The sequence below is a fragment of the Stegostoma tigrinum genome, chromosome 10 (genome assembly GCF_030684315.1).
Source record: "Stegostoma tigrinum isolate sSteTig4 chromosome 10, sSteTig4.hap1, whole genome shotgun sequence".
NCBI classification, from domain to species: Eukaryota; Metazoa; Chordata; class Chondrichthyes; order Orectolobiformes; family Stegostomatidae; genus Stegostoma; species Stegostoma tigrinum.
The window spans coordinates 37019808-37149163 of NC_081363.1; the positions used below are offsets into that span (position 1 = coordinate 37019808).

The window sequence follows — 129356 nt, forward strand, 5'->3', positions numbered from 1 at the left end:
CCTGTTGTGGCCTCCACGACATTGGGGAAACCAAGCGGAGGGTCGGGGACCGCTTTGCAGAACACCTACGCTCGGTTCGCAATAAACAACTGCACCTCCCAGTCGCGAACCATTTCAACTCCCCCTCCCATTCCTAAGACGACATGTCCATCATGGGCCTCATGCAGTGCCACAACGATGCTACCTGAAGGTTGCAGGAACAGTAACTCATATTCCGCTTGGGAACCCTGCAGCCCGATGGTTTCAATGTGGACTTCACAAGCTTCAAAATCTCCCCTCCCCCTACCACATCCCAAAACCAGCCCAGCTTGTCCCCGCCTCCCTAACCTGTCCTTCCTCCCACCTATCCCCTCCTCCCACCTCAAGCCCCATCCCCATCTCTTACCTACTAACCTCATCCCGCCCCCTTGACATGTCCGTCCTCCCTGGACTGACCTATCTCCCCCCTACCTCCCCACCTCCAGTCACCTTTACTGCCTCCATCCCCGCCTCTTTGCCCTGTCTGTCTCCTCCCTACCTATCTTCTCCTCTATCCATCTTCTATCCAAGTCCCCCTCTCTCCCTATTTATTTCAGAATCCCCTTCACCTTCCCCATTTCTGAAGAAGGGTCTAGGCCCGAAACATCAGCCTTCCTGCTCCTCTGATGCTGTTTGGCCTGCTGTGTTCATCCAGCTCTACACCTTGTTATCTAATATAATTTACAATCCTCAGTGAATCGTTGACATATTTGCTCCTCTATTGCATGCAGACTGTTTGGGAACTTATATTCCACATCCAGTGGTGTAACTGGCCCCGTTTTATTCCTAAGCTCTGTCCATATTTGAAGACACTTCAAAGATATCATCCCTCCTTACTGCAGTAACTGACTTCTTCATTAATAATGTGACACCACCTCTTCTTTTGCACACTCCCCTGTACTGCCTGCAGATCTGATACCCTGAAATCTTGCATTGCCAGTCCTGCTTCTCCCTCAACCACATCTCTCTGATGGCAATCACATTGCAATTCCAATTCTGATCGATGAACAGCCTGGGTTTAACAACCCATCTGCCTGATTTTGGCCAAATGTTTAGTGTTCAAAGCATTATCTTTATTCTAGATTTTCAGTTCTTTCTTTTTTCTTGTATTTTTCACCTTTTAATTGAAGTTGTTTGAATTTAATCACTTTTTTCAAAACAGCTTGTGCATTTTTATTAAATCATGTTGGAACGTGGTGTAAGAACTGAAGGTGATAAGAGTGCAGAATATACGCTGGGTGAGGAATTTTAAGGTCCACCAAGAGTTGTTCAGTAGCAGCATTACTGATCGAGCTGGTTGAGTCCTAACGGACATTACTATTAGACTGGGTCTGTGGCTGGTGGTAAGGGAAACAAGAAAGAGTGAAAACAAACCTTAGCTTCTCCTTATCAATCTGCTGGATGCAGATGCATCTGTCCATGATAGTATCCGTAAAAGTTACCATTGCACAGTCCTTTGTGGACATGAGTCACGCCTTCAATTGAGAATACCCTCCATCGTGTTGTGTGGCACTAGCAACGTGTTAAATGGGACATACTTTGAACAGATCTAGCAACTCAAGACTGGGCATCCATGATGTGCTGTGGGCTATCAACAGGTGGCAGAATTGTACTCCGATATAATTTCATGGATTGAATATTCCCCATTCAACCATTATCATCAAGCCAGGGGATCAACCCTGGTTGGATGGGGAGTGCAGGAGGGCATGCCTGGAGAAGCACCAGATTGAGGTGTCAATCTGGTCAAATTACAAAACAGGTCAATTTGCATGCTAAACAACATATGCAGCAAATGCTAGACAGAAGGCTAGCAAACTGACAACCAACAGATCCGTTCTAAACTCTGCAATCCTGGCAAATACAAGCATGAAGAGTCAAACAATTAAGTGACACTCTGGAAGATGAAGCTCTATAAAATTCCCCATCCTCAATGATGGAAGAGCCCAGCACATCAGTGGAAAATACAAGGCTGAAGCATTCATGGCAATCTTCAGCCAGGAGTGCTCAGGATGATACATCTCAGCGTCCTCCTGTGGTCCCCAGCATCACCTGATGCCAGTCTTCAGGCAATTTGATTCACTGTTCGTGACATCAAGAAACAGAGGTACTGGATATTATACAGGCTGTGGGCCCTGACATTGTTCCGGCAATAGTATTGAGGACTTATGCTCTAGAAAATTGCTGCGCCCCTAGCCAAGCCATAATACTAGCAGTACAGCTATAATACTAGCATCTGCCCAAGCATGTAGAAAGTTCCTCAGATTGTCCTGTGCACAAATTTTTCCTGTATGGGACAAATCCACCCCTGCCAATTACTGCTCCATCGGTTTACTCTCGATGATCAGAAAAGTGATGGAAGGTGTCAGCAACAGTACTATCAAGCAGCACTTGCTCAGCAATGACCTGTTCAGTAACACCTAGTTTGGGTTTCGCCAGGGCCATTCAGCTCCTGACCTCTCTACAGCTTTGGTTTGCACATGGTCAAAAGAACTGAACTGCAAAGGTGAGAGGAGAGTGACAGCCTTGACATCAAGGCTGCATTCAACTGAAAGTGGCATCAAGGAGTTCTAGAAAAACAGAGGTCAGTGGGAATGAGGGAAAAACTCTCTGCTGGTTAGAGTCTTACCAGGTATATAGCTCATTCGAAGATGGTTGCGATTGTTGGTGGATAGGTGCCTGAACTCCAGACATCTCTGTTGGAGTTCCTCAAGGTAGTGCCCTGGGCCCAACCATCTGCAGCTGCTTCATCAATGTTCCTCATTCCATCAATAGGTCAGAAGTGGGGATGTTTGCCAATGATTATACAATGTTCAGCAACATTCATGACACTCGGACACAGAAACAGTCAATGTGTAAGTGCAGCAAGATCTGGATAATAGAGATAACAAAGTGTGGAGCTGGATGAACACAGCAGGCCCAGCAGCATCCCAGGAGCACAAAAGCTGACGTTTCGGGCCTAAACCCTTCATCGGAGAGGGGGATGGGGAGAGGGTTCTGAAATGAATAGGGAGAGAGGGAGAGGCGGACTGAAGATGGATAGAGGAGAAGATAGGTGGAAAGGAGAGTATAGGTGGAGAGGTAGGGAGGGGATAGGTCAGTCCGGGGAGGACGGACAGGTCAAGGCAGCGGGATGAGGTTAGTAGGTAAGAAATGGAGGTGCGGCTTGAGGTGGGAGGAGGGGATAGGTGAGAGGAAGAACAGGTCAGGGAGGCGGGGACGACCTGGGCTGGTTTTGGGATGCAGTGGGGGGAGGGGACAAGCTGGGCTGGTTTTGGGATGCAGTGGGGGTGGGGGAGATTTTGAATTTTGTGAAGTCCGCATTGATACCATTGGGTTGCAGGGTTCCCAAGCGGAATTTGAGTTGCTGTTCCTGCAACCTTCGGGTGGCATCATTATGGCACTGCAGGAGGCCCATGATGGACATGTTGTCAAAGGCATGGGAGGGGGAATTAAAATGGTTCGCGACTGGGAGGTGCAGTTGTTTATTGCAAACCGACGGAGGTCTTCTGCAAAGTGGTCCCCAAGCCTCCGCTTGGTTTCCCCAATGCAGAGGAAGCCACAATGGGTACAGTGGATACAGTATACCCCAAACCTCCTTCCCCACCCCCATCCCAGGCCCCAAGATGACTTTCCATATCAAGCAGATGTTCACCTGCACATCTGCCAATGTGACAGACACTCGCAAGATCTGGATAATATCCAGATTTTGGCTGGCAGTGGCAAGCAACATTCATGCCACACAAATACCAGGCAAAGGCCATCTCCAACAAGAGAATTATCATTCAATGTCATTGCCGTCAGTGAATCCCCCAGTACTAACACCTGGGGATTACAATTGACTGGAATCTACTAGCCATATAAATACTGTGGCTACAAGAGCAGGTCAGCAGCTAGGAATTCCAGAGTGAGTAACTCACCTCCTGGCTCCCCAATGCCTGACCACCATCCACAAGTTTCAAATCAGGAACTTGATGGAATATTTCCCACTTACCTGGATGGTTGCAGCTCCAACAACATTCAACAAGTTTTACGCTATCCAGGATAAAGCAACCTGTTTGATTGGTGCCACATCCACAAGCATCCACTCCATCTATCACCATTGCTCAGTAGCAGCAAAGTGTGCTATCTACAAGGTGTACTGCAGAAATTCACCAAGGGTTCTTAGAAAACATCTTCCAAACCTACAATCTCTTCCATCTAGAAGGACAAGTACAGCAGCTAAATGGAAACACCATCATCTGCAAGTTCTTTTCCAAGATTTTTAGCATAGATTTGTAGCTCGGGTTTTGGATGGCTGGCTCGCTGAGCTGGTTTGTTGTTCCGCAGGCGTTTCATTACCCTGCTGAGTAACATCATCAGTGTAGCCTCCGATGAAGTGTCATTGTGTTTTCCCATCTGGTATTTAAACTCGGGAGCCTGATGAGCTGGGTTACCTCACTTCCTGTTTTCCTTCATAATGGAGTGTATCTGGGGTCAATCTCTATGCATTTGTTTCTTTGTGGAGTGCCAGGCTTCCAAGAATCCTGTGCTTATGTCTGCTTAGCTTGTCCCAGGATCTTGCTGTTGTCTCAGTCAAACTGGTGGTTCTCCTTATCCACATGGATAGAGATGAATGACTATTGCTCATGTCTTTTCAAAGCCAATTGATATTCATGTGCCCTTGTTGTTAATTTCCTTCCTGTTTGTCCGATGTAGAGTTGGTCACAGCCTCTGCAGGGAATCTTGTACATGACATTGGCCCTGACCATGGTGGGTAGTGGGTCTGTGGTTCGGGTGAGCAGCTAGCATAGGGTTGATGTGGGCTTGTGTGCTAGTCTGATGCCCAGTGGTCGTAGGAGTCTTGTGGTCAGTTCAGATGTGTTCCTGATGTAAGGTCGTGCGATGAGTGTGTCAGGGCGTGCAGTATCTTCCTGGTGTCTTTCGTGTAATAGGCATCTTCTGACCCAGTTTTTCGGGTATCTATTGTCTTTGAATACTTGGGGGAGATACACTTCTTCTTCTTAGTGTAGCTCTGTGCTGCTGCAGTGTGTTGTTGCCAATTCAAATTATGATCTCATGCAACTTTGTTTCTTCTTCAGCAGCAATCATCCCAACACACACAAACAAAGTTGCGTGAGAACATTATTTAAACGGGCAACGACACACTGCAGCAGCACAGAGCTATACCAAGAAGAAGGAAATTAACAACAAGGGTGCACAAATATCAATTGGCTACAAAAAGACACAAACAATACTCACTCATCTCTATCCACGTGGATAAGGAAAACTACCAATTTGGCTGGGACCACACCAAGATCCTGGGGGGACAAGCAAAGCAGAGATAAGCACGGGAATTCCTAGAAGCCTGGTACTCCACAAAGCAAGCCATCAACAAACACATAGAGCTTGACCCTATATACACTCCACTTGCGAAGGAAAACCAGAAGTGAAGTAATCCAGCTCAATGGACTCCAGGGTTTAAGTAACGGGGGGAAAATACAATGGCACTTCATTGAAGGCTGCACTGAAGATGTTACCCAGCACGGTAATGAAACATCTGCGAAACAACAAACCAGCTCGGTGAGCCAACCAACCACAATTCTTTTCCAAGCCAATCACTGTCTTGACATGGAAATATAATCACTGTACCTTCACTGTTGCTGGGTCAAAATGTTCGAATTCCTCCTCTAAGAGCATTGTAGGTCTACCTACAGCAGGTTGACTGCAACAATTCAAGAAAGTAGCTCACACCACCTTCTGAAGGGCAACTAGGGAATAAATGCTGGCCTAGTCAGTGTAGTTCACATCCCATGAATACTTAAAAATAATCATATCAGATACAGAAAGTAAAGTAAAAAGAGGGGAGGAAAGAATGAAAAATGTAAAAATACACAAAAATAAAACATTTTAATTATTTTCTCCAATTATAATTAAAATTGCAAGAAATGAGATTCCGTACTTGTGAAATTTAATTTTCAGTCCAATAGAGGTTACTCAGCAGTATTAACACTTAACATACTATTAAAAAGGTTATATTTGAATAGACAAAGTCATAACATTTTTGAACTTACAAGGTGTCTATTCTAAAAGAACTGTAATTTCATACCATTGAAAGTATTTGAAAGACTAGCTTCTTGTGAGACACCAAAGGAGCAGCGTATTTCTGACAGCAACTGAATTTCATATTTAACTGTTCACATGTGGTTGCCAAAGCTGCTGCCTTTATTTCAGTTCAATAGCAGGCAGTACTGTTCCCCTCACCACTATTTCTATTGAAAAAACAACCTCTTATAAAGAGAAGCTGTTATTTATAATAACAATTATCTTTGTACAATTAACATTAAAACACCATTATCACCACTCTTCTTCTTAAGGAACGGCACAAACGAAGTCTCTACATCAGGTATTATTTTAGCATAGCCTATTTTGTACAAATCGATTTTTCCCATAGCAACATCTAGATTGTAATAAATGCTGGCAAAAGTGGCTAGTAGCCAAAATTGTTTGTATTGCCCAACTTTTAATGTAACTGCTGTCTTTCTATCACCTAGTAATTGTGATTCGGGAATTTTATAGCTAGCTAAAGGTAAGATTTTGTACCAAGCTGTCCTGTGCATGTTTGTCAGCTTTATTGTTTTAATCTTCCTGATGGCAGTTCTGAGAGCAGAGTAACAGATGATTTTTGTATAATTCCATTGTGCGTAAATTCAACTGAAAGTTGTCTTTAAAATTGGAGAGCTCTGGTTTACAAAATACAGCAAATATCATTTAGATAATATGTAAACAAAATGCCCCAAAGAACCGCTGCTGCTGGAAATCAAAAGCAAAAACCCAAATTGCTGATAAAACTCAGCAGGTCTGGCCACATTGGTGGAGAGAAAGCAGAGTTTCTGAGTCCATTTTGGGTCCATTGACCATTCTTGAAGAAACCTGAAATGTTAACTCATTGATAATATGTAATTGTGCTGTTCTGTTCGAAACAACAATTAGCAATAGTGAAACCTCATCAACACCAGTATGGAATTTTGGACATACTGTATCAACATATTTGGAAGATATCAGAAACATAGTTTTACCATTTTCCACTTTTCATTTTCTTAAACTTAACAATTGTATAATAATTTTCTTGAATTTAGTTCTGCATAATTATATCATTTTGTAAGTTCTCAGGCATCTTTTCTGAACAGAAAATGCTCAATAGTCTGGGAAATGGGTGTAAAGTTGATTTTCTTCTCTTCCAATTCATCTCTGTTCTTGGCTGAAGGCTTGGATGAGAGAAAGGAAGTTATTCATCCATTAATCTGGCAAACTACAAAAACTGATCAATGATTTTTAAAATTGCTAAATCACTGAAGTTGCCAATTTTGATGTAGAAATACTGGGCTGGATTTTTTGGAGCCTGCTAGAGTGGGCAAGATAACAGGTGCACATGAGGAGATACAGGAAGATTGCTCAAGACATAACTGAGGTGAAGAGGGGCCGTTCCTTAGTCCCAAATGGGAGGACTCTTAAGATGTTCAGAACTCTTTGGAACATCTTCCATTGCTGGAGCAACAAATATTCATATGTTCAGGATTTAAATTGCAGAGTTTTCTTTAAGAATCTGCAAGACATTTTTTTGTTCTAATATAGGACTGGCTGCCACAAACGGCCCATGCCCATGGACATTGGCATCTGACATATTCCAGCCTCGAAAAAACCGCTTGGCACATCACCGATTCACTTACAGGTCAGTTCTACACTTCAGTGCTGCACCTCCAGGTCCACAACAATGTGGTTGATGCTCATCACCCTCTAAAATGGCCTACCAAGCCACTCAATTGTATCAATCGCTATGAAGCCTCAAGAAAGAAATGAAACCAGATGGATCACCTGGCATCGACCTAGGGCCCAGAGAAGACAATGACAGAAACAGCCTTGTTGACCCTGTAAAGTCCTCCTCACTAACATCTGGGGACATGTGCCAAAATTGGGAGAGCTTTCTCACAGGCTTGTCAAGCAACAGCCTGACATAGCCATAGTCCCAGACACCACCGTCATCATCTGTGCATGTGTCCTGTCCCACTGGCAGAACAGACCCAGCAGAAGTGGCAGAGCAGTGCTATACAATTGGGAGGGAGTTGCCTTGGGAGTCCTCAACAATGACTCTGTATCCCATGAAGTCTCATGGCTTCAGGTTAAACATGGAAAATTAAACCTCCTGCCTGTTTGCTTACAACTGATGAATCAGTTCAGACTGTTGAACAACACTTAGAGGAAGCAGTGAGGATGGCAAGGGCACATAATGTACTTTGGGTGGGGGATTTCAATGTCCACCACCAAGAGTGGCTTGGCAGCAGTACTATTGATTGACCTGGTTGGGTCCTAAAGGTCATAGCTGCTGGACTGGGTCTGTGGCAGGTGGTAAGGGAGCCAACAAGAGGGAAATGCATCAGTCCATGACAGTATTGGTAAGAGTGACCATGACAGTCCTACTTTACACTGATTAGACCCTCCAACATGTTGTGTGGCACTATCACCAGGCTAAATGAGACAACTTTGCACAGAACTAGCAACTCAAGACAAGGTGTCCATGAGGCGCAGTGGGCCATCAACAGCAGCAGAATTGTACTGCAACACAATCTGTAACCTCATGGCCTGGCATATCTCCCACTCAACCATTACCACTGAGCCAGAGGATCAACCCTGGTTCAATGGAGAATGCGGGAAGGCATGCCAGGTACAGCACCAGGGCTATGTAAAAATGAGGTGTCAACCTGGTGAAGCCACCAAACAGAACTGCTTACATGCCAAACAGCATAAGCAGCAAGTGATAGACAGAGCTGAGCACAACCAACAGATCAGATCTATGTTCTGCAGTCCTGCCACATACTTGCATGAATGGTGGTAGACAATTAAACAACTCACTGGAGGAGAAGTCTCCACAAATGTCTCCATCTTCAATGATGGAAGAGCCCAGCACATCAGTGCAAAAGATTAGGCTGAAGCATTCACAGCAATCTTCAGCCAGAAATGCTGAGTGAATGATCAATAGCGTCCTCCAGTGGTCTCTAACATCATAAATACCAGCCTTCAGCCAATTCAATTCACTCCATGCAATATTCAGAAATGGTTGGAGGCACTGGATACTCCTGATGCAATGAACCCGAACAACATTCCAGCAATAGTACTGAAGACTTGTGTTCCAGAACAGTCTGCTCCCTAAGCCAAGCTTTTCTAGAACAATTTTAATACTGACATCTACCTAAGCATGTAAAAAACAGGACAAATCCAACCCAGTCATTTACTGCTCCATCAGTCTACTCTCAATCATCAGTAAAGTGATGGGACGTTTTATCAACAGTGCTATCAAGCAGCACCTGCTCAGCAATAACCTGCTCAGTGGCACACAGTTTGGATTCCACCCAGGGCCACTCAGCTCCTGACATCATTACAGCTGTGGTTCAAGCATGGGCAGAAGAGCTGAATTCCAGAGGTGAGGTGAGGGTGACAGCCCTTGACATCAAGGTCACACTCGACTGAATGTGGCATCAGGGTGCCCTCACAAAACTTGAATACCGTTATTGTTTTTGCTTCTACATCTCCTCTGGCAGTGTGTCCCAGGCATTCCCTACCTTTGTGTGAAAAACGAGCCTCACACATGTCTTTTAAATTTACCCCCCTGCACCTTGAACCTCTGTCACCCCCACCCTGAACTTCCATTCTATCCACGCCATTCACAACCTTATACCTTCTAACAGGTCACTCGCTAACCTCCTGTGTATCAGTAGCTTATCCAACCTTTCTTCAGAGCTAAATTCCCCCATACCAGGCAACATGCTGGTAAACATTTTCTGTACCCTCACCAAGGCATCCACAATCTTCTGGCAGTAGTGTGACCAGAACTGTAAATATTCCAAGTGTGGTCTAGCTAAAGTTCTCTAAAGCTGCAGCATGACTAGCTTATCCTATACTCAATGCCCAGTTCCTTCAACTCAGTCTAAAGTCAGAAGTTAAATAGTCTGATTTTTTTTCTCTCAATTGTTTAGAGATTACCCACGTCTTCAATTTTTTTTAGCCAGCCACTTCTAAATGTTGAGCAATTTGATGACTTACTGTGATTTAACTGGAAATTTACAGCAAATGTGCATTTTGAATTTAGAGATAAATGAGTCACAAGCCAAGGAGCAGCTGTTTCCGATTTTTGGTGCCAATTTCAACAAGTGTTATAATTTATTATGTCTTTATCCCCAGACCAGGAATAAATTTCTGAAGCTGGAATTATCTATAAGTTATTTATTACAAAGAGATAATTTTTTAATCTCTAAATTTTTCTTATGCAGGTGAGATCTTAGTTTGGCCAAACCTCCAGGATTTTCCTGGAATTTCTAGGAATTAGACGTCAGCTCTCGGGATACAACTGTTTGCAACTGTTAAGAAAAACCACAGGGACATTGAAAAAGATTGATTTTTTTATTCGTCATTTTCTTTGAATATTTCTCCTTTCCACATGCAAAAATATTGGAAACTGAAAAAAAGCAGGCTGTTTGGCTGGTAATCAAGTTTCGTACAATTAGATGGTGAATCTTTTTGTTTTCCAACTAGCATTGCATTACAGTGATATGTGTTTAGTCAGCTATAGGATGTGGCATAGTTAAAACTCTAAAACTGTAATAGTATAAACTCCAGAACTTTAATAATTGTCGATAGGTTGAAAGAAGCAGCAATAACTCTGCCTGGAATATACTGTTAAGGGACAAGGACACACTCATACAGGAATTGAAAGCAATTAGACATGTCGAGGAGAAGAAGAAGTCAAGGCTACATGAACGAAACTGTTTTGACATCTGCTTGATAACTGGCTGTTTTATGCCACAAGGATAACTGATTGCCCTGCAGAAGAATTTAAGGAATTAATCACAGAAAACTGGTGTTTTAAAACAGACAGCTAACACTGAATGTAACAAGGAACGTAGGAGTTACTTCTGATAAGGAAGCAAGCTGCAGACTCAAGGACTCCAAAAGAGTAATCAATATTTTGGATGAAAGAATCTAAAAATAATAAATAATATCAGAACGTAGACCTGAAGGATGAAAAGTTGTATAAGAACCCAACACCAGAGCCCTTCATTAGCAGAACTTTGATGAACAACACTGCACAAGGACATTAGAGACCGACGCTGTTGGTTGGGTTCATAACTAAATTTCACCATTACTCGGGTAATAACCAAGTTGAGTTGTGAGACTTTAATTTGCTTACTTGAGGAGTCTTATTTTGGATGTGACATGCAATAAAATTTAAATCATTGTTTCGGCACTTGATCATCTGATGAGATTTCTCAACAAGTACCTGAATTAAAGGCAACTTGTGATGATATAGCCACAACAAAACCAATGTGAAGAAATCTTCAGAAATAGTTTCAATCACAGTTGTCAACCCTATGAAACCTAAAGGTTTTGGTAGTTCCATAAAAATGTAGGAAATGCAGCATAAGAAGAGGCAACCTTTTTTGTGCCTAAGTATTAAACTTTTGTATGGAAGTATAACTTGATGTTCCATTTTATCATTCTTCTCACCAACTATTTCATTATTTTATGTTTATTGTTCCAACAACTTATTCAAATGGTTTTAACGATATGACCAGCTGTCATGATGTATAATGCCCCACTAAGTTTTGTGCCAACCTCGTTTGTTTGATTATTTATAAATAAAGAAGTAGACAGGAGGGTAAATGTTCTTCAATGTGCTTGACTTGAGCAATAGGAAAGAACTGATCCTGTCCTCCCTTCCCTAAGCCATCTGTACAAACTTCAAGCAGAGCATCTAGGAAGGTCTAAAACTGCCATTGAATAGTTGCTGTCAGAGAGGCCCTGCAATATTGAACATCATCGTGGGCACCTCATTAGGAAATTATTGCTGTTCACCTGTGTTCAGCCTAGCTCCAGAGCTCCTGCTGACCCTTTGATTTGCAGGGATCCATGGAAAGATGTAGCACCATCTCCAATTTCTTCCCACAGTCCATAAACGTGCAGGTTAGGTGAACTAGCCATGCTAAATTGCCCATTCTGCCTGGGGATGTGCAGGGTAGATGAATTAGCCATTGGAAATACAGAGTTATAGGGATAGGATAGGAGGTTGATCTGGGTGGGATGCTTTACAGAGGGTCAGTGTGGAATTGATGGGCTAAATGGCCTACTTCCCCTCTAAAGGAATTCTAACTAGAATGTGTCACTTGATTGTCCCATACCCATGGAAATGTGCCACCCTTATGTGTAGTTACCAGGGCTCCACCGATTTGCTTCCACCACCACCCCTCTCCATTCCATTTCCTACATCTTCTTTTAACTGTAGCAGCTCAGAAAAGGGGAACGTTGTACTAGTGAGTCATTATTTATATTCCTCTTAGGGGCTTAAGCATTTCGACCTTGACCTGCTAGTGGATCACACGTACTTTGCAATGGAACAAAAACGCTTGCTTTACTTGGCATATTAATTCTCCAGATGGTTGACCAGCCAGAAGCTCAAAAATACACAGACTATGGAGTGCCCAAACCATGGTCCCAGCTAAAATAAAACAAACAACTGCAGGTGCTGGAGATCTGGAAATAAAATAGAAATTACTGGCGAAACACAGCTGGTCTGGCAGTATCTGTGGCAAAACGTTAACTCTGGTTTCTCCCCACAAATGATGCCAGACCAGTTGAGTTTCACCAGCAATTTCTGTTTTTGCTTCATGGTCACAACTCCTGACTGTCATTTGGCCTTGAAGTATGGGCATGCCTGGGAAAGCTAAAATTTATTGTTAATTATTTTGAGAACCTTCTCCACTACTGCAATGCTGTTCGTTTCACAATCTTTTTCTCAAGTATTTTTGGAGCTGAATTCATATGCTTTGGCTGAGTGAGCAGAAATAGAGGTAAACGGTAGCTTTTCAGACTGTACTAAGTTTTACAATAGGATTTGCCTGGAGTCTGTTTACTCAGCCAAAAGCTGTTCCCTAAAATACAAGTGATAATGGGAACTGCAGATGCTGGAGAATCCAAGATAATGAAATGTGAGGCTGGATGAACACAGCAGGCCCAGCAGCATCTCAGGAGCACAAAAGCTGACGTTTCGGGCCTAGACCCTTCATCAGAGGGGTCTAAAATACAAGCTGGTTTCTGTTATTCCATGTCAGAATTTATTCTTCCAGACTTGATAATTACAGATGATGCTTTTTCATCTTTAATCTGTGATCTTACAGGTGTAAATAAAATAAGAGACGACAGCCAGTTCACATATGATGAGACATACTAGTTTCAGTGTCTTTTAGTATAAAGCTTTTTTTATTCATTTGTGGGATGTGGGCATCGCTGGCTGGGTCAGCATTTATTGCCCATCCTTAGCTGTCCTTGAGAAGGTGGTGGTGAGCTGCCTTTCTTCAGCCACTGCAGACCATGTGCTGTGAATTGACCCACAATGCCATTAGGAAGTGAATTCCAGGATTTTGACCCTGTGACAGTGAAGCAATGGCGAAAAGTTTACGAGTTGGGATGGTGAGTGGCTTGGAGGGAAAATTGAAGTTGGTGGTGTTCCCCTATATCTGCTGCCCTTGTCCTTCTAGGTGAAAGTGGTCATGTGTTTGGAAGGTACTGTCTGAGAATCTATGGTGAATTTCTGCAGTGCATCTTGTAGATGGTACACACTGTTGCTACCGAATATTGGTGCTGGAGGGAGTGGATGCTTGTGCCATTCAAGTGGGCTGCTTTGTCCTGGATGGTGTCAAACTTCTTGAGTGTTGTTGGAGCTGCACTCATCCAGCCACGTGGTGAGTATTCCATCACACTCCTGACTTGTGCCTTGTAGATAGACATGTTTGGGGAGTCAAGAAATGAGTTACTTGCTGCAGTAATCCTAGCCTTTGACCAGCTCTTGCAGTCACTGTGTTTATGTGGTGAGTCCAGTTGAGTTTGTGGTCAATCACAACTGTCAGGATGTTGATAGTGGGGGATTCAGTGATGGTCACACCACTAAATGACAAGTGGTTGTGGTTAGATTGGAGGAGGAGGCTATCAATGATGGAACAGCCCAGCACATCAGTGCAAAAGATAATGCTGAAGCATTTGCAGCAATCTTCATCCAGAATTGTCGAGTGGATGATCTATCTTGGCCTCCTCCAGTGGTCCCTAGCATTACAGATGCCAGTCTTCTGCCAATTCGATTCACTCCACATGATGTCAAGAAACAGCTGGAGACACTGGATACTGCAAAGGCTATGGGCCCTGACAACATTCCAGCAATAGTACTGGAGACTTAAGCTCCAGAACTTGCTGCTCCCAAACTATTCCAATACAGTTACAACAATGTGTAAAAATTGCCCAGGTATATCCTATGCATAAAAATCAGGACAAATCCAACCTGGCCAATTACCGCCCCATCAGTCTACTTTTGATCATCAGTAAAGTGTTGGAAGGCATCACCAACAGTGCTATCAAGCAGCGGCTGCTCAGCAATAACCTGCTCACTAACGCCCAGTTTGGGTTCCGCCAGGGTCACTCAGCTCCTGACCTTGTTAGAGCTGTGGTTCAAACATTTAAAATTAATTTCAGTTCAAACAATTTTGTTCATTCCTCATTCGTTTCATGACTGCCAAAACTCATGACTGTCAGGATTCCACTGGAATTGAAAAGAATGAGACGGGATCTAATTGAAATGCATGAAATTCTAACAGGGCTGGAATAGATGCAGGGAGAATGTTTTCCGTGGTTTGACAGTTCAGAACCAGGGGTCACAGTCTCAGGATATAGGGTGTCCATTTATGACTGTGATGAGGAATGAATTATTCACACAAAGGATTGTGAACCTGTGGAATTTTCTATTTTCTGTGAAGGTCAAATTACTAAACATATTCAGCAAAGAGGTCAATACATTTTTGGACTTAAAGGCATTGAAGAGTATGAGGAGAAAGTGGGACTATGGTGTTGAGACAGGGGATTAATCAAGATCATATTGAATAGTGGAGCAGGCCTGAAGGGCTGAATGGCTGACTCTTGCTCCTAGTTTCTATGTTTCTGCTTTAACTTTATGTTTTATTTTAATTTACTGAAGTAATGAAGTAACATACACAGACTAAATGAATGATTTTAGAGACATCAGTAACGTGGCCCATTTAGTGCATTAGAAGTGTGTTACTGACATTGGTAAATACCTGCTGTTTGTAAACACCCAGCTGACCATCCAGTTAAAATTATGTTAAAAGCCTTTTAGCATTTAGATTTTTCTGCAATGTTCCTTATATCGAGCAGGCTGTTTATGTACTTTTCTCCCAACGAATGTACATTTCTTGTAGTCAAATTTATGTGTATTTATGTAAAATGCCTTTGTGCTGTGATGTGAATTTAAAATATTTGTACTTGTCACAAGATAAATGTAATTGACCTTATGCCAGGAACAGATATTTAACAATGTAAGTAAATGTATTAATGTGTGCCCATTCAGACAGTGATGACAAACTCATTTAGCATGGCTCCACATGTTTGTAATTCATTGTCAACTATCCATTCTGCACACAAGGCACTTGAAGAGGTTCAGATAGACTAAGTCCACATCTTCTTTCACAAATACACAATTTGGATGTTTCCAGCAGATAGTTTTGGAAAAAAAATTGACATTTTTTTCACCTATTGATCTTTAGAAGAACAGATCATTTTGTTTTAGTACTCCCTTCAACGGCATGATCAAATATTACAGAAACTGCTAGTAAACAATGGGTCAGCCAACTCTTATTGATTTAGAACATTTCCTGTTCCTCTCATTGGAATGCCAAAAAAACCATGTGATAATACCATCAGCAAGAACAAATAGGAAAAAAACAACTGTAAAAGGTGAATAAAATGATTTTGCCAAAAGTTTCAAATCAATGCTTCAAAGCTTACAGGTTTGTAGGGTAACATAAAGTAAATGAATCTGTGCCACTCTTTAGAGTTAAAGGGATTTTGCTGACCTGGCCTGGGTGCAACTTGTTCAAAAATTACCATGACTTTGTGACAAGGTCAAATGAGGTAAAACAGATTGCTGATAACTTTACTACGTACTTTATAGTGAGCTACCAAAAAAAACAATATTTACTTCAATAGGATTGTTCGATTGATCCTAAACCAACTTGTTCTAAACATATTAAAGTTGGTAAATGTCTTAAAGGGATATAGCACATCTTAAGGAAAATAATATGTTCTTTTAACAGCATAGTCCCATACCAAAAAAAATTTTTGTATCGATCTTTAACTTAGCTTTCTTTCCTTCTCAGCATCTATAAAAGCTTTGATTGCATCATAATATATGTGGAACAACCAAGTGATTTTAACAACCAAGTGCCTTTAAGTAATTTGAAATGTTGATTTAATTGCGACATAAAACATAACTACTGCACAGTCCTTCTTCCTGAGTTATCATTGTACAACTTCTGTATGAGTCTGCCAGAAGTATCAGTATTTATCTAGGGTTCAGGTTTGTGGGGGATATCCTGCTCAATCTTTTAATACTATTTTTAAATGACCAGTCTTGAATAAAACAACAGATCACACAAAATGTTTCAATCACACCCCCCAACATTGTGAAGTCTATATGTGCCTGTTTCTTGATTTCTTTGTCTCACATTACAATACCTCCCTTGGCATGATTCTTTCTAGAGATGGAGAAGATACCAAATTCTACACTATACCTCAGCCTCTATTTTACTAGCTTATTTTTAGGACTATCATTTCTCTCAGAATTACTGAGTTTATAAAAATGTCAGTTTTTTGTCAGTGAGTTAAAATTCTTGATATTATATAAAATGAAAGTTTGGCCTTACTTTGTGATTTTTGCAGCCCTCATTTGTTGACTTGGTTTGGTTGGCTTGAATTTTTTACTTGTTGTCTTTCTTTGGTTTGAATGTGACTATCCTGTGTAAGATTGTTTTCAGGGAATTGGAACAACGTCCTTCGGTTAGCATGCTGTGCCTTGGGAAATTCCTATCTCAAGATCTCTATGGCGAGGATGATGAAGTGTGGTTTTATTTAAAGACACTTGCAGTGGCAGTTAGTTTTGGATTCAAGAATTATCTGACAGACCTATATCAACTGTAAGACTGTGCCACAATTTATTGCAAAGTTTGGAGAAATTCTACCTCCTCCACTTAGATTTCTACAGGAAGGGAGTTTCAGAAATTTATCATATCCTGCAGCAGACCCTTCCAACGGTTTCTACACTTGATTAAGTTCTGTCTGAGTTAGTGAAAGAGACAATTGTCATCAACCTTTCTTCACTGAGATAACAAGGTGTAGAGCTGGACGAACACAGCAGGCCAAGCAGCATCAGAGGAGCAGGAAAGCTGATGTTTCGGGCCTAGGCCCTTTTTCAGACCCTTTTCTGATAAAGGGTCTAGGCCTGAAACATCAGCTTTCCTGCTCATCTGATGCTGCTTGGCCTGCTGTGTTCATCCAGCTCTACACCTTGTTATCTCAGATTCTCCAGCATTGGTAGTTCCTACTATCTCTGAAACAACCTTTCTTCACTGATTCTCTTGAGGATGTCACAGGTGGCACATCAGTCAATTTTGTCACAACCAGGTAAGAAGGGTTGCGTGGTCATAATAAACATTTAGGTTTTTCTTAGGATTAGGTGATACCTTCCTTTCATTAATATACAGTTATCTGTTTTTATTGTAAGTCAATCAGAAGGCTTTCTTGAGTGAAAGAAGGAGCAATTTAATTATCAGCTCACCCCGAGAAAAATAATAAATGTGCAACAACAAGAAATTAGAGGCATGTAATCAGGTTTTGCATACACAGATGCAGGTACAACTTTAAAAGTGAATTGTGTCCAGTACAAAGGAAGATAGAAGCATACATAAGATACAGTCATTTGGATATCCTTGAGGCATACTGTTTTAACATGAGACCACTGTTTCAGGTAGTGTTTTATCTCCAATATATAATGGTTTTCATAATGGTGTAAATCAAATAGGAGAGGAGGACTATTTCACATCTCCCATGGGGCCTGTCAGACTGGTTTCACTGCATTTGGAGAAATATTAATTTCAGCTCAGGGTTGTCTTTGGTCTAATCCATGTTGGTTTCATGAAACTTGGCCAACCTCTAAGAGTCCAGTGATCCCTGTGGCCATTTCAGGTCAGTGTTTTGGTGCCATTTTAAAACCATTTCAGTCCATAATGGTACCAGATATTAAATAAACAAATAGATTTTAGAAATCTCAAGTCTGTACTTTACCTCATGATGATGGAATGCAGAGCAATAACCAACAGATTGGGGAATGTCAAGAGGAGAACAGGATTACCAAAGGCGCAATGCTTCATCAATGCCATCCATATTGACTCCTGTCATCAGAGACACTGCAGTTATGAACTGGAAGAATTTCTGTTAGTTAAGCATGCAGGTTATGTGTGACCATCTAAACCACAGCACATAGGAAGATGCCAACTTGCCTGGAATCTACCATAGTTTGTTTCTTATATGCCAGCCGACATCCCTAGCCTTATTTCAAGGTAGATTCATCCAAATAGTGAATAAATACTCTCTGGAACGATGACTTTAATGTGGACTCCTGGAACGGCTGCTTGTCTGCCAAGTGCCAAAAGGTTCACATTATTAGTTTGCTCAAACAACGATTCCACAGTGCAGATGGATCCAGGGAATGCCCTGACTTACAGTGTTACACTACACACAGTAAAAGTTTTCTGTCTTGAGACAAACCATGTAGTAGGGTGAGGAGTATGGAAGCTAAGGAGCATGGAAATATTCAGACAGAGGCTGTGGACTTTCCAGTTCCACTTGGACACCAACATGTCTGGGAACGCTGCCAATGGTCACTTGAGAACCAATTGACTCAAATTTTGCAAGTTTCTCAGCATTCCTGCATCAAATTCCTGATGAATGGACAAAGCATATCGGTACTACTCATCACACTCAATGAAAACATGTCTAGTCATATGCTAACCATAAAGTTAACCTGTAAGGAAACCCCAACATCAACTTCAAATGCAAAATGTATCAAATATTCTGATGACAAAATCTTTTTCTCGTTCTGCTCTAATGTTACTTTCCTTAGTCCTTCTCCTCAATCCAGGATATAATGAGATTTTGTTACCTAATATCCTTGTGTTTATTTTAAAGGAAAATGAAAAGAAGTATCTGCCTGATTACTTGCCCAGAGAATTTTTTCATCATTCTCATTATTTCATTGAAACTTAGAATTATAAAGTACACAGAAGCCACTCCAGCACATTGAATCTATATCGCCAAAAATACACTTCTACCCAAACTAGTTCCTCTTACCCATGCTAGACCCATTGATTTGACTGTTATGGTACTTCAAGTGCTCATCCCAGTACTTTTTTATAGGTTGTGAGGTTTCCCATCCCAACTACTGATCCAGGCAGTGTATTCCAGACCCCATCATCCTCTAAAGGATGTTTTCCTCAAATCCCCTCTAAAATTCCTGCCTTTCACTTTAAAATGATGCTTCCTCATTATTGACTAAGGGGAACAGCTGTTTTCTATTCACCTTGTCCATGCCCCTCATAGTCTTATAAACTTTTATCAAGCTCCCCCTCAACTCTGCTGCAAGGAAAACAACCTGAGCTCATTCAATGATAATGGGAACTGCAGATGCTGGAGAACCCAAGATAATAAAATGTGAGATAATAAAATGTGAGGCTGGATGAACACAGCAGGCCAAGCAGCATCTCAGGAGCACAAAAGCTGACGTTTCGGGCCTAGACCCTTCATCAGAGAGGGGGATGGGGAGAGGGAACTGGAATAAATAGGGAGAGAGGGGGAGGCGGACCGAAGATGGAGAGTAAAGAAGATAGGTGGAGAGAGTGTAGGTGGGGAGGTAGGGAGGGGATAGGTCAGTCCAGGGAAGACGGACAGGTCAAGGAGGTGGGATGAGGTTAGTAGGTAGCTGGGGGTGCGGCTTGGGGTGGGAGGAAGGGATGGGTGAGAGGAAGAACAGGTTAGGGAGGCAGAGACAGGTTGGACTGGTTTTGGGATGCAGTGGGTGGGGGGGAAGAGCTGGGCTGGTTGTGTGGTGCAGTGGGGGGAGGGGACGAACTGGGCTGGTTTAGGGATGCAGTAGGGGAAGGGGAGATTTTGAAACTGGTGAAGTCCACATTGATACCATTAGGCTGCAGGGTTCCCAGGCGGAATATGAGTTGCTGTTCCTGCAACCTTCGGGTGGCATCATTGTGGCAGTGCAGGAGGCCCATGATGGACATGTCATCTAGAGAATGGGAGGGGGAGTGGAAATGGTTTGCGACTGGGAGGTGCAGTTGTTTGTTGCGAACTGAGTGGAGGTGTTCTGCAAAGCGGTCCCCAAGCCTCCTCTTGGTTTCCCCAATGTAGAGGAAGCCGCACCGGGTACAGTGGATGCAGTATACCACATTGGCAGAAGTGCAGGTGAACCTCTGCTTAATGTGGAATGTCATCTTGGGGCCTGGGATGGGGGTGAGGGAGGAGGTGTGGGGACAAGTGTAGCATTTCCTGCGGTTGCAGGGGAAGGTGCCGGGTGTGGTGGGGTTGGAGGGCAGTGTGGAGCGAACAAGGGAGTCACGGAGAGAGTGGTCTCTCCGGAAAGCAGACAGGGGTGGGGATGGAAAAATGTCTTGGGTGGTGGGGTCGGATGGTAAATGGCGGAACCTCATCCCACCTCCTTGACCTGTCCGTCTTCCCTGGACTGACCTATCCCCTCCCTACCTCCCCACCTACACTCTCTCCACCTATCTTCTTTACACTCCATCTTCGGTCCGCCTCCCCCTCTCTCCCTATTTATTCCAGTTCCCTCTCCCCATCCCCCTCTCTGATGAAGGGTCTAGGCCCGAAACATCAGCTTTTGTGCTCCTGAGATGCTGCTTGGCCTGCTGTGTTCATCCAGCCTCACATTTTATTATCTTGGAATTCTCAGGCATCTGCAGTTCCCATTATCTATAATAAAATGTGAGGCTGGATGAACACAGCAGGCGCAGCAGCATCTCAGGAGCATCTCTGATGAAGGTCTAGGCCCGAAACGTCAGCTTTTGTGCTCCTGAGATGCTGCTGGGCCTGCTGTGTTCATCCAGCCTCACATTTTATTATCCTGAGCTCATTCAACCTCTCTTTATAGCTGAAATGTTCCATCCCAGACAACATCCTGGTCATCTCGTCTGGCCACCCCCAGTTCAATCACATCCTTCCTATAATGTAGCGACCAGAATTATGCACAGTAGTCCAGCTGTGGTCTAACCAAATTCTGTAAAACTCCAACATGACCTCCCTACTCTTCAAATTTACACTGTGACTGAAAGAGCAAATTGTCCATATGCCTTCTTGATGACCCTATTAACCTGTCCTGCCAGCCAACAACACCCACATCCCACAAGTGAAAAAAAGGAACTGATAGCAGCATGGGAATGTGGTGGAGGGCAGCATGACTAGAGGAGCTCCACATATATTGCTGGACCCACTCACTTTTTGTTGCAGGTGCTATGAAGTGAACTTCTCTGTACCAGCCAGTGCACAGTTTGCACAATCTCAAAAAGCACATCAAATTGATGATACTCAGAAACCTGGCATCCAGGAAAGGATTGCCAGATCAAGAAGCTGAGTGTGCTGTCTGGTCATGCCATCCCAACCCTCCCCACCCCCCCAAAAAAATTATGTGCCCTTTTGCACCTTTCTGGTTTCACTACTGTCTTCCACATGAGGCCATCAACTTTCTATCAAGGCCTCTGAACTCTCTGCACCTCCTGGGATTCTTGATCTGTTACCCCGGGGACCTGACTGTTCTGGCCCAAGGATTGTGCCCTTGCCTTGTGATCCCTCAGCCCCAGCACAGGATTGACACGGCTTGCACCACTGCTCCCCCTCCCCCAAATCTTAGACCATCGCGGCCACTGGGATCAGATTGGCTTGCGGACATGGCATTGTTCATGACGTTGCAGGCACTGAATCTCCACATCACGTACGGGAGCTCTGACTTCTGAATCAACTCATGTTGTACTGACCCTTCTACCCCCCCCACCCACCCTCCCCATGGGTCACTTAAGTTAACATCCAACCCTCAGCTTATGATCAAAGTGACTGCAGCCTAAGGTATCAACCAGAATAAATATGAGTTACACAAACCGTCATTTTTGTACAAAGGTCATGGCTTTATTAAATAAATGCAATTCACCTTGTAATAAACAACAGGTGACTAACCTTTCAGTCTCCAACCCCTGGCACAACAGAAAAGGTTTTGCCCCTTCTGTCAAATGATTTAATCTTCGTTTTGGGATGTTAACCCTTGTACTTTCTGAAGTCTAAACTCTTTGCTACATACTTAACTGTTCCTTAAAACCAATATCACTTGAATAAAATATTCTCCTCAATCCTCGTAGCCCACATTAAGTAGAAACATGAGTGTAAACATAAGGTATTGAGTGTATGAAAATTTCTCCATTAGGAAATAATCTAATTGCAAGTCAGAGGTTGCTGCTTACTGCTTGTGTTTTTTGAACCCTCATTGACTAAGACAGATAGCTGAACTAATTAAAAGTCTGCTATAAAATCAGAAGACCATGGAAATGCACCACAGCTGAAGGAAAAATGACTTTTATCATGTCAGTTACTTAATAATTCTGATTATTATTTCTCAGCTCATACAAGATAAAACTCTGTGTGGTAAGGTAGGCAACATGTCATTGTTGATGTATTATAAATGGATAATTTTATGCCACTGGCTTTTGTTGATTTGTTTTCTGATTAATCCTTTTTTCTTCTTTGTGGCATTGACAATACAATACAAATTTGGATGTTACTATGTAGAGAATTGCTCCTATCAGTTTTCCTGTAAGACTATTCCAAAGGATCCTTTCGCTGTTTAAGATTATGACAGAGTAGTGCTTATGCCGTAACCATTGATACAGCTCCTACTTTTGCATTAAGCCATATTTATTTGCAAGGTTAGAGATCCAACCTCTGATCTCCCTGATCAGTTTCCTGATTCTTATTTCAATGGCCCCTGGCAGCTATTTCGGCCTTGATGAGGAGGAACACCAGATTAGAGGCAAAGGAGGCTATATTATGGTCAGTTCCCTTGATTGGGGAAAAATTAGGCCATTCCCACCATTTTCACCGCCACTTTCAAAGGGTCCAGGAAGCACAGGGGTGGTGAGGAAGAATATCGACCATGTGTTTGGACATCACCCACCTATTTGCCCATAGTAGATAGGGAATCAGTGCTTACAAACTGTCCTTGCCAGTGCAGGAGGGAAGTATGAGGATAGAATCAATGAGTCGGTGATAGTCCTTGCAACATAAGGGTTAATGGTTATTTACAATAATAGCTAGAGTGCATCAGTGGTGATTATATGGAACTGGAACCTGATGAAAGAAGATTTGAATGGAGTTCTGCCAAATCATGTTTTTGAAAACATTAATAAATGTTCACTAGATTGCACTTGTATGACTTAGTTAGCATCTAGTAAAAGCATCCATAACCCAGTCATGATATTTATGCATGGCAGCAGCGCTTTGTAAACAACATATCCTCCAGGCTGTACAGCAGTCGTTCTGATGTTCTGCTGATGTGGATTGGGCATTAGCTTTGAATTCCAGAAGTCACTGCCATGCATGGACCTCAGAGGCCTGCGTAGAAGAGAAAATAAATTAGCAGGATGCTATTTGCAAACCGTTTGCCAAAAATCATTGAAAGATGCAAGAATCTCAAAAGCCCAGAGCAAATAATCAACAACCTGAGTCCCATGACAGCCACCCAGAAGTGAACAGAACAAATGAAATGGTCTAGTCCCTTCCAATTTCCCCGGAGCACATCAAGGAGATTGACCAAACTGCACTGGTATCACTGCTTCAATTGATACCATGCCACCTCTAAATTCGCTGAAAATCCCAACAAGGATCAGGTTAGTGTACCATTGTGTGCATGTGGGAGCTACATTGACACCATTATGATTAGGCGAGGAATTGAAGCATAGACCACCAAACATGAAGAAGCGAACAAGGAGATATTGGGCTGCAGGTGCATACTGCCTTGAAAGTGGTAGACAGAATGGTGAAGAAGGCATTTGGCATGCATACCTTCATTGGTCAGAACATTGAGTTTAGGAGTTTGGACGTCATGTTGCAACTGTACAGGATATTTGTGAGACCACTTTTAGAATATTGTGTATCCTTCCAATCCATGATGTTGTGGAACTCGAGAGAATGCAAAAATGATTTGCAAGAATGTTTCTGGGACTGAAAGTTTTGAGCTATAGGGAGAGGTTGAGTAGGCTGGAGATTTTTCCCCCTGGAGCTTTTAAGGCTGATGGCTGACCGTAAAGAATTTTATAAAATCATGAGAGGCTTGGATGGGGGTGGGCAGCTAAGGTCTTTCTCCCAGCATGTGGAGGTCCAAAACTAGAGGGCATAGTTTTAAGGGAAGAAGGGAAAGATTTAAAAAGGACCCGAGGGGTAACTTTTTCTCATAGACGGTGGTGCATGCATGGAATGAGCTACAGGACGAAGTTGCGGATTCTGATGTACAATTACAGCATTGAAAAGGCATCTGGATGGGTATATGAACAGGAATGGTTTAGAAGGAAATGGGCCAAATGCTGGCAAATGGGACGAGGTCAGATTGGGATAACTGGTTGGCGTAGACAAGTTGCACCTAATGAGTCTGTTTCCATGCTGTATGTCCCTATGACTATAAGTGATTAAGACGTTTGTTATTTTGTATGCAGCTCAGGCCTAGAACTCATTGGCGCAGCCAGGAAAGATGATTAATTCCTATATAATGATTGATTTCATCTTGCTGATAATTGCTGAGATGACCTCATAAGAGACTGTAACCTAGTGGGGTGCTGAATGAAACCTTATTAGAAGTTGTGCAGGCCAAAGCAATCTGCTCATTATCCAGTTCAGTGCAGTTTGCCAAAGAAGCTGAACATCATTAGCAAACAGATACATGAATATAGGAGCAGGAAGTTCAACTTGCAAATTTTGACATTTTTTTATTTATATTCTTCACAAAACCCTTTACGCCCTTAGTAAGAAAAAGAACATCAACCTCTATTTTAAATATACTTGAAGACTAAGTTTCCACAGCCCTCTGGAGTAGAAAATTCGAAAGATTCACCACCCAGTTGATTAATTATTCAAACATCCCCTATCACCTACTTAACTGCTTATCATATTAACATTGGGGTGGTGGTGGACCAAATTTACGGGCTGTCTAGTGAGTGCAGGGCACACGATTCCCATGCCTGCCACTAGGCTGAGCAGTGAATAGTAGCATGATGATGTCATTCTGTATGATTAATGAGCCACTTAAGTGGACTCAATTGGTCCATGAGTGGCCAGTAACAAAATACCTCCTCTCTTTTTGGTAAAAACTGTGCTGGGAGGCAGTGATGGGGAAGACTAGTGCCTGTCACAGAGCCTAATGTGTTTTATAGTTCCTCATAACTGCAAAACCATCACCAGAGGGCCCTTAGAACCTGTCCATCACGTTATACAAAGACAGCTAAATGCATTAACTATGAAATTCTACAAATCTGAACTATGATCATAGTTCTTTGATTCTGTATTATTATTCTGGGGATGTTGGATTGTTAAAACCTAATTTAACCTCGTATAAACCAGTTAGCAGAATATAACAAAGGAATCATTTATTTTCGAAAGATTTACAATCACAAGTAACCATTGTTCCTACTACTGAAATGTATTGATATCAACTATTTCTGAGACTTAGAATGAGACTGAGAACATAAAAATATTCAATTTTACAACATTATATGTTCAGTTTTTGCAATATAAATAAAACATGAACAAATTTCTGTTTACTGCACTACTGTTAAAGCCAGTGGACAATAAGCAAGCATTTTAATGTCCTTGCTCTAGTTAAAAACTCAATATAACTTTTAATTCCACAGTTTTGTAATTTGACATGTCAGTTAACAACTAACACAATTTAGTATGTGCAGGTTATCATTAGTCTTGAATGTAACAAGCGCATCAAAAATCACAAATTCAATGTCATGTTTTGTTTTTGTTGCTAATATAATTTGAATTTAAGAATGTAAGAAATAGCAGGAGTAGCGCATATAGTCATGGAGCCATAGTCATAGAGTCAAACAGCATGGAAACAGACCCTTTCATCTAACCAGTCCATGCCAAACATAATCCCAAACTAACCTAGTCCCACCTGCCTGCTCATATTCCTCCAAACATTTCTTATTCTTATCTAAAAATCTTTTGAACATTATAACTGTGCCCTGCATCTACCACTTCCACTGAAAATTCATTCCACACATGCATCACTCTCTGTGTAAAAGAAGTTGCCTCTCATGTCTTTTTTACATGTTTCTTTTCTAACCTTGAAAATATGCTCACTAGTCTTGAAATCCTCCATGCTATGGAAACGGCACCTGCCATTTACCTTATCTATACCTCTCATGATTTTACAAACCTCTGTTAGTTCTTTGAGCCTGTGTGACATTCAGTGGGATCATTGCTGACCTTTTACTTCAACACTCCTTTCCAAACACCCCCAGTGTTTTTAATACATAGAAATCTATCAATCCTAGTCTTGAAGGCATTTGACTACTGAGGCTCCACAGACCTCTGGGGTAGAGAATTCCAAAAATATAAATGATAATGTAAATTTCAATTGACCAGGTTTTGACTAGCAATTGATACAGAAGTAAATATTCTTCCCTTCATTAGTCATAAAATAGATTTTGGTTGTAGCAACAATGATCCACATTCTTTTAACTTGCCAGTTGCTCTCCAAAGCTGCTGTATTTTGATTAGTAATACTGAAGTTTGTTTTAATCTGAGCTATACTGCTTTTAGAAGCTGGTTTTCTTCCAGTCATTAAAAAATGATGGAAAAGAAATGATTTTCTCCTCAATAAGGTGCCAGGTGATGATATATGGTGCCAAATGTGAGGTGTTGCATTTTGGAAAGGCAAATCAGAACAGGACTTATTCACTTAATGGTAGGGTCCTTTAGAAGAGAAGAGAATCCTTACAGTGTGGAAACAGGCCTTTGGCCCAACAAGTCTACACCAATCCTTGGACCATCCCACTCAGACCCATCACCACCCCGCTAATTTACACACTCCTGAACACTACGGGCAATTTAGCTTGGCCAATCCACCTAACCTGCACATGTTTGTCAGGGGCAATGAGTACTTGATGGTTTATGACACAAATCTTTATTAAATACACTACAGACAAAAAGAGTACCAAATGTCCATTAGCTATAGCTGTTTTGTCGTCGAATATCTTTATGACATATATCATTGAAAGTAAGTAACTTTTACACTTAAACAACTGTTACTTGAACAACAGAGGCATATTGTTGTTGTAAAATAAGAAACTGCATAAAAATCAAAGTTCTTTTTAACAGAAGAATGTAGGAGACATGCTTAGTAAGTTTACAGGTGACAACAAAATTGGAGTGTAGTGGACAGCAAAGAAGGTTATCTTGAAGTGCAATGGGACCTTGATCAGATGGGCCAAGGTGTAACAACTGGAGCTTAATTTAAATAAATGTGAGGTGTTGCATTTTGGAAAGGCAAATCAGAACAGGACTTATTCACTTAATGGTAGGGTCCTTTAGAAGAGAAGAGAATCCTTACAGTGTGGAAACAGGCCTTTGGCCCAACAAGTCTGCACCAATCCTTGGACCATCCCACTCAGACCCATCACCACCCCGCTAATTTACACACTCCTGAACACTACGGGCAATTTAGCATGGCCAATCCACCTAACCTGCACATCTTTGGACTGTGGGAGGAAACCCACGCAGACACGGGGAGAATGTGCAAACTCCACACAGACTGTTGCATGAGGTTGGAATTGAACCCAGGTTCCTGGTGCTATGGGGCAGTGGTGCTAACCACCGAGCCACCGTGCTGCCCCAAACACTCCTGGGGAGTGTTATTGAACAAGAGACCTTGGGATGCAGGTTCATAGTTCCATGAAGGTGGTGTTACAGGTAGACACGGTAGTGAGGAAGGTGTTTGGTATACTTGCCCTTATTGGTCAGTGCATTGAATATAGGAGTTGGAATGTCATGTTGCAGCTGCACAAAATATTGGTTCGGCCACTCTTGGAATATTAGATTCAATTCTGGTCTCCCTGCTGTAGGAAAGACCTTGTTACATTTGTAAGGGTGTAGCAAATGTTTACAAAGAGTTACCAGCCCTAGAGGACTTGAATTATACAGAGAGGCTAAATAGGCTGAGTTTTTTTCTCCCTGCTGCATTGGAGGCTGAGGGGTTACCCTGTCGAGATTTATAAAATCATGAGAGACCATGGATAAGTTGAATGGCCAAAGTCTTTTGCCCAGAGTAGGGGAGTCCAAAACCAGAGGGCATAGCTTTGAGGAGAGAGGGGAGAGATATAAAAGGGACCTATGGGGCAACTTACATGCAGATGGTGGTGTACACATGGAATGAGCTGTTAGAGGAAGTGCTGGAGGCTGGTACAATTACTACATTTGAAAGGCATCGGCATGGGTCTATGAATAGGAAGGGTTTAGCAGGATTTGGGGAAATGCTGGCAAACGGGACTAGATTAATTTCGGATATCTGGCCAGCATAGATGGGTTGGACAAAAGAGTCTGTTCCATGCTGTATCTCTCTAAGATTCTAAATATTTATTCCAACTTCATCCTTAGCAGAAAGATATTTCATTATCATTGATAATAACCCAGATAATATTGAGTATTGTTTAAGACAAATTCTCCAATGTTTTAATCAAATATATTTAAAAGTATATCCTATCAAATTTGTTGTGATGTGTCTGAAGAGAAAATGCATCGAGTTTCAGGTACTTCAAATCTGCCTTGTAATGATATTTGTGAGCTGAATTTCACCGTATAAGAAACCAGCCCAGTGTTTATAAGTAGATATTTGATGTAACAGCATTTCTAAAATTACAGAAAATTTAAATGCAGTGAAGTTTAGTAACAATTATCTAAGTACTTTAACTGAAAAAAGGTTTCACCAACTTCTCTAGAGACTCAGCGACTAATTTTAGTCTTTGTTCCAATCCACAGAGAAGTACAGATCAGCGCAAATGTGGCATAAAATCAGTTCTGTATCATTTCTGGCCATCCTGGCCCTCACTTGAATGACTCCACTTTAATGTATCCTGGCAATTCTCATCTGAAATGAGTGGAAACTTTGTAAATAAACATACAAGAAATAAAGTGCACGATTACTGGAAACATTTGCCAGCTGCTGGCTGGAAATCAAACCAAATGTCTGTACCATTCAAAATCACTCCTGCTTTGAGCATTGTTTGCCTACTTTCTAAGATGGAGAAACAATGTCCTTCTCGTCCACTTCCAGGTTCTCATGCTCACTTGGTTTATCACTCAACAGTCTTGTGAGGTGGTTTATTGGGTTGCTGCTGAAGAAAATGACGTGCCTCACTGGAGTTAATAAGGACTTGGCAATATATGAGTAACTGTTGTCATTAGGGTTGTTGATCATTTTATCCAAGCACTCCCTATGACGCAAAATACAGAAGAGTTTGTTCTGTTGTGAGTTGACATTCAAATTTGAGAAATTACTGCTGTGACATGATGAGAAGCCAACACATTGCTTTTCATGATTTTTGTTAAAACTTAATTAACTTTGTCGTAAATAAAGAAACAAAAGAACTGTGGATGCTGTAAATCAGGAACAAAAACAAAGTTGCTGGAAGAGCTCAGCAGGTCTGGCAGCATCCGTGAAGGTAAAAACAGAGTTAACATTCCGGACTGGTGACGTTTTGTCATCAATTTTGTCATACCATTAGCTTGCTTACAACTTAGTCACAACCCAAATTTGCTCTGTCTATTTGGTTACTGCCATCAGAGCTTGCTCTTCAGTTGGATGCATGGTTTTCAGTAATGATGTTCCTTGCCACTCATCACCACCAAACCTCCTCAGCCTCCCAACCCAACTAGCGACCAGTTGCATTTCTTTGACTCTTCATCGCTGGAACCTTTCCATCGTGTAGATAATGTGCAATGATAGAAGAATCAAAGTGCCATCCTGCTTCTTTATATCTATGTCCGTGTATGAATTCCAAAATAAGAGATAAGTTTCTATTCTCCCTTTAATTGAACTGTGCTTCAACAGAAGTGTGACCATCACAAACTCTGCAAAATGGTTATGATTGTGTTCAGTTTCGTTGTCTGCAGGAGCTCTCCTTTGCATTAATCAATCACAGCCTATCAGTGTTATAATGACCCATTTATTGCTACTCTCCATTTTCCGTCTGTTAGTCAGACATTAATCCATGCCAGTACATTTCCTCCTACCCTATGTGCTTTAGTTTTTTGTAATCAGCCTCCTCTGGGGGACTTTATCAAAAAACCTTCTGAGATTCTAAGTGTACTACATCTATCGACACTCCTTTATTGATTTGTAAGTAACATCTTCAAAAAACTCAACAATTTTGTCAAAAATGTTTCCCCCTTTACAGATCCAAATTGACTGTATCCAATCAGATCATTATCAACCAGGTGTCTATCCCATGTTTTTTTAAAATAGATTCTAGCATTTTCCCTCCTTGTGATGTAGAGGTAACAAGTCTGTACTTCCTGTTTTCTTTCTCACTTCCTTTTTTAAAAAGTGGTATGTCATTTTCTGTCTTCCAAAATGCATGAGTCATTCTGGAATCTAAAGAATTTTGTACAACCGGCAGACTCTGTCTACAGGGCCATCTTCAACACTCTGGGATAAAGGCCATAAGGTTCTGGGGATTTATTAACTTTCAGACCCATCATTTTTTCCAATTTTCTCACTAATGCTAAATTCTTAATTCTTCCCTGGCAGCTTTGATCTCTAAAACGGGGGGATTTCTCATATCTTTCACAGTGGAGATAGAAATAAAATAATCATTTAGCTTCTCTGCCATCCTATAGTAAGGGGAGGCAATAGCCTAGTTGTGGTATTGTTGGACAATCAGTACAGAGACCCAGATAATGTTCTGGGGACCTGGGTTCGAATCCTACCAGACCAGATGGTGGAATTTGAATTCAACAAATATCTAAATTAGAAATCTAATGATAACCGTAAATCCGTTGCCGATTGTTGTAAACATCCATCTGGTTCACTAATGTCCTTTAGGGAAGGAAACTGCCATCCATACTGGTCTGGCCTACATGTGACTCCAGACCCACAGCAATGTGGTTGACTCTGAACTACCCTCTGGGAGATTAGGGATGGGCAATAAATGCTGGACTTCCCAGTGGTGCCCTCATCTTGTGAATGAGTAATGGGAAATAAACATCCCTCATTATAAATTGTCACTGCCTGTAACGAACCCACATTCATTTTAGCTCGACATTACCTTTCATGTACCACTAGAACCTACTACAATCTGTTTTTATGTTTCCTGCCAGATTGCATTCAAATTTTATTATGAAGTATCATTTACAAAGGTATAAAGACCATGTCTTTTTATTTTTCTATATTTTTAATTGTGAACTGAAATTAGAAAGCAACTTTTTTAAAAGCAGAATTTTTGAAGTATTGCTGAATGTTTTGGAAGCAAGTAACTTATACATGCTGTGTGCACTGTCTGTAAAGCTGCTTGCTCCTTCAGCAGTTGAAGTGTAGTTTGCATCAAGCTAGACCAAAGGGACGAATAAAAATAGAACTTCAGGTAGAAGCTAGCAGCTGATTAGTCTATGGACTAGTGATCCATTAACCATGACAAAGGCCTTCTATACGCCAACAACCATGTGATTGATTCTCAGGTGGCTGAACAGAGTGGGCTGCGAACAAGACAATGAGATATCTTCAGACCTTCACCATTTCAGGAGCTCCTATACACCTTAAGGGTGATATCCTTGAATTTCCTCTTGCACTGTATGGCTGTTCTTGACGTGGAAGAGGATGTACTCACTTCTTCAGCAACCTTTTGTCATTTTGCCAGAGCCACTGCCTCCTGTGTCTTCCTTCTTTAAATCTAAACTTTTCTAGCTTTGACTTCAGTCAGTGATACTTGCACAGGAAAATCTCTGAACTTTTCTGGCTGCTAATCAGGAAGGTTTCTATTCTCTCAACCACTGTTGCTTTCCTAAAATACAGGCACCTTTTTATGTTCTACAGTGTTCTAGATGCGACTCTCTTTCCCTCACAATGGTCATTGGTAACCCAGTAAGAAGCTCCACTACCAGACGCCTCGGGACATTTAGCAGCATTGAAGGAGCTCTGCAAGTGCAAATTGATTTTGTTTTGGTTGCTTCTAGTCTATTAATGATTTATAATTAGGGGCCAGGGACGAAAAGTGGGTAGTTCAGAGCCACTGAGATGTAATTGTCCATTTGCAAGAAACTTCAGATCTACAATTTTAATCAGAAGAAAATGCAATAGGCAATATTAAAATCAGCCCAAAGATTCCTGCTGACACGTTCATAATGTGTTATGAAATGCAACTGAGTTTACAGACCACATGGTTCTTCGGAACTTGGTGGTTGCTGCATTAAAAGGAAACACTGTTTTCAATTTGTACTCCATATTTTTCTTGTTTTATATTTTAACTTCTTTCTGGCGATTTCATTACAGTTTTATGGAACTATTTTGACTTTATTTATTGACTTTCTTTCCTGGATGAACTTGGTCGCACCAGCTACAGAATCTGTATTGATGGTTTGGGCGTGGGGGTGTTCTTCCAGCAGCCAGTAATTTCTGGTATGTATTCTTCCTGTTCTGTTTCTGAGCCTGAGTGTGCTTTCCAGGTCAACTTAACTTCAGGTTTTGTGCCTAACATCACTAAAATGTTCTTTGAAGCTTTTTCCTGGCCTTATGTTGTGATCCTGATATTGTTGCTCTGGTCCATTTATTTTCATGTTTCATGGATCTCTGGAGTGGGCATCTTGACATTCCAAAGATCTTCCTGCGGTCTGATTTAAGCAACATACTGGGCACTGGCTTTGGAAGCTTTTTTTTGTGTTACCCTTCAGCAAATTTAGCAGGCTGCATTCTAATTTTACTCTATGTAATAGAATCGAAGGCTTTTACCTTTGTCTAGGCAGCACCAGAAATCACTTTGTATTTTGTTTGCCTGGCTTGCTTTATGCGTCCACTTGAATTGACTATTGTGAGTTTATGGACCTTATTTTAACTCTGTGTAAGTAAGAGCCCAAATGTCTGTGTGAACTGACAATATTATAACAGTGCAATCTCATTCAACTCAAACACACACAGTGTAACTGGTTTCTGTTGAAGAGCAAGCCTACAAGAAGTATTGAAAAAGCAGGTCATAGGTTTTAGAGGATATGCAATCAAAAATCATTAAGGACATATCCCAGTTCTGCAAGCTTATTTGTGATGTTAAGACAACATGTGACACCAAGGGATGAATGAACTTGAAGAAAACAGATGAAAAGCAAATGTTTACTGTGAAGTGCTAATTTTTAACTTGTTGACAGTGGATGATAAAAATGTTGTTCCATAGGAGAAATGGAACACAGATAATTTTTCCTTATGTATTTTGGGTTAGGGGGTGTGGTCCCAATCAGGATGAAGGCATGACCTCGAAAATGCATTGAAAAGTTGAGAATCAATCTTGGTGACCACAAGGAAGGTAGAATGGAGCAGGGGAATAGCCAGATGGTGGGTTGGGAGGTGGAAATGGTGGCTGCAATTTGCATTTCTTTCCAGTCTATGCTGCACCTGAGCTGATATAGGATGCCATTTTCCAGTCACCCATAGGGATTTGAGACTGACCATTCACATCATAATGTAGAGAATCCTACTTTGACCAAGAGATGTTTGATGGGGTCAGCAGTGGAGGTCCCTGGCAGATGCAATCTAACATCCATGCTCACAAATTTTCTGAGGCTCAGTTTTCAATGTTACAGGGTTATTGTGTTAGAGAATGTGAAGGGAGTGGGCTTCTCTTCAATATTCTGTCCAAAATGAAAAGTGGTGAGAAGGAAATGAAATTCCTATGTTATGGAAAGCAGTGAGCAGACACCACAGATTTGTAATTGTACAATGAGCCCCTTGGAAGCAGGAATTCCATTGGATATTGTCCTTGGAAATTGGGCAGGGTGTTTGTTGGCATCCAGCAGGTGGAGTGTAAGTGAGGTCCAGACATTAAAGTATCTCAGGCCTGAAACTGATGGCATTAGGCAGATTTTACACTCACCTTACTTTCAGATTAAATTCTCCCATATTGTCATATCGCCTATTTTCTGGAAATCACCCATATAATGTTCTCATGTTTACATTCCAGGTGAAACATTCCAACAGTTGGAGGAAACCCGGCTCAATCTAATTTTAAATGACTCCCAAATGGATATTGTTATAATTGTGAGATTTGTTAATGATTTGATTGTGGCTTTGATATCTCAGACTCTTTCATGCCCCAAAGAATATTTCACTAACCCAGATTTTGAAACATTTTAATGTATAGCATTGTCAGGGATTTAGAAAAATTAGTCTATTTATCCTCCTTGTATTTGGAACTTGGAAAAGTTACACCATGGTTAATTTGATTTACAAATAAATTATTGAGAAGTTAAGGAACAAGCAGATAGCAGTATCATACAACATACAGTTTTCAAAATTACCTAGCCCTGCGAGTAACAGGGAACAATAAAAGACACACAACTGCTACAGTGTTCTAAACAATATTTCTATCTTTTTCTCAACATCTATGGAACCTGGTTAGACTTTTCAAAAGCTTCAGGCAAAACACCTGATGTAAAAAAAGTTTGCCAAATGCCTTAAAAAAAGCACTTGGGAATAAACAGATTTAAATTAACTGGGACCATCTGGCTATTATTGGAAAAGATATTGCTGAGGGCATGTCCAGAACTGGGTTGAAACCATTGCCCAATGATGATACTTTTATACTTAATTCTCCTTATATTCCACTTCTGCTTCATCTGGCACTCTTCCCTTGTTTACAAGTTGCAGATGATGTTAACTTGTAACCCTTATTTGTCTCCCCTCCCTGCACCGTCATTTTACCCTTATTTCCTTTTTTACTTGCAGTTACACAGGAAGCACAGTCTAGTGAGACAGTGCAGGAAAACAAAAACAGTATGCAAATTGATAGCAGATAGTGCAGTAGCTGCCCTTTGCTTTGCTGTGCTGACTCCAATGTAGCTGGAACTGTAGCCAGCTGAAGAATGGGACATAGAAACATATAAGATTGGAGCAGGAGGAGGCCATTCAGCCCTTCAAGCCTGTTCCGCCATCCATCACAATCATGGCTGATCAGCCAACTCAGTAACCTAATCCTGCTTTCTCCCCATAACCTTTGATCCCATTTTTCCGAAGTGCTATATCTAGCTGCCTCTTGAATATATTCAACTACTTCCTGTGGTAATGAATTCACCAGGCTCACCACTCTTTGGATGAAGAAATATCTCCTCATCACTGTGCTAAATGGTCTACGCTGAATTATCGTGCTGTGAGCCCCGGTTTTGGACGCATTCACCATCAGAAATGTCTCCCTGTATCCATCATGTCCAGCCCTGTTACAATTTCATAAGTCTCCATGAGATCCCCCCTCATTCATCTGAACTCCAGCCAAAACAATCCTAACCTAGTCCTCCTCCTCATATGTCATTGCCCCCATCCCTGTAATAGCCTGGTAAGTCTTCACTCCACTCCCTCATGAACGAGAGCATCCTTTCATAGAAAATGGAACCCAAACTGCACACTATATTCTAGGTGTGGTCTCACCAAGGCCCTGTACAATTGCAATAACACATCCCTGCTCCCATACTCGAAACCTCTCTCAATGAAGGCCAACATACCATTTGCCTTCTTTACCACCTGCTGCACCTACATACTTACCTTCAGTGACTGGTGCAACCAGATCTTGCTGCACACTCCCCTCTCCCAATTTACACCCTTTCAGGTAGTAAGCTGCCTTCTTGATTTTGCTACCAAAGTGAATAACATCACATTTGTCCAAAGTATACTGCTTCTGCCAGTGATTTGCTCACTCACCCAACTCATTCATATCATGCTGAAGAATCTCTGCATCCTCATCACAGTTCATCCTCCCACCCAACTAGGTGTCATCTGCCAAATTTGAGATGTTACATTTTGTCCACTCATCCAAATCATTAGTATATATTGTGAATAGCTAGGGTCCCAGCACCAAACCCAATGCCACCCCACTAGTTACTGCCTGCCAATTTGAAAATGAACCATTAATTCCTACTGTTTGTTTCCTCTCTGTCAACCAGTTTTCTATCCATCTTAATACACTCGCTTCAGTCCCATGTGCTTTAATCTTGCACAATAATGTCTAATGCGAGACTTTGTCAAACACTTTCTGCAAGTTCAAATATACCACATCGACTGGCTCCCCCTTGTCAACTCTACTAGTTACATCTTCATAGAATTCCAACAGACTTGACAAACTTCCCCTCATGAATCCATGCTGACTCTGTCTGATCCTGCCACTGCTTTCTAAATGCTCTGCTATAATGTCCTTGATAATGGATTCAAGAATTTTCCCCACTCCTGGGCTATACTTCTCTGTTTTCTCTCTATCTCCCTTTTTGAATATTGGAGTGACATTATCCACCCTCCAATCTGTAGGGACTGTTCCAGACTCTACATGGTCCTGGAAGATGACCAACAATGCATCCACTATTTTTAGAGCCTCTTCCTTAAGTACTTTGGGATGTAGATTATCAGACCCTGGGATTTATCCACTTTCAATCCCATCAATTTTCCCAGCACCATTTCTCTACTAATATTTACCTCCCTCAATTCTTCCCTCTCACTAAATTTTGCATTCTCCAACATTTCTGATGTCTGGTCTGTGTCCTCTTTTGTGAATATATTGCTAATGTATGTATTCAGTTGCTCAGCCATTTCTTTGTTCCCTATTATACATTCCCCTGTTTCTGTCTGTAGGAGACCTACATTTGTCTTCACCAATCTCTTTCTCTTTACTCACCGATAGAAACTGTTAGTATCAGTATTTATGTTCCCTGCAAGCTTACTTTTGTTCTGTATTTTTCCCTGCTTAATCAATCCCTTGATCCTTCTTTGCTAAATCCTAAACTGCTCCCAATCCTCAAACATATTACTTTTCTTGGCCAATCTGTATGTTTCTTCATTGGATTGGATACTATCTCTAATTTCCTCTGTAAACCATGGATTGGCCCTCTTACCCATTTTGCTTTTGTGCCAGACAGGAATAAAACATTGTAGCAGTTTCCCCATGCATTCCTTGAATGTTTGTCATTGCCTATCCACTATCATCCTTTTAAGTATCTCTGCCCAATCTATCAAGGTCAACTCACACCTCCTATCTTCATAGGTTCCTTTATTAAGATTCAGTACCCTAGACTCCGAATCAACTACCTCACCCTCCACCTTGATAAAAAAATTCTACCACCTTATGGTCGCTTAACCCAAGGGGTTACAGCTCGACTGGCAATGATTCCCTTCTCACTATACGGTACTCAATCTACAATAGCCTGCTGTCTAGTTGGTTCCTCCACATATTGGTCAAGAAAACCATTTTGTATACAATTCCTCATTTACGACATTGTGGCTAATTTGATTTGCTCAATCAATGTGTAGATTAACATCACCCAGGATCACTGATATTTCTGAAACAACATGCATCTCTAATTTCCTGTTTAATGCCATCCCCAAAATCACTGCTGTAATTTGAGGGTTATATATTATACCCACTGATGTTTTTAGCCCCTTGGTATTTCTCAACTCCACACATATTGACTCCACACTGTCAGTGTTAAAATCTTTCCTCACTATTATGTTTGTTTCCTCTTTAACAAGCAATGCTACTCCACCACCTTTTCCTTTTTGCCAGTCCTTCCTAAATACTGAATACCCTGGGACATTCAGTTCCTAGCCCTGGTCACCCTGCAGCCATGTCTCCATAATCCCAATTATATCATACCCACTTACATCTATCTGCCCAATTAGTTCATCCAATTTATTACAAATGCCTTGCATATTAAGGCACAAATCCTTTAAGCTTGTCTTTTCAACATTGTTTGTCTCACTCTTATTTTTCTCAATAGCCCTGTTTGAATCTTGTCCTCGGTTTCTCTGCCTATCACTTTTCTTATTCCCGTTTCCATCTTTTGTTTTTGTCCTTACTGCCTTCATCTCTGACTCCTTACATAAGTTCCTAAACCCCTGGCATATTAGTTTAAAACCTCCCCAACTGCTCCAGCAAACACTCCCCCAAGACATCAGTCCCAGTCCTGCCCAGGTGAAATCTGTCCAATTTGTGCAGGCTGTACCTCCCCCAGAACCATCCCAGTGCCCCAGGAATCTGAAACCCTCTCTGGACGCCATCTTTTCAGTCATGCATTCATCCAATATATCCTGTCATTTCTACTCTGACGAGTACTTGGCGCTGATAGTAGTCCTTACATCAGTATCTTTGAGGTATGGTTTCTTATCTTTCTTCCTGGCTCCCTGTACTCTGCTTTTAGAGCCTCATCCCTTTTTTGACTTATGTCGTTTGTACCAATATATACCACAACCACTGGCTGTTCACTCTCCCTCTCCAGAATGTCCTGTACCCACGCTGAGACATCCTTGATCCTAGCACCAGGGAGGCAACATACCATGCTAGAATCTCAGTTGTAGCCACAGAAACACTTGTCTATTCCTCTTACAATTGACTCCCCTATTGCTATTGCCCATCACACTTTTTACCCCTCCCTTCTGCAGCAGAACCAACCATGGGGCAACAAATTTGGCTGCTGCTGCTTTCCCCTAAGAGATCATTCCCCTCAACAGTATCCAGAATGGTATATCTGTTTTACAGGGGAATGACCATGGGAGATTCCTGCATTACCTGCTTATCTCTCTTGCTCCGTCTGGTGCTTATCCGTTCTGGCAGAGTCTGAGCCGCAGTGTAACCACCTCTCTTTACGTGCTATCCACAATATGCTCTGCCTCGCGGATGCTCCACAGTACCCCAAGCTGCTGCTCCAGCTCTGAAGCGCTGAAAATTCCAGGAGCTGTAGCTGGAGACACTTCCTGCACACATGCTGGCCCGGGGGGGCTAGATCTGTCCCCAGTCTGCCACATGGAGCAAGAGGAGCAAACTAAGACTTGAAGCTCTCCTGCCATGGTTTCCTTCTTTAAATTAAACCTTGGAGAACACTTTATATCAGATTAAATAATTAAAGGTATCCTCATTGCTGCTAGGATAACAGGAATTGACCTGTTAAATTCCCTGCCTGAGGTAACACACTAGTTGGACCGTGAGGATTGGAAATGATATTGATCATAGTAGGAGGCTGAGCTGACGAGCAATACTTGTGAAACAATAGAATATTGCATCTCAGAGAAGCCTACAATCTTTGTGAAGCTGCACATTCACTCTACCTGTTAGTCTCTGGCAAGTGAAAAGGAAATGTATTGAACGGTCTTTAAATACAAAATCTCGTTGTCCTCCCTGATACGAAAGTGGATGGAAAAATGTAGGATGTTGTTAATATCTCATGTTTCACTCTCAGGTGCTTTGACGTTCATTGCCACAATTACATTCACAACCACCTGTTATGCCTGTTTTTGCTGTAGAGAAGAGATTATTTCACTGAGAATATCCTTCCACAGATGTCTTACACACATTGGCCCTTGTTAAGATTCATGTAGGAGATCTGTACCCTGAATACGCCAGGCCAATATGGTTTCCTAGTGGGCCTCTTCTTCCCCTCTTCTACTGGAACTGCATCCACAAATGTTCACTCCCTCCATCACCAACGCTCAATAGCAGCAGTGTGTACTATCTACAAGATGCACAGCAGAAATTCACCAAAGGTCCTCAGACAGCATCTTCCAAACCCATGATCACGTCCATCGAGAAAGATAAGGGCAGCAGGTACATGGGAATGCCACCCCCATAAGCTCCTCTTCAAGCCACTCACCATCCTGACTTGGAAATATATTACCATTCCTTCATTGTTGCTGTGTAAAAATCCTAGAATTCCCTCCCTAATGGTATTGTGAGTTAACCCACAGTAGGTGAACTGAAGCGGTTCAAGAAGGCAGCTCAACATCACCTTCTGAAGGGCAACTAGGGATGGCCAATAAATGTTGGCCAGCCAGCAATGCCCACATCCCACAAATGAATAAAAATAACTCCTCCCCCATCTTCTAGTAAGCTTCCATTTATTCTGCAATTTGTCTTATATTTCAGGGGCAATGTACATAAATATTTGAACAACAGGTTTATGGAGAAAATTTAAGGTCAACATCAAGAACAAAGTTCTTCAGTACCAGCCATGTCACTTCCTGTAGAGATTTGCAACTTGGAACAATTACAGAAGCATCAACACTTGCAAATGTTTAGCACCAGCTATTAGAAGCAAAACAAACTCTCATCTGTAAATAAGTGATAAATGCTTTAAATAATACAAATGAGGGTCCTCACCCCTCCTTAAGATGTGTTCATCTTTGCAATTAAGGTTAAGAAATAATGTTCAGTGGAACACTGAGCACCAAATACTGTCAAGATGTGGCAGTTCTTGATATTGTCTGTTCCCTGTGCAGGTGAAAATACCCCCACGAATGTGGCATCCAAATTATTTACAATAGCAATAGTGTGTGTCTGTTCCTTATTCCATTTCAGAACTCTACCAGGCAGTACAAATTCCCAAGCCCTGTTTGTTAGATTTAAAAAGAGATCCTATTCAAACAACAAATTCCACAAGGCCTTTCATTTTGAATTGAACAGCTTGGCCTTTTCCTTGGGCTCATCATTGTGCTTGAAATTTGTAATATTTGTATCATACAAATTTCTGACTTACTTTCTAAAATTGAAGCTAGATTTTAGCCTCTTACATTTTATCAAAGAACTACAGAATTCAATAATATGCTAAATGTTCGATAAAAATAGTTCTTTGCTTCAGAAACTTTTACTGGCACCAGTTTACTATCCTTACCTTATTTCTTCTTTCTAACTTGTTAATTGCTGCGTCCCAGCTGAAATGTTACCGACTGCTTCTCCTTTCATTGCATTGCCTGGAAACACCTCTTATAGAACATAGAACATAGAACAGTACAGGCCCTTCAGCCCATGACATTGTGCCGACCAATCATCCAACCCTAAGATCAAACTACCCTGCATACCCTACATTTTACTATCATCTATGTGACTTTCTAAGAGTCGCTTAAATGTCCCTATGGTAACAATTACAGCACTTTGCTTCTCCAGCTAGGTATATGCATTTTTTAAAAAATCATTCATGAGATGCAGATGTCACTGGCTGGACCAGCATTTTTTGCTCACTCTTAATTGCCCAGAGGGCTGTTAAGAGTCAACTGCATTGCTGTGGGCCTGGAGTCACATGTAGGCCAGACCAGGTAAGGATGGCAGATTTCTTTCCCCGAGGGTCCTTGGTGAACCAGATGGATTTTCCCTGACATTTGGCAATGGTTTCATTGTCATCATTAGACTCTCTTTTCCAGATTATTGTTGAATTCAAATTCCACCATCTACTGTGTGGAATTCAAAGCCAAGTTTCCAGAACATTACCTGGGTCTCTGGATTAATAGTCTGAAGATAATACTGTAGGCCATCACCTACCCATTGATAAAATGAGTCATGGAAACCAGAGCAAGTTCCTGACGAATTCAGTTACTGCTCACTCCAAAGGATCTCCATGTTGGACAGTGGACAGTATCTCATAGCATGACCACAAGCACCCGACACCCACAGACATTGACATCTGAAGTGTGTCAACCTCCAATGGTTTGTCACTGAGGCACATACAGAATGCTTCTGCATTTCAGTACCGCTCCTCAGGCTGCACTGGGAAATACCATTGTAATGCTGTGGCAAAGACGCTGCATGGTTACTGGCATGAACTGAGCACGAGGATTGGACCAGAGTGCATCACTAGGCTTTTTGCTCACTGTCATAACATTCACTCAGTCTCAGCTCACCTGGATAATCAAAGCATCCCTGTCCTGCATTGCATTACATTTGTACTTTGCTCCCTTAGCCGGAAAAGGGGGTTCAGATTACTTCTGTCTTGTCTTGCTGTTTACCACAGACACAAAGGAATGAAACCTGTCCTGGTTGTCAGCAGGCCTCAGTCAAGTCGTGGGAAATAGCCTTTGCTCGGAGGTCTTGACAGATAAGTCAAGGGCAGCCTCTGATACCAGTCCAATGGTTTGGAAATGGACAATCAGCCCTTCGAGGTGATGAGAGCCAAGATGCTCACCACGTAAGAGGTGAGGAGCTGAATATCAGGCAGCCTAGCACCCATCTACATGAATGCAAGCTATTTTCCTCCTGGGATGAAAGCGAGGCAGGTATTAAGGGAAATGAAAGTGACTGGCACAGCTGTTGCTGTTGGTGCATGTGGGAAGGTGTCCTGAGAGGCTGAGCTTGCAGCGCAGAGGGCATGCAGGGTTAGTGTAATCAGGGTTGGAGTAGTGAGAGTGTGTGAGGGAAGGTGTTGCAGGCAATGTGAAACTGACTGAGCATGTGCCTTGGTGAGAATTGAGTGAAGTAGCAGAGATAGAGTGAGTGTGAAGGTTTAGAGAAAAAATGGTGGCACTTATGCTGGCAGAGTGAAGAAGCACATTGACGTTATTCTATTGCAGTATTACCCACTGGTTGTTTGATGTTGGGGGAAATACAATTTCTCACATGAAAGCAATGGGTACAAGTTACATTGGCAAGTAAAGAGTAATTACAAAGACTATCAGAAGTCAACAAGAAAGTATCTGTCTCTATGAGCATCTCATGCCAGACTGTGTCTTCTTAACTTGCAAAGATTATATAACATTTCAGATTGGATGGACCTTAGTGCAACTTCATTACTATTCTTTCAGAATCAGAACCTTAAGCAATATCTTACAAACTTCTGTTCTCATAGTTAATACTTATATATCTATATATCCAAGTGTTAGACCTGTTGGAGCATTTTGGCAGTAGCGATCATAACTCTTGTTACTTTTACAATAGTCATGGAAATGGATAGGTACATACAGCAGGGTGAGGTTTATAATTGGGGGAAGGGTAATTATAATTCTGTTAGGCAAGAACTGGGTAATATAAAATTGGAACAAGTGCTGTCAGGGAAGAGCACCATTGAAATGTGGAGATTGTTTAAGGAATGCATACTGCATGTGCTCAATATGTTTGTCCCTAGTAGGCAGGGATGATGCAGTTGAGTGAGGGAGTTTTGGTTCTCAAGAGAGGTCAAATGACTGGTTAAGAAGAAGAAGGAGACTTATATAAGGTTTAGGAAACAAGGAATGGAAAAGTCTCTAGAGGGATACAAGTTAGCCAGGAAGGAGCTGAAGAAAGGGCTTAGGAGAACGATAAGGGGGCATGAGAAAACCTTGGCAGGTAGGATCAAGGAAAGCTCCAAGGCTTTTTACAAGTAGCTGAGGAATAAGAGAATGACCAGAGAAAGGGTAGGCCCGATCAAGGATTGTAAAGGGAATTTGTGCACGGAACCTAAATCGATAGGAGAGGTCCTTATTGAATTCTTTTCTTTGGTATTCACAACTGAGGGGGACATGGTTATAGAGGAGGACAGTGTGAAACAGGCTGGTAGGCTGGAGCATGTGGATGTTTGTAGGGAAGATGTACTAGGAATTTTGAAGAACTTGAAGATAGATAAGTTCCCCGGGCCTGATGGAATTTATCCAAGGATTCTATGGGAAGTGAGGGGCGAGATCGCAGACCCTTTGGTGATGATCTTTTCGTCCTCACTTAACACGGGTATAGTGCCAGAAGATTGGAAAGAGGCGAATGTCATTTCCTTGTTCAAAAAAGGGAATAGGGATAACCCTGGAAATTACAGGACAGTTAGTCCTATGTCAGTTGTGTACAAATTATTGGAAAGGGCTCTGAGAGATAGGATTTATGGTCACTTGGAAAGGCACAATTTGATTTGTGATAGTCAGCGTGGATTTGTGAGGGGTAGATCATGCCCCACAAACATTATTGAATTCTTTGAAGAGGTGACCAAACATGTGGATGAAGGTGGAGCAGTGGATGTGGTATACATGGATTTAGGTAAGGCGTTTAAGAAGGTGGATTAGCAAGTTCATGGACGATACGAACGTGGGTCGAGTTGTGGACAGTGTGGAGGGCTGTTCTAGGTTACAAAGCGACATTGATAGGATGCAGAGCAGACCTGAGAAGTGGCAGATGGAGTTTAACCCTGAAAAGTGTGAGGTGATTCATTTTGAAAGGACAAACTTGAAAACAGAATACAGGGTTAACGGAAAGATTCTTGGCAGTGTGGAGGAGCGGAGGGATCTTGGGGTTCATGTCCACAGTTCCCTGAAAGCTGCCACCCAGGTGGATAGAATTGTTAAGAAGGCACATGGTGAGTTAGCTTTCATTAGTGGAGGGATTGAGTTCAAGAGCCGTGAAGTTATGCTTCAGCTATACAAAAGCCTGGTTTAGCCACATCTTGAGTATTGTGTCCAGTTCTGGTCGCTCCATTACAGGAAAGATGTGAAAGTGTTGGAAAAGGTACAGAAGAAATTTACCAGAATGTTGCCTTGAATGGACAGAAGGTCTTACGAGGAAAGGTTGAGAGGCTTTTCTCTTTAGAACATTGAAGGATGAGAGGCGACTTGATAGAGGTGTACAGAATGATCAGACGTATAGATAGAGTGGACAGCCAAAGACTTTTTCCTAAGGTGAAAGTAGCTATTATGAGGGGGCATAGTTTTAAAGTGAGTGGAGGTAGATATAGGGGAGACGTCAGAGGTAGGTTCTTTACACAGAGAATAGTAGTGGTGTGGTATGTGTTGCCGGAGAGGGTATTGGAGTTGGCCTCATTAGGGGCATTTAAGCGGCTATTAGATAGACATATGGATGATAGTATAAGGTCAGGGTGGAGGTTAGATAGACCTTAGGTTTTGGGTAAAAGTTTGGCATAACATTGTGGCTTGAAGGGCCTATACTGTGCTGTACTGTTCTATGTTCTATGTTGTATGTTTGGTATTTAAATAATTTATATTTACCGCTACCCATCATTCCTCAGGTATCTGACCTCACAAGTTCAGGCGATCTGGAGGTTTCATAATTCTTCCCAATTGTGCACTTTTCAAACTTGGAAGATTAGTCAGTCATTATCTTGAGGATTATTAACCTTGAATCTATTCTTGTCAAAATCATTTCACTGTTGGATGATCTTTTATGTCCTGGATGTCTGTATGGAGGATATCATCACGACTAAATCTGGTTCTTGGTTCATTCCTTCTCTGGATATCCCTTGATCTCCAGAGTTGCCTTTGCAGATGATTTGTTCCTGTTAACTCAGATCATTGTCTACTAATATCATTAGTGACCGTCAATCTCATGAATGTCTATGATGGCAGATTACTGCCGTCCTGAAACAAGAATCTTCTACCTGTAGTACACTGGATCTTCAGAGTAAGCAATGTCTTCTTACCTATCTGCTGAATTTGTGGATAATGGTCTGGCTTCCGTGGAGACTTATAAAAGCCATCGCCATTTTGCTCAATGTTGTTGAGTTGTTGCAGTGCATCTTGTACAAAGCACATGCTGCTGCTACTCAGCATCCCTGGTGCGCGCATTGAATGCTGAAGATGTTGGATGTGGTGCCAATCAATTGAGCACTGGGATGGTGTCAAGCTGCTTGGAAGTCATTGGAGCTACATCAGGCAGATGGAGAGTATTCCAAAACACTCCTAACTTGACCCTTGTAGATGGTGGACAGGCTTTGAGGAATCAGGAGTCTATTGTCAGCACCTTTCGAAGATTTAATTTGAGAGAGCCTAATCTTTCAATTCCTGGGGATTTTTTGCAAATCTCTTTTTTCTATTCTTTTCAGAGGATTCAATGTAATGTTATGGACTTTTTATAATAAGTTCTGTTGCATGATGTCTCATAAATGGCATTGCATTTATTTATTTATCCACAGAAATCTGATGATGGAAGGTGTGTTCCTATCCAAAGCAAAAGAGTAATCTTGGAGTGAGCTGGGTGATTCTGCCCGGGGAAACCCCCTTCTCCTCTTAGCCCCCAAGCCATGCTGTAAAGACACTTGCTTTCTTTCTTTTTATGTTCAGAATTGTTATCACACGCAAAGAAACTGTTTCCTCCAATTAACCATATCTCCTGCGACAATGTTCACCTATTAAATCAGCTCCATTAAATCACCCGTGTTTCTAGTTCATCAATTTATATTAAGGCATTTGATACCCACTCCTTCTCTCCCTACCTCTTCCCCTGATGGCCTGCATTGCCCTTTAAGGGATTTGCATGTACATTAACCAATCAGAAAATTGCTGGAGATGGTTAATAGGTGAAAAAAACCCATTGGTTATTCAGTAATAGGGAAAAAATGTTCAGTTGCGTGGAAAAGCAATATTAAAAAAATAATAATTCACTTGCTTTTTCTTATAATAGCTTGTTTAGATTTGCAATCACCCATCTCTGGAGTAGGAAGATTGAAATTGGAGATTGAAACCAGGCCTTCTGGATGAGAGGCAGGGACATTATCTTAAGACACTTGCTTCTCAGGATGTCCCTAACTTAATTCAACTTCCAGGTTTCAGGCAGCCTGGATAAACTGGTCAATCAAGTTGAAAATGGTAGGTTTGCTGTGGATGGTAAGAAATGGGCTACCAGGGTATGCATGGGGAAAAGTAGACATGGAGGCTCTGGGAAGAATACCTAGTGAATAGATGGGGCTCTTGCTGATGGTAACCCTCACAACCTGTGTTCCCTGCTCTCACTTACCATTCTTCAGGTGCAAAATGCAAGAACAAAATGGCTGGGGTGATGCCCCGTGCAGTTGAGGTCAGTTTAATGAGTGAAAGTGTAGGATCCACTGCTGGGAAGCTCAGTGTCATTAAAAAATATTTAAATGAATGATCTATCCTCTGGATGCTCTTCCCCCATGTACTGCCTTCATTAAACCTTGAGCTATCAGAGTTAGAGCAGGGTCTGCAACTATTGTACATTGCATGATTGCTTGTTTTCATCGACTGGAACCAGATGTCTGTTGGTCTTGTCTAGCTTGTAGTACCCAATGTAGCTGATTTCTGCCAATCACAAGGAAAGCTTCCTCTTCCCCAGCACCCTTACCCTTCTCCTTGGCCAGACTGCTCCTGTTCTCTTGGTTCCTCAGTATCACTTCATTTTGTTGTCTGCTCTGATTGTGCAGAGCACAGCATGCTAGGATGATGTGGTACATTCTGTCTGGGCTATACTGGATGAGCTTCCCAGCAGTGGATCCTACACTTCCACTTATCAAACTGACCTCACCCGGCACTGGGCGTTACCCCAGCCATTTTGTTGTTGCATTTTGCATCTGAAGAATAGCAAGTGATAGCAGGGAACACAGGTTGTGAGGGATACCATCAGCAAGTGCCCCACCTAGTCACTAGGTACTTTTCCCAGAGCCTCCATGTCCACTTCTCCCATGGGTACCCCGGCAGTCCATTTCTTACCATCCGCAGCAAACATACCATATTGAACTTCATCTGAAACGATCCTCCCTGCTCCCTAAACCTTGACATTACATCTTCATGATGCCCTCAGTGGACTTCTACACTCGTTCTCTGGAGGCCATGAATGCTGATCATTATCAATAACTAACACCCCCTTGTAGCTTACCATTCCTCTAAAGCCGTTATACCCGAACCCAATACTCCTTGCAGTTCCCCTGTCACTGCCCTTATTTTCACCTCTACATCTGCTTCTCTGTTTCCTCCATCAGCCTTGATTCCTTCAACTCTTGGGCAATAATCTTCCCTTTGCCCAAACAGTCTCCCCTGCACAGGCTTTCCCCTGCACAATCAATGGCTGCTCCCACAAGTTTGCATTCAGCCCGGGCCTCTGACTGAATTTGGTGAGCAGCCCCTAGACGTAACTAACCTGTAACTAACTCTGTGTTTGCAGCTTCTCCATTGGTGGTGTACAATTCTTCTGACCAACAGCACACTGGCATTGGACTGGCATGACAGGACTGACTGTTGCCCGCTGCCTGAACTGTAGTCGGACAGATGCCCTGACAGTAAGTTTGGACTGTGTGTAGACTGTGTCAGTGACTGTTGTACTAAGCAGATCCTTCCCTTGACTGGACTGGGGTCTAGATCTACACATTTTCTGACGTGGCTGTTTGGTTGAATAAGTGTGCAGGGAGCTGGCATATGCTTTAGGTGTTAGGTTGTCACGTTTGGTGTGATGTTCCCTAATGACAAGCAAATATCTGCCTGTATATGCAAGAAAAGCACTTTAGTAGGTCATTACTGTTAGTGTTTGGCTCTGGTACAAAGCACCTACACACTAGAAATCAGAGCGCAGCAAGCCAAGATTAGGCAAGGAATGGATATTGTGAGCATGCTGGGAGTGTGCCCTGTAGGATAGTGTGAGGAACATTGCAATGCAACCTAGTTTAATCTGTAAATCCCTCTGTCCTTACAACAGCCTCTCAATGCTTTTTGCTGGTCCACCCTGCCATGCAGGTGTGTGCTTCAAGCTTGTTCTCTGCTTTTGTGGGATAGGAAACTGAATATTAACAAGGTGAGTTGTGGCTTTTATGTAGATAATTGCATGCTTTCTCGACTTTGAACATAGCATGAAAAGATGCTTCAACCAAGAATTTCCTCATTACCATATAATTATTGATTTATTATAAAACAAAATACATTCAATGAAGATATAGAACTGATTGGCACACATAACTTGTAATATGGAAAGATTAATGATCACATCTTTAAATAACCCAAAATGCACGCACAAAACACACTCACATATAAATATAACACAGTGTGGAGCTGGATGAACACAGCAGGCCAGGCAGCATCAGAGGAGCAGGAAAACTGACTTTTCAGGTTGGGACCCTTCTTCGGATATTCCTGATCTAGAATATTCTGTATTAATCTGAATAATTATTTCTTCATAAACATTTGTAATAATATTGTCAAACAAAATGTGATAATCTCAAAACACATTTTGTTAGCTGTTCACCTATCATCTGTTTAAATCTCTGGAGTGAGATTTGGACTGAATTTTTCTAATTTGAGGCAAAGTATTTTGTCAAAGTGAGATCCACAGATACTTGCCTACTGTGACTCAGAGTGACTTTACTCATGTAGTTTTTCACTCTTCTTCACCTCATTCAATATGCAGTCGGGCTCTGTGGTGTCCTTCTTATGGCACATGTGGGAAGAGAGTCAGAGGTGCTCAGGTCTGTCAGGATCTTTCAGCCTTCGTGCCATATCTGGTGCTGTATTTAGAGTTCAGCTTCTCACCACATCAGGAGCTGCAAGCTAGGAGTTTCCCATCTCACTGTGATGCTAAACCATTATAATTTAAGTCATGGTCAGGAAGGGGCATTGGCACTCTGTTTCACTGATGGGGCCCTGGAGGCAATGGTGGAGAGGAAGCAGTGCTTTATTCTGTTGACCACCAGAGGAGGCCAGGAGACTCAGCAGCCTGGTATGAGAATAACATCCCGTGTCAGTAATACGCCTCAGGTTAAAAGGAATGTATAACATTTCAGGAAGTATATCAATGTCTTTTCCACTATACAATTGACATCATCTTCTCTCTGTTACCATACGTTCATAGGGCCACCACTCGCTGTAATGTTGATGCTGCGCATACATTTCACCAAAGATCGTGGGCTACAACTGTCACTGTTGCATGCTGAATGACTTTCATCCACCAGATCCTCCCAAATTGCTAACCTTGCCCACACTCTGTGCTTTGTACCCAGTCACTGGGGGCACCTCACCACCTCTCCTGTTCCTGCATCATTGTTAATGGCTCTTCCATCCAAATGCATGATATTCAATCTCTACCTTTATCTCATTGCAAGGAAAATTGACATACAACCAGGCCAAATGTGCCAGGACTGGTGACGGGGCTCCACACTCCATATGAGGTGTATGTTCTTGAGTTAGGTGGAGGAAATTACAACCAGTCACAGAGAAATGGAGAGATTCACTGTTCAGGGCTGCACAGTTCTCTCATTACCACCAGGGCTAACTCAATCTTTAACCGAACAATTTTTTAAAATCCCTCATGGACAACTATTTACTTCTCTTCTACAGGCAGTAGAGACATCCATTAATCCTCTGCTAAAAAGAGGCCAGTGCTGGAGATCCTCAGGAAGGATGTACTGGCCCTGGAGTGGGTTCACAGGAGGTTCATGAGAATGGTCCCAGGAGCATATGAGCAACATTTGAGGACTCTAGGTCTATGCTTGATGGAGTTTAGAAGGATGAGGGAGAATCTAACTGAAACTTACAGAATACTGAATGGCCTGGACAGAGTGGATGTTGGGAAGATGTTTCCATTAATAAGAGAGACTAGGACCCAAGGGTACAGCTTTCGAGTAAAGGGAAAAACTTTTAGATCAGGGATAAAGAGAAACTTCTTCAGCCAGAGAGTGGTGAATCTTTAGAATTCACAGCCTCAGAAGGCTGTGGAGGTTAGATCATTGAATATATTTAAGACAGAGATAGATAAGCTCTTAATAAAAACCAAAAGAACTGTGGATGCTGTAAATCAGGAACACAAACAGAAGTTGCTGGAAAAGCTCAGCAGGTCTGGCAGCTTCTGTGAAGAGAAAATCAGAGTTAATGTTTAAGGTCCGATGACCGTTCCTCAGAAGATTCTGCTGCCAGACCTGCTTAGCTTTTCCAGCAACTTCTGTTTGCGTGTCATAGATAGGTTCTTCATTGTCGAGAGGATCAAGGATTATGGGGAGAAAGCAGGAGAATGGGGTTGAGGAATTTGTCAGCCATGATTGAATAGTACAGCAGATTCAATGGCCTAATTTCTGCTCCTATGTCTTATGGTCTTATGGCCTACGGTCTTTCTTGCAATGGCTCACACCGTTCCAGGAGGGTAACAATCCATCCCTGAATTCACCATCATCTAACACAGAGGAAAGCAATTTAAATTTATTCTATCACTGTCACCAGGACACATGCCCATTGAGTGAAATATTTACGTGTGGGTGTGTACTAACTGTCCATTTCATGGCACAGTTATACAGCTTAAACCTACAATCAAGATAGATCTTCAATGTTTTCCAATGTGTGGATGAGGAGCTTTGAATTTACTCACCATGAAGAGTTGGAGGAGATCTGGAATTTCATGGATGTTGTTCCGTGAGATTCCAACTTTCACAAATAAGGAGCTGCTGTTGTGATAACACAATTTTCGGCAAGGAAGGCAGCTTGGAATATTTTGGACAATGCTCTTTGGAGAACATCTAATGTTTATATCTTGAATAGAAAACAATTAAAAATGAGAATTCTGGAATAAAAGTTATAACATTAATAATAGCTCTAACAATTTATACATACACGCATTTCAATTTTATACCACTGCAGTGGAAACACAAAGACATTTAAGCTGTCGATATAAAATCAGTTTCAGCATTTGTTGTGCACTGACCAGAACAATACGCCAGTTATTTTGGCCTAGAGCAATCAATCATTCCTTCTTCATTCAAAGCTCCAGCGCTTCTACCTAACTGCTCATGGTAAACTGGGTTCAACTGCCTGATACTCAAAAGGTTCAAAGTAATGCCAATTTACTGAAATTTACCTAGCAGTCTGTGCTTATTTCACTCAACTAAATGTGCAAATTGTTTGCCAAACTGGCATACGTAGTCGTCAATTGAAATGCTGCGTGCAACTACACTCTAACTATTTTAGCGGTCTGCATTGGAATTTAACTGGAGTGCAGTCTGAGTTCCAAACAGTTAGAATGACGAGGTTGTTATAAATATCTCAGGCAGCAGTTGATATTCAATGTCAATTCTCGTATTGGGTTCATCAGCTTGCCAAATTACTTCACAGACTTCATCTCCCTTCTCACTTTGTCTCAATATAATTTTTATTTGGCATACATATATAAACACATTTTTGTTAAAGCAATACAATGTAGTAAGTGTTCCATGTGCTTTAATGTCAAATCACTGCACAAAGGTGAGCTCTACTTGGTTTATGTTTGTTTAGTTCAAGGGCACAGTCAGTGCAAATGCCAGTACCTTCATTTCACCATTAACAGGTATTACTTTTGGTAAACCAGGAAATAGATGTACTTAAGTAAGATCAGTTATGTGGAACTCCGATCTGTCATTTTGGAGGCTGACGGATTCTGAATAAATAACCTGCTGATTAGCATTTTTAAAATTTTAAATAGAAACCCGATACTTAGCTTTCAGATCTCAATGAAGAGCTGGTTTTCATCAATCCTCCAAAACGTTTCTTTCCCCTTGAGTCAAAGAACAAAGAACAAAGAAAATTACAGCACAGGAACAGGCCCTTCGGCCCTCCAAGCCACACCGATCCAGATCCTCTTTCTAAACCTGTCGCCTATTTTCCAAGGATCTGTATCCCTCTGCTCCCTGCCCATTCATGTATCTGTCGAGATACATCTTAAATGATGCTATCGTGCCTGCCTCTACCACCTCCGCTGGCAACGCGTTCCAGGCACCCACCACCCTCTGCGTAAAGAACTTTCCACGCATATCTCCCTTAAACTTTTCCCCTCTCAACTTGAAATCGTAACCCCTAGTAATTGAGTCTCCCACTCTGGGAAAAAAGCTTCTTGCTATCCACCCTGTCTATACCTCTCATGATTTTGTAGACCTCAATCAGGTCCCCCCTCAACCTCCATCTTTCTAATGTAAATAATCCTAATCTACTCAACTTCTCTTCATAGCTAGTGCCCTCCATACCAGGCAACATCCTGATGAACCTCCTCTGCACCCTCTCTGAGGCATCCACATCCTTTAGGTAATGTGGCGACCAGAACTGTACGCAGTATTCCAAATGTGGCCAAACCAAAGTCCTATACAACTGTAACATGACCTGCCAACTCTTGTACTCAATACCCCATCCGATGAATGAAAGCATGCCGTATGCCTTTTTGACCACTCTACCCACCTGGGTTGCCACCTTCAGGCTGCAGTGGACCCGAACACCCAGATCTCTCTGTGCATCAATTTTCCCCAGGGCTTTTCCATTTACCATATAGTTCGCTCTTGAATTGGATCTTCCAAAATGCATCACCTTGCATTTTCCTGGATTAAACTCCATCTGGCATTTCTCCACCCAAATCTCCAATCTATCTATATTCTGCCTCATTCTCTGACAGTCCCCTTCACTATCTGCTACTCCATCAATCTTAGTGGCATCTTCAAACTTGTTAATCAAACCACCGATACCTTTCTCCAGTTCATTTATGTGTGTCACAAACAATAGTGGCCCTAACACTGATCCCTGTGGAACACCACTGGTCACAGTTCTCCATTTTAAGAAACTCCCTTTCACTGCAACTCTCTCTCTCCTGTTGCCCAGCCAGTTCTCTATCCATTTAGCTAGGACACCCTGGACCCCATGCGACTTCACTTTCTCTATCAGTCTACCATTTGAAACCTTATCAAATGCCTCACTGAAGTCTACATATATGACATCTACAGACCTTGCCTCATCTAGCAACTTTGTCGCTTCCTCAAAGAATTCCATCAAGTTGGTAAGACATGAACTTCCCTGCACAAAACCATGCTGCCTATCACTAATAAGCCCATTTTCTTCCAAATGAAATAGATCCTATCCCTCAGTATCTTCTCCAGCAGCTTCGCCACCACTGACGTCAGGCTTACCGGTCTATAATTACCCGGATTATTTTTCCTCCACTTCTTAAACAAGGGGCAACATTAACAATTCTCTAGTCGTCTGGGACCTCACCTGTGCTTAAGGATGCTGCAAAGATATCTGTTAAGGACCCAGCTACTTCCTTTCTTGCTTCCCTCAGTAACCTGGGATAGATCCCATCCAGACCTGGGGACATGTCTACCCTAATGCCTTTTACACTACCCAACACCTCCCCGCTCCTTATGCTGACTTGACCTACAGTAACCTCAACATCCGCCATGTCCCTCTCCTCAGTGAATACCGATGCGAAGTACCCATTAAGAATCTCACTCATTTTCTCTCACTCCTCCCATAACTTCCCTCCTTTGTCATTGAGTGGGCCAACCCTTTATCTAGTAGCCCTCTTGCTCCTTATGTATGAACAAAAGGCTTTGGGATTTTCCTTAACCCTGTTTGCCAAAGATAAAAGGCTTTTAAAAGAGTCATAGAGTCAGAGAGTTGTACAGCACAGAAAAATACCCATTGGTCTGCATCGATGAGATATTCTAAAATGATTTAGCCCCAGTTTCTAGTATTTGGCCTATATCCCTCTAAACTCTTCTCACTCACATACCCATCCAGATGTCTTTTGGATGATGTAATTGTACCAGCCTCCACCACTTCTTCTGGCAGCTCATTCCACAGATTTGAGAAAAGTTACCTGTCATATACCACTTAAGGCTTTCCCCTCTCACCTTAAACCTATGCCCTCCAGTTCTGGATTCCCCTGCCCTCAGAAATAGACCTTGGTTATTCCTCCTATCCACACCCCTCATGATTTTATAAACCTCGATAAGGTGACCTCTCAGTCTCCTACGGTACAGGGAAAGATAGCCCTGGCCTATTCAGCTTCTCCCCACAGCTCAAACCATCCAATCCCGAAAACATCCTTGTAAATCTTTTCTGAACCTTTTCAAGTTTAACAACATCATTCCTGTAGCAGAAAGACCAGAAATGAACACAGTATTCCCAAAGTGGCCTACCCATTGTCAATACTTCCAAACGTATTTCCTGGGTGAGCCCATTTTCATGTCTCAGAATTTGGAGACTCTGGATGAGTTTCTTTTTGGGGAGGGGTGTAGCAGTGTCAGCTGGTGGTGTTTGACTGTTGTTACTAAAGCACATGAAGTTGGCTCAAAACAAGCCAGAACCTGAATGGTTGCATTCTTGAGTTTGAAGTGTAAGCACTTCTAATTGTTGTTGGCAAGGGCTGCGAGCAAATAAAAGATCAAGTGAAACTGCCAATTAAACTCACTGCCTAAAGCAAAATCTGAAAATCTCTCAGGTTAACTGGGGTCAGGGCTGCATGGCACAAGCAGAAGTTCATATGTGGTATTGGCATCAATTATTTCTTTGAATATTTTACAGTCATTGTCTAAACAGCAGCAAATAAACAGGGATAATGGGAACTGCAGATGCTGGAGAATTCCAAGATAATAAAATGGATGAACACAGCAGGCCAAGCAGCATCTCAGGAGCACAAAAGCTGACGTTTCGGGCCTGGACCCTTCATCAGAGAGGGGGATGGGGAGAGGGAACTGGAATAAATAGGGAGAGAGGGGGAGGCGGACTGAAGATGGAGAGTAAAGAAGATAGGTGGAGAGAGTATAGGTGGGGAGGTAGGGACGGGATAGGTCAGTCCAGGGAAGACGGACAGGTCAAGGAGGTGGGATGAGGTTAGTAGGTAGCTGGGGGTGCGGCTTGGGGTGGGAGGAAGGGATGGGTGAGAGGAAGAACCGGTTAGGGAGGCAGAGACAGGTTGGACTGGTATTGGGATGCAGTGGGTGGGGGGGAAGAGCTGGGCTGGTTGTGTGGTGCAGTGGGGGGAGGGGACGAACTGGGCTGGTTTAGGGATGCAGTAGGGGGAGGGGAGATTTTGAAACTGGTGAAGTCCACATTGATACCATTAGGCTGCAGGGTTCCCAGGCGGAATATGAGTTGCTGTTCCTGCAACCTTCGGGTGGCATCATTGTGGCAGTGCAGGAGGCCCATGATGGACATGTCATCTAGAGAATGGGAGGGGGAGTGGAAATGGTTTGCGACTGGGAGGTGCAGTTGATTGTTGCGAACTGAGCGGAGGTGTTCTGCAAAGCGGTCTCCAGTTCGTCCCGTCCCCCCAGTGCACCACACAACCAGCCCAGCTCTTCCCCCCCACCCACTGCATCCCAATACCAGTCCAACCTGTCTCTGCCTCCCTAACCGGTTCTTCCTCTCACCCATCCCTTCCTCCCACCCCAAGCCGCACCCCCATCTACCTACTAACCTCATCCCACCTCCTTGACCTGTCCGTCTTCCCTGGACTGACCTATCCCCTCCCTACCTCCCCACTTATACTCTCTCCACCTATCTTCTTTACTGTCCATCTTCGGTCCGCCTCCCCCTCTCTCCCTATTTATTCCAGAGCCCTCACCCCATCCCCTTCTCTGATGAAGGGTCCAGGCCCGAAACGTCAGCTTTTGTGCTCCTGAGATGCTGCTTAGCCTGCTGTGTTCATCCAGCCTCACATTTTATTATCAGCAAATAAACAGGATCCATCTCAGTAAACATCCTAGCCATTTTAAGATTATAAGCTCTGTGAAATCCAAAGTTTTAAAAACAGAACAATGTTTTCAGCGTAATCACATTATTGAACTGTTAAATTTCCAAACTAGGGTTGCCAACTCTGGTTGTCACCATTTCTGAAAATTTGATCACATGATGCTCTGACCAAATAAGAGCTGACCATGCAATGTCTGATCATGACACATGATCATGTTACCTTGTTATAGAGAGACACAGCAGCCTCTTTTGCTTCAAGTAAGACCCACACAAGCAACAATTTGATGAATAACCCGCCATTCTTTACATTGAGAGTGTATAAATGGAAGAATGTTGGATAAGAAACTAGAGGAACTCCTTGATTTACTTTAGATATGGCAATGTGATTTTTACCATGTTGTTACATTGTCAGATAATTCTCCAGTTTCATGTCCTATCTGTCAGACAACAACTCCAACAAGGCAGCACACACTCACTGCTGGATAGGGCTATTTCCTGAATTCAGTCACTGAGTAGAATCCAAACCAGTAACCTTCCCAGACAGCTAAACGCTATGTATTGAGCCAGCTCAAGCTGACAGCTTTAAGTAAAGTTTGTGGCCATGGCATTAGTGTCGCTAGTTAGCTGAAAACTGCTTTTGGAAGTAACATCATTCTCTGGGAGTACTGACCCCTGGAGTTCCACTCCTTGTTTATACTATGCCGAAAAAAAAATAGAAAATAGCACTCATTTCCCAAAACATTGCAAATTGTTGTAAATCTATAAATATAAAGATTGACTAAGCAATGGCGGTTGCAGAACAGTCGATTAATTTAAAATATTGCAGACAGAATCATAGAATGGTTATAGCACAGATGGAGATCATTTGACTTGATGTATCTATGTTTGTTTTCTGCAAAAGCAATTTGCAGAATTTGCAGGGATATGGATCATGAGCAGGTGGGTGGTACTATATTAGTTTGAGATTATGTTCAGCATGGACTGGTTGGACCGAAGGGCCTGTTTCCGTGCTGTATGATTCTACAATTCCCCCTTATAGCTTTGAACATTTTTCCTTTATTCCTTTGAAATCCATGATTGAATCTGTTTCAACCATACTCTTCTCATGTATTTTAAATCTTAACCATTTACATGAAAAGGTTTTCCTCATTTTACCATTGCTTCTTTTGCCAATCACTTTAAATTGGTGTCCTCTGGTTCTAAATGCTTCCACAAGTGGGAAAACAATTTCTCCCTAATAATTCTGCCAAGACATATCATGATTTTGAATACCTCCAGCAAATCTTCTCTCAATCTTTCCTTCTCCAAGCAGGCTTGAACACATACACCCCAGGTGCCTCTTCTTCTGCACTACATTTAGAATTGCAACCTTGATTTTATATTGTCTCTCCTCGCATGTCCTACCAAAATAAATCATTTCATACTTCTCTGCATTAAATCTCCCCTCCCATTTCAGGAAGATAGTGGAGTGTTACTTTGACAAATCAGACAAATACTTTGCCCCGTCTCTCAAGCTAGTCAATGGTTTAGTTTCTCTGTAGCATTCCCTGTAACTCTTCAGAAAACGTGCAGAGCAATCTTAAAGTGTGCAAAAAAAAACTGATGCTGTCGGTCTTAGTTTCTCTCAGCAAGCCTGTCAAAAGGAATGCTGTCTCTTCAAAGAAGCAAGTCTGTGTGCTAGTTAGGATGCATGTGGAAGGTACCTTGATACTCTGTTCTCTGTGCCTGAGACTGTACGTGCAGGGAATTGAATTTCTTTCGTGTGGCATTCTCAAACCCCCTCTCACTACCCTGGCTTCCAGCCAGCTCAAACATCGACCAAAAAAAAACACTTACCTGGCAGCCCAGAAATCCCTATGGATTACCACAAATTGTCTGCTTTACCAAAACTCCTCCGATATATACCTCTTTGCAGTTTCTCTTGTGTCTCTCCCCTCCCTCCATCCCTCTGCCTGTCTCCGCCTCCCTCCATCTGTCTGTCTCCCTCCCCTTTTGTCTGTCTGTCTGCCTCCCCCTTTCCCCTATCTGTGTTTTGTCTCCCTGCCCCACAGTGCGCACTGTCTTGTCTCCCTGTCTGGTGCCCCTGCCCTGCGCGCCCCGCTCTCTTCCTGCCTCTCTCATCTGCCCCCACCCCTCTCCTTCCTCCACTCCTTGTGTCTGTATCTCGCCAACAAACTCCTGCCAAACTTGAATTTTAAAAAAGGAAGAAAAACAATAAGCCATTTCTGATCAGGCATGTGTTCTGTTTTTTAGTAAACATAAACCTGTGTGTGCTGTGACTGAGCCCAATCTCAGGGAAGAAGATGGAAACGTCTTGTAAATAGTATTTTATTTGTCAAATTAATATGAAAGAAACTTTAAAAGAACCTTTAATTTATGGACTATGTGTATGCAGTACTTGAATTTCTTCTGTGGGCAAGCATTTTCATCTTTAACATTTTGACGTATTGCATAGCTGTAGCAACAAACTTAAAACAGCTGCTGGTCAGTTTAATTGCTCTTGAGTTTTGTTTTTGATTTTTAAAAAAATGTTGATAGTATCGAGGGCTATTGCAGGCTTCAGCGAGACATTGACAATATGCAGAGCTGGGCTGAGAAATGGCAGATGGAGTTCAACCTGGATAAATGCGAAGTGATGCATTTTGGAAGGTCAAACTTAAATGCTGAATATAGGATTAAAGGCAGGATTCTCGGCAGTGTGGAGGAACAGCAGGATCTTGGTGTTCAAGTGCATAGCTTCCTCAAAGTTGCCGTCCAGGTGGATAAGGTTGTTAAGAAAGCATATGGCGTTTTGGCTTTCATTAACAGGGGGATCGAGTTTAAGAGCCACGAGGTTTTGCTGCAGCTCTACAAAACCCTGGTGAGACCACACTTGGAATATTGTGTCCAGTTCTAGTCGCCCTATTATAGGAAAGATGTGGAGGCTTTGGAGAGGGTGCAAAGGAGGTTTGCCAGGATGTTGCCTGGACTGGAGGGCTTGTCTTACGAGGAGAGGTTGACTGAGCTCAGACTTTTCTCTCTGGGGAGAAGGAGGACGAGAGGTGACCTGATTGAGGTGTACAAGGTAATGAGAGGCATGGATAGAGTCGATAGCCAGAGACTTTTCCCCAGGGCAGGATTGACTGCCACGAGGGGTCATAGTTTTAAGGTGTTAGGAGGAAGGTATGGAGGAGATGTCAGAGGGAGGTTCTTTACCCAGAGAGTTGTGAGCGCACGGAATAGTTTACCAGTGGTAGTCATGGAAGCGGAGTCATTAGTGACATTTAAGCGACTGCTGGATATGCACATGGACAGCAGTGAACTGAGGGGAATGTAGGTTAGGTTATTTTATTTTTGGAATAGGATTATTCCACGGCACAACATCGTGGGCAGAAGGGCCTGTACTGTGCTGTACTTTTCTATGTTCTATGTTCTATGAAACGAACCACCATGGCAGCAGCTGGTGAAATTTAAAATCAAATTCATAAAATCTGGAATTGGAAGCTAGCGACACTAATAATGACCATAAAGCCGTTGTCAGTTGCCGTAAAACCTATCAGGCTCACAAATGGCTTGTAGGGAAGGAAATCTGCCATCCTTACCTGGTCTGGTCTACATTTGATTCCAATAGTAATGAGGTTGATTCTTATTTTCTGTCTGGAATGGTCTAGGCAGCCAATAAGTTCACGAGAAATTAGGGCTAAGCAACAAATGCTAGCCTTGCCAGTGGTCACCACATCACATACAAGAATAGAGAGAAAGAATTGTCTGTCCATGATGCCAAGTTATCTATGGCCTTGGAGATAATGGGAACTGCAGATGCTGGAGAATTCCAAGATAATAAAATGTGAGGCTGGATGAACACAGCAGGCCAAGCAGCATCTCAGGAGCACAAAAGCTGACGTTTCGGGCCTAGACCCTTCATCAGAGAGGATCTCTGATGAAGGGTCTAGGCCCGAAACGTCAGCTTTTGTGCTCCTGAGATGCTGCTTGGCCTGCTGTGTTCATCCAGCCTCACATTTTATTATCTATGGCCTTTATCATTATACTCCTGACATTCACAATGCTTGCAAGTTGTGTCCTCCAAAAATTTTGAAATTGTGCCCTATGCGTAGATGTTTGGGTTGTGTATAATGCCAATCCCTGGCCTATTACATACCTGCTTTCAGTCTGAAAAACATCTGGTCATTGGTACTCTCTGTTTCCTGTTAAGTTGCAACAAAAGTAAATGACAGATGGATAGGGAACAAAATGTCTTATTGAAATACATTACAATTGTAAGGATAATGAGATGACTACACTTGAAATAGTTTTGTTAAATTTGGGATAAACGTAAGTAAAATCGTCACAGTCCCAAAAGATAATTAGACTGCTCTCTGGTTAGAGAGAGATGACAGGCAGTGAGTTTAACCCAAGGGTTACTGTGTCTCAGGTAAAGGCTGAGATTTAGAGTGTGGGATCTTCATGATGACCTTTATAGTGAAGATGGGATAAATAAAGGTGTTGTATGAGCTGTTCTGCAGTTTACTGAGTGTAACCCTGCATACTTTCAATGTGAGTTACCAAAAGAAGTGTCTGGAAATTCTAACAGGTAAACTAATGGATTATGTAGTGGATTAGGTGAAAACCACTCCCAGAAGAATTCATCATCGCATGCTCCCACCTAAAGAGAGGTAGTAACTAAAGGCGGCACGGTGGCTCAGTGGTTAGCACTGCAGCCTCACAGCTCCAGAGACCCGGGTTCGATTCCAGCCTCGGGCGACTGTCTGTGTGGAGTTTGCACATTCTCACCGTGTCTCCCTGAGTTTCCTCCAGGTGCTCCGGTTTCCTCCCACAGTCCAAAGATGTGCAGGCTAGGTGGATCGGCCATGCTAAATTGCCGGTAGTGTTCAGGGGTGTGTGGATTATAGGTGAATGGGTCTGGGTGGGATGCTTCAAGGGGTGATGTGGACTTGTTGGGCTGAATGGCCTGTTTCCACACTGTAGCGAATCTAATCTAACGGTTCTGCACACCTTCAATTGGATTCCAAGCAAAGCAAATGAAAAATGAAATTAGGACAAATAAATCTGTGATGGATATAATTAATAATTCTATGTGGCTCTCTGAATTCATCCAATAAGTTAATAGTTTTAGTATGTTTGTACTTCAGAGTCATTAGGATGAATGTGACTGAAAAGATCCTGTTTTAAAGTATCTTATAGCAACGTAAATTGTGCAAAGATTAACTGGGATTTATCAAGTGCCTCCACTGAAGAAAGCAATACCACTAGAATTTTAAGTAGGGCCAGGCTACTTATACTGATTGTGTAATGAAAATACCATGAGAGAGTCCCATTTTAATTATACCAAATTGGAATTGTGGGATTGTGTAAAACTGACCCTCATCAAAATACTCATGTACTTCTCTTTAAGGGAGCAATGATGTTAAAATAATGGACCAACATAGCTGGTCTTAAAAACACAAAACTCTCAAAAGGAGGAAAAGTTAAAACAAAGCCGAAAAATTAGGGGAAGTCCAAATCAAAACTTTTGATAGATTTGCTTCTTATAAAAAGAGCTACCTTGACTTTGACAATCACTTGTCAGCACAGAACCTGGATAATGTTGTCAAGGATGTTGTGTTGCTAATTTAGAATACAGAACACAGAACAGTAGAGCATAGGAACAGGCCCTTCAGCCCATGATGTTTTGCTGAACATGACGGCAAATTAAACTAGTTCCTCCTGCCTGCCATTGGTCCATACCCCTCCACTCCTTGCATATTCATGTGCTTATCTAAAAGTCCCTTCAACAGCCCTATTGTATCTGCCTCCGCTATCACTCCTGGCAACGCGTTCCAGATTCTTACCACTGTCTGCGTAAAAAAACTTGCCCCTCACATCTCCTTTGGACTTTCCTCCTTTCACTTTAAATGCTTGGCCCCTAGTTTTAGACATTTTGAGAAAAAGATTCTGACCATTATCCCTATCTATGCATCTCATAATTTTGTAGACTTCTGTCAAGTCTCCCCTCAGCCTCCTTTGCTCCAGAGAAAACAACCCAGCTTTTTCTAGGCTCTACTTATAGTTCATACTCTTTAATCCAGATGGCATCCTGGTGAATCTCTGCTGCACCCTCTCCAAAGACTTTACAACCTTCCTGCAAGGTGGAAACCAAAATTGAATGCAGTACCCTAAGTGTGACCCAAGCAAGGCCTTATCAAGCTGCAACATGACATCCTGACTCTTGTGCTCAATTCCCTGAACAATACAGGCAAGTATGCCATATTCCTTCTTCACCACCCAATGCATGGCCACTTTCAGGGAGCTATGGACTTGAACCCCTAGATCGCTCTGCATATCAATAGTGTTCAGGTTCTTGCCATTAACTGCATGCTTTTCCTTAACATTTGATCTCCCAAATTGCAGCACCTCACACTTACACAGATTAAACTCCATGTGTCATTTTTTGCCCATATCTGCAACTGATGTATATCCTGCTGTATGCTTTGACAACCTTCTACACTATCCACAACTCCACCAATCTTTGTATCGTCTGCAAATTTACCAACCTACCCATCTACATTTTCATCCAAGTCATTTATACATATCACAAATAGCAAAGGTCACAGTATGGATCCTTGTGGAACAATACTAGTCACGAACTCCAGCCTGAAAATCAACCTTCAGAAGTGATCAAGCAAATTTATGGAATATTTCTTTATCTTCATCTATTATCTGTTAGTAAAATCGATCTCTCAATGGGGTGGATCTTAACTTTCTTCAACAGTGTAAAACAGGTGATAGCAAATTAACAGTCCACTTTGCAATTTTCCAACATATTATTTGACTTCTGTGGACATAGAAATTTGAAGAGATGTGAAACAGACTGCCATTTTGCTATCACCAAATTTACTTTATTGGATGAAATCAAGGTGAATACTAACAAATGAATTTATCACTGACACAGAAGGTCAAGTGCAATTGTGAATAGCCAATGTCTCTATTTCTATCCAGGTGATATACGTTGGGCATACAGTTCCAAAAATCTGGGTAAATAGCTCATTGAGATAATGTAATAAATGCCCATAGCATTCTGTGTTTTAAATATCGAGCAAAAGTGTATTGTTGAGTAGAACCCATTTAGGACTAATTGATTTCTTGCAGGATTATAATAGACACTGAAAAGGAAAATTTTTTTATGCAGAACTAAATTATTCTTTGAGACAAAAGCAAAATATTGCAGATATTGAAAATCTGCAATAACAACAGAACATTCTGGAACTTCTCAACATATCTGGAAGTGTCGGCGGGGAGGGAAACCAGATTTGCAGTTCCGAGGATGAGGTATTCATCCTTCCAACAGACACAACAGGTAGTGATCAGAGATAATGGTAACTGCAGGTGCTGGAGAATCCAAGATAACAAAGTGTGGAGCTGGATGAACACAGCAGGCCAAGCAGCATCTTAGGAGCACAAAAGCTGACGTTTCGGGCCTAGACCCTTCATCAGAGAGGGGGATGGGGAGAGAGTTCTGAAATAAATAGGGAGAGAGGGGGAGGTGGACCGAAGATGGAGAGAAAAGAAGATAAGTGGAGAGGAGAGTATAGGAGGGGAGGTTACCTTGATGACTGTATCAGCGCTGCCTCTTGCTCCCAAGAGGAGCTCGAACAGTTCATCCACTTCACGAACACCTTCCACCCCAAATTCAAGTTTACCTGGGCCATCTCCAACACATCCCTCACCTTCCTGGACCTTTCTGTCTCCATCTCAGGCAACCACCTACAAATCGATGTCTATTTCAAGCACACCGACTCCCACAGCTACCTAGAATGCACCTCCTCCCACCCAACTCCTGCAAAAATTCCATCCCCTATTCCCAATTCCTTCACCTCCGCCCGCATCTGCTCCCAGGATGAGGCACTCCACTCCCGCACATCCCAGATGTCCTCGTTCTTGAAGGACCGCAACTTCTCTCCCGCAATGGTCGAGAACGCCCTTGACCACGTCTCCTGCATTTCCCGCAACACATTCCTCACACGGCGCCCCCACAATAACCGCTCTAAGAAGATCCCCCTTGTCCTCACATACCACCCCACCAACCTCCGGATACAACGCATCATCCTCCGACACTTCCACCATCTACAATCCGACCCCACCACCCAAGACATTTTTTCATCCCTACCCTTGTCTGCCTTCTGGAGAGACCACTCTCTCCGTGACTCCCTTGTTCGCTCCACACTGCCCTCCAACCCCACCACACCCGGCACCTTCCCCTGCAACCGCAGGAAATGCTACACTTGTCCCCACACCTCCTCCCTCACCCCCATCCCAGGCCCCAAGATGACTTTCCATATTAAGCAGAGGTTCACCTGCACATCTGCCAATGTGGTATACTGTATCCACTGTACCCGTTGTGGCTCCCTCTACATTGGGGAAACCAAGCGGAGGCTTTGGGACCACTTTGCAGAACACCTCCGCTCAGTTTGCAGCAAACAACTGCACCTCCCAGTCGCGAACCATTTTAACTCCCCCTCTCATTCCTTAGACGACATGTCCATCATGGGCCTCGTGCAGTGCCACAACGATGCCACCCGAAGGTTGCAGGAACAGCAACTCATATTCCACTTGGGAACCCTGCAGCCCAATGGTATCAATGTGGACTTCACAAGCTTCAAAATCTCCTCTTCCCCCACTGCATCCCAAAACCAGCCCAGCTCGTCCCCTCCCCCCACTGCATCCCTAAACCAGCCCAGCTTGTCCCCACCTCCCTAACCTGTTCTCCCTCTCACCTATCCCCTCCTCCCACCTCAAGTCACACCTCAATTTCTTACCTACTAACCTCATCTCGCCCCCTTGACCTGTCCGTCTTCCCTGGACTGACATATCCCCTCCCTACCTCCCCACCTATACTCTCCTCTCCACCTATCTTCTTTTCTCTCCATCATCGGTTCGGCTCCCCCTCTCTCCCTATTTATTTCAGAACTCTCTCCCCATCCCCCTCTCTGATGAAGGATCTCGGCCCGAAACGTCAGTTTTTGTGCTCCTGAGATGCTGCTTGGCCTGCTGTGTTCATCCAGCTCCACACATTGTTATCTTACAACAGGGAGTAAAGTAGTTTATAAAGAAATGCGGTTGATGAAGTACAATTGTGGACACTGAGACAATTTGAGGTGTGTATACTTCTGTGCTAGAGGTATCAGAAAGAAGGCGGATGAGCTGAGAGCATGGTTCGGTATTTGGAACTACGATGTTCTGGCCATTACAGGACCTCGGGTAACTCAGGGAGAGGAATGGTTGTTGGAAATTCTGGGATTTAGATGCTTTAAAAGAAACAGGGAGGGTGGAAAAAGAAGCAGGGGAGTGGCATTGCTAGTCAGGGCAAGTATAGCAGCTACCGAAAGGCAGTTCGAGAATGATCTGTCTGCAGAGTCAGTTTGGGGTGAGATCAGGAACAAGAGAGGAGCAGTCATTTTGTTGGGGTTTTTTACAGACTGCCTAATCGTTGCAGAGAAGTGGAGGAGCGGATTGGGAGGCAGATACTGGAAAGGTACAGAAGTCACAGGGTTGTAGTCATAGGTGACTTCAACTTTCCAAATATTGATTGGAAACTTTAGTTGTAATAGTTTAGATGGAGCAGATTTTGTCCAGGGCATTCAGGAAGGATTCCTGACACAGTATGTAGATAGACTCTCATGAGGAGAAGCCACTTTGGATTTGATGCTTGGCAATGAACTGGGCCAAGTGTTAGACCTGTTGATAAGAGAGCATTTTGGCGGTAGCGATCATAACTCTGTTACTTTTACAATAGTCGTGGAAAAGGAAAGGTACATACAGCAGGGTAAGGTTTATAATTGGGGGAAGGGTAATTATAATTCTGTTAGGCAAGAACTGGGTAACATAAAATGGGAACAGATGCTGTCGGGCAAGTATGCTAATGAAATGTGGAGATTGTTTAAGGAATGCATACTGCGTGTGCTCGAAATGTTTGTCCCTGATAGGCAGGAAAGATACGGTTGAGTGAGGGAGTCTTGGTTCTCAAGAGATGTCGTACGACTGGTTAAGAGGAAGAAGGATGCTTATATAAGGTTTAAGAAACAAGGAATGGAAAAGTCTCTCAAGGAATACAAGGTAGCCAGGAAGGAGCTGAAGCAAGGGCTTAGGAGAACGATAAGGGGGCATGAGCAAACCTTGGTAGATTGGATCAAGGAAATCTCCAAGGCTTTTTACACGTATGTGAAGAATAAGAGAATGACCAGAGACAGGGTAGGACCGATCAAGGATTGTAAAGGGAATTTGTGCACGGAGCCTAAAGAGATAGGAGAGGCCCTTAATGCATTATTTTCTTTGCTATTCACAACTGAAACGGACCTAGTTGTAGCGGAGGGCATTGTGAAACAGGCTGGTAGGCTGGTGCATGTGGATGTTAGTAGGGAAGATGTACTAGGAATTTTGAAGAACTTGAAGATAGATAAGTCCCCCTGGCCTGATGGGGTTTATCCAAGGATTCTATGGGAAGCGAGGGTTGAGATTGCACGGCCTTTGGCGATGATCTTTTTGCACAAACTGTCCACAGGTATAGCACCGGATGGTCGGAGAGAGGCAAATGTCATTCCTCTGTTCAAAAAGGGAATAGGGATAACCCAGGAAATTACAGACCAGTTAGTCTTACGTCCATGGTGGGCAAATTTATTGGAAAGGGTTTTGAGAGATAGAATTTATGATCACTTGGATAGGCACAGTTTGATTTGTGATAGTCAGCATGGATTTGTGAGGGGTAAATCATGCCTCACAAACCTTATTGAATCTTTTGAAGAGGTGACCAAATACGTGGATGAAGGTAGAGCAGTGGTTGTGGAATACATGAATTTAAGTAAGGCATTTAATAAGGTTCCCCATGGTAGGCTCATGCAGAAGGTTAGGCGGCATGGGATAGGGGGAAATGTGACAGATTGGATTCAGAATTGGCTGACGCTTAGAAGACAAAGGGCAGTAGTAGACGGAAAATATTCAATTTGGCGCTCAGTTACGAGTAGTGTACCACAAGGATCTGTCCTGGGTCCTCTTCTATTTGTGATGTTTGTAAATTATTTGGATGAAGGAGCGGAAGGGTGGATTAGTAAGTTTGCGGATAACATGAAGGTAGGTCGAGTTGTGGGTAGTACGGAGGGCTATTTTAGGTTACAAAGGGACATTGACAGTATGCAGAGCTGGGTTGAGAAGAGGCAATTGGAGTTTAATCCTGAAAAGTGTGAGATGATTCATTTTGGAAGGACAGACTTGAAATCAGAATGAAAGATTCTTGGCAGTGTGGAGGAGCAGAGGGATCTTGGGGTTCATGTCCACAGTTCCCTGAAAGCTGCCACCCAGTTGGATAGAGTTGGTAAGGAGGCATATGGTGTGTTAACTTTTATTAATTGAGAGATTGAGTTCAAGAGCCATGAAGTTATGCTTCAGCTGTACAAAAGCCTGGTTTGGCCACATCTGGAGTATTGTGTCCAGTTCTGGTCGCTTCATCACAGGAAAGATGTGGAAGCTTTGGAAAAGGTGCAGAGGAGATTTACCAGGATGTTGCCTGGAATGGAGGGAAGGTCTTACAAGGAAAGGTTGAGAGAGCTAGGGCTTTTCTCTTTAGAACAACGAAGGATGACAGGTGACTTGATAGAGGTGTACAAAATGATCAGAAGTATAGATAGAGTAGACAGTCAGACACTTTTTTCCTAGGGTGGAGGTAGCTATTACGAGGGGGTGCGTGGAGGTAGATATAGGGGAGACGTCAGAAGTATGTTCTTTACTCAGAGAATGGTAGGGGCGTGGAATGCATTTCCAGAGAGGGTAATGGAGTTGGTCTCATTAGGGGCTTTTAAGCGGCTATTAGATCAGTATATGGATGATAGTATAAGGTAGGGGTGGAGGTTAGATAGACTTTAGGATTAGTGTAAAAGTTCAGCACTACATCATGGGCCAAAGAACCTGTATTGTGCTGTACTGTTCTATGTTCTATGTTCTATCTGTGGATGATCAGATTTAACATTTCAGGTCAATAAGCTTTCATCATATTTGGAAACAGTTAAACATTTAACAGTTTAAGGAAGTAAAGAAGCAGGGAAGAAGTAACCAAAAGCCCAATGAGCAGCATGTGATTCAGCCAGCAACCTTGTTTGGTGCAATAGGATAGACAGGAGCTCACAGCTATAGGTTTAGATAATCCCCCATTTTTAGTAACCTTTTGGTCCTTTGCACTACTACTCAAAATTGTCCCCTATAATGGAAACTCCTAGGTTAGGGTCAACATGCCAATAAGTAATGCTCTGGTTGGAAGTGGAGTTTGCAATGCTGTTTTCAGAAGATGACAAAGCGAAAGTGTTTCTCTCAAAAATGAAAATCAACCAGAGTATGTACAAGTTAATTTATCGGCATCTTGGTTAGTTAAACATTGCGTGCCTAATAAATTGGTGAAAGTGGACGGTGATAACAGCTCCCAATAGGGAGAGAAACAGCATCTGGGGCTAGAGGGAACAGGTAAAGCAACTTAACATGCTCCCAGTCAATCAGAATGAGCAGTTGTGAAATTAACAGCTCAAAGACTAAGGGGAAAGTATAAACTAGAATGTGTCAATTCAAAGTCAAATCAGACGTAGATAATGAAACAAAGCGAAAATAGCATAGGATAAAGAGAGGTGGAAAATAAGTGACAGAAAGGAAAGGTATAAACAAAATTAAATTTACATTTCTTCTGTTTTTAAAATTTCCAAGTTTTAATCTGAAAGAGGTGACACTGTACACTTGTAATAATTAATTATAGATGTCAGAAGTTTGACTAGCAGTCATCACTATGTCATAGGACAATTAAACTGAAAGAGCCAAAGTTAACTTTCAGTGATGTGTTTAGTTCATGTCTACTACACAGATACAACAAATGTATAATAGTCAATTCATTTGGCATCAGGGTTTACTATGGAGGAGGATGTGGAAGATAGAGAACATGGGGAAATAAATAGTGACATCTTGAAACATATCCATATTAGAGAGTTGGAGGTGCTGCAGGTCTCAAACCCATAATGCTCAGTACCTGATCGGGTATACCCTAGAACCATGTGGCAAGTGAGGGAAGAGATTGTAGGGCCTCTCACTGAGATATTTGTATTATCAAATCCACAGATAAGGAGCTGCAAGACTGGAAGTTGGCTAACGTTGTGCCATTATTTAAGAAAGCTGGTAAGAAAAGCCAGGGAACTATGAACCAGTAAGCCTGATATAGGTTAATAAAGTGTGGAGCTGGATGAACACAGCAGGCCAAGCAGCATCTCAGGAGCACAAAAGCTGACGTTTCGGGCCTAGACCCTTCATCAGAGAGGGGGATGGGGAGAAGGTATAGGTGGTGGGGAAGCTGGAGGGAATCCTGAGGGTCAGTATTTACATGTATTTGGAAAGGCAAGGACTGATTAGGGATAGTCAGCATGGATTTGTGCGTGGGCAATTGTGTCTCACTGACTTGCTTGAGTTTTTGAAGAAACAACAAAGAGGATTGATGAGGACACAGCGGTGGATGTGATCTATTTGGACTTCAGTAAGGCATTTGACAAGATTCCTTATGGTAGACTGCTTAGCAAGGTTAGATCACATGGAATAGAGGGGAAATCTTTGGATACAGAACTGGCTCTAAGATAGAAGACAGAGGGTGGTGGTGGAGGATTGTTTTTCAGACTGGAGGCTTGTGACCAGCAGTATAGCACAAGGATCAGTGCTGGGTCCTCTGCTTTTTGTCATTTATATAAATGATTTGGATATGAACATAGGAGATGGTTAGTAAATTTGCAGACACTAAAATTGGAGATATAGTGGACAGTGAAGAAGGTTACTTCACTGTACAATGGAATCTTGATCCAATGGGCCAAAGGGCCAAGGAGTGGCAGGTGGAGTTTAATTTACATAAATGTGAGGTGCTACACTTTGAAAAGGCAAATCAGGGCAGGATTGATATACTTAATGGCCAAGTCTTGGGGATTGTTGCAGAACAAAGAGACCTTTGATAGAGACAAGAGAACTGCAGATGCTGAAATCCAAGGTAGACAGACAGGAGGCTGGAAAAACACAGCAACTCAGGCAGTGTCTGAGAAAGGGAGCAGCCAGTGTCTCGAGTATTACCCTTCTTCAGGACTGGATGCTATTAGGGATAGTCAACATGGATTTGTGTGTGGGAAATTGTGTCTCACTAACTTGCTTGAGTTTTTTGAAGAAGTAACAAAGAGGATTGATGAGGGCAGAGTGGTAGATGTGATCTATTTGGACTTCAGTAAGGCATTTGACAAGGTTCCTTATGGTAGACTGTTAAGCAAGGTTAGATCACATGTAATAGAGGATGCTAGTCCTGAAGAAGAGTAATACCCAAAGCATTGACTGTTCCTTTCCTCCAGACACTGCCTGCCTTGCTGTGTTGTTCTTCTAGCTTCCAGTTTCTCTACCAAAGACACCTTGGGTTGCAGGTTCATAGTTCCTTGAAAGTGGAGTCACAGGTAAATAGGATAGTGAAGAACGTGTTTGGTATGCTTCCCATTATTGGTCGGTGCATTGAGTGTAGGAGTTGAGAGGTCATGATGTGGCTGTACAGGACATTGGTTAGGCCATTTTTGGAGTATTGCATGCAATTCTGGTCTCCTTCCTATAGGAGGGATGTTGTGAAACTGAAAAGGGTTCAGAAAAGATTAATGAGGATGTTGCCAGGGTTGGAGGTTTTGAGTTAAATGTAGAAGCTGGATATGCTAGGACTATTTTCACTGGTGTGTAGGAGGTTGAGGGGTAACCTTTAGAAGTTTATAAATCATGACGGGCAAAGATAAGGTGAATTGCAAAGGTGTTATTCCTTGGGTGGAGAGTTCAAAACTAGAGGCCACATTTTAAGGTGAGTGGAGGAAGATTTAAAATGGACCTGAGGGCATCTTTTCCTTACGGAGGGTGGTTTGTGCATGGAATGAAGTGCCAGAGGAAGTGGTAGACACAGGTACAGTTACAATATTTAAAAGACATTTGGAAAGGTACATGAATAGGAACTATTTAGAAGAATATGGGCAAATGCAAGCAAGTGGGACTAGTTTAGTTTAGGAAACTTGGCCATCATGGACCAGTTAGATTGAAGGATCTGCTTCTGTGCTGTATGACTCTATTAAAGAATATTTGAACCCACTTGTGTTTGGATCTCTCCATTTCCTTGCTTCTTCCTAACTTGTGTGTTCCATTGAGCACATGGTGATTTGTATACTTGCTGACCACCACCGTCTCGTCATTTGCATAATTTCACTGCACGGGTTTGAAATTAATGATAGATACCAAACAAATCTCAAAGATTATCAATTATTTTTGGGGACTGTGTCATGAAATGTATGCCAGTTGGTCATATTTAAGCAAATGGAGGGTTACATTGCATGATTAGCGGGATGTTTCCATTGAAGGAAGAAGAACGATGGTACTTCTGAAGAGGTTTGAACAAAGCTTTGCGTGGTTTGGACTAGGGCAATACCTGAAGAATTACGGACAAATACAAAGTTGCTGGAAAAGCTCAGCAGGCCTGGCAGCATCTGTGGAGGAGAAAACAGAGTTAGCGTTTTGGGTCTAGTGACCCTTCCTTAGAACTGATGGAGGCTGGGAAAATGTCAGTTTATATGCAGAAAATAGGGAGGTGGGTGGGGTAGGGAGTAAATGTTAGGATAGAGCCCAAAGAGAGTTGGACAGACAAGGGAGTTGCTAATGATCAGGCTGGGATGGTGAATAGTTGTTAACGGGGACAGTTGGTGACTAACAACAGGAGGTGTGTAATGGCAGGCTATGTGGTAACTAGGCCTGGTGTGTGGGCTGGGGGCTAGGACATGAGAGAGTTTAGGCCCTAAAATTATTGAACTCAATATTGAGTCCGGAAAGCTATAGGGTCCCCAAATGGAAAATGAGGTGTTGTTCCTCCAGCTTGCGTTGGACTTCACTGGAACACTGTAGCAAGCCGGAGACAAAGATGTTGGCCTGGGAGCAGAGTGGTGCATTAAAGTGGCAGGCAACAGGTAGTTCAGGGTCTTTTTTGTGAGCAGGACGTAGATGTTCTGTGAAGCTGTCACCAAGTCTTCGCTTCGTTTCCCCAATGTAGAGGACACCACATTGTGAGCAGTGAATGCAGTAGACTAGATTCTTGGAAGTGCAGGTGAAGTGTTGCTTCACCTGGAAGATATGTTTGGGCCCTTGGATACTGGGCAGGGAGAAGGTAAATGGGCAGGTGTTGCACCTTTGCCAGTTACAGGGGAAGGTGCCGTAGGGCTATGGAGAGGTGTTGGGGGTGATGTAAGTATGGACCAGGGTGTCCCAGAGAGAAGGGTCCATGCGGAAGGCAGACAAGGGAGGGGAGGGGAATATGTGTCTGGTGGTGGCATCTTGCTTGAGGTGACAGAAATGGTGTCTGATGATCTTCTGTATGTGGATGCTGGTGGGATGTAGGTAAGGATAAGGGGAACCCTATCACTGTTGCAGGAGGGAAGAGAAGGGGTGAGGGCAGAAGTGCGGGAGATGGATCGGACCCGATTAAGGGCCCTGTCGACAACAGAAGAATTACATTGCCTTAACACATGAACTGAACATAAATATTGAAAATCCAAACATTTTCTCTTGCACCAAAGCCAATGGTGTTGCTTTTAACTTAAGGTTAATTGACAAATGGAATATGTGAGAGGTTTAACCATTTTGTTGGCTCGGTCTTATTCCCCTGGGACATGTGCATCCCACATGCTTTTCAGTGTTTATGAGCACTCATCAATGAAGAGCACAGTAGGGTTTTATGCTGGATCAGCATCAAACAAACAGAAACTGCATCTCTTAAACGAGATGCAACCTCTGAAACAATTTTTCTTTGGTTCTGCGTATTGGGAGGACAATCTGAAATATTACTATTGAGCAGGTAAGGTAGCCGACATTTTTAGGCACTGGTGTGGAGATTTTGCTGCAAGTTGTGAGTATTAGCCAACTACATTCAGGAAAATCAGGTCTACACTGAAAGTGTGAGATTATGCATTTTGGTAGAAAGAATAAAGATGGAGATTATTTGCCAAGTGCGAAAGGGCTTCAGAAATCTGAAACACAAAAGGGCTAAGGAGGACTAGATCAGGATTCTCTTAAGGTTAACGTGCAGGTTCATTTGGCAGTTAGGAAAGCAAATGCAATGTTAGAATTCATTTCGAGAGGGCCTGAATACAAGCAGGTATGTACTGCTGAAGCTGAATAAGGATCTGGACAGAGTGCATTTAGATATTGGAGCAGTTTTGGGCTCCATTCCTAAACTAAAATGAGCTGGTAGTGTACGGAATCCAAAGGAGGCTTACAAGAATGATCCCGGGGATGAAGGTCTTGTCATATGAGGAGTGTTTGAAGACTCTGGGTGGAATTTAGAACGATGATGGGGCTCCTGGTTGAAACTTACAGAATACTGAGAGGCCTGGATCAAGAGGAAATGGAGAAGATGTTTTTCCAGTAGGAGAGATTAGGACTCAAGGGCACACCCTCAGAATGAAGGTGTGACCCTTTAGAACAGAGATGAGAAAGAATTTCTTTAGACAGAGGGTGGTGACAATGTGGAACTCATTCCTGCAGAAGACTATGGAAGCCAAGTCATTGAGTGTTTTTAAGACAGAGATAGATTGGTTCTTTGATTGGTAGAGGGTTCAGGGGTTAAGGAGAATGGAGATTAAGAAATATTTAGCTATGATCGATTGGTGGAGCAGACTTGATGGGCTGAAAGACTTAATTCTGCTTTTATATCTTATGGTCTTAAGGTCTAACAGGCAATTATTAAAGGGGCTGACCTCTGTTAGCACCAAAAAGGTATCTTACAAGGTACTTAGTCGAAATGGAACCAGGAGTGCTCCTCACAGATCCACATTATAAGCAATTGCCACTAACAGTCCGTGCTCACTCTAGATTGTCACCTCATCCCATCCCAGTGTCTCAATTACCCTCAGCCCAACATCCTAACTGCATCTTAGGATCTTAAGTCCTGATGTCCCAATTTTTCCATTATTCCTACTCTGAGCCAACCAACTGAACCGAAGAAAGAATAAAGTATGAAGCTGGATGAACACAGCTGGCCAAACAGAATCTCAGGAGCACAAAAGCTGATGTTTCGGGCCTAGACACTTCATCAGAGAGGGAGATGGGGAGAGGGTTCTGAAATAAATAGGGGGAGAGGGGGATGCGGACCAAAGATGGATAAAGGAGAAGATAGATGGAGAGGAGAGTGTAGGTGGGGAGATAGGGAGGGGATGGGTCAGTCCGGGGAGGACGGACAGGTCAAGGGGGCGGGATGAGGTTAGTAGGTAGGGAATGGAGGTGCGGCTTGAGGTGGTAGGAGGGGTTAGGTGAGAGGAAGAACAGGTTAGGGAGGCGGGGACGAGCTAGGCTGGTTTAGGGATGCAGTGGGGGAGGGGGAGATTTTGAAGCTTGTGAAATCCACATTGGCCCGAAATGTCAGCTTTTGTGCTCCTGAGATGCTGCTTGGCCTGCTGTATTCATCCAGCTTCACACTTTGTTATCTTGGATTCTCCAGCATCTGCAATTCCCATTATCTCTGAAGAAAGAATAAACTTGTGATATGTTTCCCTCTGACAGAACTTTGATCTCTGCTGTATAAGGTGGAATAATTAACATTAGGAAGCAAGACAAGTGACCACATACTTAAACACCTTCTCTGTAGAAGTGCCTCAAAACAGAGTTTCACCAGATTACCCAATTTTCTTGTATCTTTTAATAATATGATAATTATAAACTTCTTAGTAAACAAACTTTAAACCACAATGGTAATCATAAAATTCCATTCACATTATTATAGTGCTTGTTTGTCTTTCACTAACAATGTTTTGGTGATTTCCATTTCAGTTGATCCAACTGTCAGCATGATATGCACATCCTTATAAAAACTGTTAAGAGCTGTGCTGGCAATCACTCTATTTATTTCCAGTCAACAAAATGTCAGGGGTGAAGTCAGGTTACATCTATTGAACGAACCAATCTCTCACAAAATGGCCAACACATTTTGTAAAGGTGATTGATTTTCGAACAAATTGTGGTGTAATGGTAGTTTCCTTACTTCTGAGCCAGGCAGCCTGTGACTAGTAACATCTCTGAACAGGTTGATTAGAAAATATCAAGAGCTGACTGCTTTTTGACACCATTGTAATTGCATCAGGTGTAATATTTTAACAGATTCTTTCTTCCAAGTTGTCCAGTTTCTCTCCATTCATATCTAGCCTAGAGTCCACTGAATATTAGCGGGGAGGCAATGATGGTACTATTGCTGGACTGTTAATCCAGAAACCCAGATAACAATCTGGGGACCTGAGTTTGAATCCTGCCACGGCAGATGGTGGAATTTAAATTTAATAAAATATCAAGAATTAAAAGTCTAATGATGACCATGAATCCATTGTTGATTGTCGGGGAAAACCCATTTGGTTCAATAATGTCCTTCAGGGAAGAAAACCGTCATCCTTAACTGGTCTGGCCTACATGTGACTCCAGGCCCACAGCAATGTGGTTGACTCTTACCTGCCCTTTGGGCAATTAGGGATGGGCAATAAATGCTGCCTAGTCAGCAATGCCCTCATCCCATGAATGAATAAAGAAAACAAAGTAATGCACAAAGGTGGAAAATAGTAATAGTGATATTAATATAGCAGTTATGAACAGTTGCTTGGGTAGAAGAAGAGAGATGTTGCTGAAACTTTAAGACTTGCACTCACCAGGACAAATGCAAAAATACCAAATTTAAAATGACCATTCCAATTTATATTTACCAGAGGAAATGGTTATTGATTGGTTAGCTAGTCAACTTTGATTGTCCAATGGCAATATAATAAAAAAAATTAAAGCAGAACACAGCTACAGAAACAAAGCAAATGATATTATGTGCAATTCACATGCTACTCTGAATTTAATTCTCAGCAGAAATTCATTGTAGTTGTTTTATGGCACAGTTGTTGTACAGAACTGGGGTGGCTCAGTGATTGGCACTGCTGCCTCACAACACCAGAGACCTGGGTTCAATTCCGACCCTGAGCAACTGTCTGTCTGGAGTTTGCTGTTCTCTCAGTGTCTGCATGGGTTTCTTCACAGCCCAAAGATGCATGAGTCGGGTGGATTGACCATGGTAAATACAAGAATAGGGTAGGTGGCTGAAATGCACTTTAGAGGGTTGGTGCAGATGGGTTGAACAGCCTATTTCTGTGCTGTGAGGATTCTACGAGAAACATAATTTATAAATGAATGCTTTTTCATTCTGGTTTGATAGGAGTTACAAACCTATTTTGGCAAGGATCGTAGCAACAGGCTGCCATCAAATGATCATGCTGATGTGGCAACTCCTGTCAAATAAAACATAGTGAAAGCTGGAAGTAGTGAACATTTCAAATTGATGAGTTTTCTTCTCACAGAAAGGCTATTATGTGTTATTCTAGGGTCGAATATCTGACATCTGAACATCAATAAACAGCTTTATTTTTCAATAAAAGGACTTGATTCTAGCAAAGATTTTAGAACAGGAAAAATTCAGATTGAAGACTGAATGTGGAAATTGAAAGTTTGCCTGGAGGGGACAGTTACATTAAAGCCAAATGTGTAAAATGGAACAAAACCAGAAAGTGCTGAAAACACACAAAATGTCTGGCAGCATCTGCAGAGAAAGTAAAAATCAGTATTACTGATTCAGGTAGAATAGATAAAGTGACACTTTGTTGACATTTGCTGTGGGTTTGCAACTTGCCTTTCTTCAAATATGACTATCTGGAGAAATCCAGCAAAAATGTCTTTAGGTAATTCATTTTTTTTTCAAAATGTATTACTTTTAAAAGCTGAACATGAGATACTTCAGGGAGCCAGACAGGCACTGTTTATCATTGTAGGGACTACCTGACATTTGTGTAGATAGCTCATTTTCATTCATACAGCAATTTGCTACTTACGTCTTTGAGGAAGTGGGAACTATCTCTGGCATTACTTGAAGTCAGCCAGCATCTCTTAAAAGTATGGTGTTCTTTGCTCGCAGATGTGAGGAAATGTTTCTGAACAGAAAAATGGTTGAGAAATGATTGTAGATCCATCCCCAGCTGCGAATCCTGTCAGATTTTAATTTTTTTCCTGGCTGACAGTTTTAACCTGGAAATTTGCGCATTGAACCGAAGTTATGTTCCATTGGTACTCTTCTCTCATAAGTGGCATAAGGTTTATTCAGGTCCACCTCTTGTATTGAGGTGTTGAAAATACAGAAAGGTTTTAAAATGGTGAACCATGGAAAACTGAGCATGAGCAAGGCCAGGCGAGGGGATAGGAAAACACAAGAGTTTTGACGAAGGGCACTTGAACCAAAATGTTAACTCTGATTTCTCTCCAGAGATGCTGCCAGATGCTGAGCTTCACTGGCAATTTTTATTTTTTGTCCCTGATTTATAGTATCCGCAGTTCTTTCATTTTGGCCACAGATGGCTTAGGTGCTAACCTCACTGACCAAAGTTACCAAAAAGACTCTGAGGGCCAGATTTTCCCAGAGTCAGGAAGACATTCTGACAGGTCTCATTTCTACTGCAGTGGAAAGGGGCTGGAGTGCTGTGAATCACAGAGAGAGATACTCAAACCCATTGGGGCCATTTAAATTTGGTGCAAAGCTCAGTTGACCCCATTTTAACTGTATAGCTCTTAACCCATAGTGTGGGAGTCACAAACTTATGAAGTAGATGTAAATGCTTTTAAAGGGTTTGTTTAACTATCATGATTTGAGGCTTTTAAAAAATATTCCTTTCTCTTTAACCTACTGAAATCATCTGCAATTTGATGATTGCTTAAAGAAGAACTGCTGGTATAGAAGATGCTTGGGTAGGTTTAAAGAATTCTTTGCTGACATTTCCCTAACAGCTTTTAAAAATGAATGCTTGGCTGAGCTTCAGAGGTACAATTATCTCAGCAATGTGCGCTGCATTTACAGTTTGATTGATACCTAAAGCGGCTATAAAAAAATTAGCAGTATGAACAGAAGTTTTATTTTATAAGTGGTTAACTGCTATAAGAGGTTTAAAAGTTTTAATACTGTCGTGAGTGAGAGTTCCATAGAACATAGAACATCGAACAATACATGGCAGAACAGGGCCTTTGGCCCTCGATGTTGCGCCGACCTGTGAACTAATCTAACCTCCTCCCCCTACACTATCCCATCATTATTCGTATGCTTATCCACGGACTGTTTAAATGCCCCTAATGTGGCTGCGTTAACTACATTGGCAGGCAGGGCATTCCGCACCCTTACCAGTCTGAGTAAAGAACCTGCCTCTGACATCTGCCTTAAAACTATCACCCCTCAATTTGTAACTAAGCCCCTTCATACAAGCTGAAGTCATCATCCTCGGAAAAAGACTCTCACTGCCTACCCTATCTAATCCTCTGATCATCTTGTATGTCTCTATTAAATCCCCACTTAGCCTCCTTCTCTCCAATGAGAACAGACCCAAGTCCCTCAGCCTTTCTTCATGGGGCCTGTGCTCCAGACCGGGCAACATCCTGGTAAATCTCCTCTGCACCTTTTCCAATGCTTCCACATCCTTCCTGTAATGGGGTGACCAGAACTGTACACAATATTCCAAGTGAGGCCGCACTAGCATTTTGTACAGTTGCAGCATGACATCACGGCTCCGGAACTCAATCCCTCTACCAATAAAACCTAACACATCATAGGCCTTTTTAACAGCACTATCAACCTGGGTAGCAACTTTCAGGGATCGATGTACATGGACACCAAGATCCCTCTGCACATCTACACTACCAAAAATCTTTCCATTGACCCAGTATTCTGCCTTCCTATTATTCTTCCCAAAGTGAATCATCTCACATTTATCCGCATTGAACTCCATTTGCCACCTTTCAGCCCAATTTTGCAGTTTATCCAAGTCTCCCTGCAACCTGCAACATTCTTCCACACTGTCCACCAGTCCACTGACTTTGGTATCATCTGCAAACTTACTAACCCATCCTCCTATGCCTGCGTCCAAGTCATTTATAAAAATGACAGACAGCAGTGGTCCCAAAACAGATCCTTATGGCACACCACTAGTAACTGGACTCCAGGCTAAATATTTTCCATCAACCACCACTCGTTGACTTCTTACAGAAAGCCAGTTTCTAATCCAAACTGCTAAATCTCCCTCAATCCCATGCCTCTGTATTTTCTCCAATAGCCTACCATGTGGAACCTTATCAAAGGCTTTACTGAAGTCCATGTACACCACGTCAACTGCCCTACCCTCATCCACATGCTTGGTCACCTTCTCAAAAAACTCAATGAGGTTTGTGAGACACCACCTGCCCTTGACGAATCCATGCTGACTATTTCTAATCAAATTGTTCAAAATCAAAATTTCTCACTTTCAACTTGTATAGTGAGAGCTGTATGACATTTTAGAAGTTTTGTTTTATTTTATCTCCACATAGCTCTCGGGATTTGCCCATTGTAGGTACTGGGTAAATGGCTATAGAATTAACATGGCTGCTATGTAGGAGTATGGGTGAGTGGGTAGTGATGTGATGGGTATGACTGGTGATGATTAGAGGGCCTAATATATTCTAAAAAGGCTGGGAAAAAACTCCCAGAGAGCTGAGACAGGTCTTCCAACCAGCTTTCTGATTATCCGTTCTCGGCACTTACTAGCCCTCATTCTCGACATGAGATATCTATATCAGTAGCTGATGTTTAGCCAATGATTCACATTCCATAACAGAAGACAACACTTGTAGTCTTTTGGGGTCATTGCATTTGTATTTGTCGCATGTCAGCTTTCATGGTCTGATATGTTTAATTACAGATGTTCTGCTATAATGTGTGTTTCATTGGCTGTAATGCGATTGATGAATAGCGGACAATGTTTGAATAATGTGAACTTTCTGCTGAACAGTATAACAATTTTCTATAGCAATTTCCCAATAACTCGATTTTCTATGACAATTTTCTAAAGCATGAGGTCGCACAAAAATGCAACTGTCATGCAATAGGAGAAATATCTTTACGATTTTTTGAGAATTCTTTACTGTTTTTCCAGAAAGCCAGACATAATGGTTGACTAAGATAATAAAATGTGAGGCTGGATGAACACAGCAGGCCAAGCAGCATCTCAGGAGCACAAAAGCTGACGTTTCACGCCTGGACCCTTCATCAGAGAGGGGGATGGGGAGAGGGAACTGGAATAAATAGGGAGAGAGGGGGAGGCGGACCGAAGATGGAGAGTAAAGAAGATAGGTGGAGAGGGTATAGGTGGGGAGGTAGGGAGGGGATAGGTCAGTCCAGGGAAGACGGACAGGTCAAGGAGGTGGGATGAGGTTAGTAGGTAGATGGGGGTGCGGCTTGGGGTGGGAGGAAGGGATGGGTGAGAGGAAGAACCGGTTAGGGAGGCAGAGACAGGTCGGACTGGTATTGGGATGCAATGGGTGGGGGGGAAGAGCTGGGCTGGTTGTGTGGTGCAGTGGGGGGAGGGGACGAACTGGGCTGGTTTAGGGATGCAGTAGGGGAAGGGGAGATTTTGAAACTGGTGAAGTCCACATTGATACCATTAGGCTGCAGGGTTCCCAGGCGGAATATGAGTTGCTGTTCCTGCAACCTTCGGGTGGCATCATTGTGGCAGTGCAGGAGGCCCATGATGGACATGTCATCTACAGAATTAAGCAGATTCAGGTTCACCTGCACATCTGCCAATGTGGTATACTGCATCCACTGTACCCGGTGTGGCTTCCTCTACATTGGGGAAACCAAGCGGAGGCTTGGAGACCGCTTTGCAGAACACCTCCGCTCAGTTCGCAACAAACAACTGCACCTCCCAGTCGCAAACCATTTCCACTCCCCCTCCCATTCTCTAGATGACATGTCCATCATGGGCCTCCTGCACTGCCACAATGATGCCACCCGAAGGTTGCAGGAACAGCAACTCATATTCCGCCTGGGAACACTGCAGCCATATGGTATCAATGTGGACTTCACCAGTTTCAAAATCTCCCCTTCCCCTACTGCATCCCTAAACCAGCCCAGTTCGTCCCCTCCCCCCACTGCACCACACAACCAGCCCAGCTCTTTCCCCCAACCCACTGCATTCCAATACCAGTCCAACCTGTCTCTGCCTCTCTAACCGGTTCTTCCTCTCACCCATCCCTTCTTCCCACCCCAAGCTGCACCCCCATCTACCTACTAACCTCATCCCACCTCCTTGACCTGTCCGTCTTCCCTGGACTGACCTATCCCCTCCCTACCTCCCCACCTATACTCTCTCCACCTATCTTCTTTACTCTCCATCTTCGGTCCGCCTCCCCCTCTCTCCCTATTTATTCCAGTTCCCTCTCCCCATCCCCCTCTCTGATGAAGGGTCCAGGCGTGAAACGTCAGCTTTTGTGCTCCTGAGATGCTGCTTGGCCTGCTGTGTTCATCCAGCCTCACATTTTATTATCTTGGAATTCTCCAGCATCTGCAGTTCCCATTATCTCTCATAATGGTTGACTAACTGGTTAATTTCCTGTCAGAACAAAAGACACAAAAATGCTAATGGGCATTAATAGTTATTAAGTACTCAACCAAAATGGTACTGAATTTATCTAAAAAGCATGCTGAATGCCCATTGGCTTCATGGCAGGAACTCTAGAGTTTCCTTAAGTGCAGGAGATGATCAGCACAGATTGGAGCTATTTCCACATCTTGCAAATATGGCCAGAAGTTTGTTCACTCTGGGAAAAATTACCTGCTTTTTAAATAAATGGCATGCACATGGGCTTTTTTTCCCAAGCCCTGGCAATCCAGCACTGAAAGCTCATGCAACTTGATCCCATTGAACTTTTGACTAGTTTGTCTTGTTCGAACTTAGTGGGTTTAGTAATTTGAAAGGTCTTGATCTCATGACGGAAATTTTAATCTAACGCAATATTTGGGGATTGAGTACAGGGAATCCCACAGATTAGGCAGAGTAGTGATGGAATGGGGAATAATTTCAGGCAGAATATGAAACCAAACTTCTACGCAATCCTGTCGGTTTTGACCTTAAAATAACTCCAATTAAGTAAGGAGTAAAATCAGTGTCTCACCTGGCCCCCTCAGTTTCCTTCTTGGTAAGTTAGGTACAAATTCTCCCTTACACTTGTACAACTGACAAAAACTGAACTAAAGCTTGAATACACCCTAACTTAGCCTGTTACATTCCTCTTTTGGTTATGAACAAACATTCCAATCCCACAAGGATTGGTGAAAGAATTCAGAAGCCTCTTAATTTGAGAATAAGACTTTGACAGATAATATTCACTGGAAGTCAAATGTAATACATCTTGTCTCTACCACGGCTGCTTCAGACTGCCTAAAGGGTCATTGGGTTAAAACGTGTTTTCATTTTGATATAGATAGTAATAGACAATAGTTTGAGATAAGTCTCCTTAAAGGTGTGTATCACCATATCACAACATAGCTGCTTACTCAGTCAACCACTGTCAGTGTCTCTTTGGAGCCAGTCTAAGGAAGATTCTTAGTCAATATCTTCATGTGTCTGATTGTTACATACTTTTATTAGTCTCAAGAGTTTTTGAAAGATGTCTATCTCTTGCTTGTTCCATTGCATCACACAGATTTGCATTTGACTGAGTAAAATGCAAAAGCTATACATTTAAAGCAAGAGTGCCATCTACAGATAGAAAGGCAATGTATTTTTATTTCAAGCTTTAAAGAAGGAAGATATTTCAGACATAGGTAATGTTTCTGTCCTTTAGTCCTGGAATTGATATGGTCCATTATTGAGGACAATTTGTATACATATTTAACCAGAAATTTTCTGAATCTGATCTATGAAAACACAGAATGAGTAAACTTTAATTGAAATCACGATGTTTCCATCTACAGCTATATAATGAATAGGTTTATTTCTTTTTGTCCAGATTTATATTAATTTTAAATTCCAAATTTATGGTAGTAGTATTAAAACAAAATAAAATCAAAATAATTGCACTTCTCGATTATTCCAGACTAACTGTGCCAGCACAGCAGGTAATGTTCGTGCTCCTGAGCCTGTCCAGGTACATCCGTATCCACCTCTCTCATCCAGAAGGCCAGCCGCGTCCTTCTCGCTCTCTCTCTCCTTTTCTGACGTCATGTGGAAGTCAGAGCAATGTGGGCTGGTTGTTAGTTACAATGGTGGCAGTGCCTGGAGTGAGGCCCCTTGGCAGTGGCGGCTGGTTGCTGTGGCCGAGGGAGGTCTCTTGGCAGCAGTATGCCTGAAACGTGGACTCTTTGTCATTGCTGTACTCAGAGCAGGGACTCCTTGAGGCCCAAGACACCTTTCAGAAGCCCTGAAGCTGTTTTTGAAGACACCTTGTACAGAGGATGAGCTCTATGTAATTTCTTTGTATTCTTTTTGTAACTCAGAATGGCACCAGATTTTGGTAACAAAACACTTTTTGCTGTATCTTTCTAGATAAATGTGACAAAACAGGAAGCAACTTAGATTTGGACAATTTGACCAGATCAGCAAGAGTCAGTAGAAATTAATCTCATTAAGCAGCATTGATGGGGCTGTCCTTCCTAATTCTAATAACTGATAAACTCGAAAAAACTATATTGGGTGAGCTATTCCTCTGTACTACCTTGCCTAAGTTTTATTCAGTTGGCATCTTTCCATGAGCAGTCTGTTCTCTTAATGATGAATTTAAATCAGAGAACACTTGGGCAGGCCATTGAATATTGTTCAGATTTTTTTGGAAGTCTGCATTATTACTTGCATTTTCAAGATCTAATTCATTCTTGTTTAGAGCATGCCATGTGATAAAGTTAGGAAAACTTTTGTGTAAGAACTGAGCTGAACTGCAAAGCAACTACTGGTGCTGTGAAAAGCACATTATAAACAGAACAAGAAATTAACTGCTTATTTTCTATATTGACAACGTTTATAAGAGAAGTGTCCTGTTTATGACATGATAGCAGCATAAATTTTGTTCTGCTCTCAGAGAATAGCTGGTTCGGTGACATTTATTTCAACTGAACATCCAAAAACAAATTTTCTGAAGAGTATAAATGTATTTACATCAGCGTAGCTGCCTTGTAAATCAAATTCACACAATTTTGCTTGTTTAAAACCTTTCTCACACATTTCTTTGGCCGGCAGCTGCTCAGGCAGGATTTCTCATTGTGTGCCAAGGTTCCACTCTGTACCAATTAAAGCTGCTCCCAGCATATTGTCTACACCCAGCAACCAAATTTGGAGTTAGCAGGCCCAGGATCAACCTTTCCATTGGTGCAGGGAATACATCTCTGTAAAATCCATCCCAACAGCTAATATGTAACAATATACAAGATGAACTAGGTTCTACAGTTTAATCTATACTAATATTTGGAACACAGAGTAGGAGAAAAGTTTTGGTGCAAATCAGAGACTACAGGCAGCATTAGAGGTATCTCCCCTTGTACCTTGGCATAAAGATCAAGGCAGAAATATTTAGTTAAATAACACCTGTTTTCAGACTCAACATGGTACCTTCTCAAGATGACTTGAATCAAGTTTGGTAAACACTGGGAACATATACCAGCTGTATGAAGGTAAGCAGATCATGGTGCCAGTCAAATTGTAACAGTATTTTCAACCCGCCAGCTAACATCCTGTCTTACTTTTTGCATAACTGAACATGTATTCAGAAACAGGAAGGACAGCCCCTTCAATGCTACTCAATAAGATTAATTTCTACTGACTCTTGCTGATCCGGTAGAATTGTCCAAATCTGAGTTGTTTCCTGTTTTGTTGACAGCAATAGTTCACCAAGTTTACAAATCTATCCCTTATGTTTCTTCTGTCACTAACTATCACAATGCACTTTTGGCCATAAGCTGAAGTAAAAGCTACCACAAAACAAATGTTCCAAACCAGAATTGTCAAACAAACCTTCTAAAATTTTATAAAAACTTTAAATGGATTATCCTTGCACATTTCCTGAGTTCTTGTCTTTAGTCTGTCGTAGTCTGTCCTAGTGCTCTTCCAGAATGCTTTCAAAGTACCCACAATATGGCTCGTATAACTTTCAGTTAGTAGACTTCAGATTATCAAGGAGAATGACCTCAAGGCCTAGTTTTGGCTTGCACCAACTCAGCACAGGGAGCTGATTATGGGCTTAGCAGCTAAATGAGAGTAACAGAGGCAGTAATGTGGTGGGAGTATGACTGCTGAAATAAGATGGGCTCCCTGATGACACTGCTACTCCCTGGAGTGGTGCTATAACAGTCCTGTCAATGTGCTGGAGAAAAGCTTGTTAAACTGCTGTGACACCCTACAGATACAATGAAAGAAGCTTGAGCTTTCAATGCAACATTCAGTCAATGTGTGACTCCTGCTTGTATCACAACAGAAGTTAAGACAGTGACCAGCAAATTGAATAAACAAGTTTGGGAGTGGAATAGGCCACCACTTACATGCTGAGATTATAGAATCCCTGCAGTGTGGAAACAGGCCATTCAATCCATGGAGTCCACACTGACCCTCCAAAAAGCATCGACCCAGACCTTACCCTATCCCCGTAACCCTACATTTCCCGGGATTAATGTACCTAACCTATACATCCCTGGCCACTGTGAGCAATTTACCATGGCTGGTCCATCTAACCAGCACATCCCTGGATGATGGGAGGAAACTGGAGCACCCGAGGTAATGCACGCAGACACAGGGAGAATGTGCAAACTCATACAGTCACCCAGGTCTGGAATCAATCCTAGATCCCTGGTACTGTGAGACAGCAGTGCTAATCACTGAGTCTTTGTGCCTCCCTAATGGATGAGCTTCAAATTACCTCTTAAAGCAGTGTAAAAGAAGAATGCCAATTTCTCCCAGTAACAGTATGTTTCTTGCCAGAACTGGCAGTTCACCAAGCATTACCATGCATACTCATTAATCTTCTCTTGTACGCTACCGTTCTCATCTGGCATCTCCACAACAGAGTTCATGTGTCATAGATTCATTCATTCATATAGCGCAGAAAAAGCTCTTTGGCCCATCACCAAGGCCCATCAAGTCTGCACTGACATAACTACCAGTAAAAGTGCGCTAATTCCAATTTCCTGCACTTGTCCCAAATCCTTGAATTTTATGATAAAATGTCATTGCTGTCCACAAGCTACTTTCCTGTCTGCATGCATGCCATTACAATACCAGCTGCAACAGGAAGATCCCACATGCGGCCATAATGAATCATAAAATGCTGGCATTCAAGCTCAACAAGCAACTGGGAAGGCAATTTCAATACTGGCCTTAATTTCAAAGGGAATGGAGTATGAAAATATGAAAGATTTAATAAAGGTATATAAGGCACTAGTCAGACGACATCCAGAATACTGTGAACAGTAACCTAAGGAAAGATACATTGGCATTAGAGGTAATCCAGAGAAGGTTCGCTAGACTGATCCTGGAGAAGGAAAGATTTTCTTATGAGGAGAGGTTGAGTATGTTAATCCTGTACTCATTGGAGTTTAGAAGAGTAAGAGGCAACCTTATTGAATTCTTAGGGAGCTTGACAAAGTAGATGCACAAATATTGTATCCCCTTGTGAGACAGTTCGAGGCCAGAAGGTATAATCTCAGAGTCAGCAGTCAGACATTTAAGACAGAGATGAGGAAGAATTTATTCTCAGAGAGGCTGGTGAATCTGTAGATACCAATGTAAATTATTTATTGCAGAAGGCTGTCATTGATAATATTCAAGGCTGAGATAAGACAGATTTTTAATTTGTCAGGGAATCAAAGGCAATGTGGAAAAAGCACAAAAGTGAAGTTGAGGATTAACAGATCAGCCATGGTCTCATTAAACTGCAGAGCATATTCAATGGGCCAAATTGCCTATTGCTGCTCCAATGTTTTATGGTTTTATATCATTAAAGACCTCAACTGGCATAGAAGTGAGCAAGTTCTCTACTATGCCAATGGTAAAATGCTGGTGCTGGCTAGATACTGATGAGTATCTCTCTCACCACTTCAACCATTTTACAACCAGCCCCCAACCTCTTTGCAGGCTCTCTTTGTTGGGTGGGTCAAAGGGAGATGGGTCTGGGTGGGATGCTCTGAGGATCGGTGTGGACTTGTTGGGCCGAAGGGCCTGTTTCCACACTGTAGGGATTCTATGGATAAGATGCCATCCTTGATTTTTAGCTTTATTTCTTAACTTTCTGGGTCCTGGAAAAGGATTAACTTTCCCCAAAGCCAAAATTAAACTCCCTAATACTTTTGGACCTAATGATGGCATTCAGCGCTGTTGTTATTTTCTGTCGAAACTGTATACTCTGCTGCATCGTTCAAATTTGTGTAACTGGCCTATTGCATTGTCATCAGTTTTCTGTTCCGCTGGTAGAAATGATCACTCTACACTAAGCTACCTTGCCCCAAGTTGTCTCTAGCTCGGATTCTTTTCAATTTGACCAATCATCTCTATCAACAGTTACGATCTACTTCAGAATAATTAGCATGTGCATAGAAATCTGTTTTAATAAATAGAACCATGTCAAAATATTTCAACTTTGAACAAAGTGCAAACTTTATTGGATACAGAACAAATTGAAGAAGGAAAATACAAGTAAAGTAACACTAAAGTTTATATCTACGGTTTATGGAGTCAGGTTTATGCCATGGTGGCTCAGTGGTTAGCACTGCTGCCTCACAGTGCCAGGACCCTGGGTTCAATTCTATCCTTGGATGACTGTCCGTGTGGAGTTTGCATGTTTTCCTCATGCCTAGGTGAGTTTCCTCCCACAGTCCAAAAATGTGCAGGCCAGGTGGATTGGCCATGCTAAATTGCCCATAGTCTTCAGGGATGTGTAGATTAGGTGTTAGTGGGTAGGATGCTCTGAGGACCATTGTGGGCTTGTTGGGCTAAAGGGCCTGTTTCCACACTGTAGGGATTGTAAGATATTTACTTCAAGAATTTGTTTAGAGAACACATCAATTGAAAGTTATTGACTTTTGTAGGGATCACCCAGATGTGAACAATAGTCCTCTGGAGAATTGTCTTCAGTCTCGCTTTTTTTTGTTACAGGTGACACTTTCATTTACTATGACTTGACTGCTGACGCTCAATCTCTTGTTCTGGCTATTTTTTCAATACTTCCAAGATCATATTTCTTTCACAATAAGACACAGTGAGGCCTGCTGTAGATTCTCCAGCCAATTTCAACTGCTCAATCCTATAGCTTGTTTTTTCCTTATAAGATTCAAACTGAGATTAAACATCACCTGGCTTCCGTGGAGTTAATGGTGAAGTTTGTGTTTTACACATCCTACAGTGCAGGTCAGTCTGTCATTTACTTTGGCTAATTACTTTCACTGAGCTGCAAACCATGAGGTCTAAACTTCAAATAAAACCTCTCACAGCAAGCACACAGATAAATTGAAATCAAAGTGTCTGCCTGAGCCCTATGATAACAAAGTGTGGAGCTGGATGAACACAGCAGGCCAAGCAACATCTCAGGAGCACAAAAGCTGACGTGTCGGGCCTGGACGCTTCAACGTCAGCTTTTGTGCTCCTGAGATGCTGCTTGGCCTGCTGTGTTCATCCAGCTCCACACTTTGTTACCACCCTTGCCTGGGTCTGCCCCATTGGCCTGGCAAGCCCAATACAACTAACATACACTCTGGCTCCTCCTCCATTGTGCCTGCAGGACTGGCAGCAGCCTCAGCAGTGGCCTTTGTGGCCTGTGGCACTGTTGGGATGTGAGAACGCTAGCCTCTTGTTGGCTGCCAACAATTAAGGAAGACCCTGGGTGCAGACAGTGAACTGTCTGATCATGATCGAAATCAGTTCGAACTTCTCTGACTGGTGGTGGTGAAGTGTACCTCCAACTTTCTGATATTCTTGCACTCTGTAAAATTCTGACCCAAGCATGCAGTAAATTACAGACACATGTTCAATAGGCTAGAGCTGCAGGTCAAAAATGGGCTATACGCTCGGAGGAGAAAACTACACTTCTGAACTTGGAGTAAATTATTAAGGAGAGGAGAGGCTCCACATTTGGATTTCGAAGCACAGTTCAAAAGAGTCCATAATCCTAATGGCAAAGTCAGGGCGGTCAGAACCACTCAGCCACACACCAAGAAACAATTAACTATAAAGTCATGAGAATTGAAACATACAACTGGTCTGTCACCACGTGAAACACTCATACCTTCAGAAGAAATGGTTGGCAACGTCTTTCAGTTTGTGAGGCAAAGGAAGCATGTGTTTTCTTTAACAAATTATGACTTGAATTGTTGCAACATGATTGACATCATTTCATCCTGTATAAGCAAACTTTTATGGCCATGGTCCGCCACTCATAGAATGGCTGATTGCAGTGACTCTGAAAGGCAATCTTAGTCCCTTATATTGGTTCTGCAGAAGGGTCACTGGGCCTGAAATGCTAACTCTGTTTTCTCCTCCACAGATGCTGCCAGACCTGCTGAGCTTTTCCAGCGTTTTAGTCCCTTGTATTCTACTCGTGTTCCCTCTAAGCAGTGAAATGACATCTGCTTCCAGAGGCTGTTGTTGCACATGGAGCAGAAAAAATACAAGGAATGCTCCTGCATCCAATATCTGAGTGATGAATGTTGATCTGGGCCCTGGAAACAAATGGTGATCACAGAAGTGCCTTGCCTACAAACTTGAAAGCAGGCAGCAGCACTCCCAAAGCCCCGGAGACATGGATCGAGAAGGCTTCTGCAAAGTGATGTCATGGAATCATACAGCACAGAAACAGGCCCTTTTGTCCAATACATCCATGCTAACCAGGTTTCTTAACTAAACTAGTCCCATTTCCCAACATTTGGCCGATGTCCTTCTAAACCTTTCCTATTCATGCATTTGTCCAAATGCCTTTTAAATGTTGCAACTGCACCTGTGTCTCCTACTTCCTCTGGCGGTTCATTCCATAGATGAACCACCCTCTGAGTGAAAAAGCTGCTCCTCAGGCACCTTTGACATCTTTCTCCTCTCACCTTAAAATTATGCCCTCTAGTCTTAAACTCCTCAGCCATAGGGAAAAGACCTTTGCTGTTCACCTTATCTATGTCCCTCATTTTTTTTTATAAACCTCTAGAAGGTCATCCCTTAACCTCCTATGCTCCAGTGGAAAGAATGTCCCAGCTTAACTGACTTCTCCTCATAATACAAACTCTCGAATCCACGGTAACACCCTTGTAATTTTTTTTTCCGCACCCTTTACAATTTAATAAAATCCTTCCTAAAGTGGGGTGACCAGAACTGTACATGGTACTTCAGATGTGGCCTCAACAACATCCTATACAAACGTAACATGACATCCAAACTCTTAAACTCAATGGTCTAAACAATGAAGGCAAGCGTTCCAAATGCCTTCTTTATCCTTCTACCTGTGACACAACTTTCAATGAATTACATACCTGAATCCCTAGGCCTCTTTGTTCTACAAACTCTCCAGGACCCTAGCATTAACTGTGTAAGTCATATCCTTGTTCTTCTCACTAAACTGTAGTGCCTTGCATTTATCTAAATTACACTCCAACAGCCACTCCTCAGCCCATTCCACAGGAAACCAACTTTTAAACCCATGATTGATTGCAGGTGCAGAATATATGCTTGACTTCAGCCAATTTTAAAATTAACTTAAAATAAGCAAGGCAACTTGGTTGATTGCTATGTGTGATGTACACCTCCAACTCAAGGTGTGTTCTCAGTTGTAGGTTAGATTAGTGCTACTTTTGCTTTATCTGAGCTAAAAAATACATCCTTGGTTCGCAATACCAATAAGTGACGAGCCTGGACATCTAAAAAGGAATTGGAAATGTACAAGATCCAAATGTAATGCATAAATTAATTTCTGTTCACTTCTGTGAACGATAACAGCATTTGCCTTACATGTCACCAAAGTACATCAGTAAGTAAAAAGGGGAGTTTAAAATAATGCCACAACAATGATGCACAGTAAATTCAGGGATAGTTTTCCCTTCAACAGCATGCTTCCGACAAACAAAGTTTCAAGATGAAGGCGACTTTGAAAGGTCAACAACACATTTTAATTCTACCAAACTGGCAGTAAAATGTAAGGTTTACACTGAAGCGTCATTTGCATTTGCTATCTTCTGGCAAAACACAAGAAATTACTCACAAATAGTGAAGTAATTAAAAATGCAATGACTGTGGCCACTGACTCCTTGTTCAAAAATTTTAAAGTATCAAAGAAACAACAATGGCAATCCATAGCATGTTATTTAATGCTTCCACAGTTGCAAAACAAATGGAATCTATATCCAAAGATGTCTTTCAGCATCAACTGCAGGACCTGAAGGACTGTGAATACTTCAAACTGCAGTTCAATCAATTCATTTACATGACCAATATAGCCCAACAGATTATATTTGTGTATATTGTCTTAAGGATATCATAACTTTAAAAAAATCTTTTCGGCCTTTTGTCCCTTATAGAGAGAACAAGGGGTGAAGATATCTGCAACAAATTCAAAAGATACATGCTTGAGAAAAGCAAGAATAGAGAGAATGGTGGAGAAACTCAGCAGGTCTGGCGGTATCTGTGGGGAGAAAGCAGAGTTAATGTTGCTGCCAGACCTGCTGCATTTCTCCAACAATTTCTGTTTTTGAAAACTCCTTTGAAGGTGTATGGGTCTGTGTGATTGGGTATCCAGAATCCATGACCATGCTAAAATTGTCCATAGTGTTCAGGGGTGTGTGGGTTATAGGGCGATGGGTTTGGGTGGGATGCTTCAAGGGGCGGTTGTGGACTTGTTGGGCCGTAGGGCCTGTTTCCACACTGTAGGGAATCTAATCTAATCTCCCTGGGTTGCATAGATGTAAAGATCGAATATGTTTATCTTAAAATCCATCCCTTCAAGTAGATATCAGACTGGTTGCCAAATTCCAAAAGGCATTTGATTTACAAAGTGGTGAAGTTGATACGGAGTTGATACCATGCATAATGAGTGAGGTGAAATTCAGATCAAGGGACAATAAACAGAGACAAATGCCTACTTCTATCATCCTGTGATTTCAAAGTGAAATCTTGACCGCACATTTAGTCTCCACATAACTCTGTGAGACTGTATTCTACCAAATGAAGATAATCAAGTCCCAAGTATTGCACCCACCTCACAAATACCTGTTTGATAGAATGTGTATAACTATCAGTCTCAAACTCCAACCCACACTTCAAGGCACAGACAGATAGTTTCCCACCTTGTCAAGTAATTTCATATCCGAGCACCCAACCAATAAAAAATGTAAACACGGTAAGGACAGAGCTATTAGTGATATAGTTCATTTCCACTACTTTGATTGCAAACGTAGGATAAATATAAAGTGGAGGATCCCAATCCATGTCTGTGATTCATGTTCAAGCCTTGATTCAATGCAGATGGCCCATTGTGGATCAAGTTCCACCCCTGAGATTTGAGTAAAAAATCCATGCTGACACTGAGACTCACAGAGCAGGGCTGAAGGAATGCTGCTGTGACTTTTGGTGGGGTTGTTAAACTGAGGTCCCAACTACCCCCGAAACGTCAGCTTTTGTGCTCCTGAGATGCTGCTTGGCCTGCTGTGTTCATCCAGCTCCACACTTTGTTATCTTGGATTCTCCAGCATCTGCAGTTCCCATTATCTCTGTCCCAACTACCCTCTTGGGCGAAGGTAAAAAAAAATCATGGGACAATTCTTTGAGAAAATAGGCTGCTGTTTATCCTACATTACAACAGTGGCTGATGGTTACGTGAGTACAGCAGATGGTGGAATTCCGAAGTAAGAGCAAAAAGAAAGCTGGGAGAAAAAGATTCAGCAAGTCAGACAGAAACTGTGGAGTGAAAATAGTTAGACTTTCAGGCCAAAGACCGTACACCAGAACTGCAGCCTGACCTGCTGAAGTTTTCCAGCCATTTTTTAATTCTTATTTTTGGATAAGTGAGTGTATATTTATAATCTATCAAGGTAAAAATAAGCAACTTTGGTATCTAGTTAATTGAGAGTTAGTTCAAGAAATTTGATTCTTAAATACTAAGTATATATATTATTCCAGAAACTTATGTTATAAATGTGGAATGCATATAAAATGCTTATGTTATAAAAATAAATATTACCACACTTGTAATATGTGATGTTTGCAATTGACTTTTGATATTTCTTCTGAAAATAAGATTTGAAAATATTTTTAACAACCAGTGAATACTGGCACAGAAAAGAAGCCAGGGTATAGAGCACTGCTATGAAGGCATTGAAATCTCTCTTGGGTTTTCAGTGCAGCTGCAGTGAACTCACTCACTTCAAAAACGGCAACAGACTAATCATGGAGGATGTACTCAAAGCTAATGATGAGGTGTGTGGGCAATAGACCAAAGTGACAAGTACAAACCCTTGGAATTTCTCTACAGTCCTAAAAATATAATCAAAAATGTTCAGCCCTGCCAAAGAAACTTAAAAGCAGTTCCATTTGGTTGTTTGCAAACAAATTTGACTGGGATTTAACTCTAAGTAAGAATCTGGTAAAGTAAGTTACAAATCAAACTTATAATACATCAACACTCAATTGTTTTGTTGAGTTCAGATTTCAAAGACTGTGACTGCTCCAAAAGTGGTTTTTCTCTGTCTCCATTAGAAATTTGTTTCTTAACAAATTAAAGTTAAACTACAATGTACCCAGGTATTATAATTAGAAGTGGCATATTGTTTGCGTAAACCCTCAAGCAATTTTGCACTTTCTTGAATGACATAAAATGCAATATAATGATGGGTGTTTAAGCATTATGGAAGTGACTGTTCATAGAATGGACCTTCTCATGATTTGCTACATCAAAATAAAAATGATGTAGTAACTCTGAAAGCTGAGATGTTTCATGGAGAAGAAGCCAGCTGCCCATCTTCTTTAGGAAGCCCACCGGATTAAACTCTACCAGGGAATGCTTGGCTGCTGGCAATTACCAAAATACAATGCTGGGCTAGGGAGTTCCATTCACCTGGAGCTTCTGGCCATTCACAGGCCAACATTTCCACAACTTGTGAAGGCCACAGTAGAGATTATGGCTGCTGCTGGGGCACGCCTGTCAAACTGAGCATCAAAGTCGAGAAAGATAGGCATTGTTTGGGATGGTTTATGAATTTGGTTGTCGCTGAGAGAGAGGGAGGAGTGTCAAAAACAAGTGGAGGAAAGTGTCTGTCAGAGGCCACCCCTCTACCCTCAACTCCAATGATCTTGATCGTTAATTGGCTACTGAAGAGCCTTAGGTGAGAGCCAGTTGTCAAGGTGGGTGCTTGGAAAGTTGGTATGTATCTTACCGATACCATCATCAGTCTCTCCTACCATCTTGCTTGCTACTTCTTGGGAGAGGAAGGTTCTGTTTGTTAATCTTCTTTCCCTCTCCATTGATGCTACCTGACCTGCCAAGCATTTCCAACATTTTCTGCTATTATTACTTATATAGAGTCCAGTTCAGTTGGCGACGATGGAACATTGGAACTGTGACTTCATTTTTTTCTGTCTTGTTTGCTTTCAGTTAGATTTCTAAGACATTTTTTTAAAATGAGGGTGCTAAGGACCATGCTAATAAGTGACCAGATGCTGGAAATACAGGCCAATTTTTGTAATGATAAAAATGATCCTTTCTTCGCATACATCTAACTAGTTTGTGAACACTCTTCATGCTATTGACCCAAGTGGGTAGCAGTGGAATGTACAATTGTGAGAGAAAATGATTGAATTCCAAGCGACAAAAGCACCATTTCCTAGCAAATCCTTGCAAGAATTATAACCTGAATAAAGACTAGTAGCTGTGACATTTTTGTGATCTCCCAACAATTACCAAAGCTGCAGAATGTTACACAAGATACCAGTCAGGTTTGCTTAAGGGTCCATCATTCTCCACTAATCCAGTTGGATGATGGTGTTGCAGTACATTTGTTGTCTCATCAGAAATGCACAAATCCTCTCTGCTCCCAAGCTATCTCTTCTCCTCCTGCTGACGATTGCCAATGTCCACTTCATGCACATGGACTGAAAACTCTTCTGTACAATTTGCTTCTTGCAGGATGTTTTTGTCTGCAATTCTCTCCTTTTCTATTTAACTAATAACTGAGGGCAAGTTTTATGGAATGGATTTGGAAATAGAGGTAGATGACTAAAGGAAAATGGCAGTGGCAGTTTGTTCCCCAGTCTGCTACCTCTAACCCTGGCCTGGGGTATTATTGTGAGGGCTGGCGAGGTTCAGGGGTGAGGGCGAGTTAGCAAGCCTGGTGCAACTCTGGCCAATTATGGCAACTAATTGCCTGGGCTTTCACAAGGAAAGACCGCAATTAGTAGGAACATCATTCCAGGGACTGGTGTGGGTTTGGACCCATTCCCTACACCGGATGTAGATTGAAGGTGGCCATACAGACTGCCAAATGTTGAAACAGGATGGTTAAAAGGTTTTCCTCGGATTTCTGGGGCCTCATCGCAGTTGCTCTCTTAAACATTGGATCCACTAGTCTTCATTGCTTCCCTCTTCACTCTCAATGCTCACACATGGCAATTCATGTCTGTACATGTTCCCACCTACCTTCATGGGGCTTTCATATCCTCCACATCTAACCATGCCCCTTAAAAGACATTGTCTCTTACAACCCAATGCCAACTTGGTGACAACTGACAATTCCTATTACTTATCTTTTGCCCTTACACCCACTGTGTCAAGTCAAATTGAGTCTCTCTTGTGGATCTGCAAAATCAGGTGAACTGAGAGGTTACATAGAACATAGAACAGTACAGCACAGGACAGGCCCTTCGGCCCACAATGTTGTGCCGAACTTTTACCTGAAACCTAAGGTCTATCTAACCTCCACTGCTACCTTTATACTAGCATCCATATGCCTATCTAATTGCTGCTCAAATGCCCCTAATGAGACCGGCTCAACTACCCTCTCCAGCAATGCATTCCACCCCCCTACCACTCTTTGAGTAAAGAATCTACCTCTGACGTCTCCCCGATATCTACCTCCTTTCACTTTAAAATTATCTCCCCTCATAAAAGCTACCTCCACCCTAGGAAAAAGTCTCTGGCAGTCTACTCTATCTATACCTCTGATCATTTTGTACACCTCTATCAAATCACCTCTCATCCTTTGTGGTTCTGAAGAAATAAGTCCTAGCTCTCTCAACATTTCCTCGTAAGACCTTCCATCCATTCCAGGCAGCATCCTGGTAAATCTCCTCTGCACCTTTTCCAAAGCTTCCACATCTTTCCTGTGATGAGGCGACCAGAACTGGACACAATACTCCAGGTGTGGCCGAACCAGGCTTTTGTATAGCTGGAGCAGAACTTCACAGCTCTTGAAGTCAGTTCTTCTATTAATGAAAGTTAACTCATCGTACACCTTCTTAACAATTCTATCCACCTGGGTGGCAGCCTTCAGGGAACTGTTGACATGAACCCCAAGATCCCTCTGCTCCTCCACACTGCCAAGAATCTTTCCATTAACCCTATATTCTGCTTTCAAGTTTGTCCTTCCAAAATGAATCACCTCACACTTTTCAGAGTTAAAGTCCATCTGCCACTTCTCAGCCCACCTCTGCATTCTATCAATGTCCCTTTGTAACCTAGAACTGTCCACAACGTGACCCACCTTCGTATCATCCGCGAACTTGCTAATCCACCCTTCCACTCCTTCATCCAAATCATTTACAAACATCACAAATTGAAGAGGACCCAGAACAGATCCTTGTGGTACACCACTCATAACTGAGCACCATGTTGAATATTTTCTGTCCACTACCACCCTTTGTCTTCTAAGGGTCAGCCAATTCTGAATCCAATCTGCCACATTTCCCCTGTACCATTCCTCCTTACCTTCTGCATGAACCTACCATGGGCAACCTTATCAAATGCCTTACTTAAATCCATGTATACCACATCCACTGCTCTACCTTCATCCATGTGTCTGGTCACCTCTTCAAAGAATTCAATAATGTTTGTGCAGCATGATAGACCCCTCACAAATTCATGCTGACTATCATGAATCAAATTGTGCCTTTCCAAGTGATCATAAATCCTATCTCTCAGAGCCCTTTCCAATAATTTGTCCACCACTGACATAAGACTAACTGGTCTGTAATTTCCAGGGTTATTCCTGTTCCCTTTTTTGAACAAGTAAGTGACATTCGGCTCTTTCCAATCTTTAGGCACTATACCCGTGGGCAGTGAGGATGAAGCGATCATTGCCAAAGGCCCTGTGATCTTGTCCCTCACTTCCCACAGAATCCTTGGATAAATCCCATCAGGTTCAGGGTCTTATTTATCTTCAACTTCCTCAGAGTTCCTCGCATATTTTCTTTACCAACATCCACCTGGACGATGCCCGAAACGTCAACTTTCTTGCTCCTAAGATGCTGCTTGGCCTGCTGTATTCATCTAGCTCCACATCTTGTTATCTCAGATTCTCTAGCATCTGCAATTCCTATTACCTTCTCTAGCCTACCAGCCTGTTTCACACTGTCCTCCTCTACGCCTAGGTCCCTGTCAGCTGTGAATACCAAAGAAAAGTATTCATTAAGGACCTCCCTTATCTCTTTAGGCTCTGTGCACAAATTCTGTTTACAATCCTTGATCAGCCATACCCTGTCTCTGGCCATTCTCTTGTTCTGCACATACGTATAAAAAGCCTTGGAGTTTTCCTTGATCCTATCTGCCAAGGTTTTCTCATGCCCCCTAATAGCTCTCCCCAGCCCTTTCTTCAGCTCCTTCCTAGCTATTCTCTCTAGAGCCTTTTCTGTTCCTCTTTTCCTAAACCTTACATAAGCCTCCTTGTTCATCTTAACCAGTCTTTCGAACTCTCTCGAGAACCATGGCTCCCTCACTTGACCACATCTTCTCTGCCTGCTGGGCACAAACATATTGAGCACATGCAGTATGCATTCCTTAAACAATCTCCACATTTCTGTGGTGTTCTTCCCTGACCGCATGTGTTCCCAATTTATGTTACCCATTTCTTGCCTAACTGAATTGTAATTACCCTTCCCCCAGATATAAAACTTATCCTGCTGTGTGTACTTATCCTTTTCCATGACTATTGTGAAAGAAACAGAGTTAAGATCACTACTGTCAAAATGCTTTCCTACTTTTGGCCCGGTTCATTGCCAAGCACTAAATCCAATGTGGCCTCTCCTTGTGCTGGTCTATCTACATACTGTGTCAGGAATCCCTCCTGAATGCACTGGACAAAATGTGCTCCATCTAAACTATTACAACTAAAAAGTTTCCAATCAATATTTGGAAAGTTGAAGTCACCCATGATTACAACTCTGTGACTTCTGTACCTTTCCAGTATCTGCCTCCCAATCCGTTCCTCTACTTCTCTGCAACTATTAATGGGTCTGTAAAAAAACCCCAACAAAGTGACTGCTCCTCTCTTGTTCCTGACCTCAACCCAAACTGACTCTGTAGATGTATCATTCTCGAACTGCCTTTCAGTAGCATATCTTACATGTCTATTGATCTCTGTGAAGAATTCATCTTGCTCCTTGGCATCCACTAATGCTTGGATGCTGGCAGACAGCTGTGGTATGTTTAAAACTTTTAGTATTGACAATGTAGCATAATAATTCAGCCCATCAAATTTGCTTCACCATTTGACCATGGCTAACATGTTTCTCACCCTCGCTTCTCCCCATAACCCTTGGTTCCCATTATTAATCAAGAACCTATCTATCCCTGTCTTAAATACACTCAATAACTTGGTCTCCACAGCACACTGTGACAATGAGTTCTATAGATTTACTTTCCTCTGGCTGAAGAAATTGCTCCTCATCTCAGTTCTCTAGGGTCACCCCTTCACTCTGAGGCTATGCCTTCGGGTCCTTGTCTCACCGACTAGTGGAAACATCTTTTCCATGCTCACTCTATCTAGGCGCCTCCCCCGCCACCCCCCACCGTATTATGAAAATTTCAATCCAATCCCCCCTTGCCTTTTAAACACTATCGCGTTCAGACCCAGAGTCCTCAACTGCTCCTCATATGATGAGTCTTTCACCCCAGGAATCATTCTCATGAACGTCCTCTGGACCTTTTCAAGGGCCAGCACATCCCTCCTTACGTACAGGGCTGTAAACTGCTGGCAATGTTCCAAATGAGGTCTGACCAGACCCTCAGCAGTATATCTCTGCTCTTGTATTCTAGCCCTCTTCAAATGAAGGCTAACATTGTGTTTGCCTTCAAAACTGCCAACATGTTAATCTACATGTTAACCTTATGAGAATCTTGAATTAGTACTTCCAAGTCCCTTCGTGCTTCAGATTTCTGAAGCTACTCTCCATTTCGAAAACAGTCTATGTCTCTATTCTTCCTACCCTGCCCTGTTTCTTTGTATGTTTTCTGTTGTTGAACTTCCTGAATGCAGTTTTTATACCTAGCTTTGTAAAGACCTCTAATCTACTGGAATGTTTGACTTTACTCTCACTTGCTGATTGATGGCCTTGCTGCTTGCCATGTTCCCTTTGTGGGCTTTTTCTGTGCTTTGGATAGCTCTGCATCTATTAATAGTTGAAACAAGGTACTATGCCAATATTGAAGAATGCATTTCAACGTTTCTTTAGACATTTAAATGAATAGGCAAAAGGGCATATGCGAACACACCAAACATGTGGAATGAAAAGTATATAAAAAGATAAATATAAACATCGATTCTTTGGTATAATCTACCTTTTCCCACGTTATTAATCACTTCCATGTAATTTTAACCTAAAGTTCATACTTGTGATTGTGATTGAATAGATTTTTAAACTAAACCAATATGATGCCACATTCAGCTCCTAGATTTTAAGTTGCATTAAAAATTGCTTCAATTATCTCTCTGACAAATATAACTAGTTAATAAATGATATTAAAACAAGGGCACTAAGTCTTGTTTTCATACCTTGTGTCCACAGTTGGATCACAGAAAGCTTATTCCGTCATATAAAATATAAATCACATCATGAAAATTATATTTTCTTCTCCATTTGTTTGATTGCAAATGGTGGATGAAGTATCATATGTAGTATTGCCAATTTTTGCAACTGACTCTTCTCCTGTGAACCTAAGAGTCTGAAGAGCAAATGAACTGCTTACGGATTTAATACAATTTGTTAATGTTTAAATTTTCTACATGAATCAGAACTGTTAAAAACTAACTGCCAACTATGGGACTCCCAAGTGAATCGTGGGTGTGGAAGATGTACCATGAATATTTTAAAACAGTTCAGATATTATACAGAAATGCTTGGCAATCTGTTTGTTTTGTTTACTAAGGATATAATGATGTTAATACAATGTTATGCACAGTCATGGTTCATGGCTCTTCTGGGCCTCCTAAAAATACTGTTGCCTGACAGTAATCTCCCTTTAAGGAAAACAGTGTACCAATCTGGTATGTATTCAATTCATGTCCAACACACAGTTCATTGTTTGGCTTATAATTGTACAAAGCAACTGAACTAACTATGATTTGGCAGTATGTGTCACTCTGGGAGAAAATAAGTAACTGGATTGTCTGTCAAAGAGTGTACATACTGTGCAAGAGGTAGCCATCTCCCAAGACAGGAGCAGTATGATCGGTACACTGTGTACACAAGGGTATTTGGAATGAAATGTGAGCTAGACATAATTGAGTGATAACTTCCATGTGTGAGAGAATACGCCAAAAAGTTAATCTCCAAGAACTAATAAGCCTGCATTCAGAAATAGGAGTAGGCCATAGAATCCCTTGAACCTACTCCAGCACAGAATAATCTCATATGTAAACCCCTCCATAAACTCTACTTTCTTGAATTATCCCCATCTGCCTTGATTCCTTTTGTGCATGGAAAACAATCAGTTTTCATTTTAAAGATACTCAGTAATCAAACATCTTTATCTTTCTGGGGTTGCAGAATCCCTAAGATTCAGGGTGGCACGGTGGCTCAGTGGTTAACACCGCTGCCTTACAGCGCCAGGGGTCCGGGTTTGATTCCACCCTTGGGTGACTGTCTGTGCGGAGTTTGCACGTTCTCCCTGTGTCTGTGTGGGGGTCCTCCAGGTGCTCTGGTTTCCTCCCACAGTTTAAAGATGTGCAGGTTAGCTGGATTGGCCATGCTAAATTGCCTACAGAGCTCAGGGCTGTGTAGATTAGGTAGGTTATAGGAAGATGGGTCTGGGTGGGACGCTCCAAGGGTTGGTGTGGGCTTTTTGGGTTAAAGAGCCTGTTTTCACACTGTAGGGATTCTATGATTCATTACGTCCTGAGTAAAGAAATGTCACCTCACGTGTGCCATAACTGACCAATCCTTAATTATAACCAGTATTTCAAACGTCAGTCATCTTCTAAACCCTCTTAAAATGTCAAATGTTTCAACTGGATCATCTCTGTTTCTTTTAAATGCTATGGCTGAGGTTGTAGGAAAACACCGATGCTCTAGTCCCATGATTCCATTGGTCACAACATATACAGTAAAGATACTTCGCCGGTTACCTAGACAACAAATTAAACACCTTATCCACATCAAGTTTCAAAAAACAAAATTGATCAACTATATTTCTTAATTTCTTAATTAACATGAGTGGTTTATTATTACCTCCACTGGAAATATATTCAAATATAAAATATATTCAACCAAGGAGCAGTATTTGGTTAGCATTTATCGTCAGTGATATAAAGTTATCTTTGCTTATCCCTTTAAATATCTCTAACACATATGCACACACACACACACACACACACACACACACACACACACACACACACACACACACACACACACACACACGCACACACACACAAACAGATAAAGTGGGAAAATCTCTGTTGGCTAGAGTCATACCCGACACATTGGGAGATGGTCATAATTTTTGGAAAGCAGTCATCTCAGCTCTAGGACATTTCTGCAGGAGTTTGTCAGGATAGTGTTCTGGGCCCAGCCAACTTCAGCTGCTGCATTGATGACTTTCTTCCAATCATAACGTAAGAAATGGGGATGTTTGTTGATGATTGAACAATAATCAGCACCATTCACAATTCCTCAGATACTGAAACAATCTGTGCCCAAATGGAGCAAAATCTGGAAAATGCCCAGACTTGGGCTGAAATGTGGCAAGTAACATTTGGGCAATACAGGTAATGACCATCTCCAAAAAGAGAGAATTGAAGGATGATTATTTAACATTCAATGATGCTAACATCACTGAATTCACCACTAGCCACATTGGTAGGCAAATACCATTGGTCAGAAACTGACCTAGAATTGCTGTATAGAAGCTACAAGAGCTGGCCAGAGACAAGAAATCCTTCCCTCCTGACTCCTCAAAACCTGTCCACCATCTATGAAGCACAAGCGACGGAATACTCCCCAACTGCCTGGATGAACTGCAGCCCCAACAACACTCAAGAAGCTTGGCACGATCCAGGGCAAAGCAGCCCACTTGATTGGCACCACATCCACAAGCATCCACTCCCTCCCCTACTGATGCTCAGAAGTAGCAATTATGTGCCATCTGCAAGATATACTACAGAGAAAATGTGGGATTGATGTGGCACAGTGCTGTAGAGCGAGATGAGCACATCCTAGACTGAGGACTGCTGAGCTGTAAGGCTAGCTGCCTGTTTAATGATTGCACTAACTGGCAAAGCAAGGCAAGCGAGAGCAGTGATGCTGTGATCCTGCAGGTAGGTGCTGAGTGATTAAGCGTTAAGATGGCACATGAACCTTTCTGACAGGAAGCTTTGTCCATTCTGTATACTAAGTTTCTGTCACTGTGCAAAGTGTCCCTGCTACAGCCTTTCAAAGCCAGCTGCTGGTGTGCCCTGAAAAGTAGGTCTGCACTTCCAGAATGCACTGCAATGAATTGTTGAAGTGCCCAGATGGTACAGACGGTTTGACAGAAGATGGGTGTTAAAATCCATAGAGAAACAGTGCGTGAGCCTGGTGACGTTGATCATGCCTTGGGTGACAGTTTGGTCATCGTTCAGAATAAGCGGCAAGCTAAACCTGCCAGGTACCCCCTCCGGTTTCCTCCTCAAGTTTTCCAAACTAGCTTATTTGTTGAGTTCGTTCCGGTGGGAGGCTGAATATTAATGATTATATTATATTATTAGCAAGACGTTCAACAAGTGCTAACCCTTGTGGAATGGCATCTTGTCAATGCCTGGCAACAGTGTTGTCACACTGCTTGTGAAAACCATAAAAGATAGAACGAAATGATCTCTTTTTTGGGATGAGCCTTGTCAATTTTCTGATCTCATTCTGTCACATCATGGAGTTAGCTCATGTCCCTCAGACCCCTATAAAGCTCTGCCCTATGTGCCTAAGGGAGTGTGGTGAAGAAGCATTCCTTCTATAGGAAACCGACACCAGCAAGTAGCTTAGATAATAAAATGTGAGGCTGGATGAACACAGCAGGACCAGCAGCATCTCAGGAGCACAAACGCTGACGTTTCGGGCCTAGACCCTTCATCAGAGAGGGGGATGGGGTGAGGGTTCTGGAATAAATAGGGAGCGAGGGGGAGGCGGACCGAAGATGGAGAGAAAAGAAGATAGGTGGAGAGGGGAGTATAGGTGGGGAGGTAGGGAGGGGGTAGGTCAGTCCAGGGAAAACAGACAGGTCAAGGAGGTGGAATGAGGTTAATAGGTAGGAGATGGAGGTGCAGCTTGGGGTGGGAGGAAGGGATGGGCGAGAGGAAGAACAGGTTAGGGAGGCAGAGACAGGCTGGACTGGTTTTGGGATGCGGTGTGGGAAGGGGAGATTTTGAAGCTGGTGAAGTCAACATTGAAACCATTGGGCTGCAGGGTTCCCAAGTTCGTCCCCTCCCCCCACTGTACCACACAACCAGCCTAGCTCTTCCCCTCCACCCACTGCATCCCAAAACCAGTCCAGCCTGTCTCTGCCTCCCTAACCTGTTCTCCCTCTCACCCATCCCTTCCTCCCACCCCAAGCTGCACCTCCATCTCCCACCTACTAACCTCAAGCTGCCTCCTTGATCTGTCCGTCTTCCCTGGACTGACTTATCCCCTCCCTACCTCCCCACCTATACTCTCCTCTCCACCTGTCTTCTTTTCTCTCCATCTTCAGTCCGCCTCCCCCTCCCTCTCTAATTATTCCAGAACCCTCACCCCATCCCCCTCTCTGATGAAGGGTCTCGGCCGGAAACGTCAGCTTTTGTGCTCCTGAGATGCTGCTGGACCTGTTGCGTTCATCCAACCCCACACTTTGTTATCTTGGATTCTCCAGCATCTGCAGTTCCCATTATCACCAGCAAAGAGCTGTACTGTTGGCACACATCATACCTGAATCAGCTGGAACCAAAGTCCTGCTTAAAATATAGCTAGGGTTGTAAATGCTTTACAGATCTTTAACCGAATAACATCAAGGGAAGTAAATTTATTAAAAGTGCTGAAATCTAACAATAACAAAACAAGAATCAGAACGAGAAAGTAAACGACAAGCAATAAGGAGACCATGTGTGGCCAGAGCCTCGATAATGTGATAGAGCATAAAGTAATAATTGAAAACAAGAGAATATGGATATTAAACAAAAACAATTTAAATTTCTTGTAATACCATGTACAAAAATATTCCAAAAAAATTAATAAACTTGAAACAATAATTTGAAGAAGATCCAGAGGATGGAGTTGAGTGAAATATAGCTGCATAGAGAGAATGATTGACAACTATGAATTGCCATGTATAATATGCATAGGAAGGAAAGGGAAAGACAGAGAGAGGTGGAATCACTATATTAGTTGCCAAGAAAATAATACAGGAGGAGAGAATAGATATAACTACCAGAAATAAGTGTGAATAAAATAAATAAATAAATATGGAATAAACATGATTTGAGTTAGATAGGAAGAGGTACAATTCCCTAATAGAAGTATTCCATACAAAGTTCAACAAGAGAAAGAATTATTGTTGGATTCTGTATTAAGTAGTGAACAGAACAATCAGCAGAAGTAAGGTTTGTGATTGTAATCAAAAGTGGCAGAAATAGAATAAAAATTGGAAAAGCGAGCACTGAATAACCATTTTGTTCCAGTCTCTACTGAAGAAAATAATGAAATATAATCTTCAAAAGTCAATAAACTTGAAAAGAGTACTAATACAATTGGGACAAAAAAAGCTATAAAAAGGCCAAAGAAAGTAAGGTCCCAGGTGATATATACCTATGCACATTAAAAGAAATAGGAGAGGAGATGTCAGATCCTGTGCAAACCAACTGGCAAAGGTACTCACTGATCAGAGATAATGGGAACTGCAGATGCTCACTGACATCTTTAAGCTCTCCCTCCTACACACCAAAATGCCCACCTGCTTCAAGAAGACCACCATCATCCCAGCACCTAACAAATCCCATGCAAAGTTCCTTAATGACTACCGCCCAGTGGCTCTGACCTCAATAATCATGAAGTGCCTCGAGAGGCAGGTCATGGCCTACATCATCTCCAGCCTCCCAGTCTGCCTTCATCCCCTGCAAATTGCCTACCGATGTAACAGGTCCACAGAGGACGGCATATCCCTAGCTCTGTGCACATATAGAGATGGTAAAATAAAACCTGGAGAACCATGCATAACATCGATGCCAGAAAAGCACAAACATCTAGGCTATTGTATGTTCTGTCAGATGTTAAACTGAGGTACACTCTGCACTGTGAGGTAAATATAAAAAAACCCAATGATACTCTTCAAACAGTTGAGACATTCTTCTTAACTTCATCAAAATTTATTCCACAATCACTGATGAAACAGATTGCCTTGTCATTGTCACATTGTTGTTTGTGAGAACCAGCTGTGAACACATAGGCATATGTATTTCATACATTACAGCATTTCACTGTCTGTAAATGTCAAGAGGCTGCGGTTAGATTGTCTCTTTATGGAGATGGCCATTGCCTGGCATTTGTGTGGCATGAATGTTACATGCCACATTTCAGCTCAAGTAAGTATTATCCAGATTTTCTTGCATCTGAACACATGCTGCTTCAGTATCTTAGGGATTGCAAATGATACCTTACATTGTGCAATCATTGTGCAATCAAATGTCCACAATACTGACCTTATGATGGAGGGAAGGCCAGTGATGAAGCCGCTGAAGATGGTTAGTCCAAGACACTACCCTGAGGAAGTCCTGCAGGCATGTCCTGGAGCTGAGATGACCAACCTCCAACAACCACAAACATCTTCCAATGTGCCAGGTATGACTCCAACCAGTTACCCCAAATACTACTGATTCCAGTTTTGCTAGGGCCCCTTGATGCCACACTCAGTCGAATGCAGCTTTGACGTCAAGGGCTGTCATCTTACTCACTTCTGGAATTCAGCTCTTTTGTCCATGTTTAAACTAAGGCTGTAATGCAGTCAGGAGCTGGGTGGAGCCTAAACTAGGCATCACTGAGCAGACTTGTGCTGAACAGATTATTGCTGCTGATAGCACTGTTGATGATACCTTACATCAATTTAAAGATGATCAAGGGTAGATTGACGGGGTGTGTCCTGCTAATTTTGTACAAGACAACAAGACAAACTCGGGCAGTTATCCACATTGTCAGGTAAATGTCAGTTTTGTAACAGTACTGGAACAGCTTGGCTCGGAGTGCAGCAAACTCTGAGGTGTAAGTATTGGAATGTTGTCAGGATTTATAGGCTTTGCAGTATCCAGTATCTGCAACCATTTCTTGCTATCATGTGGAGTGAATCGAATTGGCTCAAGGCTGGCATCTGTGATGCTGCGGACCACCAGAGGAGGCCAAGTTGGATTATCTGCTTAAAAATTCTGGCTGCAGATGGTTTTTGATATGGCCTGATTCATATTTTGGTACATGGAGGTGAAGAAATTGTGCCTTACAGTGATCACTGTTGGTGTACATTTCCTCTGGATTTGGTGGTGTGAATTTCCCCTATCATTTGTCCTTCTAGTAGCTTGATGTATGGATGTAGGCTGAGATTTTAAGCAGTGAGCCAAAGTCCATGAAGGACTGCAGGCATTCCTTGACATTAGAGAGGAACGGTTCAATATTTTGCGCTAAATATAGTTTGAGATTTCAAAGGCATCAGCAACACTTTCTGTTAGAATTTTCACTGGGGGGAGGGGGAGGCAGAACAGACCACCCTCAACATATCTTGGATTCAACAAGTATAACCCTGTTAAAGAGTTCTGGTTCTAGACACTTTAAAGGAGTGGTTGTCTGAGGATGGATATGTATTATGGCCCTAGGTAGGATTTCTTTAGCTTTCGCCTAGAACACCATCACCTCCCACATCCAGAAGTCATGGACGTAGACCACAAAGTCTCCAGAATGATTTAGATCTGTTGGCACGAGGCCCGGAATTCTTTGGGCTGCGTCCAATGCCATATCCATTTTGTTATCCAGGGCATGCAAGCATGTTAGAATACAATGAATGAATTTCATTGGCAAGGCCACTGATTTTCACGTTCAGTGAAGAATGGAAGATAATTTACAACATGATTCCCAAAACACCAATAAAATTCTTGGAATTCCATTTCATAAGAGTGGAGTTTGAGTTAGGAAGTCCCTGGAAACTAGGGTCTAGATGATTGTCTTTTTAATTTGATGTTTGCGCGTTTTATTGAGAAACAAGAACTGTTACATTTCTTACACTTTGACATAAAGAATCAATTTTATTCACCAGGAATTAATCTTATACTCCCCTTTTAAGAGAAACTAATGATTGAAAATGAAGTATCTTAGGAATCATTAAATAAGAATTATGCTCTAGTTTTGATATCAGTTTAAATAGTTTGACTGCTGAAAATCCAGCAAGTCTTCAGGTCACCAACTTTATTTAGTTGGTATAAATCAAATCAGAAATTTAACTCTTTGATTAATGGACTTGGTTCAAATGTATTTTTGCTGCATTGAGAGTATTACCCTCTGCAGGATAATTAATACCTAAACACTATTTATTTTGATTCATTTTGAGCTCAAGTGACCTCACCAACTATATAAAGTAAAACAATGCATAGATACATGGAAAAACTGGCACCTGTTCTATTCTTGATCCTGCCCTTAGCATGTATTTGCCTCACCAGACGAAAATACTGTTGCTAAGTTGTATCTCAGTTGGTAGCTTGCACTTCTCTGAGTCAGAGGGTTGTGGTTCCAGTCCAAATCTAGGATTTAGGGAGGCAATGGCCTATTGGTATTATTGCTGGACAGATAATCTAGAGACCTAGGTAATGTTCTGGGGACCTGGATTTGAATACTACTACGGCAGATGGTGGAATTTGAATTCAATAAATATCTGGAATTAAGAGTCTAATTAAGACCGTGAATCATTGCTGATTGTCAGGAAAACCCATCTGGTTCACTAATGTCCTTTAGGGATGGAAACTGCCATCCTGACCTGGTCTGGCCTACATGTGGCTCCAGACCCACAGCAATACAGTTGACTTTTAACTGCCCTCTGGGCAATTAGGGATGGGTAATAAATGCTAGCCCAGCCAGTGACATTCTCATCCCATGAATGAATAAAGAAAAATGAATTTGATTAAAAGCATCCAAAGCTGCTAGTTTAGTACAGTGCTGATGCAGTGTTGTACATTTGAAGGTGCCAGCTGGGATGTTAACCCAAGGTCCTAAATGCCACCTCTTTTTGACCTAAAAGAATCCTATGACACCATTTTGATCAAGAGAGATATCTTTGATATACTGACCACTAATTTTCCCTCAAACAATATCACAAAGCAAAATTAATCTTGTTATTATCACATTTGTGTTTGAGGGAGCTTGCAGTCTAAAAATTGGATATTTGTAAGAATATCTATTCAATTGGAAAACCAACATGCAGTATAAATGTTGATTTCCTTCAGAACTGCTATTCTTGTGAATTATCTTGATGAGTGCAAGATCAAAAAGTTCGACAAGATATGTCTTTTATCACCAATACCTAAGGAGGATATCATCACAATTAATGGATACAGCCCTGCTGCTGGTCATGGTCTCAGTACTGGCTCTCCTGGTAATATTTGGCGTTTGATAATGCATCCACTGACCTCGACCATTTATGTGAAGTCATTGAACTTATGACATTGCACCCAGATGCTCAGGCCTGAACACCATGGCATTTCCCTCTGTGGTTTTCTATTCCTCCTGCCCTCTGAGTGGAGTGTCTGGAGTACTCCCTGATCTCTTGTGGCTATCAAACATCTCTCCTCCATGAATAAGTCCTCCAGTGCAATATCAGAAACTGTGGGCTAGCCATAGTGAATAGAACTATGCAACAAAAAAAATCAATGATTTCAGCACCTCCTGGAGCCCTATTGCACCAACAATTTAAACAATGCTAACTAGCTTTCATCTGTGCTAGCAAGGAACAATTTTTGGCCCTCTGCTGATTCATGGGATCAATGAACAGCATGGTTAATGCTGATTGCGCAAAACAATAATAATAATGAATAGGCAGCATAGGGACAGTGTGCGTCCTGCTTCCTGCTGAAGATGAGTAGGATAATTGGGCCTCATGATCTATGCAATTACTTTTGAGGTCTATCCAATTTAGCTACATCCCTATCTTCTGCATCCAAACAGATAAAACCTAACACCATAAAAAGAGACAAAAGGAAACCAGGAAATTGCTGTCAGGTGTTCAAAACCAGTCCATCAGATGCCATTGACTTTGGATATGAATACATCGAATTGGAGCAGAAGTAGACCATTCAGTCCCTTAAATCTGCTGGTCCATTCAATAAAATCAGGGCTGATCTGTTTTTGTTTCAAACTCCACATTCTCTTCTAGCCACGATAACCGTTGATTCCCTTGCCTAATAAAAATCTATCTTCTCCACTCATCACATCCTGCTAATCTGAAATAGACTCATTTGTACTCAGTTTCTGTTCTCTTCACCCAGCTAATGTGGCATCCATGCTAATATGCTACCTCCTTTACCATCAGCTCCAAGTTATGCAATAACCTTTTATTTGGCACCTTGTTATATGCCTTCTGCAATTCAAAGTACAGTTTGTCTATAGACTGCCCTTTATTCACAGTGTATATTATTTCCTTATGTCCAAAAACTGTCAAGCAATGGCTTCCTAATTAGACAAAATTAAACTACCTCTCCTTGACATTAATGTTGTCACCATTCCTCGTCGTCCACCATCTCAACAGCAGAACATAATGGTCAAAGGTTGGATATTTTTAGTGAGTAGCTGCCTCCAAATTTCACAGAACTTCCTTCCACCTGATACAAAGCACAAGTCAGGATAGTGATTGACTATTCTGTACTTGCCTGAATGAATGCAGCTCCAAAAATACTGAACAAGTTCAATACCATTTACATCAAAGCAGATGAACTGTTTGACAGTTCATCCACCAGCTTAAAGTTTCGTTCTGCCCATCACTTGTATCCACATTGCTGGAGTGTATCCTAACTAAAGAATATATGAATATAGAAAATTGGGATAGGTGAAGACCATACACATTTAATAGATTCATTGATTAGTTTGCATATGTCTCTAATATATATTCATGGATTAGTTTGCATATGTCTCTAATATATATTCATGGATTAGTTTGCATATGTCTCTAATATATATTTTGTAGACTAAGCTAATAAATTTGTTTCATTTTAAAGTGCACATTGTTATGGAGCAGACCAAGTATTTTAAAAAGGTAGCCTAGATCCTAACATATTCTTTTTGTAAAGGTAAATGTAATGTGCTATTTTCCAGATGCAATGCAAATGGTCCGACTACTTTTTTGTTAAGCAAAACACAATTTATTCAACCACTTTAGTTAAAACATAACCAAAGAAAGAGAAATTTAGGTTAACTCTATTAGAAAACTTAACAGAATAATAAATACAATAACTATTACTAATTAACTGTTCAAATATAGTAACATCCCATAAACACACCCATTGGTTAAAAAGGCAAATTCTGAAAACAGATTCTGACTCACATGCAGCCTCGGAAGAGAAACCCCAGCTTTTGGCTGTAATTGAGAGCGGGAAAAATGGCTTTAACCTCATCAAGACTTCAACTGCTTTTGACTAACCTAAAAACTAAATAAAAAAAGAAATTCTTGTCTATGAAAGCTGGACACACCCATACAGGCTGCTTCTATTATTATAACTTTGAAAAAAATACCCATAAGACCTCACAAGTTGTTTACATTACCACAGACTGCTTGGCACCTTATGTTCAAACTCTCTGTCGAAAGAAACCAGAACAAAATAACCTCTTTAAGCCACAGCATTGTCACAACATGTCTTCTTGTCATCATTTTGAACAGACCTTAAAGTACCTGTCAGGTACTGTTGGCCTAACAATATACTTGACACTGCCAACAGGGTTCAAGCAAAATGTCCAAGAAGAGGAGGGGTACCATGGTCCTCTGATGCACAGTTTGACATGCTACCGATCTGGTTGTCTGTGTTCGGGCACCCCCAGCTTTTGGGATTTGAAGCAAAACCCATACAGGACTGTGTGGAGCAAACCAAAGGTGGCACCTAATGGGTGAATTCTGTTGACCAGCCTCTATATGTTGTCTCAGGAGGTGTGAGAATTAAAGGAAGTGAGTGGTACATTGGCTGCTATGTTAACTGCAGCAGAACAGCCAAAGTTAGTCTGGCAGAAGCAGCTTAAGTTGGCCATAGTCCAGCATAACAAGTGGATGAAATTTGGAAGGTGAAGCTGATTCAAGTGCACTGTTTTTTAGCTTCAGCTGATTTTGTATGTGTGTGTGTGTGTGTGTGTGTGTGTGTGTGTGTGTGTGTGTGTGTGTGTGAAAGAGAGAGAGGGAGACAGATATCTACAATGAATCCGTTGATACTGCTAGAGAACTCTGGGTGTTGAGTGAACTCATTTAGTCATTCCACTAGTTCACACTATGTCAAAGGGTGATAGATAACAAGTTAGTCATGTGAAGCTTTGTTGCATAGTCATGACTTTTTGGATAGTTAAAAGTTAGCTAAGAAAGCATCAATAAGTCTTGATGGATGGACCTCTGAGAGTGACCACCCATGGTCAGGACCTAGAATCATTGGATGCGTACACTGAGGAAGCAAGCCGTTCAGCATAATAAGTCCATACCGACCCCCCAAAGAGGATCCCACCCAAATCCACACCTACATCTATAATTCTTCAACTCCCATAGCTAACCCACCTAGCCTGTACATCCCTGGACACTATGGACAATTTAGTCCGGCCAATCCACCTAACCCACCAACAGGAAACTCACGCAGACAGAGGGAGATTGTGCAAACTCCACACAGACAGTCGCCCAAGGGCGGAATCAAATCTGGATGCTGGTATAGTGTGGCAGCAGAGCTAACCACTGAGCCACTGTGTCTGTGCTGACTTGACTAGAAAAGGCTGAACTAATGTGACTGATAAGTGAATAAACGATAAGCATATCGTAAACCAAACAAGCAAAGTAATGCCATGACAGTGTACTATATCTGCTCATTCTGAGATGTAAATCATTGGGTGTAAAACTGTTTAGACATTTCAGTCTCATTGTGAGTAAAGGAAGAAAATGTTCACAGATTGTTGGGGAGAGAAAGACAGAAAAGGCCAGCTTTTGTGTTTGATTGAGGTGATAGATCTTTTCTGTCTTCATGTGAATTCCTCCAGTGTCCACAGTCACTGAACTAACTGTTAATCATTTTTGATCTGGTTCATTTGTAGTTTTGTTTGTTTGTTGGCTGCCAAAATGCTGTCTTGTGTTGTTTGTGACTTTTCCTCCGTGGAGCTTGAGATCTGGAGTGGGCTTTGATTACTGCCCCTTTAAGGACCTATCAGTGGCTGGGTAAAAAAAAAGTCCAGTTATAGAGTACTCATGTGGAATTAGTTTCCTAAGCTCTTGGTGAAATTTACCTCATGGAATTGGTTGTAGTCTTATGAAAACAATTGAAGAAAGGAAATTAAGTTAAATTGCATAACTTCTTCTTTCTTTCAAATAATTACTATGTGAGTTGTATTCGGTTTAAGGAAACAGTGCTGGGTAACTAATAAATTCCAAAGCCTTTATGATTGAATTGTAGTGTTTAGAATTTTATTCTCTGCCCAGAGTGAACTTCCAGATATTACTATATGTGTGAATATTTAATTCTAGATAATAAGATTTGCTCATTTTAAATGCTTCATGGTGTGAATTGGCGCTCTGAAAAAAAAGGGACAAATGGAATTTTGGAAGGGTATTTCTCTCTGCCAAAATCTGAGAAAACTGATGTCAAAGAATTTGGAGAAATGTAACACTTGACTCGCAAGCCTGCCCTGGAGGGATAGGGCAGCATTGACATAATTATGTTCAAGAGCGTTCACTCCACCCTTTCGGATCAGAAGTAAATTATCTGGGTCTGCTCAGAGAATGTATATATTCAATACATATAATTTGCATCAAACAAAGATACTAGTTAACCCATTCTGCCTGAAATGGGTTGGATGGAGAGAGATACTGTTTGTATTTCAGCTAATCTCCAATTCAGAAGGTTTCTTTTCCTAACTGCTTCAAATTTTTGAATTTGCCTGCAGACTTGTGGCCTTGCGGCTGCACAGGCTGGATATTGATGTTGGGGCTGACGATAAGATGGAATTCTCGCTCGATATGCCAGAAATCAAATCATGCCTGACAGAAATCCATGCACAAACAACAGTAAGGCTATTATCTTGCAAAGGCAAGGCAGGTAACCTTGAGAATAGAGTTGATTGTGTTTCCCTCACATTTCCCTCACATCTTCCATTTCCAGTGTGTAATGTCACTTAGGTGCTGGAAAGGGTGAGCAAGGGAATAGGACCCTTAGGCACAGTTAAGGAATAGATCAACAAGCCCCATTTCCCCCCAGTGGAGTTAAAGAAGCGCTCTGTGAAAATTAGCTTGTATTCACAGACAGTTCCCATGACAGAGACAAAGAGACCGTTCCTTACATTCAACTGAAATCAGTGTTTAGCAGGAAGGAGTTTCAAAACTTGCAAATCTTATTTCAGTGAAAAGTTTAAAAATGTTTTTTTTAACCTGCTATGGAAAAGTTCTTGAGAAAATTATGGTTTAGCATGGGCTCAAAACATGGATAAAGCTTTCTGCAAGACCTCCAATTTGAACCTGGAATGAGAAGTGTTTTGCCTGTTTAATTGCATTGTTTCTTTTCGTAGCTGGTCTTAAAAGAAAGATCTCGAAAATGCTTTCTTTTGAACAATATAATGTCAGTTTGAGGTTATCAAGACTTTTTTGAGCAGAGTGCGTGAAAGTATAACATGATGTTACCCGGTGACTCGGACACTGCCCTTCTGAGTGAACTCTTCCTGCTGAGAGTTTTTAATCTTCTCACACAGCTTCGGTGCGGTGAGGTGTGTTATGTGGGTTTTATTAACCCACTGGACTTCTTCCAGAGCCACAGTGGATTTTGCTTTTTCTTTTGAACAGGTTTCAAGAACACAGTGAGGGAGCTGGAAGTCTTGCGAAGACAAAGTATTTGAAATCAGGAGAACCCTGAATTGACTACAATCAGCGGAATCTCCAATCCACGAGCACTGTTTAAAACCATCGAGACCGGACGTAATTCTTTCTGAAATAGGGACTGATATAATTAGTTGATAGTAGTTGCTAATTCAAGCATGTAATGGGAAATTCAACTGAATTTTGAAGGGCAAATAATTGCATATCTTTAATTTCAATTTTAAAACAACAGCCAATGGAAACAGTGTGGGAGGTTTTTATTTGTGGAGAAAAGAATGGAAATAATGTTTCAGAAGGAATGAATTGACCACTAATAAAACCTGTCAACCCAACAACGCTTCTGAGGCTATATCTAAAGAGTCTGCTGTTGTCAACTTTGAATTGGAAAAATTTTGAAGAAAAGAAACCCAAGCATAATCTAATGAGCTAGATTTGAGAAAATGATATGAACTTTTTTGTAGGAAAGACCAAACAATCACAATTTGGTGATGCTTGAAACTACACAATAATAATGTTTGTTAGTCTCTTTAAAGCTGTTGTGAAACATGCCTCATTTTGCTATTTACTCTGGACAGTAAGATTTTCTCCAGAGTTCCTGAATCAGTTATAATGGTAGTTAATATAGGCTGCACTTAGAATAAAAGGTTAGTGACAGAGAAAAAGTGGCACAGCATCAAATGGAAATTGGAGTGACTTACCTTGGGCCAGTTAAATGAAATATATCCAATAAAATTAAAGTGTAGATAGAATTAGATAATTAACAATTTCTCTTGGAGATATGTGTGCCCTTGCCTGTGAGTTTTTTTAAAAGGAACTAACTTGGTTCATTTGGCCACCACCTACTGGACCAGGCGAGGAGGATACACAAGCACCCACTTGACTTTTGATCTTTCGCAAGCTGTGGCTGAAAGCCAAGAATGCATGGCATGATCTTGGGATACCAACATAAATGTGCAAAAATGATTGTTACATCTTAAGCAGCAGACATGAAGGAATACATGTTGAAATGCACTGAAGAATGGGTTTTAGACATGTATACCCACTTGACAAAATTGTTGTTCTGGATGAAAGAGAACAAAACAAAAGTCTAAATGACTATCTACCTTCGATCCGCCTCCCCCTCTCTCCCTATTTATTTCAGAACCTTCACCCCATCCCCCTCTCTGATGAAGGGCCTAGGCCCGAAACGTCAGCTTTTGTGCTCCCGAGATGCTGCTTGGTCTGCTGTGTTCATCCAGCTGCACACTTTGTTATCTAAATGACAAAGCACTGACACATATACCATAGAAAAACTGACTATAAAACAATGGATGAGGCATGAGTGAAAAGAAAGTAAAATTAGGATAAAAGGGTGATCAGCAATTATGTCTAAATGTTAAAGAGATGAAGAAACGTGGACTCTGGGAGCAAGTTATGGTGGGCTGAATGGAAGTTATCCCATCTTCAGTGGTTGTGTGGTACGTATACCCCAGTGTTCAAGCCAGTAGGTAAAATTGTACTGTGTTATCATGTGTGAAAGAAGGCCAAGCTAAGACTTGGGTGGTGCAGGAGAGTGAAGTAAGGGAACCCGGGGATAAAAGAAGCATAAGCACAGTGATTACAAAATGAAATCTTGCTGCCTTACTGAAAGCAGGGATAGATGCATTAAATTCTATGGATATTAAGCTGCTATAAAATAAGGTTGCTAAGGTTGGACAACTAACTAGGGAAGGTATTGAATTATCTGGATGAAAATTAACTTATGTATGGACATAGGCATTGTGTAATTTAATTGTGTATCCTGACCAACATGGTTTGGAAGTTTTCCAATAGCATCATCTGGGAAACACTTCGAATCTGGATGGATCTTACTGCCGAAGCTAGTCAACACACTGTAATTTGTTAGAGCTATATAGTTTGACACAATGGTATGAACTTCATTGTTATCCAGACACTGATGTTTTATGACAAATGGCTAGATGATAACAACCTGCCCCACCAGGAGGATGATGTGAATAAGTGTCAGAAGATCTAAAATCCCCCTTCTACATCCCTACCTTCAAACTCTCTACATTACAGCATAACAGGGGTACTTACACGTGGAGGAATGATACAATTAATAACAAAGTTGGCTCTAATCATGTGTATGTGAACAGCACACATATTGTTTATCTTAATAAAATGAGACAGGAACTACCCATCAACTTATGTAGGGACAAATTTTATAGAGTCATACAGCATGGAAACAGACCCTTTGGTCCAACTCATCTGTGCCAATCAACTTTCCCAAACTAAACTAGTCTCACTTGCCTGAGTTTGGCCCATATCCTTCTGAAACCTCCCCTATTCATTTGCCTTTACAATTGTCTTTAAATGTTGTAACTGTACCTGTATCTACCATTTCCTCTGGCAGTTCATTCCACAGATGAACCACTCTCTGTGTGAAAAAGCTGCTCCTCAGGCCCCTTTTAAATCTTTCTCCTCTCACCTTAAAAATATACCCCCAAGTTTTGAACTTTCCCATGCTAGGGAAAAGACCTTTGCTATTCACCTTATCTAAACTCCTGACAATTTTATAAACCTCTATAAGGTTACCCCTGAACCTCCTACACTCCGGTGAAAAAAGTTGCACCCTATCCAGCCCCTCCTTATAACTAAAACCTTCCAGTCCTCACAACATCTTGGTAAATCTTTCTGAACCTTCTCTAATTTAATAATATCCTTCCTATAGCAGGATGACTAGAACTGTACATAATACATCAAAAGTGGCCTCACCACTATCCTGTACAACATCAACATGACGTCTTGACTCAATGGTCTGAGCAATGAAGGGGATTGTGATAAGCGCCTTCTTAACCAGCCTGTCCACCTGTACAATTAGAAATAAACCTTACGTAATTAAATAATGGGAAACAATAACTGTGTTACATCTGGGGTATAGTCCATCTGGTCCAGGCAATTTGTCACCTTCAGACCTTTCAGCTTCCCCAGCACCTTCTCCATAGTGACGACCACTGCACTAACCTCTGCTTCTTGACTCTTCTGAAGTTCTGGTATGTTTCTAATGTCTTTCACCATAAAGGTTGAAGCAAAATACCTATTCAGTACCTCTGCCATTCCTTTGTTCCCGAAAACTACTTTTCCAGTTTCATTTTCCAATGTCTACTTTTGCCTTTCTCTTACCTTTTCTATATCTCCCTATACAAAACTTACCCTCTGGTGCACTTTAACAGTTAAACTCTCCATCCGTCCTTGTTCCACTCAGTTTGTTTTTACACACATTGATAAGCTTTTGTATTGCATAACATGTGTTTTTGATTCTAAATCTCTCTTCACCCACACCTCTGCTCTTTGTTAGTTTAGACCCATTTTTCTCTCTTTGGGCAATATTTGCTGATGTACTCTTTTGCTTGTATGTTCTTCCTGTAACACTCTGGTACCATTACCCACTTTACCACCCTGAGGTATTTCATTTTCATTTCTCTTTAATTTCCAATCTGCCCTCAACCGAATCATTTCTTTCACTACTTAGTTTCAAATCCTCTCTGCAAGCAGAATTTTGACCTGCCAGGACGTGGGTTCTAGTGTACGTAATAAGATTCCTAACTTTTCCCTGAATAGAAGGCTGACCTGCTTTTCAGGCCTGCCACAACATTTTGCTCCAAAAGAGTGAACCTGTTGCAGATGTGATCATCATAGATCACAGTGGTCCATTAGAAGTCAAGATATTTTTGAATCAACCTGTTTGGAACTGTCATTACACAATGCTAGAGCAGGTGAGATTTGAACCTGGGCCTCTTGGCTAGGTCACATTGGTATCCACCAACTCTCACATTACCTTCCTTGATTGTTTTATGTGACTGATTGACTGAAGCTTAGAAGTATTACTCAACTGTTTCTTGGAATTATCATTAGTTTTTGTTCATCTAAAAACTTAATACAATTCTTACATTCCCATTGCCTCTTTAAAGAAGTATCCCCATTTAAACTATAACACATCTTACAACTTAACTGCTGAGCTAATTAATGCCTTTGAATAGTCACCAGCTGCTGGAAGCTTAAGCCAGATACATAAAGTATGCCTCCTTCCCCCTGAATGCCCAAGTAAGTATATACACCCTGAAGCTATTTGTCCTCAACTCACACTGTACTGCACTAGTTTACCAAGATTTGTTTTGCTTCATCTCCCTATCCCCATGACTACCATCACCTAGAAGGACAAAGGTATCAGCTGCAAGATCATACCATCACTTCCATATTTTCCTCCAAGTCACAGACTATCCTGACTTGGACCTGCATTGCTGTACCTTCATCATCAGCGACTGAAAGCCATGGCAGCTCTGTGTGAACTCCTTCACTTTATGGAATGCAGAGTTTCAAGAAGGCATCTCACCAGCACCTGATCAGTGCAGCTAGGCATCGGCAGAAAGTGCTGGCCTAGTCTTACCACAGAAGAATGCGTTTTTTTAGAATGCAGTTTAACATCAATAGTATTAAACGATGAGCAGTGAAAATGTAAAATCTTCCATAATTGAATAGTTTCTTCAGACAAACTTTGGACACATTATGTATTTTCATGTGTGACACATCATTCTTTACATCAGATGATTCTAAATTTATTCTTAGTGGCGGTGCCCTCAGAATGGATTGACACATCAACCAAGCGAGTCACAACCTGATTTACAGTCTAAAGGGTTTGTCTTTACCAGTGTTCTTTAGAAGCTGAATGCTGGCATCCAGATATACTACAGTTTGACTAATGGGATCTCATATACATTGGAATATTCTACTGCATTGAACAAATTTTACTGCTTCAGAAAACATCTTGCGTGCAACTGAATGAACCAATGTTGCACAGTTACAAGGGTCTATTTATCTTGAAAGGAAATGAGATAGTCTCAGTGCGAAAGATTGAAGGAAACCTGAAGCAAACATGGTGAAGGCTGGGGACACTCAGCAGCTTCTGTGCAGAGAGAAACAGTGTTAAGTTTTGAATCCAATACGATTCCTCTTTGGAGTATTTCTGTTCTGAAGAAGAGCCCAAGATAACAGCCAGGTTGACAGGGCTGTTAAGAAGGCATACAGTGTTTTAGCTTTTATTAATAGAGGGATCGCGTTCCAGAACCAAGAGGTTATGCTACAGCTGTCCAAAACTCTGGTGCGGCCGCTCTTGGAGTATTGCGTACAGTTCTGGTCACCGCATTATAAGAAGGGTGTGGAAGCTTTGGAAAGGGTGCAGAGGAGATCTACTAGGATGTTGCCTGGTATGGAGGGAAGGTCTTACGAGGAAAGGCTGAGGGACTTGAGGCTGTTTTCATTAGAGAGAAGAAGGTTGAAAGGTGACTTAATTGAAACATATAAAATAATCAGAGGGTTAGATAGGGTGGATAGGGAGAGCCTTTTTCTTAGGATGGTGACAGCGAGCACGAAGGGGCATAGCTTTAAATTGAGGGGTGAAAGATACAGGACAGATGTCAGAGATAGTTTCTTTACTCAGAGAGTAGTAAGGGAATGGAACGCTTTGCCTGCAACGGTAGTAGATTCGCCAACTTTAGGTACATTTAAGTCGTCATTGGATAAGCACATGGACGTACATGGAATAGTGTAGGTTAAATGGGCTTCAGATCGGTATGACAGGTCAGCACAACATTGAGGGCCGAAGGGCCTGTACTGTGCTGTAATGTTCTATATGTTCAATATATAACAAAGTGTGAAGCTGGATGAACACAGCAGGACAAGCAGCATCTCAGGAGCACAAAAGCTGACATTTCGGGCCTAGACCCTTCATCAGAGAGGAAGAAGAGCCCTACTGGATTCAAAACATTGAGTCTGTTTTTCTCTCTCTAAAATTGCTACCAAACCTGCTCAGTTTCTTAAGCATTCTCTTTGTTTAGTTGACAAAGAAGCTTTCAAGATTGACAATTTGGCCCTGTGAGCCTGCTCCAACATTAAGTAAGATCATGGCTGATCTGCTTGTGTTTCAAATTCAACATTCTCATCGACCTCCAATTACCCTGGATTTCGCTGCCTAACAATAATCTATCTACTTATGGCTTGAAAATATTCAATGATACTGCTCCATCATCTTTCAAGGGCTAGAGTTCCAAAATAGCACAATCCTCAGAGAGAAAAGAGACGTGTTCTCTGGCTTGACCCCTAATTTTGAAAGCCAATGCCACCCAGTTCTGGTGTCAATAAATGTAGAGCTGGAAAAGCACAGTTGGTCAGTCAGTATTCGAGGTGTTCCTTGGACGCTGCCCGATGAGTTGTGCTTTTCCAGCTCCACATTTATTGTCTCTAGCTTCCAGCATCTGCAGTCCTTCCTGTCTCCAACCCTCTAGTTCTGGACTAACCCACATCCACCTTCTCAAGACCATTCAGAAACTTATAAACTTCAATCAAGTCACCCTTCACTGTTCTAAACTCCAAATCCAGTCTGTCTAATCTATCTTCATAAGGCTAAGCCTCCCACAATCCAGTGGCCAACCCCTCAGGAGTGACCATCTTCCCTGTTGGTACTCTGACCAATGAGTGACACTCCTGTCAGCTCAATGAAATCGCAGCCGATGTGTCAAATGGGAAATGTTTAAACTGAAGTGTTTCAAGTGGCTTTTTTTTTTGTGTATATGTTTGCAACTTGATAAGGTGAATAATTGTTTTAAAACGTATTTCCCTTACCAAGGCAAAGACACTGCATCCACAGTTGAGAAATATCTGAATGCTCCTACAGTTGGATTGTCTCTTCCTGTTGTTCAGTAGGAAAAGTCATATAATTATTCATCAACAAAGAGGGTATTCTGTTTTTTTTTCAGTAATGAGAGATTCTTAGTATTTCACAAAGCCTGAATAATCATATGAAGATCTTAAATTTCAATGTTCTTTTTAGTTTCTCCATTTTTAGAGACTTAAGACAATTGAGAAGTTTTGCTAATAATGGACTGCTATGTTCAGCTGCATTGATGGTAGGGGTTTTTATCTGAAGTAAATCATTTTTGCTTATTCAGTAGGTAATTACTGGTGTTGAAGAATGCTTTGTTCCTATTTTTCTTAAATAGTTCTAGTGGCTAGACAGGCTTTGGAAAAGAACGGTTTTGTGCTTAATTTAACTTGGCAAACAGTTTAGTCTTCACTAACTGCCAAGTAATCTGCATCCTACCAAATAGTTGAACCAGCAAATCTAATGAGAAACTACAGCAAAATACTTTCTCCTGAAAGTTTGAGAGCACACTGTCTATTGAAGTTATATGAAGCCAAGTTCTCAGGTTTAGCTACTTCCCACATAATTGCCTATCACCTTGAGGTTAAGTAAAGATAACAAATGACACAATTACAGTCAACTTGTCTCAGGGGTTATTACATTTACCTCTACATCAGAAGATTGTATGTACAATTCATGTTTCAGCTCATACTCCAGACTGACACTTTTGGGAGAGTGCTGTACCATTGGGGGTGGTGTTCTTTGAGTCATAAATAAAATTGATATCACTTCTTCCTAGACTAGTGCCTCATCTGGCTGTTAATGTTTACAAATCACTCTTCAATGAGGGGATGACTAAGCTCACAGTCCCCTGATTAACAGTCCTACACCCTACCTCCACCACCTAGCAACAGCTTCATAGCTATTTGTGAGGGTCTGCTGATATTTGCTGTTTTCAATTCAGAGACTGATCCACATAACCTCTTGAAAACAGAACAGAAATTGCTGGTAAACCTCAGCAGGTCTGGTAGCATCTGTGGAGAGAAATCAGAGTTAAAGTTTTGTCTTCAGTGACCATTCTTGAGAACTGCTAGTTAAGACTGACTTCTCCCCAAAGATATTGCCAGAACTGATGAGATTTTCCAGCAATTTGTTTGTTTCTGATTTCCACCATCAGCAGTTCTTTCAGTTTTACATATAAACTTTTATTTAACTCTTAAAATGTTGGGCATTGCATTGGTATTCCTTCTCACAAGTTTTAATTAATATGCCTATACTTTCTTTTTGTAAATTCAAGAATTTTGCTGGCTAAAATGGCTCTTTTTGAAAGCACATGTTCATGTAGTCATGGAGCAAGGTATCCATTAGGGAAGGCATCATTTTTAAATGAAAACCGTAAGAACTGCGAACCCTGTAGATCAGGAACAAAAACAAAGTTGCTGGAAAAGCTCAGCAGATCTGGCAGCATCTATGAAGGGAAAAAAACAGAGTTAACATTTTGGGTCTAGTGACCCTTCCTCAGAACTTGTGAGTTCTAAATGATAAAAGGTTTAAATGAATCTTGTTGGAAGCAGCCAATCTAGAGAATGGGTGAATAACCAAATGGAACTGGTCTATCTCTCCTCACCCAGCAACTAAACAGTTTGGAGTATCCTGTCTGGAACTGTCATAAATTGAAAAAACTTGCCTTAGTTCTGGTCATATATAATGTGTGTACTGTGTGTGAGCATTCATTTTTGTCAATAGCACTAATATGTATTTTAACTTTTGTGTTAATTTAACAATGTGTCATAGAGGTCTGCAGCACAGAAAAAGGTCCATCAGCCCATTGAGACTGCAACAATCAAAAAGAACCATCTGACTATTGTAATCCTATTCTCCAGCACGTGGTCTATTGCTTTGGCATTGCAACTGTACGTCTAAATGCTTTGTAAATAGTACAATGGTTTCTACCTCTATCACTCTTACAGGCATTGAGTTCCAGATTCTCACCACCCTCTTGGTGATAGCACTATCCTCACACCCCTTCTAAACCTCCTGTCCCTCACCTTAAATCCCTACCAAGGGGGAAATCTTTCTTCCAATCTACCCTGTCTATGCCCCTCATAATTGTATACATGTCAATCATATCTCTCCTCAGTATCCTCTATTTCAAGGAAAACAAGCCCAGTCCATCTAATCTCTCCAGTCCAGATAGATCTCATCTGTACCCCCTCCAATGTAATCACATCCCTCGTATAATGTTGATTCTAGAACTGCACACAATACTGTAGCTGAGGTCTAAGCAATGTTTTATACAGTTACAGCATAACCTCCCTGCTCTCAAACTCTCTGCGTTGGTTAATAAAGGCAATTATTCTGCATGCCTTACTAACCACTTTCTCCACCTTAAGGGACTGGGGGGAGGAACCAAGGTCCCTCTGATCGTTGTTGCTTCCCAGAGTCTCACTATTCATCATTTATTTCTTTGCCCTGTCAGTCCTGCACAAGTGCTTCACCTCACACTTACTCGCATTGAATTCCATTTGCCACTGCTGAGCCCATCTGACCAGCCTGTCTATATCCTCCTGTAATTTAAGGCTATCCTCACTATTTACCATCCCACTAATTTTCATATTGTCCTCAAACTTGCTGATCAACCCTTGTACGTTCAAGTCTAAATCTTTTATATATGCTGTAAACAGCAAAGGCCCCAACACTGATCCCTGTGGAACACTACTGGACACAGGCTCCATGTTCATTGTGCATTTCAGAACCCAGAGGGGCCATGAGCAGCATGGGAGTTTGGTTCAAGTGATTAATCAATTGTGTGGTCTGTATTCCTGATTTGCTGCCTGCTACATTCTGCTGCGTAAAACTTGGGACAAAACAATCACTCCTCTGCTATCAAGAAAAACCCTGCCTTATTTAAATACTTGGCTTTAAGTCAGGTCTCACTTTGAACCTAGCGATCTCTGCCAAGGTTCCAACTATTGCCCAACTTCATTCTACTTAGAATTACTGCATGGGTGTCCTGGACTGGCTGGCCACGTGCTTTATACTGGAAAATTATTGTTTGAGATGCTGAAGGTTTTCTTTGTATTTTGAATTACATTTTGCCGCATTCACTTCATGTGTTTGTTGATTTTGATGGGGTGACTGCCATTTTACACTTCCTTTTGAAACTTGATTTAAACATGCTTTTTTTATGCTGCTGCCAATTTAATTGTAAAGTACATGGCTGATGATTGCACAATATTCAACACCATTTACGACCCTTTGGATCCTGAAACGGCACACATCTATGTACGGCAAGACTTAGACAACATCCAGGCTGAGGCTGATAAATGGTAAGTAATGCTCATGATGCACAAATGCTAGGCAATGACCATTTCCAACAAGAAATAATCTTATCTCTTCTTGCCATTCAAAAGCAGTATCCTCAGAAAATCTCCACATCAACATCCTGGAGGTTACCATTGACCAGAAACTTTACTGGGCCAGCTGTATAATCACAGTGGCTACAACAGCAGGGCAGAGGCTAGGATTACTGAGGCAAATAACTCTCCTCCTGACTCCGCAGCTGTTCACCATCTGAAGGCACAAGTGAAGACTGTGTTGGAATGCTCCTCACTTACTTGGCTGATTGAAGCTTTGACATGCCCAAGAAACTCAAAACCATTCAGGTCGAAGCAGCCTGCTTGATTGGGACAACACCCACCACTGAAGTGCATGAATACACACCATCTACAAGATGCACTGCAGCAATTCACCCAGGTTCCTGCACTGCATCTTTCAAACAGGTAACCTCTACTACCTACCACCATGACTTCTACCTGTACTGCCATTTCATTGGAAGCAGCTAACCATTTAAGTAGTCAGCTGCCTCCAGGTGTCGTACGTGTGTGAACAGCAGAGCCTCGTACTGTTCCTGCGAAACTGAGAAATATTACATTCAGGAACAGGATATGGATTTCTACTTCCCTATTGAATCTGGGACCTCTCTGTCCTAATCTCGACTTTCCTGACTCTACCTCCACCTTTCTCTCATCTGTTTCTAAATCTCTTGCCGTCAAAGCACTAAATTGAAAGTGCCACATAAATGCACATTGTTATTTAAAATGTTTCCAACCACTTTCTTCAATTTGGTCATAAGCCTCACTTAAAAGATCCAGATCCCTCTCAGTTTGGTTTAATGTTGGCAGAGAAGACAACACTGTCAATGTGACCAGTTCAGTGACTGACCTCTGAAGCATGCAGGTTCCCGCTATGAAAAGGGCCTCAAAGTTTGGAGATGGCTGAGTTGCATGATGCCAAGTAGGTGAAGCAGTGCTTCCCACTGCATTGGACCAGAATAACTGCCCTGTCCATCGCCAGAGTGGTGTTATAGTTGTGGTAGGGTGGTCCTGTTATAGCAGCAATGACATGGATTAATTAGAAGGGACCTGGTTGGGTCTTTTCATTTCCAATACCTGTGAGACTGGTGGAAATGTGCACGACATAGGCTCTAGCCTGATCGCTCCTAAAATGCCACTTATGGCATTCTACTTATGTTATAAGATTCTAATTAGCATATTTCAAAAGCCTGCCATCTAGGAGGGAAACAGAAACAGAATCAGAAAATGCTAGAAATGCCAACATGTTATCAACAAGATGTACAAAATGCTACTTGGTGAGAAGTTGGAGAGGTTCAGGAATGATACTTAAGTGTGTGGGATCTTGGCAGCTGATGGTACAATTCTAAATGATTTAATGTTCATCTGGTGATAAGATGGATCTGGAAGCTACAAATATCTGAAATGATGGTGGGGAAAGAAAACAAAAAATCAGTCGTAAAGCTAATGTAGAGCCTACAGTGATGGCCAAAGACAAGTTTTGTCCAGCAAAGGAAATTGTGACTCATCCAAAAAGCAGATGCATTCCAACAGCACACAAGGGTTTGTCTTGCTCATCTGCATCATGTAAAGCAAAGGGGGCTGATAGCTATGGACATTTGTCCCTGAGAAAGCCTTCAAAATAGGGAAAGCATGAGCTTTTTAACTCATGTTTGGTCATTGTTTAAATAAAGTAATGATAAAGGATAAAGAGAATAGGGATTAAGAAGTACAAAGATCTAGTAGGAAGAAATAGAGATGTACACATGCATAAATGATGACAACAGATGGGTATGTTCTAATCAAAATGAGAAACTATTCAGGACTTATCAGTGAGTGAAGAATAACTGTTTAAAATAATCAAAGAATTGGAGCTAGTTTGGAGAAAGTGTATCTGTGTTTCCCTTGTTATTTTTGTGCCATAGTCTGACATCATTGACATAAATAAAGCCCATATTTCAGTTGCAATGAAGTGCCTGTGATGCAACATTGCCACCTACTGCTGTAATAACATATAGACACATCAAATGACAATAATCTCAGAACTATGGTATATGGTATCAATGTGGACTTCACCAGTTTCAAAATCTCCCCTTCCCCTACTGCATCCCTAAACCAGCCCAGTTCATCCCCTCCCCCCACTGCACCACACAACCAGCCCAGCTCTTCCCCCCCGACCCACTGCATCCCAAAACCAGTCCAACCTGTCTCTGCCTCCCTAACCGGTTCTTCCTCTCACCCATCCCTTCCTCCCACCCCAAGCCGCACCCCCAGCTACCTACTAACCTCATCCCACCTCCTTGACCTGTCCGTCTTCCCTGGACTGACCTATCCCCTCCCTACCTCCCCACCTACACCCTCTCCACCTATCTTCTTTACTCTCCATCTTCGGTCCGCCTCCCCCTCTCTCCCTATTTATTCCAGTTCCCTCCCCCCATCCCCCTCTCTGATGAAGGGTCTAGGCCCGAAACGTCAGCTTTTGTGCTCCTGAGATGCTGCTTGGCCTGCTGTGTTCATCCAGCCTCACATTTTATTATCTAGGAATCTCCAGCATCTGCAGTTCCCATTATCTCTGATAATCTCAGAACTGATTGGCCGGCCCTTCTGGAGCAGTTCAAGTTCCAACCACTCCAAAGATGTGCCGGGACAGGTTGATTAAGTATCCGCCCTCAATTTTGGGGCACAGCTGAAATAGTTCATTTGGGAAAACATTAGACTGAAGATCTAAAGGTTGCTGGCTCAAGTCTGGGTTTGGGAGGGCTCTTACGGTAAAGTGATACTATCACTACCTCTGAACAAGGCAGCCTGTATTCATATCCTACCTGCTCCAGAAGTGTATAACAACATCTCTGAGCAAGTTGATTAGAAAATAGATAGAACTGTTGCTTTTTAAGGCAAATCATCGTTGCCGCACAGATATGTCATTCTTAAAAAATTTTGATTGAAAGTGAATTTTTTTCATTTGATTTGCTTTGATTTATTATAGTCACATAGACCTAGGTACAGTAAAAAAAAGTTTTACATGTTTTGAAATGGGTTCTCAATCACAGATTCTAGTCTAACATGATATAAAACCTGTAAAATGAAAGTACTTCATCTGAAAATGGTATTAATAATTCGATTATGAAAATGAGTATTTATTTACAGCTATCAGTAAGTGCCTGTTTTCATTGTAAAGTCCTTGGCAGTAGCTCAGAGAGATCTGCAGTCTGGAGAGATCAGGAACATGAAGTAACAGAACCAACCAAGAAGCAGGATTACACACAGAGAAGGATTACAGATAGAGCAGGATCATGATGGAGCAGAAACAACGAGACAGTGTGGGCACAGAGAGAGTGGGAGCACGGAGAGAGTGGGAGCACAGAGACAGTTGGAGCACAGAGAGAGCAGGAGCACGGATACAGCAGGAAAATGGAGAGAGCAGTAGGATAGAGAGAGCTGGAGAATGGAGAGAGCAGGAGAGTGGAGAGAGCTGGAGAATGGACAGAGCAAGGCAATGGAGAGAACAGGAATACTAAGAGACCTGGTGCCTGGGGACAGCAGGAGGATGGGGAAAGAGCAGCACCATTGTGAATTACATTGGAAGGGCAAGGTGAGAACATGAGCAAGAAGGGAGTAGCAACATTCCCTATGGAGCTTCCCATATTGCAATCTATGAGTTGGACAAGTTTCACAGATTCTGCCATGGATCTCCATTCACTTCAGTTTGAGAACCATTGATTTAAATGTACAAATCTGTTCACTTTCAGCAATCCTTCAGTATTTCGTGCCGAGAACTCATCTCAATTGGAAAGGAGGAGTAATGGCCCATATAGCCAATCAAGCCCGCTTTGATATTCAATGAGATCATAACTCACCTTCCTTTTCAACAATACATTCCTGCACTTGTTATAAAACTCCTGATACATTCAATATCTTGAAATTCATCAATCTCTGTCTTGAATAGAACCAATGACTGAGCCTTCGCAGCCCTTAAGGTAGTGAATTCAGCCGATTCACGATCCTGTTATTGGAAGAATTTCTCTCAGCGTAGCCCTAAATAGACTGTTCTTTAATATGAAACTATGTCCACTGGTCCCAAACTGTCTAGAAAGAGGAACCATCCATCTATAAGACCTGAGGAATACAACCATACGGTATTTCTATGGATGCATAGCTTTGCCTCTTCTATCACACCCTGTTGATATAAAACTAACAAAATAATTTATCTCTGGTGACTGAATCTGTATAATTTGGATTAATGTATTTTGCTGGCCTAACAATAGATAGTTGATTGGCAGAACAATGCGGCAGTGATCTTGCCTTGCTATGCCAGTCAATAGGAGAATACTGCTTTTTGCCTATATGTCTACACAAACTGAACTCTTTCCCAAGAAGTAGCCACATGAAAGATTGGGAGGAAAACTATTGATGTTTTCCAGACCCACTATAGTCCGACTGAGTCACAGAAAGTGCCATATACAGATTGCTTCTTGCATCCTCTGAGTTAGAATGATATCAACAAGGATCTGAGTTGAGGGAAGATTTGCTCTTTGAGGGAAGATTTCTGTTGTTTCCAGACAGCATTTTGTTTAATAGATTTAGAATGTAGCAACAATTGCAAAATAATTTACTGTATGGAACAAATGTTGAACATATTTAGCTAAACTTTCTCACCCTGTGATTTGAGAAAGAATTGACCTTTTTGAAATAAAGTGGGTTAATGCCTTCACTAAAATAATGGAGAGAAGAATTATTGCTAACTGCATTAAAAACT

At 41.9% G+C, this 129356-nt stretch overlaps 1 long non-coding RNA gene across 2 annotated transcripts; it reads right to left on the bottom strand.

Moving 5' to 3' along the window:
- Nucleotides 1-22111: 22111 nt before the first annotated feature.
- LOC125455703 (uncharacterized) lies at nucleotides 22112-100214 on the bottom strand. Of its 2 annotated transcripts, none has more exons than XR_007248292.2 (4): nucleotides 100062-100214; nucleotides 51048-52205; nucleotides 28996-29152; nucleotides 22112-23619 (listed from the first exon to the last, which is right to left on the bottom strand). It is a non-coding gene; the product is annotated as an uncharacterized LOC125455703 (long non-coding RNA). The 2 variants fall into 2 exon arrangements; XR_007248291.2 differs by lacking the exon at nucleotides 100062-100214 and adding an exon at nucleotides 54613-54716.
- Nucleotides 100215-129356: the final 29142 nt, after the last annotated feature.